At 39.6% G+C, this 144,179-nt stretch overlaps 5 protein-coding genes and 1 long non-coding RNA gene across 6 annotated transcripts in view; 2 read left to right on the top strand and 4 right to left on the bottom strand.

The window, feature by feature from the left end:
• Positions 1–48,379: 48,379 nt before the first annotated feature.
• On the bottom strand, positions 48,380–49,418 carry LOC139214717 (uncharacterized). The gene is made up of 3 exons (XR_011585473.1): positions 49,242–49,418; positions 48,666–48,755; positions 48,380–48,556 (listed from the first exon to the last, which is right to left on the bottom strand). It is a non-coding gene; the product is annotated as an uncharacterized lncRNA (long non-coding RNA).
• A 10,413-nt stretch (positions 49,419–59,831) lies between these two features.
• myripa (myosin VIIA and Rab interacting protein a) lies at positions 59,832–87,313 on the top strand. Its single transcript, XM_070845776.1, has 15 exons — positions 59,832–59,979; positions 67,234–67,455; positions 70,945–71,081; positions 75,404–75,484; positions 77,261–77,358; positions 77,770–77,850; positions 78,121–78,264; positions 79,123–79,258; positions 79,761–80,308; positions 80,906–82,840; positions 84,315–84,494; positions 84,878–85,039; positions 85,365–85,463; positions 85,562–85,622; positions 86,547–87,313. Exons 1-15 carry the CDS (start codon positions 59,870–59,872, stop codon positions 86,561–86,563), a joined length of 4,011 nt encoding a protein of 1,336 aa, XP_070701877.1. The 5' UTR covers positions 59,832–59,869; the 3' UTR covers positions 86,564–87,313.
• A 481-nt stretch (positions 87,314–87,794) lies between these two features.
• plxdc2a (plexin domain containing 2a) lies at positions 87,795–96,130 on the bottom strand. Its single transcript, XM_070845503.1, has 13 exons — positions 96,007–96,130; positions 93,949–94,175; positions 93,180–93,323; positions 92,897–92,966; positions 92,182–92,304; positions 91,919–92,037; positions 91,741–91,840; positions 91,543–91,638; positions 91,229–91,310; positions 90,151–90,211; positions 89,841–90,063; positions 88,410–88,567; positions 87,795–88,062 (listed from the first exon to the last, which is right to left on the bottom strand). Exons 1-13 carry the CDS (start codon positions 96,128–96,130, stop codon positions 87,847–87,849), a joined length of 1,743 nt encoding a protein of 580 aa, XP_070701604.1. The 3' UTR covers positions 87,795–87,846.
• A 1,821-nt stretch (positions 96,131–97,951) lies between these two features.
• LOC139214704 (peptidyl-prolyl cis-trans isomerase Fkbp12-like) lies at positions 97,952–101,243 on the bottom strand. Its single transcript, XM_070845616.1, has 4 exons — positions 101,063–101,243; positions 100,932–100,979; positions 100,111–100,223; positions 97,952–98,895 (listed from the first exon to the last, which is right to left on the bottom strand). Exons 1-4 carry the CDS (start codon positions 101,163–101,165, stop codon positions 98,770–98,772), a joined length of 390 nt encoding a protein of 129 aa, XP_070701717.1. The 5' UTR covers positions 101,166–101,243; the 3' UTR covers positions 97,952–98,769.
• Positions 101,244–103,549: 2,306 nt separating this feature from the next.
• Positions 103,550–130,800, bottom strand: LOC139214153 (MAM and LDL-receptor class A domain-containing protein 1). The gene is made up of 49 exons (XM_070844913.1): positions 130,773–130,800; positions 130,011–130,139; positions 129,650–129,752; positions 129,323–129,491; positions 128,583–128,697; positions 127,766–127,897; positions 127,445–127,569; positions 126,961–127,198; positions 126,404–126,672; positions 125,407–125,497; positions 125,116–125,256; positions 124,584–124,718; positions 123,542–123,675; positions 123,268–123,439; positions 122,006–122,160; positions 121,809–121,904; positions 121,468–121,558; positions 121,253–121,372; positions 120,797–120,899; positions 120,564–120,714; positions 120,210–120,429; positions 118,853–118,976; positions 118,268–118,397; positions 118,099–118,177; positions 117,848–118,003; positions 116,780–116,905; positions 116,486–116,701; positions 116,266–116,385; positions 115,338–115,499; positions 115,128–115,219; positions 114,202–114,369; positions 113,617–113,820; positions 113,398–113,506; positions 112,371–112,493; positions 112,159–112,258; positions 111,792–111,951; positions 110,936–111,050; positions 110,649–110,792; positions 110,121–110,305; positions 109,603–109,768; positions 108,798–109,016; positions 107,752–107,930; positions 106,804–107,038; positions 105,606–105,765; positions 105,400–105,514; positions 105,087–105,207; positions 104,511–104,607; positions 104,331–104,406; positions 103,550–104,239 (listed from the first exon to the last, which is right to left on the bottom strand). The coding sequence occupies exons 1-49, from the start codon at positions 130,798–130,800 to the stop codon at positions 104,138–104,140; spliced, it is 6,900 nt and encodes a 2,299-aa protein (XP_070701014.1). The 3' UTR covers positions 103,550–104,137.
• A 3,827-nt stretch (positions 130,801–134,627) lies between these two features.
• Positions 134,628–144,179, top strand: part of LOC139213894 (macrophage mannose receptor 1-like) — a 17,415-nt gene continuing 7,863 nt past the window's right edge. Inside the window, exons 1-16 of the mRNA XM_070844588.1 lie at positions 134,628–134,749; positions 135,200–135,556; positions 135,889–136,059; positions 136,317–136,472; positions 137,442–137,552; positions 138,034–138,171; positions 138,296–138,472; positions 139,356–139,510; positions 139,995–140,108; positions 140,433–140,548; positions 140,923–141,071; positions 141,168–141,367; positions 141,843–141,958; positions 142,349–142,421; positions 142,527–142,680; positions 144,063–144,101. Of these exons, the coding sequence (XP_070700689.1) occupies positions 134,677–134,749; positions 135,200–135,556; positions 135,889–136,059; positions 136,317–136,472; positions 137,442–137,552; positions 138,034–138,171; positions 138,296–138,472; positions 139,356–139,510; positions 139,995–140,108; positions 140,433–140,548; positions 140,923–141,071; positions 141,168–141,367; positions 141,843–141,958; positions 142,349–142,421; positions 142,527–142,680; positions 144,063–144,101 (2,299 nt within the window). The 5' untranslated portion in view covers positions 134,628–134,676. The remainder of the gene's footprint in view (positions 134,750–135,199; positions 135,557–135,888; positions 136,060–136,316; positions 136,473–137,441; positions 137,553–138,033; positions 138,172–138,295; positions 138,473–139,355; positions 139,511–139,994; positions 140,109–140,432; positions 140,549–140,922; positions 141,072–141,167; positions 141,368–141,842; positions 141,959–142,348; positions 142,422–142,526; positions 142,681–144,062; positions 144,102–144,179) is intronic.

The following is a 144,179-nucleotide window of genomic DNA, read 5'->3' as shown; positions in this document are numbered from 1 at the left end:
AACGAGCTTAGTTTGAGGAAAGAAAGCCAAAAATGACGCTTATTAAATCAACATTTTTTTGTTATGCAAACCTCATTCAAAACAACTACACATCATGTTTAGTAGTTCTCAAGGCTTTCCATGTTGAAATATACAGCTGTCAGCCTGTGAGTACTTATTCTAGCTCCAATGTCAGAAACGAGCTTAGTTTGAGGAAAGAAAGCCAAAAATGACACTTGTTTAAGGAACACCTGTTAGACAATAGAAACATGATTCACTTCATGAAATGCAGTGTGTTTACCTATTGTAAGTGTTTCCAGTGAAGAAGTTTCGTCTGCCAGCCTTCCATCTCCTGTCAGTCACGAAATGAAATATACAACTGTCAGCCTATGAGTACATATTCTAGCTCCAATGTCAGAAACGAGCTTAGTTTGAGGAAAGAAAGCCAAAAATGACACTTATTAAATCAACATTTTTTTGTTATGCAAACCTCATTCAAAACAACTACACATCATGTTTAGTAGTTCTCAAGGCTTTCCATGTTGAAATATACAGCTGTCAGCCTGTGAGTACTTATTCTAGCTCCAATGTCAGAAACGAGCTTAGTTTGAGGAAAGAAAGCCAAAAATGACACTTGTTTAATGAACACCTGTTAGACAATAGACACATGATTCACTTCATGAAATGCAGTGTGTTTACCTATTGTAAGTGTTTCCAGTGAAGAAGTTTCGTCTGCCGGCCTTCCAGCTCCTCTGTCAGTCACGAAATGAAATATACAGCTGTCAGCCTATGAGTACATATTCTAGCTCCAATGTCAGAAACGAGCTTAGTTTGAGGAAAGAAAGCCAAAAATGACACTTATTAAATCAACATTTTTTTGTTATGCAAACCTCATTCAAAACAACTACACATCATGTTTAGTAGTTCTCAAGGCTTTCCATGTTGAAATATACAGCTGTCAGCCTGTGAGTACTTATTCTAGCTCCAATGTCAGAAACGAGCTTAGTTTGAGGAAAGAAAGCCAAAAATGACACTTGTTTAATGAACACCTGTTAGACAATAGAAACATGATTCACTTCATGAAATGCAGTGTGTTTACCTATTGTAAGTGTTTCCAGTGAAGAAGTTTCGTCTGCCAGCCTTCCATCTCCTCTGTCAGTCACGAAATGAAATATACAACTGTCAGCCTATGAGTACATATTCTAGCTCCAATGTCAGAAACGAGCTTAGTTTGAGGAAAGAAAGCCAAAAATGACACTTATTAAATCAACATTTTTTTGTTATGCAAACCTCATTCAAAACAACTACACATCATGTTTAGTAGTTCTCAAGGCTTTCCATGTTGAAATATACAGCTGTCAGCCTGTGACTACTTATTCTAGCTCCAATGTCAGAAACGAGCTTAGTTTGAGGAAAGAAAGCCAAAAATGACACTTGTTTAATGAACACCTGTTAGACAATAGACACATGATTCACTTCATGAAATGCAGTGTGTTTACCTATTGTAAGTGTTTCCAGTGAAGAAGTTTCGTCTGCCGGCCTTCCAGCTCCTCTGTCAGTCACGAAATGAAATATACAGCTGTCAGCCTATGAGTACATATTCTAGCTCCAATGTCAGAAACGAGCTTAGTTTGAGGAAAGAAAGCCAAAAATGACACTTATTAAATCAACATTTTTTTGTTATGCAAACCTCATTCAAAACAACTACACATCATGTTTAGTAGTTCTCAAGGCTTTCCATGTTGAAATATACAGCTGTCAGCCTGTGACTACTTATTCTAGCTCCAATGTCAGAAACGAGCTTAGTTTGAGGAAAGAAAGCCAAAAATGACACTTATTAAATCAACATTTTTTTGTTATGCAAACCTCATTCAAAACAACTACACATCATGTTTAGTAGTTCTCAAGGCTTTCCATGTTGAAATATACAGCTGTCAGCCTGTGAGTACTTATTCTAGCTCCAATGTCAGAAACGAGCTTAGTTTGAGGAAAGAAAGCCAAAAATGACACTTATTAAATCAACATTTTTTTGTTATTCAAACCTCATTCAAAACAACTACACATCATGTTTAGTAGTTCTCAAGGCTTTCCATGTTGAAATATACAGCTGTCAGCCTGTGACTACTTATTCTAGCTCCAATGTCAGAAACGAGCTTAGTTTGAGGAAAGAAAGCCAAAAATGACACTTATTAAATCAACATTTTTTTGTTATGCAAACCTCATTCAAAACAACTACACATCATGTTTAGTAGTTCTCAAGGCTTTCCATGTTGAAATATACAGCTGTCAGCCTGTGAGTACTTATTCTAGCTCCAATGTCAGAAACGAGCTTAGTTTGAGGAAAGAAAGCCAAAAATGACACTTATTAAATCAACATTTTTTTGTTATGCAAACCTCATTCAAAACAACTACACATCATGTTTAGTAGTTCTCAAGGCTTTCCATGTTGAAATATACAGCTGTCAGCCTGTGAGTACTTATTCTAGCTCCAATGTCAGAAACGAGCTTAGTTTGAGGAAAGAAAGCCAAAAATGACACTTGTTTAATGAACACCTGTTAGACAATAGAAACATGATTCACTTCATGAAATGCAGTGCGTTTACCTATTGTAAGTGTTTCCAGTGAAGAAGTTTCAGTCTGCCAGCCTTCCATCTCCTCTGTCAGTCACGAAATGAAATATACAGCTGTCAGCCTATGAGTACATATTCTAGCTCCAATGTCAGAAACGAGCTTAGTTTGAGGAAAGAAAGCCAAAAATGACACTTATTAAATCAACATTTTTTTTGTTATGCAAACCTCATTCAAAACAACTACACATCATGTTTAGTGGTTCTCAAAGCTTTCCATGTTGAAATATACAGCTGTCAGCCTGTGAGTACTTATTCTAGCTCCAATGTCAGAAACGAGCTTAGTTTGAGGAAAGAAAGCCAAAAATGACACTTATTAAATCAACATTTTTTTGTTATGCAAACCTCATTCAAAACAACTACACATCATGTTTAGTAGTTCTCAAGGCTTTCCATGTTGAAATATACAGCTGTCAGCCTGTGAGTACTTATTCTAGCTCCAATGTCAGAAACGAGCTTAGTTTGAGGAAAGAAAGCCAAAAATGACACTTGTTTAATGAACACCTGTTAGACAATAGACACATGATTCACTTCATGAAATGCAGTGTGTTTACCTATTGTAAGTGTTTCCAGTGAAGAAGTTTCGTCTGCCGGCCTTCCAGCTCCTCTGTCAGTCACGAAATGAAATATACAGCTGTCAGCCTATGAGTACATATTCTAGCTCCAATGTCAGAAACGAGCTTAGTTTGAGGAAAGAAAGCCAAAAATGACACTTATTAAATCAACATTTTTTTGTTATGCAAACCTCATTCAAAACAACTACACATCATGTTTAGTAGTTCTCAAGGCTTTCCATGTTGAAATATACAGCTGTCAGCCTGTGACTACTTATTCTAGCTCCAATGTCAGAAACGAGCTTAGTTTGAGGAAAGAAAGCCAAAAATGACACTTATTAAATCAACATTTTTTTGTTATGCAAACCTCATTCAAAACAACTACACATCATGTTTAGTAGTTCTCAAGGCTTTCCATGTTGAAATATACAGCTGTCAGCCTGTGAGTACTTATTCTAGCTCCAATGTCAGAAACGAGCTTAGTTTGAGGAAAGAAAGCCAAAAATGACACTTATTAAATCAACATTTTTTTGTTATTCAAACCTCATTCAAAACAACTACACATCATGTTTAGTAGTTCTCAAGGCTTTCCATGTTGAAATATACAGCTGTCAGCCTGTGACTACTTATTCTAGCTCCAATGTCAGAAACGAGCTTAGTTTGAGGAAAGAAAGCCAAAAATGACACTTATTAAATCAACATTTTTTTGTTATGCAAACCTCATTCAAAACAACTACACATCATGTTTAGTACTTCTCAAGGCTTTCCATGTTGAAATATACAGCTGTCAGCCTGTGAGTACTTATTCTAGCTCCAATGTCAGAAACGAGCTTAGTTTGAGGAAAGAAAGCCAAAAATGACACTTATTAAATCAACATTTTTTTGTTATGCAAACCTCATTCAAAACAACTACACATCATGTTTAGTAGTTCTCAAGGCTTTCCATGTTGAAATATACAGCTGTCAGCCTGTGAGTACTTATTCTAGCTCCAATGTCAGAAACGAGCTTAGTTTGAGGAAAGAAAGCCAAAAATGACACTTGTTTAATGAACACCTGTTAGACAATAGAAACATGATTCACTTCATGAAATGCAGTGCGTTTACCTATTGTAAGTGTTTCCAGTGAAGAAGTTTCAGTCTGCCAGCCTTCCATCTCCTCTGTCAGTCACGAAATGAAATATACAGCTGTCAGCCTATGAGTACATATTCTAGCTCCAATGTCAGAAACGAGCTTAGTTTGAGGAAAGAAAGCCAAAAATGACACTTATTAAATCAACATTTTTTTTGTTATGCAAACCTCATTCAAAACAACTACACATCATGTTTAGTGGTTCTCAAAGCTTTCCATGTTGAAATATACAGCTGTCAGCCTGTGAGTACTTATTCTAGCTCCAATGTCAGAAACGAGCTTAGTTTGAGGAAAGAAAGCCAAAAATGACACTTATTAAATCAACATTTTTTTGTTATGCAAACCTCATTCAAAACAACTACACATCATGTTTAGTAGTTCTCAAGGCTTTCCATGTTGAAATATACAGCTGTCAGCCTGTGAGTACTTATTCTAGCTCCAATGTCAGAAACAAGCTTAGTTTGAGGAAAGAAAGCCAAAAATGACACTTGTTTAATGAACACCTGTTAGACAATAGACACATGATTCACTTCATGAAATGCAGTGTGTTTACCTATTGTAAGTGTTTCCAGTGAAGAAGTTTCGTCTGCCGGCCTTCCAGCTCCTCTGTCAGTCACGAAATGAAATATACAGCTGTCAGCCTATGAGTACATATTCTAGCTCCAATGTCAGAAACGAGCTTAGTTTGAGGAAAGAAAGCCAAAAATGACACTTATTAAATCAACATTTTTTTGTTATGCAAACCTCATTCAAAACAACTACACATCATGTTTAGTAGTTCTCAAGGCTTTCCATGTTGAAATATACAGCTGTCAGCCTGTGACTACTTATTCTAGCTCCAATGTCAGAAACGTGCTTAGTTTGAGGAAAGAAAGCCAAAAATGACACTTATTAAATCAACATTTTTTTGTTATGCAAACCTCATTCAAAACAACTACACATCATGTTTAGTAGTTCTCAAGGCTTTCCATGTTGAAATATACAGCTGTCAGCCTGTGAGTACTTATTCTAGCTCCAATGTCAGAAATGAGCTTAGTTTGAGGAAAGAAAGCCAAAAATGACACTTATTAAATCAACATTTTTTTGTTATGCAAACCTCATTCAAAACAACTACACATCATGTTTAGTAGTTCTCAAGGCTTTCCATGTTGAAATATACAGCTGTCAGCCTGTGAGTACTTATTCTAGCTCCAATGTCAGAAACGAGCTTAGTTTGAGGAAAGAAAGCCAAAAATGACACTTGTTTAATGAACACCTGTTAGACAATAGACACATGATTCACTTCATGAAATGCAGTGTGTTTACCTATTGTAAGTGTTTCCAGTGAAGAAGTTTCGTCTGCCGGCCTTCCAGCTCCTCTGTCAGTCACGAAATGAAATATACAGCTGTCAGCCTATGAGTACATATTCTAGCTCCAATGTCAGAAACGAGCTTAGTTTGAGGAAAGAAAGCCAAAAATGACACTTATTAAATCAACATTTTTTTGTTATGCAAACCTCATTCAAAACAACTACACATCATGTTTAGTAGTTCTCAAGGCTTTCCATGTTGAAATATACAGCTGTCAGCCTGTGACTACTTATTCTAGCTCCAATGTCAGAAACGAGCTTAGTTTGAGGAAAGAAAGCCAAAAATGACACTTATTAAATCAACATTTTTTTGTTATGCAAACCTCATTCAAAACAACTACACATCATGTTTAGTAGTTCTCAAGGCTTTCCATGTTGAAATATACAGCTGTCAGCCTGTGAGTACTTATTCTAGCTCCAATGTCAGAAACGAGCTTAGTTTGAGGAAAGAAAGCCAAAAATGACACTTATTAAATCAACATTTTTTTGTTATGCAAACCTCATTCAAAACAACTACACATCATGTTTAGTAGTTCTCAAGGCTTTCCATGTTGAAATATACAGCTGTCAGCCTGTGACTACTTATTCTAGCTCCAATGTCAGAAACGAGCTTAGTTTGAGGAAAGAAAGCCAAAAATGACACTTGTCTAATGAACACCTGTTAGACAATAGAAACATGATTCACTTCATGAAATGCAGTGTGTTTACCTATTGTAAGTGTTTCCAGTGAAGAAGTTTCGTCTACCAGCCTTCCATCTCCTCTGTCAGTCACGAAATGAAATATACAGCTGTCAGCCTATGAGTACATATTCTAGCTCCAATGTCAGAAACGAGCTTAGTTTGAGGAAAGAAAGCCAAAAATGACACTTATTAAATCAACATTTTTTTGTTATGCAAACCTCATTCAAAACAACTACACATCATGTTTAGTAGTTCTCAAGGCTTTCCATGTTGAAATATACAGATGTCAGCCTGTGAGTACTTATTCTAGCTCCAATGTCAGAAACGAGCTTAGTTTGAGGAAAGAAAGCCAAAAATGACACTTGTTTAATGAACACCTGTTAGACAATAGAAACATGATTCACTTCATGAAATGCAGTGTGTTTACCTATTGTAAGTGTTTCCAGTGAAGAAGTTTCGTCTGCCAGCCTTCCATCTCCTCTGTCAGTCACGAAATGAAATATACAACTGTCAGCCTATGAGTACATATTCTAGCTCCAATGTCAGAAACGAGCTTAGTTTGAGGAAAGAAAGCCAAAAATGACACTTATTAAATCAACATTTTTTTGTTATGCAAACCTCATTCAAAACAACTACACATCATGTTTAGTAGTTCTCAAGGCTTTCCATGTTGAAATATACAGCTGTCAGCCTGTGAGTACTTATTCTAGCTCCAATGTCAGAAACGAGCTTAGTTTGAGGAAAGAAAGCCAAAAATGACACTTGTTTAATGAACACCTGTTAGACAATAGAAACATGATTCACTTCATGAAATGCAGTGTGTTTACCTATTGTAAGTGTTTCCAGTGAAGAAGTTTCGTCTACCAGCCTTCCATCTCCTCTGTCAGTCACGAAATGAAATATACAGCTGTCAGCCTATGAGTACATATTCTAGCTCCAATGTCAGAAACGAGCTTAGTTTGAGGAAAGAAAGCCAAAAATGACACTTATTAAATCAACATTTTTTTGTTATGCAAACCTCATTCAAAACAACTACACATCATGTTTAGTAGTTCTCAAGGCTTTCCATGTTGAAATATACAGATGTCAGCCTGTGAGTACTTATTCTAGCTCCAATGTCAGAAACGAGCTTAGTTTGAGGAAAGAAAGCCAAAAATGACACTTGTTTAATGAACACCTGTTAGACAATAGAAACATGATTCACTTCATGAAATGCAGTGTGTTTACCTATTGTAAGTGTTTCCAGTGAAGAAGTTTCGTCTGCCAGCCTTCCATCTCCTCTGTCAGTCACGAAATGAAATATACAACTGTCAGCCTATGAGTACATATTCTAGCTCCAATGTCAGAAACGAGCTTAGTTTGAGGAAAGAAAGCCAAAAATGACACTTATTAAATCAACATTTTTTTGTTATGCAAACCTCATTCAAAACAACTACACATCATGTTTAGTAGTTCTCAAGGCTTTCCATGTTGAAATATACAGCTGTCAGCCTGTGAGTACTTATTCTAGCTCCAATGTCAGAAACGAGCTTAGTTTGAGGAAAGAAAGCCAAAAATGACACTTGTTTAATGAACACCTGTTAGACAATAGAAACATGATTCACTTCATGAAATGCAGTGTGTTTACCTATTGTAAGTGTTTCCAGTGAAGAAGTTTCGTCTGCCAGCCTTCCATCTCCTCTGTCAGTCACGAAATGAAATATACAGCTGTCAGCCTATGAGTACATATTCTAGCTCCAATGTCAGAAACGAGCTTAGTTTGAGGAAAGAAAGCCAAAAATGACACTTATTAAATCAACATTTTTTTGTTATGCAAACCTCATTCAAAACAACTACACATCATGTTTAGTAGTTCTCAAGGCTTTCCATGTTGAAATATACAGCTGTCAGCCTGTGAGTACTTATTCTAGCTCCAATGTCAGAAACGAGCTTAGTTTGAGGAAAGAAAGCCAAAAATGACACTTGTTTAATGAACACCTGTTAGACAATAGACACATGATTCACTTCATGAAATGCAGTGTGTTTACCTATTGTAAGTGTTTCCAGTGAAGAAGTTTCGTCTGCCGGCCTTCCAGCTCCTCTGTCAGTCACGAAATGAAATATACAGCTGTCAGCCTATGAGTACATATTCTAGCTCCAATGTCAGAAACGAGCTTAGTTTGAGGAAAGAAAGCCAAAAATGAGACTTATTAAATCAACATTTTTTTGTTATGCAAACCTCATTCAAAACAACTACACATCATGTTTAGTAGTTCTCAAGGCTTTCCATGTTGAAATATACAGCTGTCAGCCTGTGAGTACTTATTCTAGCTCCAATGTCAGAAACGAGCTTAGTTTGAGGAAAGAAAGCCAAAAATGACACTTGTTTAATGAACACCTGTTAGACAATAGAAACATGATTCACTTCATGAAATGCAGTGTGTTTACCTATTGTAAGTGTTTCCAGTGAAGAAGTTTCGTCTGCCAGCCTTCCATCTCCTCTGTCAGTCACGAAATGAAATATACAACTGTCAGCCTATGAGTACATATTCTAGCTCCAATGTCAGAAACGAGCTTAGTTTGAGGAAAGAAAGCCAAAAATGAGACTTATTAAATCAACATTTTTTTGTTATGCAAACCTCATTCAAAACAACTACACATCATGTTTAGTAGTTCTCAAGGCTTTCCATGTTGAAATATACAGCTGTCAGCCTGTGAGTACTTATTCTAGCTCCAATGTCAGAAACGAGCTTAGTTTGAGGAAAGAAAGCCAAAAATGACACTTGTTTAATGAACACCTGTTAGACAATAGAAACATGATTCACTTCATGAAATGCAGTGTGTTTACCTATTGTAAGTGTTTCCAGTGAAGAAGTTTCGTCTGCCAGCCTTCCATCTCCTCTGTCAGTCACGAAATGAAATATACAGCTGTCAGCCTATGAGTACATATTCTAGCTCCAATGTCAGAAACGAGCTTAGTTTGAGGAAAGAAAGCCAAAAATGACACTTATTAAATCAACATTTTTTTGTTATGCAAACCTCATTCAAAACAACTACACATCATGTTTAGTAGTTCTCAAGGCTTTCCATGTTGAAATATACAGCTGTCAGCCTGTGAGTACTTATTCTAGCTCCAATGTCAGAAACGAGCTTAGTTTGAGGAAAGAAAGCCAAAAATGACACTTGTTTAATGAACACCTGTTAGACAATAGACACATGATTCACTTCATGAAATGCAGTGTGTTTACCTATTGTAAGTGTTTCCAGTGAAGAAGTTTCGTCTGCCGGCCTTCCAGCTCCTCTGTCAGTCACGAAATGAAATATACAGCTGTCAGCCTATGAGTACATATTCTAGCTCCAATGTCAGAAACGAGCTTAGTTTGAGGAAAGAAAGCCAAAAATGACACTTATTAAATCAACATTTTTTTGTTATGCAAACCTCATTCAAAACAACTACACATCATGTTTAGTAGTTCTCAAGGCTTTCCATGTTGAAATATACAGCTGTCAGCCTGTGAGTACTTATTCTAGCTCCAATGTCAGAAACGAGCTTAGTTTGAGGAAAGAAAGCCAAAAATGACACTTGTTTAATGAACACCTGTTAGACAATAGAAACATGATTCACTTCATGAAATGCAGTGTGTTTACCTATTGTAAGTGTTTCCAGTGAAGAAGTTTCGTCTGCCAGCCTTCCATCTCCTCTGTCAGTCACGAAATGAAATATACAACTGTCAGCCTATGAGTACATATTCTAGCTCCAATGTCAGAAACGAGCTTAGTTTGAGGAAAGAAAGCCAAAAATGACACTTATTAAATCAACATTTTTTTGTTATGCAAACCTCATTCAAAACAACTACACATCATGTTTAGTAGTTCTCAAGGCTTTCCATGTTGAAATATACAGCTGTCAGCCTGTGAGTACTTATTCTAGCTCCAATGTCAGAAACGAGCTTAGTTTGAGGAAAGAAAGCCAAAAATGACACTTGTTTAATGAACACCTGTTAGACAATAGACACATGATTCACTTCATGAAATGCAGTGTGTTTACCTATTGTAAGTGTTTCCAGTGAAGAAGTTTCGTCTGCCGGCCTTCCAGCTCCTCTGTCAGTCACGAAATGAAATATACAGCTGTCAGCCTATGAGTACATATTCTAGCTCCAATGTCAGAAACGAGCTTAGTTTGAGGAAAGAAAGCCAAAAATGACACTTATTAAATCAACATTTTTTTGTTATGCAAACCTCATTCAAAACAACTACACATCATGTTTAGTAGTTCTCAAGGCTTTCCATGTTGAAATATACAGCTGTCAGCCTGTGACTACTTATTCTAGCTCCAATGTCAGAAACGAGCTTAGTTTGAGGAAAGAAAGCCAAAAATGACACTTATTAAATCAACATTTTTTTGTTATGCAAACCTCATTCAAAACAACTACACATCATGTTTAGTAGTTCTCAAGGCTTTCCATGTTGAAATATACAGCTGTCAGCCTGTGAGTACTTATTCTAGCTCCAATGTCAGAAACGAGCTTAGTTTGAGGAAAGAAAGCCAAAAATGACACTTATTAAATCAACATTTTTTTGTTATTCAAACCTCATTCAAAACAACTACACATCATGTTTAGTAGTTCTCAAGGCTTTCCATGTTGAAATATACAGCTGTCAGCCTGTGACTACTTATTCTAGCTCCAATGTCAGAAACGAGCTTAGTTTGAGGAAAGAAAGCCAAAAATGACACTTATTAAATCAACATTTTTTTGTTATGCAAACCTCATTCAAAACAACTACACATCATGTTTAGTAGTTCTCAAGGCTTTCCATGTTGAAATATACAGCTGTCAGCCTGTGAGTACTTATTCTAGCTCCAATGTCAGAAACGAGCTTAGTTTGAGGAAAGAAAGCCAAAAATGACACTTATTAAATCAACATTTTTTTGTTATGCAAACCTCATTCAAAACAACTACACATCATGTTTAGTAGTTCTCAAGGCTTTCCATGTTGAAATATACAGCTGTCAGCCTGTGAGTACTTATTCTAGCTCCAATGTCAGAAACGAGCTTAGTTTGAGGAAAGAAAGCCAAAAATGACACTTGTTTAATGAACACCTGTTAGACAATAGAAACATGATTCACTTCATGAAATGCAGTGCGTTTACCTATTGTAAGTGTTTCCAGTGAAGAAGTTTCAGTCTGCCAGCCTTCCATCTCCTCTGTCAGTCACGAAATGAAATATACAGCTGTCAGCCTATGAGTACATATTCTAGCTCCAATGTCAGAAACGAGCTTAGTTTGAGGAAAGAAAGCCAAAAATGACACTTATTAAATCAACATTTTTTTTGTTATGCAAACCTCATTCAAAACAACTACACATCATGTTTAGTGGTTCTCAAAGCTTTCCATGTTGAAATATACAGCTGTCAGCCTGTGAGTACTTATTCTAGCTCCAATGTCAGAAACGAGCTTAGTTTGAGGAAAGAAAGCCAAAAATGACACTTATTAAATCAACATTTTTTTGTTATGCAAACCTCATTCAAAACAACTACACATCATGTTTAGTAGTTCTCAAGGCTTTCCATGTTGAAATATACAGCTGTCAGCCTGTGAGTACTTATTCTAGCTCCAATGTCAGAAACAAGCTTAGTTTGAGGAAAGAAAGCCAAAAATGACACTTGTTTAATGAACACCTGTTAGACAATAGACACATGATTCACTTCATGAAATGCAGTGTGTTTACCTATTGTAAGTGTTTCCAGTGAAGAAGTTTCGTCTGCCGGCCTTCCAGCTCCTCTGTCAGTCACGAAATGAAATATACAGCTGTCAGCCTATGAGTACATATTCTAGCTCCAATGTCAGAAACGAGCTTAGTTTGAGGAAAGAAAGCCAAAAATGACACTTATTAAATCAACATTTTTTTGTTATGCAAACCTCATTCAAAACAACTACACATCATGTTTAGTAGTTCTCAAGGCTTTCCATGTTGAAATATACAGCTGTCAGCCTGTGACTACTTATTCTAGCTCCAATGTCAGAAACGTGCTTAGTTTGAGGAAAGAAAGCCAAAAATGACACTTATTAAATCAACATTTTTTTGTTATGCAAACCTCATTCAAAACAACTACACATCATGTTTAGTAGTTCTCAAGGCTTTCCATGTTGAAATATACAGCTGTCAGCCTGTGAGTACTTATTCTAGCTCCAATGTCAGAAATGAGCTTAGTTTGAGGAAAGAAAGCCAAAAATGACACTTATTAAATCAACATTTTTTTGTTATGCAAACCTCATTCAAAACAACTACACATCATGTTTAGTAGTTCTCAAGGCTTTCCATGTTGAAATATACAGCTGTCAGCCTGTGAGTACTTATTCTAGCTCCAATGTCAGAAACGAGCTTAGTTTGAGGAAAGAAAGCCAAAAATGACACTTGTTTAATGAACACCTGTTAGACAATAGAAACATGATTCACTTCATGAAATGCAGTGTGTTTACCTATTGTAAGTGTTTCCAGTGAAGAAGTTTCGTCTGCCAGCCTTCCATCTCCTCTGTCAGTCACGAAATGAAATATACAGCTGTCAGCCTATGAGTACATATTCTAGCTCCAATGTCAGAAACGAGCTTAGTTTGAGGAAAGAAAGCCAAAAATGACACTTATTAAATCAACATTTTTTTGTTATGCAAACCTCATTCAAAACAACTACACATCATGTTTAGTAGTTCTCAAGGCTTTCCATGTTGAAATATACAGCTGTCAGCCTGTGAGTACTTATTCTAGCTCCAATGTCAGAAACGAGCTTAGTTTGAGGAAAGAAAGCCAAAAATGACACTTGTTTAATGAACACCTGTTAGACAATAGAAACATGATTCACTTCATGAAATGCAGTGCGTTTACCTATTGTAAGTGTTTCCAGTGAAGAAGTTTCGTCTGCCGGCCTTCCATCTCCTCTGTCAGTAACGAAATGAAATATACAACTGTCAGCCTATGAGTACATATTCTAGCTCCAATGTCAGAAACGAGCTTAGTTTGAGGAAAGAAAGCCAAAAATGAGGCTTATTAAATCAACATTTTTTTGTTATGCAAACCTCATTCAAAACAACTACACATCATGTTTAGTAGTTCTCAAGGCTTTCCATGTTGAAATATACAGCTGTCAGCCTGTGAGTACTTATTCTAGCTCCAATGTCAGAAACGAGCTTAGTTTGAGGAAAGAAAGCCAAAAATGACACTTGTTTAATGAACACCTGTTAGACAATAGACACATGATTCACTTCATGAAATGCAGTGTGTTTACCTATTGTAAGTGTTTCCAGTGAAGAAGTTTCGTCTGCCAGCCTTCCATCTCCTGTCAGTCACGAAATGAAATATACAACTGTCAGCCTATGAGTACATATTCTAGCTCCAATGTCAGAAACGAGCTTAGTTTGAGGAAAGAAAGCCAAAAATGACACTTATTAAATCAACATTTTTTTGTTATGCAAACCTCATTCAAAACAACTACACATCATGTTTAGTAGTTCTCAAGGCTTTCCATGTTGAAATATACAACTGTCCGCCTATGAGTACATATTCTAGCTCCAATGTCAGAAACGAGCTTAGTTTGAGGAAAGAAAGCCAAAAATGACACTTATTAAATCAACATTTTTTTGTTATGCAAACCTCATTCAAAACAACTACACATCATGTTTAGTAGTTCTCAAGGCTTTCCATGTTGAAATATACAGCTGTCAGCCTGTGACTACTTATTCTAGCTCCAATGTCAGAAACGTGCTTAGTTTGAGGAAAGAAAGCCAAAAATGACACTCATTAAATCAACATTTTTTTGTTATGCAAACCTCATTCAAAACAACTACACATCATGTTTAGTAGTTCTCAAGGCTTTCCATGTTGAAATATACAGCTGTCAGCCTGTGAGTACTCATTCTAGCTCCAATGTCAGAAATGAGCTTAGTTTGAGGAAAGAAAGCCAAAAATGACACTTATTAAATCAACATTTTTTTGTTATGCAAACCTCATTCAAAACAACTACACATCATGTTTAGTAGTTCTCAAGGCTTTCCATGTTGAAATATACAGCTGTCAGCCTGTGAGTACTTATTCTAGCTCCAATGTCAGAAACGAGCTTAGTTTGAGGAAAGAAAGCCAAAAATGACACTTGTTTAATGAACACCTGTTAGACAATAGAAACATGATTCACTTCATGAAATGCAGTGTGTTTACCTATTGTAAGTGTTTCCAGTGAAGAAGTTTCGTCTGCCAGCCTTCCATCTCCTGTCAGTCACGAAATGAAATATACAACTGTCAGCCTATGAGTACATATTCTAGCTCCAATGTCAGAAACGAGCTTAGTTTGAGGAAAGAAAGCCAAAAATGACACTTATTAAATCAACATTTTTTTGTTATGCAAACCTCATTCAAAACAACTACACATCATGTTTAGTAGTTCTCAAGGCTTTCCATGTTGAAATATACAGCTGTCAGCCTGTGAGTACTTATTCTAGCTCCAATGTCAGAAACGAGCTTAGTTTGAGGAAAGAAAGCCAAAAATGACACTTATTAAATCAACATTTTTTTGTTATGCAAACCTCATTCAAAACAACTACACATCATGTTTAGTAGTTCTCAAGGCTTTCCATGTTGAAATATACAGCTGTCAGCCTGTGAGTACTTATTCTAGCTCCAATGTCAAAAACGAGCTTAGTTTGAGGAAAGAAAGCCAAAAATGACACTTGTTTAATGAACACCTGTTAGACAATAGAAACATGATTCACTTCATGAAACAGTGCGTTTACCTATTGTAAGTGTTTCCACTGAAGAAGTTTCAGTCTGCCAGCCTTCCATCTCCTCTGTCAGTCACGAAATGAAATATACAGCTGTCAGCCTATGAGTACATATTCTAGCTCCAATGTCAGAAACGAGCTTAGTTTGAGGAAAGAAAGCCAAAAATGACACTTATTAAATCAACATTTTTTTGTTATGCAAACCTCATTCAAAACAACTACACATCATGTTTAGTAGTTCTCAAGGCTTTCCATGTTGAAATATACAGCTGTCAGCCTGTGAGTACTTATTCTAGCTCCAATGTCAGAAACGAGCTTAGTTTGAGGAAAGAAAGCCAAAAATGACACTTGTTTAATGAACACCTGTTAGACAATAGAAACATGATTCACTTCATGAAATGCAGTGTGTTTACCTATTGTAAGTGTTTCCAGTGAAGAAGTTTCGTCTGCCAGCCTTCCATCTCCTCTGTCAGTCACGAAATGAAATATACAACTGTCAGCCTATGAGTACATATTCTAGCTCCAATGTCAGAAACGAGCTTAGTTTGAGGAAAGAAAGCCAAAAATGACACTTATTAAATCAACATTTTTTTGTTATGCAAACCTCATTCAAAACAACTACACATCATGTTTAGTAGTTCTCAAGGCTTTCCATGTTGAAATATACAGCTGTCAGCCTGTGAGTACTTATTCTAGCTCCAATGTCAGAAACGAGCTCAGTTTGAGGAAAGAAAGCTAAAATGACACTTGTTTAATGAACACCTGTTAGACAATAGAAACATGATTCACTTCATGAAATGCAGTGCGTTTACCTATTGTAAGTGTTTCCAGTGAAGAAGTTTCGTCTGCCGGCCTTCCATCTCCTCTGTCAGTAACGAAATGAAATATACAACTGTCAGCCTATGAGTACATATTCTAGCTCCAATGTCAGAAACGAGCTTAGTTTGAGGAAAGAAAGCCAAAAATGACACTTATTAAATCAACATTTTTTTGTTATGCAAACCTCATTCAAAACAACTACACATCATGTTTAGTAGTTCTCAAGGCTTTCCATGTTGAAATATACAGCTGTCAGCCTGTGAGTACTTATTCTAGCTCCAATGTCAGAAACGAGCTTAGTTTGAGGAAAGAAAGCCAAAAATGACACTTATTAAATCAACATTTTTTTGTTATGCAAACCTCATTCAAAACAACTACACATCATGTTTAGTAGTTCTCAAGGCTTTCCATGTTGAAATATACAGCTGTCAGCCTGTGACTACTTATTCTAGCTCCAATGTCAGAAACGAGCTTAGTTTGAGGAAAGAAAGCCAAAAATGACACTTGTTTAATGAACACCTGTTAGACAATAGACACATGATTCACTTCATGAAATGCAGTGTGTTTACCTATTGTAAGTGTTTCCAGTGAAGAAGTTTCGTCTGCCGGCCTTCCAGCTCCTCTGTCAGTCACGAAATGAAATATACAGCTGTCAGCCTATGAGTACATATTCTAGCTCCAATGTCAGAAACGAGCTTAGTTTGAGGAAAGAAAGCCAAAAATGACACTTATTAAATCAACATTTTTTTGTTATGCAAACCTCATTCAAAACAACTACACATCATGTTTAGTAGTTCTCAAGGCTTTCCATGTTGAAATATACAGCTGTCAGCCTGTGAGTACTTATTCTAGCTCCAATGTCAGAAACGAGCTCAGTTTGAGGAAAGAAAGCTAAAATGACACTTGTTTAATGAACACCTGTTAGACAATAGAAACATGATTCACTTCATGAAATGCAGTGTGTTTACCTATTGTAAGTGTTTCCAGTGAAGAAGTTTCGTCTGCCAGCCTTCCATCTCCTGTCAGTCACGAAATGAAATATACAACTGTCAGCCTATGAGTACATATTCTAGCTCCAATGTCAGAAACGAGCTTAGTTTGAGGAAAGAAAGCCAAAAATGACACTTATTAAATCAACATTGTTTTGTTATGCAAACCTCATTCAAAACAACTACACATCATGTTTAGTAGTTCTCAAGGCTTTCCATGTTGAAATATACAGCTGTCAGCCTGTGACTACTTATTCTAGCTCCAATGTCAGAAACGAGCTTAGTTTGAGGAAAGAAAGCCAAAAATGACACTTGTTTAATGAACACCTGTTAGACAATAGAAACATGATTCACTTCATGAAACAGTGCCTTTACCTATTGTAAGTGTTTCCAGTGAAGAAGTTTCAGTCTGCCAGCCTTCCATCTCCTCTGTCAGTCACGAAATGAAATATACAGCTGTCAGCCTATGAGTACATATTCTAGCTCCAATGTCAGAAACGAGCTTAGTTTGAGGAAAGAAAGCCAAAAATGACACTTATTAAATCAACATTTTTTTGTTATGCAAACCTCATTCAAAACAACTACACATCATGTTTAGTAGTTCTCAAGGCTTTCCATGTTGAAATATACAGCTGTCAGCCTGTGAGTACTTATTCTAGCTCCAATGTCAGAAACGAGCTTAGTTTGAGGAAAGAAAGCCAAAAATGACACTTGTTTAATGAACACCTGTTAGACAATAGAAACATGATTCACTTCATGAAATGCAGTGTGTTTACCTATTGTAAGTGTTTCCAGTGAAGAAGTTTCGTCTGCCAGCCTTCCATCTCCTCTGTCAGTCACGAAATGAAATATACAACTGTCAGCCTATGAGTACATATTCTAGCTCCAATGTCAGAAACGAGCTTAGTTTGAGGAAAGAAAGCCAAAAATGACACTTATTAAATCAACATTTTTTTGTTATGCAAACCTCATTCAAAACAACTACACATCATGTTTAGTAGTTCTCAAGGCTTTCCATGTTGAAATATACAGCTGTCAGCCTGTGAGTACTTATTCTAGCTCCAATGTCAGAAACGAGCTCAGTTTGAGGAAAGAAAGCTAAAATGACACTTGTTTAATGAACACCTGTTAGACAATAGAAACATGATTCACTTCATGAAATGCAGTGCGTTTACCTATTGTAAGTGTTTCCAGTGAAGAAGTTTCGTCTGCCGGCCTTCCATCTCCTCTGTCAGTAACGAAATGAAATATACAACTGTCAGCCTATGAGTACATATTCTAGCTCCAATGTCAGAAACGAGCTTAGTTTGAGGAAAGAAAGCCAAAAATGACGCTTATTAAATCAACATTTTTTTGTTATGCAAACCTCATTCAAAACAACTACACATCATGTTTAGTAGTTCTCAAGGCTTTCCATGTTGAAATATACAGCTGTCAGCCTGTGAGTACTTATTCTAGCTCCAATGTCAGAAACAAGCTTAGTTTGAGGAAAGAAAGCCAAAAATGACACTTGTTTAAGGAACACCTGTTAGACAATAGAAACATGATTCACTTCATGAAATGCAGTGTGTTTACCTATTGTAAGTGTTTCCAGTGAAGAAGTTTCGTCTGCCAGCCTTCCATCTCCTGTCAGTCACGAAATGAAATATACAACTGTCAGCCTATGAGTACATATTCTAGCTCCAATGTCAGAAACGAGCTTAGTTTGAGGAAAGAAAGCCAAAAATGACACTTATTAAATCAACATTTTTTTGTTATGCAAACCTCATTCAAAACAACTACACATCATGTTTAGTAGTTCTCAAGGCTTTCCATGTTGAAATATACAGCTGTCAGCCTGTGAGTACTTATTCTAGCTCCAATGTCAGAAACGAGCTTAGTTTGAGGAAAGAAAGCCAAAAATGACACTTATTAAATCAACATTTTTTTGTTATGCAAACCTCATTCAAAACAACTACACATCATGTTTAGTAGTTCTCAAGGCCTATGTCTAATATGAGATTATTTTGACAAATGAGATTATTTTGAAAAGAGAAGACTAAAATGAACATTTGTTACAAAAACCTTATTAGTCAGAGAAACTTCATTCAAACAAACATGTGTCTATTGTCTAAACACCTGTTAGACAATAGACACATGATTCACTTCATGAAATGCAGTGTGTTTACCAATTCCCAGTGTTTCCAGTGAAGAAGTTTTCATCTGCCAGTCTTTGGGGAAACCTTCCACCTCAAATGTCTAAAATTAGCTTATTTTGATAAAAGAAGACAATCAGAATCAAGAATCAGAAGAAGAATCAGAATCAACTTTATTGGCCAAGTTTGAACAAGCAAACAAGGAATTTGACTCTGTGAAACTTGACTCTCTATGTACATTGAAGAAAATAGAAATAAACAATAGGAATAGAACAGTGAAGAAGTTTTCATCTGCAAGACTTTGGGAAGCATTTCCACCTCCTATGTCTAAAATGAGCTTATTTTGATAAAAGAAGACTAAAATGAACATTTGTTGCAAAAGACTATTTAGTCAAGAAACTTCATTCAAAACATGCAGTGCAGTGTGTTTACCTTTTCCGAGTGTTTCCAGTGAAGAAATTTTCATCTGCCAGTCTGTGAAAATTGTTTCCATCTCTGTAGTGTAATAGACAAGTGTTGTGCTTCAATGTGCAAACTGCTATTACTGATTTAAACACTGTGACTATATGAATAATGAAGAATCACTGGAATCACTGGGAATATGTGTAAGTGTGATGTGTAGATTAAATTTTTGATAACGAAGGATAGGATAAAAAGGGATTTTAATCAAGACTAGATAGTTACTTAAAATATGGTTTATATACTCTTCACTATACCAAAGTATAACTGTGTGTGACCCTCACTCATTGACCCTCACTGTATCACATGTATTCTTTGTGTTAAAACAAGTGCAGTTGTGGTACATGGTAAATAGTTATGTGGATTCAATGTGCCTTGATGTGTTAGTAATGCCTTGGGGCTCCAGCAGGGGGCGAACGCGGACTTTTCCCCTCACTAAATACAGTCTAGTGAGCGGACAAGCAGCGTGTTGTGCTTCATCACCCTTCTCCCCTCGCTATTCCCCTTTTCAAGGTATTTTGTGCCAAACACAAAACGGTGTTAAACTAAAACATGTTTATGACATATTTCCTATGCCTTAGCTTGTACAAGAGTTTATGTTTTGTAATCTTCTGCACTATCTGAAGAGTCTACAGAAACGTGGTGGATAAGCTAACTATTAGCAACCTCGTGGTCCCTGTTTGAAGTTTGATTGTATTGCTAGTCATGTTACTAGGTCATGTTTATAGTCATATGCGCAGTGTAAAACTCATATGCTAATTAGTTTATATATGTTTTTGTTTTCAATGTATTTGCTAAAAACTGTAGAGTTTTCCAGTGTAAACTAAATACAGTCGAGTGAGCGGACAAGCAGCGTGTTGTGCTTCATCACCCTTCTCCCCTCGCTATTCCCCTTTTCAAGGGCACAACATTTGGAGGCACCGCTGGGATGATTGGCTTGAGGACTGTCCCTGAGCTGCAAGTGGAATCCTCCTGTCGACCATCCCTTCAAATTACCCAGGCATCAGCGGAAAGGTGGCAGTGGCAAAGTGGTCTTCAGACCGATGGTGGTAACCTGTATCCTGAAGTGAGCAAAGTGACCACTAGGGAGCAGCAACAGCCAACTAAGTCAAGTAGACACTCGCTTTTGTCTATTTCCTGCTGATGGAAGAAATGGAGTCTGAATTAGAGAAACTGAAGCTTGAAACTACAGGAGCATTATACAAACTGACTCTGGGGCAACTTGTTAAAATTTGTGATGCACTCCAGATCTCAGGACCTGTCAAGGAATATGTGACTGGTAAAACCCGCAGCCAGCTGATTTCTCACGTTATAAAGAACATTGAACGAGAAGAGCTAGCTGACCTAGAGGATGAGGGCATGTCATACCTACTTAGTGTTCAGGACATAGTGACTAATGTACAAATGACGTTAGAAACAAGTGAAGGTGAAATCCCAGACCAAACTGGCCAACAGGAGAATCTTCAGAAAGAGGTAGGGGCACTCAGGGTGACAGTACAAGCGACAGAAAATGCAGTGCAAGACCGAGTGAGCGGTAGCAGGAACTCCATGGCAAGCGTCAGAACTTCAGTAAATAATATGACCCCAGTATCGAATGATTTGTGGCGCAAAGATTTTAAGATATCTGGCCAGATCGGTGAACCTGGACAAAAAGACAAGCTAACCTTTTCTAGCCTGGCCAGGCAAATTGAAAGTGGACTCAGCAAAGGCTACCCAGAGGCAGACATCACCGATACCGTAATTCGTGCCATCACACCAGGTTTGCAATTAAGAAGTTACCTTGAAGGGAAAGGAAACCTTACACTGCCTGCTCTTCGCAGGATTCTCAGATCACACTACCAAGAGAGAAGTGCCACAGAATTATACAAACAACTTACCACTGAAGTTCAGAACAGTAAAGAGTCTCCTCAGAATTTCCTGATAAGAGCAATGGACCTGCGGCAGAAAATACTGTTCGCTTCTCAGGAGGCAGAATCAAGTGTGAAATATGACCCAGCCCTAGTCCAGAGCTTATTCATGCACACTGTCCTGACTGGTTTACACAATGACAACATTAAAAGTGACCTGCAACCCTACCTCCTACAGATGAATAGCACAGATGAGTTGTTGCTGGAGAAAGTGAATACTGCATGTACCAACGAAAAGGAGAGACAGGACAAAAAGAGACATGCAGCTCCATCACGAGTGACTAATGTGAGTACTGTTCAGTCCAGTGAGGCATCAGTGGACAGGAAGAACACCACACAGCGAAGCACACCTTCTCCGTCCTGTGATCTTTTGTCGGAGATTAAAGAAATACGCTCTGACATGGGCATACTGAAAGATCTGAGGGCTGAAGTCTCTCAACTCAGGGAAACTATCCACCGGGCCACGCCTACGCCAAATGCAGAATTAAAAGAGATGCCTGCTTCTTGTCCAATGTATCCACCCCCGCAGTCCTCCCCCTATAGGGCCGACCCCAATGCCATGCCATTTTACCTGCAACAACCAGCAGCAGTGCAGAAATATCAGCTACCATCTGGCCCTGGACAGCTGAGGGAAACGGCTCAGTTCCAGCAAAGGTTTGCACCACAGCGATATTATCCGGCACCTCGTCCCCGCCCCAGGTGCTTTGCCTGTATCCAAATTGGCGAAGAGTACTGTCAACATTGCTTCAAGTGTGGCAGCACAGAACATTTCAGAGCAGGTTGTAAGATGGAGAAATTGACTAGAGCAGCTGGCAGGAGTCCTTTAAACTAAGAGAGGTTGCCCCCATTGGGCACGGGGCAACCAGGAAAACACATAAGTCCCAGTTTTGTGCAAGCTGTGGGAAAGAGGAGAGAGACGAGACACTAAAATGTTGCTCAGTTTGCAAAACTACATTATACTGTTCTAAAGAATGCCAGGGAAGTCACTGGCCCATACACAAAAGAGACTGTAAGTCATACACATGTTCAGGTGTTAAGAAGCAAAAAAATCAGCCACGTGAAAAGTCAAGGCCCAAGAAAAAGAACACAACAGAGAAAACGTGTACAGTAAGGGAGTTAGTTGGGAAGAAGTGCCTTATCAGATGTTTCCTACACAAACAGAAAACCCAGGCACTTTGGGACACAGGATCACAAGTTTGTGCCATAGATGAGGTGTGGAAAGAAAACCACTTACCAGATGTGCAGCTAAGAGATGTGAAAGAGCTGATTGGCCCTTCTGATCCCTTACAGATAGAGGCAGCCAATGGGACAGAAATGCCATATGTGGGTTGGCTTGAAGTGACTTTTAAACTTGCTGCCAGTGATGATGAAATGCTGATCCCTATGTTAGTGCTAAAAGGTAACCAACAACAGTGTCCTATAATTGGCTTTAATGTCATTGAACGCATCGTGCTGGACAGCCTAGGAGATCCAGTCAAGCATGGGGGCCAAGACAGGCTCGTGAATGCAGTTAAAGTTGCATTTCCTCATCTTAGGAAATCTAAAGCAAGTACCTTCATCAATGCTGTGAGTATTGGACAGATGTGTGAGCACAACGTGCGGACGGTGAATGCAAGGGTCATTTACCAAAACGCAGCTCCCTTCAGATTGAGTGTCGAATACAGGCTCCACCCTTCAGAGAGGACAACACGCTGATCTTCGAATCCCATGAGAACCCGCAGTGGCCGGAAGGACTGGAGTTCTACGACACCCTTGTGTCTGTAAAGGCAGGACTGGTCCCAAGAATTATTGTAAGTGTCCAAAACTCCACTAGTCACGACATCACACTCCCAGGAAGGACAGTCATTGGAACTGTACAGTCAGTGAAGTCAGTATACCCAGTAAACACATTCAACACAGATCGTCCACCTACTAAATCTGTTCATCATGTCCAGGCCCAAAGCTCCAGGGAAAGCACTACTGCTCACGAACAATGGGACCCTCCTGTTGACTTAAGTCATCTTAATGAACAGCAGAAACAAATAGCCAGTCAGATGTTAAGAGAAGAGTCAGGGTCATTCTCCAGGTCTGATGATGACATCGGCTGTGTTGAAAACTTGCAAATGGACATTACATTAAGAGACAACGAGCCAGTGTCAAAAACGTATCGTTCTGTGCCAAAGCCACTGTATAAAGAGATGAAGTACTATTTACAGGATTTGATAGCACAGGGATGGGTTGAAAAATCCAGATCTTCCTACTCCTCCCCTGTTGTCTGTGTGAGAAAAAAAGATGGTAGTCTGCGCCTATGCATCGACTACAGGGAACTCAACAGAAAGACACAGCCCGATCGCCACCCCATCCCCAGAGTACAGGACATAATGGACAATCTGGGAGGACACACACTCTTTTCATTGCTAGACCAGGGAAAGGCTTACCACCAGGGATTCATGGCCAAGGACAGCAGGCATTTAACAGCCTTTGTGACACCCTGGGGTCTATATGAGTGGGTGCGAATCCCATTTGGACTCATGAATGCACCTGCAGCATTCCAGCGCTGCATGGAGGAATGCTTAGAGGGCTTGAGGGATGAGTTATGTGTGCCGTATCTAGATGACGTTCTTGTGTTCAGTAGGACATTTGAGGACCATGTCAGCCATGTCAGAACAGTGCTGCAGCGACTGAAAGAACATGGGATCAAACTGAAACCCAGAAAGTGTGAACTGTTCAAAACGGAAGTGCGATACCTTGGAAGGATTGTGTCGGCTGAAGGGAGTAGGATGGATCCTGCTGATACTGCTGCAGTGACAGCTCTGAAACAGAAGCCACCAAGTAATGTTGGTGAGTTAAGAGCAATCTTGGGACTGTTGAGCTATTACAGACAGTATATCAAAGACTTCTCGCGCATCGCAAGTCCCTTATATGACCTGCTCAAGGCACCTACAGAAACTGGGATATTACCAAAAAAGAAACAAAAGTGGCAGACAAAAAGATGCAGCAAAGGAGTGCCGTCCAGCACACACATTGAATGGGCTGAAAAACATCAGTCAATCCTGGAACAGCTGATAGACTGTCTAACTCAACCTCCAGTCCTGGGTTCCCCAGAATTCACCCAGCCATTTATTCTCCACACAGATGCCTCTAACCAGGGATTAGGTGCGGTATTATATCAAAAGCAGAACGGAAAACTCCGTGTGATCGCTTATGGTTCCCGTACTCTTACTGTGGCAGAGAAGAATTATCATTTACACTCAGGCAAACTAGAGTTCCTGGCCCTCAAATGGGCAGTTACAGAAAAATTTAGGGACTATTTATACTATGCACCATTCTTCACTGTCTACAGCGACAATAATCCACTCACCTATGTACTTTCCACTGCCAAATTAAATGCAACAGGATGCAGATGGGTAGCAGAACTGGCAGATTTCCATTTCACAGTCAAGTACCGCCCTGGTAAGGAAAATGTCGATGCAGACAGCCTATTGGTGCTGCCTGAGAGACATAGAAATATAGTAGTAAAGGAACTGCATGATGAGATGGGCCATCAAGGTGTCGATAGGACCCTGTCATTGATTCGGGACCGGTTTTACTGGCCTTACATGCAAAAGGAAATAGAGGACTATGTCATGAGATGTGTGTGTCTTAAACAGAAGATGCCATGTCGCGAAACACGAGCACCATTAACAAATATTGTTACCACTCAGCCATTCGAGCTTGTCTCAGTTGATTTCCTGCATCTTGAAAAATGTAAGGGTGGCTATGAGTATATCCTGGTGATCGTTGATCATTTCACACGTTTTGCACAGGCTTATGCCACAACTTCCAAATCAGGCAGGACAGCCGCGGACAAAATCTTCAATGACTATGCACTGAGGTTTGGATTCCCAACAAGAATACACCACGATCAGGGTGGAGAATTTCAGAACCAACTCTTCACACAATTACAGAAGTATTGCGGAGTTGCAGGATCGAGAACCACTCCCTACCACCCTCAAGGGAATGGACAGGTCGAGCGGTTTAACCGGACACTATTACAGATGCTAAGGACCCTCACAGACAGACAAAAGACCAGCTGGAAAGACTCACTAAATAAACTGATGTACGCATACAACTGTACTCGTAGCGAAGTGACTGGGTTCTCACCCTTCCATCTGCTGTATGGACGCTCTCCACGATTACCAGTTGATGTGCTTTTCAGTCTGACTCCAGAGCAGGGTGACAGTAATTTGCAGAGCTACATGGAAAAGTGGAAGCAGGGCATGGAAGAAGCACATGAGATTGCAAGGGAAAGTGCCCAGAAAAGTGCAATAAGAAGTAAGCGTCGTTATGACAGTGGGGCGAAAAGTTCAGTACGACAGCCCGGTGATCGTGTCTTAATCAGGAATATGACGCCTCGTGGAGGCCCCGGAAAACTGAGAAATCACTGGGAGGATACTGTCCACACAGTTGTGCGTCAAGTGAGTAAAGATATTCCTGTTTATGAGCTCAGACCTGAGAAAGGTAAAAAAGGATTGAGGATCATGCATCGCAACCTTCTTCTCCCATGCGATTCCCTGCCACTGGAAATCCCAGTACAGCCACGACCAAGGAAAGGAAATGTGGAAAAGAACAAGGGAGCGGAGCAATCAGAGGAAGACGACGACGATGATGAATACTATCCAGTGCCATTCCAGCAACAACCTGAACAGTGCCCACTTGACATTGAAAACCCTGTTTGCACTGATGCAAGGAAAGACATGACACCTGAGTTGGAAGATGAGCAAGAAGCAACGGGTGCAGCAGAGTACCCCTCAGAGACAGAGGACAGTCATGTTGGGGACCAGCCTGTGGAAAACATTGCCCATCTACCTGCTCCAAGCGATTTCTGTGGGGATGAACCACAGCGGCCTAAACGATCACATAGACGGCCTAAGTTTTTCACATATGATAGACTTGGCCACCCAACCTGTCACTACATGAGAACATCACCACATCACATTAACTTTGAGGTGCCATGGGCACACCCCTCATATTCACACTACATCCCCCAGTACTATGTATGCAGGGGGTAGAGACATGGAACAGCACACATCACCAAGATGAGTACGTACATCACGTTGAAACACAATGGACTGTGAATGCAGAATTCATATTCTGACAGACTGTTGGACGGGAGGAGCAATTAGAGACTATACACAGTCCACACACACATTTGAGACAATGATGGACTGCAGTTATGCTAGATGATAACATGGACAATACTGGGTATACACCCATCAAAGAAAAATGTATGAAAAGAGTTCCAGTCTGTCAATAGATAAGACAAGATGGTGTAATAAGAGTTTGAAATGTTATGATCCTGATGTGTTTCATGCATTTTTTGTGATATTGTATAGCTTATTCCCCTGCACTAGTGGCTAAAGGTCAGGATGTTGGGGACAACATCTGTTTTGGAGGGGGGTATGTGGTACATGGTAAATAGTTATGTGGATTCAATGTGCCTTGATGTGTTAGTAATGCCTTGGGGCTCCAGCAGGGGGCGAACGCGGACTTTTCCCCTCACTAAATACAGTCGAGTGAGCGGACAAGCAGCGTGTTGTGCTTCATCACCCTTCTCCCCTCGCTATTCCCCTTTTCAAGGTATTTTGTGCCAAACACAAAACGGTGTTAAACTAAAACATGTTTATGACATATTTCCTATGTCTTAGCTTGTACAAGAGTTTATGTTTTGTAATCTTCTGCACTATCTGAAGAGTCTACAGAAACGTGGTGGATAAGCTAACTATTAGCAACCTCGTGGTCCCTGTTTGAAGTTTGATTGTATTGCTAGTCATGTTACTAGGTCATGTTTATAGTCATATGCGCAGTGTAAAACTCATATGCTAATTAGTTTATATATGTTTTTGTTTTCAATGTATTTGCTAAAAACTGTAGAGTTTTCCAGTGTAAACTAAATACAGTCGAGTGAGCGGACAAGCAGCGTGTTGTGCTTCATCACCCTTCTCCCCTCGCTATTCCCCTTTTCAAGGGCACAACACAGTTACATTAAACACTGTAATTTTTAAAAAAGGCAGCAAAGGAGAGTTGAGAAATAAGGATGTAATAATAAGAAGCAACTTAGATTAAAAAATAATAATAAGAACATGCCCAGGCATGTTCAGACAAATTTAAAAGATACTGGTGTCAGGAGTGTTGAATTAGAATTTAATATGACCATAGAATGTTTCAGGCCTTCTCAAATAAAGTTACTCTCTCCTCATGAGAGTGAACAGAATATGTCAATCTGACCTCCACAGACGTGGCTTCTTCTGTATTGTTTTGTTAAGAAGATAGACAGAATGTACCAGACGGACCTTGATTGTAATAATTTTGTTGTGCTAATCATATTCTAAAGTTATGATTAGAGATACACGCCTACGCAAACAACATCCACAAGTGTTTGAGTATTATATGATCACACCAGGGATGCACTATCTGTGACGCACACACTGAAATGGCCAGTTAGAGACAGTCACGTATAGTATTCGGTCCAGCCAACCCTTTAAAAAGCATATGCATGAAAGAGTCGGGGCTCACTGCCAGAGGTCCATGAGGCCTCTGTCACTCCGAGCCCAGCGCTGTATGTACTTTACCTGTGACTTCTGTGACTGGAATAAAACTGCTATTGGGAACTGCAGAACTCTCGGGCTGAAATCCTCGGACTGTCAATAAAAGAACCGGGAGAATCTAACAATTGGTGCCGTGACCCGGATTGGCAAACTCCGAGACGTGTCCCGTTGAGGAACCCCGGAGTGAGTGGAGGAAAACTTTTTCAGACAACTCCAAGGCGCGCCTGAGTAAGGGTAAGCAGAAAACCTTTTTGAGATAGAATTTCTGCACATTGGCCATACTCAAATCAAAGTTGTCTGAATAATGTTGTTCCTACATTCGCTAAAACGTAAACCAAAATAGTATAGTATAACTAAACCACATTGAAATGTTGTAGTCACATGTAAAGTACAGAACCACATAGTCACAGTTGAGGGAAAAGAAAATAAGTGTCCAAGGACAGCTAATTTGGCCTGATAAGGGACAGAACTCACTGGGTAAATAACCACTGAGAGTTGTCTCCCAAATTTTAGGGCAGGACATTTTGCTTTCCTCCATACTGTACACTATTGTATATATTTTCCGGGTAGCTAACCGATGCCGCAAGGGCGATGCCGCTAAGGAGCGATGCCACTGATGAGAGTGATGCCGCGATGCCACTGTTGAGAGTGATGCCACTGTTGAGAGTGATGCCACTGTTGAGAGTGATGCCACGGATGAGAGTGATGCCACTGATGAGAGTGATGGTTTTTTAAAAAATAAAATAAAATTTAAAAAATAAATAAATAAAAAATAAAAATAAACAAATAAGTAAATAAAATGAAAATAATAAACAAACAAGGACACAGGGACAAGTTTGTTATTTTCCATGACAATGTGGGCAGTTTCCTGCCTGGATGATATTGCAACTGAATAATGGGACACATAAACTAAGGTGTTTTGGAGTCACTGTGAATTAAAACGAGTGATAAGACTGGGAGAACCCCCAGCAAACAAGCGCACAGATTGATAGAATCTGTGTAGAAGCTTCTTGTTTGGGTCCTCACTCGGGCAATCACAGACTCTGTGAAAGCACGTATACAACTTTTTTCACCATGTCACACAAAGCTGTCAGATATGGCAGCAAGGACAACAGCAGGGTACAACCCCTACAAACAAATGATCCACATAACCCCTGCGGACAAACCACAGAGGGAATTGTGTGTGCAGAACATTAAAGAACTACAGAGTAACTCTCTCCTCTGTTGCTGTACCCCCTGCTTGGATGATGTTTTAACTGAATGAGGTGTTTGGCATTGATCAGTCACTACTGATTGGGGATCCCAACACCTGATCCAGGTCAACAAGCAGCTCTGTAGGGGCAATGGATTACTAAGGGGACAATTTGGCTTGGGCGTTTCAGAATTACTGTGAATTAAAACGAGTGGTGAGACTGGGGGAAACCCTACCGATCAAGCACTAAGACTGGTAAGAGTCTGTGTGGAAGCTTCTTGATTAGGTCCACACTTGGGCACGGGGCACTGTGCCATTCACTGATTCTGTACAGATACGCATACAATATTTCACTATGTTAAAACAAATGAATAAAGGATAAAAACAAGTATGGAGAGATAAAGGACTGGACTACTAAACATGTTGTGCCAAGAAGCTCACAGTGGAGGCCACTGTGCTAGCTGTAAGGTTACAGCACTCATCTAAGGGCAGCATACCACCCAGCCTCACAAGGACTGGTTGAAGGAGCAAACAGAACTATCAAAAAGGACTAGCGAAAGTCTGTGCAGACACAAACTTCCACCATGAATGTTAGTCCACATGAGATACTGACAGGAAGAAAAATGCCCTGTCCATTTACCACTGATATGCCACCATTACTCTTACAGTATGAAAGTACACATGAATATGTCAAAGTTGAAAAACACTGTGATGAGTATTTCCCAACAGGTAACGGAAATACTCACAAAGGAACAAAGCCACGACAACTCTCCTGTAGAAACGGGAGACTGGACCTTAAGAGAGGTCAACAAGCTCAATGGGTTCCCACCCCTTTGGGAGGGACCCCACATGGTAGCAAAGGCTGCCTCACACTAAAGAGAGGACTGACAGACAAACTGAATGACTGGATCCATGAGACTCACTGTTCCCTGACACAAGGCCTAAAAGACAGGACGTTGACTGAGGTTCACACTGACTTAAGAACCTCTACACCTGACCTAAGACTCTACTACTGACCCTGATCCTGGGGACGACCTCCCACCACCACTATCACACCCAGAGAAGTACATTTAACCTTTACTAGAACTCACACACCCACATAGATGCAATTGACATTCTCAGAGGTGTGCCTGTTGAATATAAATTAGCCGACATGTTAGCCACTGGTTTTGAATAATTTCTCTACTGATGGGTCACTATAAACAAAAATGTGGACATGATTAACTAAGTCCACTCTGATATACTACAAAAATGACCCTGGATTTTCTTTTAGCAGAAAGAGGTGGTGTTTGTACTTTATTTGATAAAACATTTGGCACATGAAAAACACTGATTAGCTCTATCTTTATCTAGTCTAGTGGTTGCAGTAACTCTTTCAGTAACTCTGTGGTTGTTGCTGTACTCCTTGCATCAGGCACCTCTAAAATGTATTACAGCTTCCATCAATGATAAATTTCCACCACCTCTTTATTAATTACTCCACTATTCTAATGAAGCTCTTCCACAGATTTCTCTCTCAGGATGAAGAGGATCCTGCCCTTGGCTGCACACACCATAAACTGCTAACGTTTAATACATACCCATATACAGCTATCCACACACTTAGAGGCGTGATACTTATAGATGTTGTTGCTTATTGTGCTTTTCATAGAGTTGTTACCAGTTGAGGTGTGAGGGTTATACACTCCGGGAAAGAGGTTCTGTTCCTGGTACAAAGATGTTTTCTCCTGGAAGAAAGGTTTTGCTTGCTGCCTAGATACATGGTTTAACCACTTTGTTTAGAAATTTCCACACGCACTGTGCAAGGAAGACTGCTTGCTGCTATTAACTGCAATTGAAGACCAGCTTACACATATTTGCCCACATATAGGTCACATTAATCTGCACTGCCTTTCCTACATATTGTATATTGATGTAGTAAAGGTATACCAAAAAGGGACGCCGACAAGTCTCCCATGTAATTGTGCTGCTTTCTGATGTGGTTGGTTGTTTGCAGATTGGGGCCCTGCTAGACGACTCGCTGCTGAAGAATACAGTACAATACACACAACATTCCTACTTCTTATTGGATTGACATGATAAAATCATGTCAAAAGGGGAATTGTTGAATTAGAATTTAATATGACCATAGAATGTTTCAGGCCTTCTCAAATAAAGTTACTCTCTCCTCATGAGAGTGAACAGAATATGTCAATCTGACCTCCACAGACGTGGCTTCTTCTGTATTGTTTTGTTAAGAAGATAGACAGAATGTACCAGACGGACCTTGATTGTAATAATTTTGTTGTGCTAATCATATTCTAAAGTTATGATTAGAGATACACGCCTACGCAAACAACATCCGCAAGTGTTTGAGTATTATATGATCACACCAGGGATGCACTATCTGTGACGCACACACTGAAATGGCCAGTTAGAGACAGTCACGTATAGTACTTGGTCCAGCCAACCCTTTAAAAAGCATATGCATGAAAGAGTCGGGGCTCACTGCCAGAGGTCCATGAGGCCTCTGTCACTCCGAGCCCAGCGCTGTATGTACTTTACCTGTGACTTCTGTGACTGGAATAAAACTGCTATTGGGAACTGCAGAACTCTCGGGCTGAAATCCTCGGACTGTCAATAAAAGAACCGGGAGAATCTAACAAGGAGTATATAACATAGCATTAAAGAAGAAGAACATGCCCAGGCATGTTCAGGCAAGTGGAAAATTCCCAGAAGCCCCACTCTGAGGATGTAAATGTTTAGGTACTAAAGTTGATCAATGAATTATAATGGTGTAATGTTTCAAGATAAATCGATTGGTCATTTGATGTTGTGATGAAGGGAAAACAGGTGGAGCCCTTAGGGAATATAAGCTGGTGTATTGTATGTGAGAGCTCAGAACTCTCTGACTGTATGTAATGTGCAGATAGATTGTTCTCCCTTTGCTGCTCCTGAAGACTACTTGAACTCAACTGCAGAGGCTGCCTTTCCTGACTCCTTTTGACTCATTTTTGGACTCATCTACTAAGTTTTTCTGATTGATTGACCACTGCTAAAAATAACTTTAAATCTGGCCCAGTGGCCTTGAACCCTGGTTCTGTGCCACATCACCTCCTATGTCTAAAATGAGCTTATTTTTAATAAAAGAACACTAAAATGAACAATTTTTACAAAAGCACTTGTTAGTTAGAGAAACTAGAACACCAAGTTTATTTGTTTTCAGTATTAGCTATGTTGAAATTTATCACTGCCAGCCTTTAAAAGTTATTTCCACCTCCTATGTCTAAAATGAGCTTATTTTGATAAAAGACGAAAATGAACATTTGTTGCAAAAACTTGTTAGTCAGAGAAACTTCATTGAAAACATGCAATAAAGTGTGTTTACCATAACCAGTGTTAGCTTAGTTAGCATAAAGACTGGGTAAAGACCTTTGCTTGTTTCTGATGTGCCTTAGTCTTAATTCATTTTACTGTTTGTATTTGCAATGTAGATATACAACTTGTGTGTTAGTACTTTGACCTGCACTAAGTATTATTGATTAACTGATTCAGTCTGTGGTCTAGATAGTTATTTTTTCTTATTAAATATTCATCATCGTATTAATGAAGTATGTCATTTACATAGTTAATTGAAGATGAGCAGTTGCATGTATGCATGCAACCCTCCGGCTATGGGACACCTCTCAATAAAGACCATGTAATCCTTTCTTCCAAATACAATCAAATACAATTCAAATACAATCCTTGTAAACGTAAGTGTCCAACAAGTGAGGAAAACCATACTCCTGTAATGTCACCCAGTTTTGGGTAACTACCTCTAAAAGTATGAGGATAACGTACTACAGGTGACACTTCATGTATTCATTCATTTATTTAATAAGACCAATGACCATGATATGTGTCATATTGTTACAATTAATTTCTTGGCACAAGGTTGCATATAGGGTCCCATAAGTAAGCAGGAGAAGATGTGGCACTAAAATGACGCTTGACTAGGATATGTCATACAGATGAGTCAAGTTACCTTCCATTTAAAAGTTTTTGAACATTTCTTTTTTCCATGGTGATCTTTCCTGATTCAAAATGAAACACGTTCCCATGTTAACCTAACAATGTAACTGATATTGCTGTGGGTAAGAACAACTTAATCACGAGTGAATTTTGGACTCATCTTTGGCTTTTTTGCTAAAGATGTAGCACTTTTAATTGGGATTTATCACCATTATAACCTATTATGTGAATGAAACACGTTCCCATGTTAACTTAACAATGTAACTGATATTGCTGTGGGTAAGAACAACTTAATCACGAGTGAATTTTGGACTCATCTTTGGCTTTTTTGTTAAAGATGTAGCACTTTTAATTGGGATTTATCACCATTATAACCTATTATGTACCCTATGGTCTGAGAATTGCATACAATAAACAGCTCAACTACTCAGAAATCATCTCTCGACATGTTATATAAGAATAGAATCTTGATCCAGGCAGAAAATTACCGCAGTCAAGGACCAACGTAATAAACAGAGTTTTTCATTTTGGCTGGGAGTTAGATAACAAGATCAATATCAATTTCATGTATGTGTGAAGCAAAGAAATGTAGCCAGGAGGCAATTGGTTTACCTTGTAGTTTTCTATTGCGCACAAATAACCATGACCGAAAATGTTAATCAGTAAACATGTATTTTTAAGTTTTGGACAGAACCAGGTTAGTTGTTTCCTCCTGCTTCTATTTTGACTAATCCCCTCCCGTCTCCAGTTTTGTACTACTGAATGAATACACATGAGATTGATATTCATTGTCTAATCTCACTGGTGTATTCTCCAGGACAGCTTTTCTTTTAACAGGATAGGGTGACAACATGGTGCCATGAAAGTTCGGTTACAGTAAAGGCATAGTAACTTTCCTGTGAATAGTGATTTACTGTATTATTCATTGACTTATTTATTAGATTCTTTTCTATTATGATTCTCTGCTCCTTTGCTTTCCCAGATATAACTTTAATAATCAGACTAACTGTCGTGACGGTGCAGTCAATGTGTAATGTCAATGTCAAGTCAATGTGTAAATATATTGTATTGTTTAAGTGCTGATTGAGATCAGACAAGGAATTGATACGCTACGGTTAGTATGACGGGCGTGTTGTTCAAACATCCAAGATAATGGAAAATGTAACCCCTCAATAAGCATGAAACAATGTAACCAAATATCATATTTTATACTGTGTTTTAAATATATAATCTTTTATACTTTATTTTAAAAAATGCAGTAAGAGGAAACCCAAATCTAAGAAACCAGAACCTAATGCTGTAATTTGGAGTGAAAGTGTTGTTTTAAAAGTGTTAAGGAGGAGTTGGAACCTAATAGGGTCAGGAGATGGCGCTATAGGATAAGGGATAAATAATAGCTGCTCAGTGGAAGCTCACAAGGTAGGACAAAGTCATCAGGTCAAATTAAGTTCAAAGGGACAAACGCCTCCTTATAAAAGGTGGTATAATTGAATTGGTTAGGGACAGATGCTAGGGGGCAGGCAAATGCTGATTTTGGGTTATAAAAGATGGAACCCGTGCATTGTTTAGTCAGAACTGTTCAAGTTTTGGCCTCGTTCAGATCTCGGGCTTTGTTGTCGACAATAAATCTCTACTGCGCTGAACTCTGAAGTCTCCCGGTGCCTGTTTGGAAAACTTAGATTCTGAGAAAAACTTAGACTCTGAAAAAAGCTCTGAATCTGGAAAAAACTTTGACACTTTGGACTAACTTGGAACTTGGTAAAACTTAGAGCCTGGATGGAGAGGATTGACACTTAGTCTATGGCCCAAGTTTCCCTTCCACCAACATCACTGGAACGAAGCAAGATACAGCACACAGACTGCCTGTAGCTCCTTGTTTAGGGTGAGCTGATATTTGTTTCAGTACTTTTGGTGCTTAACCCTGGAGAACCCAAGAACCCTTTTCTTCTTTGGAAAATTATGAACTATGCATTAAATGACTGCTATAAGTTCACTGAACACCAACATATCCACTTTTTCAATTTTAACCCTTTATTCCCTAATTTAGGATTAGGGTCAAATTTGACCCATTGGGCTTTAGGTGTATCATTTCAAAGAATCACAATAACAAACACTGTTAATGCAAACTATTTTAAACTTAGGAAAATAATCAGTTAACCACACAGCTACATTTAACAATGTTTTTTTTGCATGTTAGAACTGGATTTCAAATGTACAAACACACTTTGGCCAATGGAAACAAGAACACAAGGCCAAAAAACTAACACCATGGGTCTTTGCTTATCAAAAATCTGTGAGAGGAACTCACACTAGACATTGTGGTAGTCTTTGAAACAATTTCTTTTTTTGTTGATGCAGAGAGGAACTGCACATTTTTCACAGTGCATTTCAGTTTTGAGGTCCTTGCACACAGCACATAGACGGCGATTTACTTATTATATATATTTATATATAAAATACGTAATAAGTTATTATATTATTATAGTTATTATAAGTATTAGTCTCTGGCCTTGTACTACCGATGTAACTTAGTCAAATATATTATACAAATGAATTTATTTCAAGGCTTTAGCCAAATACAGGACTGTCACCATTCTCCATCTACAAAGTCACTCAAAGAACCAAAGGGTCATTTTTGACCCGACATTTTTTAACCCATACACCCAGAGGGTCATTTTTTGGCCCCATCAATTTATCCAAAAAGAATATAAAACGTACTTCTAGGCATTCTGCAAGCTAATACTAAATAGATTAACAAAAAATACACAATTTTACCAACCACTGGTTTGCTGAGAAGACGATTTTGTTTGGGTAGGTTTCCAGCTCAACAAAACAGCATGTGGTCAGTCATCTTGTCACTACCACTCTGGCTCATGTCAGTTCAATATTCATCCACTAAGTGTCTCTATGCAGAGGTCAGAAGTGGCACTCTGGGTTTTTGAAGTTAAATTTGACAATTGTTTTTATGTTTGTTCATTTTGGGTGGCAGCAATTAACAGCGGCCAAATTTGACCCTGTGGGTTCTCCAGGGTTAAACAAAGTTATTTCTCATTTTCCACGTATCAATATGACTTAAATGAGGCCAAATCAGTTAGATCAGTTATAATATTGGTTTGGATACATTTTCTATCAAATACCAAGCCTAATATTGCTTGCCCATGTGTATAACTTACCTGACATACCCGTCAGATGGAAGAGATATCCAGGTGACTATGAGCAGAGTTTCCCCACATCTCCCTCACTACAGGAAGCAAATGCTCTGTGTGTAGATCCAATGCAGCATACAGTTGACTCTCAGGTGTTGGTGTTCTGTGAAAACATAACAAATACAATTGTCTTCAGTCACCACCCCTTCTCATCAAAAGCACGCCAATAATAATATCTCAGTCTTTTATAAACCTCTGCACGTTATGGTCACTGAATGGAGGCATGTGGCGAAGCTGCAGCAAGACTGTCACTGCACCTCCTGTCACTGTAAACAGTGTCGTGACTGCGCAAGTCAACGTGATCACTAGAATCAGTTTTCACACTTATTGACACATGATTATCCTTGTAAATATACAATATTTGACTATTCTTTCTCTCTTCACTGTTGATTTATGTTCATTATACATGTAAACTACCATTAAATGTGAGAGAAGTCATCATGACACTTCTATACATCCTTTGATATTGGTGTTCCCGAAGATCCAAATAACTACAACACTAACTTACTGTCTGGAAATTCTGTTATGCCCAATCCATGTTTGCTGTGAATACTATATTCAGTATATCACATGAAAGTGCTAGATGTAATGACGCTGACTGACAAAAGTCAGGCGCCTGGAATGAAGCAAGATACAGCACACAGACTGTCAGTAGCTTGTTGTTTCGGGTGAGCTGATTCAGTACTTTTGGCACTTTTTAGCTCTTATCACGGCTTTCTCTCCTCTCCTCCGAGGACATCGCCCCTCCCGCTGCGGAGCTTGGTTCACGGGGACCGAAGATCAGATGGCCAGCAATCACATCAACGCCTGCTTTAATCCATTTCCAAGAATTTTTAGGTACCCCAGAATACAGAAATATACAAATACGCAATTTTAATCACAGGAAAAAATAACACATTTGACCTGCATGCAAAAACTGCATACTTTTTGACCCAAATTGGATGGGATGAGCATCCAATCCACGTCTGTAAAAGGGAGACTCCTGAAACTTTAAAAATGGCATGCCTGTTTTCCCTTCGCCAAAAATGTAGCACAATTTTGAAATGTTATTACTCCCCCTAGACAAGCTAGCATGATAAGGTTGACGGTACCGATGCGTTAATTCGTCTAGTTTCGTGTGATATCTGTATCTTCAATCTACGCATCTGCTTGCTAGCTAACAACGCAGAACAACACATGTTCGGCCCTTCTGGTCGAGAAAGTAAAATTTTCTTCATTTAAAACATAATTGTTGTAACCTTACCACCGCGGTGCGAGCCTCTGGCGTAGTCCATTAAAACTGAGTCGGGTGCCGACATCGGTAGAAGGACGATAGAGATCGTGTCGCTGGCTTTGATTGGCTGGCGGCGGTAGGATCAAAGCACATCGTCAGCGTCTTCGTTTACCGATGGCGTCTGCCTGAAACTTGAACTTTTGAAAAATAACAGATTTCTATGTACTATCTATACATTATGTTAGGCTACATGTTATGTATAATAAATGACAGGATAATTTGAACACTGTATCATGTTTTGATGAGTTACTTTCGCACAGGCTTTTAGATTCATTTTAAATACTTGACTCAGTGTGATTCGACGCTGGTATTTGAAAAAATATTTTAAAGCCATTGACGTTATCTTGAATATAGTGGATCATTTTTAATGTAGTACAACTGACAGAAAATATCACCTCATATAACTGTACACACACACATCTCTTATGCCATCACACAGCCTATATGCCAGTGGTCTGTGTATATTGTATCTATGTTATTTCATTTAGGATTCTCATCTCAGCATCATCAATATGCAGCATACTGTTAACATTATTGCCATAATCACCAGCATGTTGGCCTTTACAGGCTATATATAGTCTGCCCTCAAATTCACATATTTCATGTACCTACTCACATAATTATTGCTCCCATTTAACAAATGAATATTGTCCTGTTCTTAACTGTCAATATCTACTGACGTATTGACATGTTATTACATCACAGTCAACATTTGTGTTGACTATCCAACACCTCAATCTATATTTTTCATATGTGTTAACTACTCTTAAGGTATAAGGATAGTAAACATAGTTACTTACTGTAACTATACATAATTTGTAAATTATAAATTTATAAATAAATTGTATATTTACGCTGGGCTAATCTCTGCATGGAACATGCATTACATTTTCATATAGGCTATGCTTTTCCAGAGGTTTCTTCAATTGTTTTCCCCAATCTTTAGGAGGTATTTTTTCTCCATCCAAGGAAAATCCACATATATATTGTAGAGATTGTAAAGGCCTTTATTTGGGATTTATGATGTTGGGCTATGCTAATAAAACTGATTTTACTTGACTTAGTTTTGCTTGACTTGAAGGCATGTGCATATACAGTTTATGTTTATAATCCAAGTGTATGACATATTAATTATGGGGTCACAAGTCATATTCTGATTTATTTTGGATATAATGATCCAAAATCATTTATTTTATTTAAGCTATGAAGGAATGATTGTAAACAAAACCTCATTTAAAAAAGTGTCAACCAAACCAGTTGATAAAATAACCCCTAGCTAATTGATTCAACCAACACATGGCAGCAGCAGCTCCTAATCCAGACAGAGATAAAGATTCCATGATTGATGTATTTAAATCTTGGGAACTGATGAGTAAACAGTGGCCCGGAAACACTGTAAAAACAGAAAATAAATAGAAGAAGCTTAACATGAGAATGAATATGAGAGAATGAGAAATAAGTGAATTTCCCCCGATGGGGAATCAATAAAGTCCATCTCAACATGGCAATGGAAACAGTTAAAACAGAACCAACATGAAAGGACATTAATCAAAAGATTATTGATTGATAATTGATTGAATGTTTCTGTTTTGATAATACATTTTATTCTCATACACTGCCTAAAATCACCCTCACGACTATCTTCCCAGATGTTGATAATGTATCTTAGCAAATTCAAGCATGGAGGAAACGGTGTGCTTTTGAGTGGATAGAAAATTGCAAGTAAGGTTTTGATTCCATACATAGAGGACATAGTTCATAGTTCTGAGCAGATCAAATATGGTATGGAGTGATGGCATGTGAATTTAAGAAGACCTTTGCTGTGATAAAGAAAGGATAAGATGTAGAAGTGGATGACATGTCCAAAACTATACAGGTTGTGCTACCTTTAATGTCAGTATTTTGAGATATAAGTTAGTTAAAAAAGTACACGGCCCGTGATTTGAAACTGTGTGAGGATTTAGCTGTGATTTCATGTACCACAGTAGAAAATACACTCTGTAATGTTTCAGTTTTACAGTAAAGTAAAATAAACCAAAAAAGAAGTCAAAAGAAAAAAGAGGTAAAATCTAAGTACGATCTAAAAGTGGACTTCAGTAAAATGCAAGAAAAGTCAAGCCTCGTGTGTTTATTGGAGGACTTCTGACTGTTAACTGGCTGTCTAGCTTTGCATAAGAGAATGCGCTGCAAGGTCAGTACATGGGTGTAACTGGCATTTGTCACTATAGTTAGAGACCAGGACATTGGGCCAAAGACTGCCTGACAGGACAAATATCAAAACATGAGAGAAGCTCAACTGCAAACTCACCCCTCTCCTCCACCAGCAGCCACTCTTTCATCCACCATACACACAGCAGCAGATGTCTGGAAGCAATCAACAGCAAGAGGCAGCTGCTGAGCAAAGACCTGCTAATCTGCTATGGAGGCAATAGGGAGACCGACAGTGGGACATTGATAAAGGTCAATATTTCAAAATAATAATAAATACTCCTCAATTCCATAACCATCTGAGATACCACAATTAAGTTTGTGTCTCAGGAAAAACGGTCCCATTTCTAATTGATACCGGAGCAACACTTTCATGTATAAGACAAAAGGATTTGAAATTAGTAGACAATTCATCCAGTCTGTCTATAACAGTGATGTCCCACAAACAGAACCATTGTCTATTCCATTACACATTGAATTATATGACGTTAAACTCCAAAATCCATATGTTGTGAGTGCTACAACACTAATGTCTTTATTAGGACATGAGCTTACTGCAATTATTTTATGCTCACAAGATGGCCTTGAAATTCACATTCCTGTTCCATGTCAATTATTCTCTTGCAACATCAATGTAAAGAGTTTCCAGTGAAGAAGTTTACATTTGCCAGCCTCTTGTGTCAAAAATGAGCGTGTTTTGACGAAATAAGCCCAAAATGAACATTTGGTCTATTACCTATTCTAAGTGTTTCCAGTGAATAAGTTGTCATCTGCCAGCTTTTGGGAAGCCTTTCCACCCGCTATGTCAAAAATTACCTTCTTTTGATGAAAGAAGTCTAAAATTAACATTAAAAAAAGACTTGTTAGCAAGAGAAACATAATTTAAATTATGTATATCATCATGTCCAGAGAGAGTCCCCAGTTTCAAGTTCCTTGGGACACACATCTCCGCAGACCTCTCCTGGACTACACACACCTCCCCTGTCATCAGCAGGGCACAACAACGGCTCTATTTCCTGAGTAAGCTCAGGCGAGCGAGACTGCCCTAAAACCTTCTGGTGAACATTTGCTTGTGTACTGCATCACAGCATGGTATGGTAGCTGCACCAGGAAAGATCAGAATGGGTTGCAGAGGGTCATAAAGACGGCCTAACGCATCATAGGAACTCAACTCCCTGGCATTGAGGACATTTACTTGGCCTGATGTCTCAGCAGGACCATAAACATCACCCGTGACCCAACACACCCGACCCACCAGATCTTCACACCACCAGGCAGGAGATACAGGACAATTCGTGCACACACCACAAGAGTGAAGAACAGCTTCTGCCCCAAAGCTGATTGCCCCCTCGCCCCACTCAATTGACTAATTTGCAGCTACTGATAATTTTCACTGTCACATGTACGAATATAGTTTTCACTGTGTTCTATTCTGTGTTCTATTGTGTTCTATTATATTGTATTTATTTTACACATTTTCTAATATTTGTTTATATCTGTATAGTTATATTTAAATCTCAGGGAGTGTAATCTCAATTTCGTTGTATTGTTGCAGCAGTATAATGACAATACAGACTTTTTGATCTTTGAACTTTTGACCTTCTTACAATACAGACATTTGTATCAGACAGCATGTGAGAGCTCAGAATCAGCATTTGCTATGTAGAGACAAACTAGTCAGAGAAACTGTCAGAGGACTCACAGATACATAGGCTGGTCTGAGGTAGGTATGGCCCTGCCTCATCTGCACATCACTGCTGTATTGTGACCACACAGAGTTCACGTGGATAGAGCATGAGTGGCACAGCAAACAGGGAGGGATAGGGGAGGGGACTCAGGTTAAATGCTGTTCCCACCTATTCTCAATGTGCACAATGTAGAAATTAGCATTTAACAGATTGTCAGTGGAAATTTCACCTCAATTGTAAAAAATCTGTCTATACTCTATTAATCTATATTCATACATATATGTAGGGTGGATGTGGCTGAGAGGTGGAGTGAGACATTTGCATCTGTCAGCTTGTGAGGATAAATTTCACATAAAAAAGAAGTCTATATTCTCCATCCATCCATCCATTATCTTCTGCTTATCCGAGGTGGAAACAGGTCAAGCTTCAGACTCTGCCTCCTCCACAGAGGACGTGTTGGTTGGGTTCAGGAGTTCCTCAAAGTGTTCTGTCAAACCTCAGCAAACCCTCACTATAGGTTTGGGTGTGCTGTGTCTGTCTGGCAGCCTCACCCGCCATCTGATCCAACTCACCACCAGGTGGTGATCAGTTGACAGCTCTGCACCTCTCTTCACCCTGGGGTCTGTTGTATCTTCTCTGATGCCAATGATGTGCAGTTGATGAAAGGAAACAATGAACACAACTATAATCATATGCCCTAAAGGCACATACCAGACACTATATATCAGACACCACATGTCCAAGACATACGGCCACAGATCTGATGACACAACCACAAAGTCAATCATAGATCTTTGGCCTAAGGTGGTCTGGTACCATGTATACGAATGAACCTCCCTATGCTCGAACATGGTGTTTGTTATGGCCAAACCATGCCTAGCACAGAAGTCCAATAACAAAGCACCACTCTGGTTCAGATCAGGCAGCCCGTTCCAAAAATTATCGAATGCCCATTTGCTATCTAGAGACAACCTAGTCAGAAACTTTATTCAAAACATGTTATTTGTCATCCCCAACTATTCTCGGTTATTGCAAGAAGATGCAAGAAGTATGCATAGTCTTCATTGGTCATCAAAATGACACTTATAAAGATATAAAAATAAGAAGTAAAGATCAATGAAATGTAATCTATCTATCTATCTTCAGAATTCAAATATCTTCAGATTCAGAATCTCCAAGACAGGATCACATCACACTTTGCAAGGGCATTGATTGATTAAGCTTGTGGAGGAAAACTTGCAATGAGAGATATTCTTGATGATGACCTGTATAAGCACTTCTTTGTGTTTATTGTAGCTATGGGCATTCTGTAATGTCCAAAACTCATGACAGATCACAGTGCTTATGCCCAGCTTCTAAAAGTCAGAAAAACTAGCTAGGGTCCTCTTGGGATGACGTCATGATGTACAATATATGCAGTCTTGATTATGCAAGGAAATATGGGAGGCAGGACAACTGCAGCACATTCCAGTTTGGAAAACTGACTTCATGGCATCAAATGGCTGGTGTGGGTTGGGAAGTACGTAAGTTTTTATTAGACTTCAATTCAATTCAGTTGTAACCCATAGAAGATAATCCACAATGAGTACCATGATCCACAAATTTCCCTTAAATTAACCCTTTTTCTTTCCACTGACGTGTTTTTCTATTTATGTTGTGTAGAGATCAATTTGCAATTACGCATAATATGCATATGCACTTACTCAACACAAAGTAATTTTTTATACATTTGTACATGTGAAACATGCACATTTGTAGATTGTTTTCTGTCAGCGGTTAACGTGTTTGACGTCCCTCCAATTTGTTTTTTTTGTCCCATTTGTACTGCAGCAAATCTGTTGAATAAATCTACATATGTGAGGTGCAGTTACTAGCTGCAAGCAGCAGATGGGGACATTCATTTACATGAGCTGACAATACAGCCTGCTGTGGAAGAAAGCTAATACACAAGTCTTGCTTTGATGACTTGATTTACCAAGTCATAGAAGTACTTTAGTCTGATTATACTGCGCTCATGACTTAGTTACTTTGGGATGTGTATGATGATATAGATGCATATGACCTAACACAGGCCAGAGTTTTTTATTGTACTTTTTGTTCTTTGAACTGTTAGCTTTGTGTTGTATCCGAAGGTCTGCCATTTTACTTCCCAGTCTAGAATCCTTGTCACATAAATGTTTTCAAACGACCAATTAAGAGTTTCAGTGTGTGTTACTCTACTGCAACACTAATAAGGGAACATCTTATAGTATCTGATCTCATGAACACACAGGTTCTTTGAATTCTATGTGTTTTGTGTACATTCTTACTGACTGACTAATTCTTCCACACATCAAATGCTGGATAAGAGTTTAGGATTAACGAACATCTATGTGCCCTCGTTGCCTCGCGGTCACGGCAACAGCCGCAGACGACAGGATCTCAGTCTCTCGTGACAAAGATGGTCAGATTTATGTGAAACTTTGGAGTGATAGGCGTGACGTACGCCTGGCTTCCGTGAAGGCTCCCGTGCAGACGTCACGCAAATTCGCCCAGCCTCAGCCGAACCGCGCAGCCACGTCCGCGGCTGCACACGCCCCGACGCGCGCACATTTGCGAGGGCCCTTCAATGCTGCTTGCAGCTTTAATTAGTATTGTAGTGCTTCTAAATGTGCACTAGTTCATCATATTCATGTTACTGGCTTTGAGTGAATTACATATTGTATGACAATGAGCCTCCTTCTGTTTTTAGTGGCTGTAAAACTGTGTCTTGGCCTACACATTATGTTCATTAATCTACATTATATTTGCTCATTAATTGGTTGATTTCATGTTCATCAGCTCTGGAGAGAAAGATTTGCTTCTGCTCTGTCCTCATTGATTATTGTGTAACAGCATGTACTGTTATATGTGAAAATGTCTTTTCATTTTCATATTAAAACTCAGAGGAATCTTTTCTATAACAATTCGCTGTTTTATGTGTTATATGGGACTATATCCAGTAACCTCCTTGGCTCTGGTTGTTGCACAGATGCTCAGAAACAAGAAGTAGCCCTGTACGCCACACCCAGTAACACAAATTATAATTGTTATACTCCATTGTGTAATGTTTAAAGGAGAGATATTAAGCTTATTTTCAACTTCATACTTACATTCTTTTCCTCTTCCGCTGCTCTTTTAAGTCTCGCTCCCGCTCCAAGAAAAGCCCAGTCTGCTCTGATTGGTCAGTTCACACATGCCAGATTAGGCAGCACCCACCAACCTCCGCATCAGCTCTGTCGGCTCTGAAGGGGAGCCACATTAGCCAAGCAACATGTTAACACCAAGTTCAACAGACTAACCTGCCAAATAAACAGCAAAACAACAGAAAACATGACAAAACTTACAGCTTTTAAGTCTGAAGTCGGGTCACAGACTGCTGGTATCAATCTATCCTAGAGCTCATACCGTTAAGAAATCAGTCTGAGGACATTTCTGTCAGAAGTTCATCCAAAATACAATAATTCTGCTGATTTTTCACTTCCTCAGATGGTGGGGGGACCTGAGGACTGTTGTCTGGGTTTTTACAGTCAACAACAGAACAAATTGCTTTTCTTGTATCTTCAACATCATATTACCGGAGTTCACGTTAGCCATATAGCTATGGCAGACAGCGGTGGTCTTTTCTCGTAATTTGATGGTTTCCACTGGGAGTAAATCTTTATGTTGAAAGGGCATTAAGAAGTGCTCTTTGCATAACATGTCCAATGTTATGCAAACTGAACCCTTATCTTTACTATAGACAAGCGAGTGGCTTGTCTACAGAACTACAGAAGAAAGGAAAATACATTTACAAATAATCTTCAACGCAGGTGTTGCATGTATTATGCAGTTCATTGTGGTTTGCAATGACAGCGGCTTGATTAAACATTTTGGAATCATTTAAATAATTTTAATTAAAACAAAAAAATGGCTTTTTAGAGATATCACCTGCTGCTTACAAATGGTTCAGGATGGAAGTTTACTTTGTCATTATTGTTGTTTTTTCATATTAATTGATATAATTTATTATGGAAAAGCTTCTTCTGTGTTATGATGTTTGACAGAAAGACTTCAGCGCAATAATGAAGGCGTATAACATGTTGCACTCCATGTGGACTTTTATTTATTATCAAAACACCCCATAAAACAGTGAATTGTTGTATTTATGTCATTTAAAATCACAGTGAAAATAGATAATGTATAACATTTTCACAGAGAATTGATGAGATCTGTTCTTGGGTTGATAATGTATGATCACTGAGGATTGGCGTGCTGCAGTCCTCTAGTCAGTGGTTAAGTGGAAATGTGGTGCCGCAGCTGATCCAGTCGACCACCAAGAAACTACTGATCCTGAAGAGAGAAAGAGAAAAACAAAGAACTATTAACTGATAAAAGTACTTTAAGTTGAATAAGACAAAACTACTGCATATACTGGCCCTTTAGAGTCTATTTTAATTTTGCTTAATCTTTGCAGATTTGTTGCCTTTGTTTAACATCTTTTACATTGTCTTTGCCTCACATGCATGCTATCTCTTATTTCAGCACAAACTCAAGAGATAAGCCTGACTTCACCGTTCACAGTTGAAAAGAATATCGTTTCAGTTTTTACACAAACAAATGAAAAGTGTAAGAAATAAAAGTGTAATACAGTCTATTACATGTAAACTGATTTTATCCCACTGTGTTCTGTGTCTTTTTCATTTTAAGTCTATGTAAGTGAAAAAATCACTGTAAAAAAAGATAATTCACAGTTTTAAAAATGTTTTCCTTCCCAGATTGTCTCTACATGATGTATAACTAAGGTTTTGTTTCTATAAATAAAACAAGCTCAGTGTATTCACAGATGAATAGACTCCTGAGGGATTTTGTCTGGCTTTTTCACAATCAGAAAGAAAGAAAATTTGTTCAAAATGAAACAAGTTAAGTTTTACCAAGATTGGGCCGGGACAACCTGGTTCACATATGGGACGACAGCATCTTTTCTCACGTGTTCTCTTCACCTTCAGTGCAACAAAATGAGCATAATTATAACAAAATCATTTCACACAGAAAACCACTCTCTACCAATCAATTGCAAAATGTCACAGCAATGTATATACAGCCTGTGAATCAGGGACCTTGAGGAAAGCTCTATACAGTCATTGAGCATCAGTGGATCTTCTTACCAGATCAGGAGGCTGTTCTTGTCGATCATCTGTCTCCAGAGCGACTCCATCAGTAGAAGTGAAGGCTGAGATGAGCAGCAAAGCCTGCAGACACAACAGGACCAGCAGCACACTTTTGTCCATGGCTGATGGGCAGAAGTCCTCAAAAAGCCCACATTTATACGATCTCTGAGAGGAAGTTATAGCAGGGTTTGGCTGCAGTACTGCCAGCAGGATGCAAGTCATAAGGTGATAAGTGTTGATATCACTCTCATGTCCGTTGGCCATATGAGAACCACCCTCCCCAACCTGCAGGACATTTATCAGCAGCGCTGCAGGTCAAAGGCCAGGAAGATTGCGAGGGAGCCCACCTTGATCACTTAATAAATAATAACATGGTGCGTCAGTGCAAGAAAATCAGCTCATTTAGTCTGCAGTTGAGTCCTTGAAGTCACATTTTCTATACAAAAGTGAAAAATGCTGGAATATTTCAACCTGTTTTCAATGCAAATCTACTTGTTTCAAATATTTTCTAAAATCAAGTTGAAATTTTTTTTACAAGGCTTGTGCAGCAACCTGCCTTATTCTTTCTTATTTCAAGCTGTGCACACTCATTAAGAGCAAATTAAATATATTAAAACATCTTTACTGTAGTGCCTTGTCTTAACAGCGGAGCTCCAAGTCTGACATGATAACCAATAATGAATCTACAGTAATCAATTGCTCCACAAACCTTTTTCATTGAAATAATAAAGAGGAAGCATCTCATAAAAACAACCTTGTCAACCTTCACTCCAACCGACTGATGAGTGAAGAAATGAGGATAGATGATGCAATTTTTTAGACAGAAAACACCATATTTTGCTCTTGTTAAGAGTAAATGTGCAAAGACGATATAGCACCATTCAATTTGAGTTTCACTGCACTGAACAACGCTCAATTTGGCTAAAATGAAGCGTCCATATTTTCTTTGTTTTGAGGCACCTCTGGTGGTGGTATAAGTCGAATTGTTTCGCCAAGCAATTTACAAGTTGCAAATGTATCTAGTCATTAGACATGTGGCTACACAAATGCCTTGAAATTATCTTATTATTATTATTACTACTACTACTACTACTACTAATAATAATAATGATAATAATAATAATAACATCATCAACAACAATAATAATCCATCCATCCATCCATCCATCCATCGTCTATACCGCTTATCCATCAGGGTCACACGGAAGCTAGAGCCAATCCCAGCTGACTTTGGGCTAGAGGCAGGGTACACACAGGACTGGTCGCCAGCCAATCACAGGGCCACATACAGAGACAAACAACCACTCACACTCACACCTACGGGCAATTGAGAGTTAACAATTAACCTAGCTTGCATGTCTTTTGGATTGTGGGAGGAAGCCGGAGTACCTGGAGAGAACCCACGCTAGCATGGGGAGAACATGCAAACTCCACACAGAAAGACCCCAGGTTCAAACCGGGATTCAAACCTGGAACCTTCTTGCTGTGAGGCAACAGTGCTAACCACCGCACCACCATGCTGCCCTCATAATAATAATAATAATAATAATAATAATGATGATGATGATAATAATAACAATAATAATAATAACAAATATTATTATTCATAGAAGGCTTTTCTTGAAACTCAATGACACTTTATTCAAAACATTTTAACAAAAAAACAAACAAACAGTGATTACAAATTACAAGCAGTTATGAAAATGCAAGTTTTGATCATAGACTGGTTTTAATTAATGATTTGAACATGGATGGGATAGCTCTGTCACTCCAGGTCCGATGCTCGGCCCTGCTGGTGGCCAGGAGGAGATTGCTGCTCAAATCATCAACATTCAAATCTGGATAACTTAATTATCCCCTTACAAAGACTTTCTTGGTAGGAGGAGGCTAAACAGTAGAGACGGAGAGATGTACAATTAATAATAGCAAAGCACATCCAGATGTTATCATTGGCATAATAATTTTTGTCAGAGAAAAGAGAAATAAACAAACTTACTCTTCTGAAAGCTCCACATCCTCCTGATTTTCTCCCACAGCCTCTACTGAGCCACCTTTTAGACTTTGCTCCTCTGTCTCCAGTTCTTTTCTATAACAAAAAGGGGATAAACAAAGTGTTTTTACAGTCACTAATCTCTCAGTTAATAATGACCAACTACTTTAGTTTTGCAGCACTCTCCCTCTCTCTCTCTTGCAGTGATGTTTACACTTAAAGCCACATTACACAAAAGTTGCTTTTTTCTTGAGACTTGGCACCCCCACAGTTAGCACACTTCTGTCATAAATATAAATTGCGCCTCCCTTTTTAGCTTCTTACTTTCTCTGTCAATGTTCCTTCTCATAGATCCCTGAAGACCCAAGTTATAAAGTGCAAAAGCAGGCATTCAGGGCGTGGAGTGGGAGTGACAGAGGCACCATTCTCCCTGTTACAACTCAGTGTGCCATCAAAATGATTTTGAAGCTGTAAAATAGCTGTATAACGTTGCTTTAAACAGTCAAATGAGAAAACACCATCTGGAGCAAGGACCTTCTTACAATACAAGAAAAGCTCCTTGCAGTTAGTGGATCTTCTCACCAGTTCAGGAGGCTGTCGTTGTTGACCGTCTGTCTCCAGAGCGGCTGCATCAGTAGAAGTGAAGGCTGAGACGAGCAGGAAAACCTGCAGACACAACAGGACCAGCAGCACACTTTTGTCCATGGCTGATGAGTTGAATAGTCTGATACACACAGGTGTTGATATACTCACTGCTAAACCACTTTCATGTAGTCAAAGAGGAAGTAACAACGAGACAACACCCTTTACATCATTAGAAAGACGTCAGAGAAAAGTTTCATGAGCCTAACCTTCACAATAACATGAGAAATTACACCTTTGGTGTGGTTTACAGAAGCAATAACAACATGTTGATTCTCAAGCATAATGTGGGAAAGTCTCAGATAGCAGGTACAGGTATTCTGATGAAACTGTGATGTTGATCGCTGGCCAACACATCATGGTGTAATTACACCACAGTATTCAATAACTCAACAAAATGTAGTAAAGTTTCACGTCACCATGTAATAACACCAGCATTTTATAAGTCTTTTGCATGTTGTAATAATCAGCCTGAATGAAATATGTAAAATAATTTCCCAGTTTTGTTATAAATTATAACATATTGTGCTGGCTATTACAAATGTGGGAGTTGGACTTGTTTTTCAATAAGAAAGTAATAACATAGTGAATATGTAATTACCAATCAAAGTCGATGCCTTCACTCAAGAAAATTGTTATAAAATAACATGCAATGCATAAAATAACATCTATTTTATGCATTGCAGTGTGAATCATACTGACTGAGAATTCATTTAAAAAGATACCCAGTGGATTCATGGTGTCTTTTATTGGCCAAAACTACATCCACTGCCACTGTACTCTCATCTTAATAGAGACTGTACTCAAGGGTTCATAGAGACATGGAGACTGCAAGTTGTAATATTTACATAAAAAAACATCTTCTTCTACTTTTCATTCATTGTTTCATCAATGTTACTCCTTGGAATCATTTCAAGTGTTTTTAAAAAAAATTAAAAATTCTGTGAAAATATAGTTAACTTGAAAATGTCCCACTCATTGCATATATTGTTTACTACTCTTTAATAACAAATGTAAGGGATCCTTATCAAATATTTATGCATATAAGTTTACAACTACAAAGACCGGTTGATATATTGTTATCAGATCTTTTGAAATTTTTAAATGTCAGCATCTGTTTCTGCTATTTGTGTTTAGCATGACCGATCATCCGTACGCAGTGTTTGTGCATTGATTTGATCATCAGTTCATGGTACTGAAATGAGGATATTGCTCCAAGAACTACTGCAATTGTAAAATAATGAGGAAACACCACAGAACTTAAGAAATACCAAGAAATAATGGGGAATTTCCATGTAGTCTGACAAATCTGTCATATCTCACATCAACACTATTTTACAGTGATTTCAGTGTAAATGGATCACTGAGTGTGCCGGGTCAGGGACCCTTGGGAAGGGGAAAGGGGGTTGTCTCTCATAAGTAGTAAAATATCTATGCAGAAAAGTGTCAGTGTGGATATGCTGTGATAAGAAGTTTTGATCAGTCTGATAGCGTCTCTTCATCTCCAGTATGAGAGAAATATTCAATTTAAAGTGCAAATTTTGAACGAACAGCAGCACCTGAGAGTCCTGCTTCACCTGCAGAAAGTGACTGAAACAGATGAAAAAGAACCACAAAGAGACACAAAACAGGCATAAGATCACACCAAACGGTGGTGCCCTGGTGGATCACCTGGTAGACCGTTTAAATACTGTTGTGTGACAATGACCTGCACACATCGGCTCAATTTGTTCAGCATTTTCAAAGAGTGTCATGGCTGCAATTCCATTTAACCCAAGTTTTCCCTCGGCTGCCCGTTTTGTTTAACCTTTAACAGAAAGGTTAAAAAAAGGAGTTTTTACAGTGAGTGGTAAAATCCCCTTTGTCACCCCCCTGTTCATCTCCAATGAACTTAAAGCCTCATTTAGTAATGTCATTATTGAGAAAAATGCTGCCCCCCCCCCATCTCCTGTCATGTCCCTCAAAACAGGCAGTAAAACATTTCACCCCAAACTGTGTTTATTTAACTAATGCAGTTTTACATCACTGTAATCTTCCAGAAAAGTTAGATGAAAGGCATCTACTTGGATGTGTCTTTTAATGTTAGACTGTAACAAAGTACATTTATTCAAGTACTGAACTAAAGTACAAGTTTGAAGTACAAGTACAGCATCGCAGCACAGAAATCTGAACTCTTGTAGTGATTTGACCATGTTGAGGTGTTTGAATCTAAGTGATTGCACCACAAAAAGTTTTGTAAAAAATAATATAATCAAAAAGTGACAAAACAAGACCAAGAAGTAAAAATAAAACACAGCGAGACATCGTGGGCTCCCTCAGGGTTGTTTACCTCTTCGTCTGCTCCTTCACAGTTCCTCTCACCACATGATGCACTACTTCTCATGCAGGCGCAGTGTGTGTGTGTGTGCACTGATTCAATCATCTGTTCGGGCCATTAAATTGACGATATTGTGCTTCTATTGTAGAATAATGAGGAAGCGCCCCTGAAGTGAAGGAACACCAACAGATAAATGCACACACACAAACGCACACACACTGACTGTGTTTTGAAACCAAAAATCAAGAAATTTGATTTAATCCACCAGAAATATGGATGATTTTCCATATAGGCTGGCAGCTCTGTCCTTTCTGACACTGTTTCACATCAGTGCATTTCACAGCAATTTCACTGGAAATGCCACTCTGATGAAATGTCTGAGAATTTGTCATTTTTCTGTCCTCCAACTTGCAGTGCACATTGACAGATTACTGGAAGGGCATACCAGGTGAGGAATAGTACTCTGTCTAATCGATACAGAAACCAAGTCCTGTGGCCTTTACATTGTTTTATGGTCAGAAAGTTTGTATGAAATCCCTCCAAAAGAGACAGAGAGGGAGAAAGAGAGAGAGAGAGAGAGAAAGAGAGAGAGAGAGAGAGAGAGAGAGAGAGAGATTCAACATGAAACGTCCCTGCTGGCACTGAACCAACACTAGAGTGGCAGATTATCGGAGCACTGTGAGCAACGAGAAACTGGAAAGACACACAATAGCAACTATGTTAATTCTGTCACCAACAAGAGACAGAGCAACATGTGCTGCCACACGGCAACCTGTGTGAAGACAAAATGACCAAATTCTGTACCAAACGTCAAATACCAAGACTTTGAGACCCTCTCTGACAAAATATCATTCAGTATGTAGATCTATGTTTGTCTTTAAGACTAGAATGGTTGTAAAGCACAGGGACATATTGTTTAACGTGGAGCAGACACTGGGATGACATCAACCAGTTTTGTAATTAGTGGCAGTGGAAATTACTTGAAATTACAGTCACCACTCAAACAAAAAAAGTCACAAAAGACTTCCTACTCTATGATACCAAAACCAAAATACCGGGGAGTAGCACCCTTGACGCTACACAGCGTATCACAAAGCTACCAGTTACACGGTACACAAAAGGGTAGCTATCCTAAGCCCATTCCTCTTACAACCTGACAGGGTTGAGCTGGTAACAGAACCACAGTTACTTGAGGCAAGCTGTTTTACATAACTGAGTGACCAGTGACCAACACCACCAAAAAACTACATCCATCCGAGAACAACAGCTGCCCCGACTGCTAGCTCAGGTCTCCTTCAAAAGGAGCCCGCGGTGTTTGGGAGCTCCCTCACTGGACGGTCGATCATCCAATGACAGCAGGTGGAGGGAGGGAGAACCGGTTGTGGGCATGCCGCACTCTGGGAAAAGACACACCTCCAGTCCACAGACGGTGCTCCGGGACAAACAGGGGAGAAAGGGTGAAACACTACATACAAAAGGCCATGGGCCGTAACAGTGCCAAGCAGAAAGCCACACAGTATCTGATTATAAATCTTTTATTTTGTAAATAAACAATTTGTACTGTGAGTTTAATGAATTATCTTACATTTTGTAAGCTCAGCATCATACAGTAGATACATCTCCACTCATCAAAGTAGCATGGCAGGTTGGGAAAAGCTTGTTTTGAACTTTTGCTGCTCAAGTGAACCAGTGAAATTGGCTGTTTTCATCATGTTGACGTGCTCTTCGTTTCCTTGGCATGACGTGTGGCTGTGGGTGTGTGAAGAGGTTTGAAGTTCTAAACAGTAGGACAGACAGAGACAGAGAGAGAGAGAGAGACGTCATGAGAGATATAATCTACCGTTACAGTCATGAGCACATTCAGAAATCACAGTTTCTGGTATTAATTTTTTTAGCTTCTCCCAAAATGTAGCTTTGTAACATATCACAAGAGAGTCAGAGTGAAGAACAATTAACTCAAAGTGAACTTACTCGGAAAAGCCCACATCCTCCTGGTCTTTCCTCACAGCGTCTCCTGATCCGAATTTTTGACTTCACTGCACTTCCTTCCTACGATAAAATGACAAATGATAAAACAGAACCAATAACTCCTCTTTTGCAGCTCTCTCTCTCTTTGTTTGACATATAAACAGTCCGATGTGAAAACACCATGTGGATCAAGGACCTTCTTACAACACAAGAAAAGCTCCTCAGTGGATTTTCTCACCAGACCAGGAGGCTGTCGTTGTTGACCGTCTGTCTCCAGAGCGGCTGCATCAGTAGAAGTGAAGGCTGAGACGAGCAGGAAAACCTGCAGACACAACAGGACCAGCAGCACAGTTCTGTCCATGGCTGATGGGCTCAATGGTTTAGTACAGCTGCCACACACACACGCAGATGTTTATATTCCTGCTCCCGACCATGATCACTTACATGGAAACAGGAGAAACAAAAGCACAGAATAAATGTTGCAACAATCACTTCTGTAGAAAATAAGAAGAACAGCAACTGCACTATTAAGCAACACCAAGGGATACGGTACATGCCCTGCGCTCTCTTTCACACAGGAAAAATCTTTAGGCACACATCAACACAATTTGGCCAATATTTTTTGATAAATGTATGTGCATATATAAACACATACATATATAAGATAGTACAGTATACCACTGTGATCAAGTTGCTTTCAAATGACTTGTGCAGCAAAACACTGGATAAGCTCACAGACTTAAAGCTTTGTTTTCTATCTGTTCTCTACATGTCCCTGACCGTATTCTTAACACGGGGAGAGTGATGATAAAATCAGTTCCTCAGATTGGATCACAGCTTAGAAAGGCCTTTTGGCGACTCAAAACAAGTTGAGGAGCAGAGGGTTTACAGATAAATGAACTGAGGATAATTGATAGAGAACAAAGGAAGGAACTGTGTAGAAGCTATTTATTTGTTGTTAGTATTTAGTTGTTGTACAAATAGTTTGTATTGCTTGTTTGATTATTCCAAATGCTTTATTTAGATTACATTGTGATAGTATTTTCTTTTGCTAATTATTTGTTTATTTAAGTTATTTTCTTGTTTAGTATATCTAGCTTTTTGCGTAACTTGTATTTAGTTTGTTTTGTCGTATTGGGTAATACTGTGGGCACCAGACTCCATATAGATAGGTAGGCAGGTGTAGGACCAGCATGCATCTGGGTGGGCTAATGGTTTTTTACCAGCACAAGAGAAGCTTGTTTGTTTGAGAAAATAAACCACCTGAGAATATTTAAGTAACAACAAATAACTTACTGGGTAAATACTAAGTAAGAAATAGATTTTGAGCTTACTTGATTTAAAAGGTAAAATTTTCAGTCACTGGCATAATGTCACGTTACTTTTTTTACGTTAGCTAACATTCAGGATCCAAGCTGCGTCCATATCCTGATGATACAGCCACAACGTAAAAATAAAATTTGAATATTTCCTTCACAACATTGCAGAGAAATCTGCCAGTTATTACAGCTCCGACGTTGTTTGTGCTTTGCTTTGCTCCAGCAGACACCGACTTGTTTGGGTTGTTGATGAGCTGAACATGCTGTTGCTGCTGAAGGTGAACATCTCTAAACATCTGTGCAGCAGTCGATGTATCACTTATTGCATGAAAATACTCCACAGCATATTTCTGTGGAGGGGTTCTTGAGTTTTGTGAATTAATTGCCAGACTTGCTCCAATACTTGCAAATTCATCTGGCTCATTAAAAGGGTAGCCGTGTTGAATTTTTGAAAAGGCCGAGCCTGAACGCTGTGACGTTGATGAAGATGATGATCCCACAATGCTGCGTCCCTCTGTTATGATTTAGTTATCGATATTCACTCCAAAACATCCATCCCCATAAAACCCAAACATTACTCATTAGGAAAACATGTATTTATTGTTCAGTTCCCTGAATAACCGGCTTTGATTGCTGTCCGTAATGTTCATGAGTTGGTAGCACTGTTTGGGTTACACTGTCATGGGTCACTGGGACACCTGAAAATCATGTAGCCATTGTTAATGTTATTAGTGACACTTGTACTGTAAACAACACTGTAAACAAATATAAATATTAAGGAAATGAAACAAATAAATCCTCTTCCAGTGTATTAAAATCAATTAGCCTCTAAGTCTGTAGAAGATATTCAATTAGACACTGTACAAATGTGATATTCAGGTTTCATCTCCATCTCCTGTTATATAATCTACACTTCAGACAGTGTAATTCTCCACCTGTCCACTAGTTGGCCTCCTGCACACATGCTCCTCATTTTCCCATCAGGCCACAGCTTCCTGTAACCTGCTTAACCTCACCAGGCCGAGCTCTCTGTAGTCTGTAGCTCTCCTCTTTTTATACAAAAAAAAAGCTGTTACAGGTTTTTACACCAGTGTCTGAGGGTGTTAATGTGACACAGTGACATGTAGGTATTAAGTTGTTGGTCTAACTTTAATTATCCCGGCAGGAATCCAGAGGCGCCGTCAAGGGGGGGCTAGGGGGGGCCATGGCCCCCCCTGAAAAAAGCTTGGCCACCCCGGTGGGCCCCCCAGTTCTGATCGGTCAAGTTCACATTTGAAAATTTCGGAAATTGTAACTACGTTGTCCGAGTGCAAGTGAAGGCAGCACTGCAGCAGCTGCTGCCCAAACTCAGAGACGGACAGTGGAAGTCATTTTCAACGGCAGCTGTTGAGACAAGCAGACTACCAACAGGTAAGTCAGTCAAACTGTATTTACTTTTAGAACAAATAGTACGTGTTTGGTAAACTGTGTCTGTGCTGAACCTCCTGCTGGCTGCTCTCCGTTACTGAGCATCTCATTAGCTTGTGTTAAGGGCCGCTAGCGTCGGATCACCAGCACCTGTGCCGTGATGCTACGGCAATTTGCAGACAATGAAGAGAAAGTCTACGGACATCTCTTCCATATGTGTGATGATGCAGGCCAAGATAACACCGCCGAGCAAACCCATGAACAGACAGGGACAGAGACAGAGCAGGGCAGTGCAGAGGAGCAGGGTCAGGCAGCGACAGGTCCAGAGAACAGGGAAGAAGTAAGGCAGCAGGCCAGACAGGACACAGCTGTTCATCCTACTGCTGGACCAACAGGTGAGCTGAGAACAGGGTCCCTCATGAGGAAATGAATGGCAAGAGAGTAACTTCACCTGGATAAACGCGTGGTAACAAGGTGTCAACACTGAGTTATGAATCCTGGTGCAACAACAGAAAGTTTCTCATTCATGTTTACAGGTAGATGAGTTTGAACAGTCAAAACAGAACTGACTGTGGGTCCATAATACAATTGTAATCTGGGAATACTATGGACAGCTACTCATGTTATTACCGTTGGTTTTGCTGCTGCTGTTTTAAATTCAGAGTAATTTATTGTCTTCATGTTTCATCACAGATATTTCCCAGTCAACATCAGAGGGCCCAAACAGCAGCATCTCAAGTTTTTCCCTCGTGCTCTTCAAGGGGGCAGAAGACGAGGCTTCAAGAAAGACTGGCACAGTGCACACATGGCTAGAATACTCTCAGAGCTATGGTCAAATGTCTATTGTCAAAGACAATGCTTTTGTGGACATAGCCTGTTAGATGTTTACAGCAGAATAAAGCTGTATTGAAAACAATCAAAGGCCTCTGTGTGGTGCTTTGAAACTTGAGTAGACTTGTTCCCTGTAACTGTTTAGTTCATTACATGAATGTACTCCCTAATAGTAAAGCTGTATAATACAACTACCCTATTAGAACAATAAATTTCCTAACTCATAAATAAACCAACACTTAATAAAACAGGCTTGTACTGTATTAGTCCATGTACATCTAAGTAACATTAACTGTAAAATTAGAAAGTATATGAGAACGTGATTCCTTAACTGTCATATTGACACTGATCTTGACTAGCCTCAATACTTACAACAGCTTTTCTTCTTGAAATTCCGTTATTGTTTTTGGTTTTGGTGTGCCACCCCAGGATTTTCACTGGCCCTATCAGGCCCCCCCTGTGAAAAATTTCTGGGGGCGCCCCTGCAGGAATCTCCTCCAAAAAGACCCAACGATCATCATCTGAATGCGTCTTCTATGCGGTCTAATCCCCATTTTTTTCCCTCAAAGTGAACTTGTCACACAAACCCTCATCTCTTCCATGTTAATCCGTTTTGTGCAGCAGAGAAACACTGGAAGTAGATCCAGATCAGGCCTGATTCCCTCTCAGAAACCAGACCAGGAAACTCCTCCCCTACCTCCGAGACGCAGGAAAAGAGTTTTAAAAACATCTGCGACATTTGTTTTAACAGATTTTTTTGGCGACAGCTCACATATAATTCACAGGAGGAGTAAACGGATTGGAAAAGTGTGTGTGTTTTTTTCCTCCTTTGTGGTTCTGTGGAGATGCACCGGAGGTCAGCTTCACTCAGCTGAAGCAACACACACACACACACACCGGTGAGTTGAATTTACAATTCAGTCATCATCACTTTACCATGAACTGGTTAGTTTGGAGATTTTGAGAGACTTTGCTTCCATAACGTGTCTTCTTTCGGACGAGTGCAAAGAAAACGCCCAAAATACACATTTAGGTGTTTATTTGACTACAGTTCGCCCATTTGCGTCTGTGTCTTTTAAGGCCACTTTCTAAAAATGAGTTTTTACTCAAACTCGGAGCCACAAATCTCCACTTCAGTAACACTAAACAGATACCAAACTTCCAAGCTGTGTTCATATGTGTTTTCAGAGGGGTTTGTTCATAATGCATCAATCAGAGCCTGAGTTATACAGCATATAAGCAGTGTCTTCTGATTCTTGGAGTGATTAAAAAGAGATGTTCAAATGTCCTCTGTGAAAACCTTTGGCTTTAGTATGTCAACAAAAAGAAACAAGTAAATGTCTCATTTGCATACAAAATTTCACCAAACTTGAGGCACAAAAATATTGTCTTAATGTAAGTAATGAACTGGGGTACTTTCATTGTGACATCCATTAATTACATTTTTATCTAACCTAATTTACCGACATTGTCTCCCCTTAAATTTTATGACTCTGTTAGAGCAACGAATCACATAAAACCCACAGAAATTCCTCTTAAATTATAATATTTTTTGTTACCAGCAGCCTGCACAAAATATTTGCGTGTAACTTGTCTATAATCACTCGTGAGTGTTAATTCCAGTTTGGATGGCCTTTGATATGTGTCCCCTGTGAAATGGCTCACAAGATCTTTTGTATTAAAAGCGCAAAGAGTAGTACTGTTGATACTGAGTAGTGTTTGCACTGACGTGTGTAAGCAAGTGCATGAATCTTTGACAGCTGTCCTCTATAGCTGCTGATCAGTGTTACCAAATCAAACCAGGAGCTCAACGTCCACACAGACATCTGCTATCATGGTGGCCTAAATCATAGAAAAGTGGGTCTGGACTGAGGGAGGAAGAGGGAGAGGGAGAGGAAGAGGGAGAGATTTCCTCCTCAGGAATGCTAATCAGAAAACCCAAATCCTGCTCAGTGTTAATAACCCAGATTTACATGTGTATGTGGCTTGAAGGACGTCAAAATTAGTTTGAAGTGCTTGAGGATTACAGTTCTGCTCTCTATAACATCAACCTTGTGTGTGTGTGTGAGAGAGAGTGTGTGTGTGTGTGTGTGTGTGTGTGTGTGTGTGTGTGAGAGAGCTGCAGGATAAATGCATACGATAAAAAGTCTTCGTTCAGCAGATGTGGTCATTTTCTCTCACTGTGACACAGTAGAAACATGCAGGACGGCCTTTAGTGAGTCAGTAGGACTGAAGGGCAGCCTACAGGGAATATTTCACCATAATCTCTGATCAGATTTAGAGCTTCTCATGCATTATCATTTCTTTAAGTTAATTACTGGTTAATCTTTCCATAAAAATATGTCCATTCTGCGTTACAAAGGTATTAACCAGTGAACTTTTCTAGAGGTGCAGGATACAGTTTGTGGTGCTGGTGTAGTGTGTTGTATTCTACAAAGAGGTGTTTCTGTTTTTTTGTCCACCCTACCTGTCACATCCAGTAACAGATGGTATAAAATGCCTACATGCACCACCTGTAGGCACATGAGATTAATGATGTGCTCTAATAAAATGAAGTCTTAATGCTCCACACATCATGTATGTATCTACCAACACCCCTTTAGTTCTGCCCTATTTTATGTTGTTTTTTTTCTTATAGCACTGTGTATTTTTCTCCTCTTTAGATGATAAAAACAGGCTAACTGGTTGGTCAGAGGGGCTGAGGGACAGCCGGAGGCGTGTCAGCGATGGGTCGTAAGTTAGATCTGACGGGTCTGACGGACCACGAGGCGGAGCATGTGCTGCAGGTGGTGCAGAGGGACATGAGGCTGCGCAAGACGGAGGAGGAACGCCTCAGGTTAGTCCTGACCTCCGTATTTCACAGGTTTGGGCCTCAGAGTAGTTAGAAGCTCAGTCAACCAGCTGTGTGACCCCCTGAAAGACGCAGTGAGTCATTCCCTCATGAGTACTCATTCTCAGCACTTTTAGCACATGAAAGTCTAGACTGACTTCATATCTTTTACTTACGAGGTAATACCACAGTGCAGGAATAGTGCTACAAGAATTTAAAATTTTACTTAATTAAAAGGGAATGGAACAAGCATCAAAATATACTTCAAGTGTCAAAAGTAAAAGTACACAGAGAATTGGCTCTACAGAGCATTTTAGTGTCATTTGGTCTCATTGTTTTGGTTTTAAGGAAACAAGCTCAGTCAAAGTGAATATGGTGAATTTACAGTTAACTTTGGCAACATTATTATGCATTTGGAGTCCTGGTTGTAGCCACCTAATGAATATAAGTCCAATATTCATGCTATTTTAGCTCTGTTTTGGTCTTCACCAAATCATGGGGGAAATATCTCTCTCGAGCTGCTAAATGCTCCACTGTGTTCACCAGCTAGCTGCTGCCTGTGTCTGTTTGCTGCTGAGGTTTTTCAGCCACCGCGTAGAACTGAAAACACTAAAAAAGACAGTGAGAGCAGTGATGGTGAACCAAAACTGCTAAATTTCAGACTGGACACTTAAACCATGATATGAAAATCACTACAGAGCTTCATACAGCAGCTCAAACCAACGTCAGAACATTTTTGTGAGTCTAGAGATAAATGAGTGTAAATGAGAGTCTGGTTGTAGTTGAGGAATTTTTAGACGTCTGCAGATGTTTCCCTCTCTACTCTGAAGTGTGTCCTCATACCACAGGACAGGAAGTGACCTCCCTTTCCTGCTGTACTCAGACCAGCTTCCTCAAAACATCTATCCAGCCCTCAGGGCCCAGACAAAATACGTACAAACACAGAGCAATATGATAATTTAGTGGGTTTGAAACGAGTCTAGTGTTTTATACTGACCTGACTTCGTAATAGTGGTAGGAAATGTTTGTGTGCTTGTCAAAAATAAGTAAGAAGAACATGTTTATGTCATGCTTTGTTCTTTCACACATTAGTCATCAGCTTATCTAACCAAAAAGGCTTTCAGTGGTCTGAGAACCAGCCAGAAGATAAGAAATGGGACCACACATGCAAGACAAACTTAATGGCTGTGATTTCCTTAAAAGAGTCAAAATCAATTTATCAATTTATCATGATATTTGCTGTAGTAATAGATACTCTCAATAATGCTCATAAACTCTAAATAATAGTGTGTAGTTTAAAGTTTTGCTTGTATGTGAGAAAACTCCTCAGTGCATCTTAACTGAAAACCAAATTACAAACAATAGAAACATGAAATGGTTAAAATAATAGCAGTGAAGGAAATAAAGGCCGATACTGCAGAGATTAACTTCTAAGTTTAAAAAAAAGGCCTGTACAGGAATAATTTCGCCTCTAGAACAAAGAAGGGACAGCTTCCACATACTGTCCTTTTACTTTTTTAAAATCTTTATTAAATACAATGTTTCAGTCTAGGGACTGAAGTTGTATTCAATAAAGTTTATTGTTAGTAAATGGACAGTATATGGCAGCTGTCTCTTCTCTTGCCTATGAACATTTCCTGTTTACAAGAAACTGAAGGTGTCCATGAGCCTTTCAAGTAAAGCCTTATCAATCAATCAATCAATCAATCTTTATTTATATAGCGCCTTATGTATCCAAGGGACTGATGCTGTGAGTCAAAATGACAGAAATCAACTCCTGAGAATGTCTCAGCAGTTGAGACTGTTTTTAATCTTTAATAATGTGTTTTATTTCACAAGCTTGTATGTTTTTATGTGAAACCTTTATTCTGAACGGTAACTTAACGGTAATTACATTTATAATACTTCCTCCTGACAGTGGTGTTGACGTAAAGTACAAATACCACATAAGTACAGTGTTTGAGTAAATGTACTTAAGTTACTTTCCTCCACTGTGTAAATTTAGCTCTAAATGAGTCAGTGTTACCCTTGTAACAGGAGGGTTTCTGGGTAAATTCCCATGTGACATTACCCAAAGCGATTAAGCGGTGAGCTTTCTACTTTGTCTAACTTCAAGTGTGGTAAGCAAGGTGCTTATTTACAGCTAATCTTGTTGTTGTTTACTGCAGCAGGTATGACTGGACTGACATGTGGCTCAAAGGAGCAGTTTAAGAAAATTCATACTGATGTCTTTATTTGTTTGGAGCCTGATAAGGCCTATCTCACATTTAACTTGCTAAATGATGATGAACACATTCACACCACATGCCGTCTTTAGCAGAAGCACATTGTCAGATAAGATATATCACAGATACGTGGTAAATCCCTCATGTCATGCAGGTTGTGCGCCGCTTCCTCAATCCTCTAGTCGTTAAGTGGGCTCTGTCTTCATGCATCCTGCTTTGTAATTTCTGCACCGACACCCCCTGAGATAAAATCCAGGAGCCTCACTGAATGTCAAACAGCGTTGAGTAATGGACGGGGCAGCGTAGGAAAGCAATCAGCGTCTAGAGCTGAAGTTCAGGAAGGAATACAGATGAGAAATCAACACACTGTTGGATTTTGCTGCTGTTTCTTGTGGCTCTCATCATCTCGTGCACAGAGAAACCGTCGCTGTTAAACTCTGAGCTCATCTGGCCTGAATCTTGCATCACTGGACGTGATCTTGTAAAGGTGGCTTTGGAAGATAAGTGAAATATCACATACTTTTTCATACTTGATCTGATCTCATGTTCAATAAAACCTTCCTTCCTTGTTCTTGATTGTTGCAACAGCACAACTTCTTTAGATAATAATACTGACTTTGAAAAAAAAAAGGGGACGATCAGGATGACTTGTGGCATATTAATCACACCTATTTAGTGCTTGTACACATTTATTATACTTTTTGTTTCAAGTAATCCACTGTAATCAGGATTGAAGTTGTGAAGAATGAACAGTAATTAGTGCTTATAATCTCTGAAGTGAGGCAGAGCGAAGTACTTACATGTATAGGAACATGGATAGTTGTATGTACATAGTTTTGACTACTGTAAACTACAGAATTTTCACCTCTCTGAATTACAACTTCAAAGGTTTATTGTATTAAACTGGAATAGTTTCAGTGAGGTGTATCTAATAAATTGGAAACGGAGTGTGTATGTGTTATGGTATTTCTGACGGAAAGCAAACAATTTGTTAGATTCAAGCAAAATCTGCTGGATACAGCTGCAGACCGACTGTGTTGTGAGTATGAATTTGTTATGAAATGTGCTGATGTTGAAATGGCACAAATGTCAGACTGTGTTTATCTTGTTAAGTCTCCCAGCAGAATAACAAGTTCTCAGGAAAAATCCACAGGAGCCAGTTCATTGCCACTGCACCTGATGATTTGGGGACTGCTGGCATGTGTTCCTCTGTTTGTGCCACCTGCCCACACATAGCACACACACACGCACACACACCTACACACACACACCTACACACGCACACACACACACACACACACACACACACACGCACACACACACACACACACTCTGGCACTCGCTTGGCACTCTGCACCTCCGGAGTGCGCACACACATGCTGGCTGATTGAGAGAGGAGGTCTGTGGACGTGAAGTTGCATTCAGTGTTACAAGAAAAAGCATCAACGTAACAGTTTAATGAATGATGAGACAGACAGAGACGATGTGCTTACTGAACCCTCTGCAATTATTTTCAAAATGTATTGGTTCATTTCCATATTTGTATGTATTTTATTCATATGCATAGCTCATAGTGTCCTATTTACTAGAATCTAATCTACTCTTTAGTGCATGTAATACTATGGTGAATGCTTGAATGTTAGCAAATGTAGTAGTCATTTTTGTGATACAATATTCAAATGAATCCTTGAAAGATTTGCACCAACAGAAGGTTCATGGCAAGATATAACATTAATTATAATAATCAGCATTCTTCCTCCTAAAACAAGAAAGAAACAGATCCCTTTAAAATATTTTAACACAAGACAAATAAACAAATATACATTCACACAAATGCAAGAACATATTAGTGGACGTCACACGAGTTTATCGTCAAGAAACAGACTTTTTGTGAGGATTATTCTGCATGACAGCTTGAGCCTCTCGAGGTGCAGAGACAGAGAGAGAGACTGTTGTTGCTTCCACTGTTGGCTTCTTAGCTACACTTTTGGCCCGTCAGAAGTGTGAGAGGAGTCTGAAGTGTGTTTACATGGGATATTGTTTACTGTGCAGAACTGTACTGTTCTGCAAGTTACTCGTCTTGCTGAAAATGTCTTCATGTGTCTGTGTCTGTCTGACTGCGTGTGTGTCCCGTCTCAGAGTTATTTATAACGTCCAGTGAGCTTCAGTAATGGAGTCTGCTGCTGTGGTGAGAGGGCAGCCGTCTCTCTGTCAGACAGGCATCTGAGGGACACCGTTAAATTTTTATAGTTTGGAGTTGCAGAAAATGTGGCCTAAAGGTTACTGCTGTCAGAACTGGCTGTGTTAACACACAAGAAATGTGGCTTTCAGAGAAGGACTTCTTACTGTTACAATCGGCAGAAGCGATTCTGATAATCGATCAGTTGTTCAAATCACGATTTTAAGCAGAAATCCCCAAAATGAACAGGTCCTGTTTTAGCTTTTTAGACAAAACAAGACATTTGCAGGCATCATTTTGGGCTTAAGGAAATTGTGCAGGTCATTTTTCATACATTCTGATATTTTATAGACAATGAACAAGCAATTAGTTAGCTTTAGTGTGTTATTCAGTCCTTTTCTCATTCTTCAATATGTCCAGATTCATCAGAAGTTCATTACAGTCACTTTGAGGTATTTTCTCTTTCTATTCAAGTCAAACTTCTTCTCCCCATAAACTACATACAGTACACTCCAATTCACTTTAAAACAACAGTTTCTGGTTTGCCTTCACGTGTGTAAAGTCTGTCCAGACGCTGATTACAGCGAAATGGGAAATGTAATTTTTGCTTCACATTTTGACTTCGAGTCATTTAAAACAGGGATGAAAGCAACCTTGAACCCCACAGTGGCTCCTTTTGTTTCCGGCCTCTGTCAGACTCCATCAGTCTCCAGCAGTAATCACCTATAAATGATTCAGTCGCGGCTGATGCTCCTGCAGTCCTGATGTGAAAATAATGTATTTTTTGTGACACTTTCCTTGCAGCGCTAGTTACACCAGTTTCCATTCGTCTCTCTTCTGCCTCCAACCATCTTATTTTTCTGCTGTAATTTCTTATTCTATCATCTCAAAGCTTCTGCTCGAGATGTGTATGTGACCATTCATGTGTGAGTGTTTGTGGACGCTTCAGTGCTTTCCACTAGTATTTCTATGAAAGGGGTTTGCAGGGAAACTAGTAATATGAGCAAACAGATGTTACATTTTGACTGAAACGTTTTGCATGTGATTGCATGAGATTTGTTGTAAAAACTGTTCTGCTATGACTCCACACGATTGTTTTCATCTGCGTCAAGTTTTTAAAAAATACTTTAATCATTAATCTACTTTTATATGAACATAGATTTGCTATATGTTTCAGTGACTATTTAACATGTAAAACATTAACTAAGAAAACTGAGATCAGAGCTCAAGCTTGACCTTAGCAGCTTATAACATCTGAGAAAGCAGTCTTATCACAATGTTCATTTAGTGCCTCTTCTGAGCTTTCAATCATATCACTTGGCCTTCATTAGCAGATAGAGTTTACTCAGAAATGTAGATTTTTGAATCACTACTTTAACTACTTTCTAGCTCAGCTCTAGATATTTTATATTCAGTGATTAAAATACGATCGGTTCTCAGTGCTCAGAAGGCGACATTAAGAATATATCGCATTCATTTTTCATAGCATATAGATGACAAGCTACAAGTGAGGGTGAGATGGACACAGTTGTCCAAGTTGTTTAACATTCATCTAGAGAAACAAAGTCAAAATGAAACAGCAGCTACATGTAGAGTGTCGTTATCTTGTGTAACGTGGTGTATGTAATATATTACCACCAGAGGGATTTAACTCAAATCGCTATGAGCATCATTTGGTGAATACAGATCAATGGAGAGATGCAGAGAACTGTTAGCCTCCACCCAAACCTTCCTCACAACTGCAGTCTTTGGAAATGTAAACAGTTTTTCTCAGACTGAGGTCCAAGCACACTTCCTGTGACACTGCTGTAATATTATGATATTAAATAAGCTTTTTATTAATATAACTAATATTACTATAACCTGCTTGAACGATCAAGTGCAGTTTTATAGAGCAGAACAAAACAAAGTAACCTTGGGCTTTACCTGTTAGGAATTGGCTAACACGAGTGTGTTACTGTGTCAGGAAAGGACCTCAGGTTCAAGATCATGTGATATGATTGAAAGCTCCACAACAGCCACAGCTTTTTGTGACATTGTTTTTGTCGACTGCTTTTTCCAAGGCTAAGGATGCTTTACTTTTAAACCAGCATGGACAAGAGAGCTCCTTAAAGTGTTCAAAAAAAGGAAATTTTAACATTTACAATTTACTACTTGGCAAAATCATGTGCCGATTGAAATCATCCAAATGATGAAAAGCTCTAAAACGACCGCTAAATGGACCTTGGTGAGACTATTTTGTCAAGTAATGATAAATGTCTGATTGCTGTCAAGGAAACACACTGATGTATTATTCAGCACAGCTTCCTCTGTTAACCATTACATGAGCTCAGCAGGCGGCATTTAAATGAATGTGAGATGATAAATGTGCTGCTTAAATGTTAAATTTATGAATGAGAATTTCACTTTTGATCAAGCCCTGACAGCATTTCACATCCTTGGAATTAATAATGTACATTAAGGGAGATTCTGCTGCTTTTTTCAATCACCATTTACCTTCAAATGATGTTTACAAAATGATGAAATGACCGACTTTATGAAACTACTTTAATTTCTGCTCCATTTTCATTAACATTCAGAGGATCACTGTTATGAGCTGTGTGTCCACGTGTGCTCCATGTCGTCATTGTAACAATCATCTTATATGAATCAGTAAACCCTCCACTGTCGCTGTATCTCTCTCACACACACACACACACACACACACATACTCACACACATATTTAGACTTAAATATGATGTCATTTTTTCCTTGGTTTTGTGTAACTCACTCTCTCTCAGACACACATACACACTCCTGGTTTCACTATCTGTCTCCCTCTAACCATCCCTTCTCCCTCCCCCTACTCCCCACAGTGAACTGAAGCAGGAGCTGGAAGAGGAGGGCAGTCGCTGCCTCCTGCTGTCACGGCAGAGTTGCTTCAACCAGCGCTGCTGCATCCGCTGCTGCTCGCCCTTCACCTTCTTACTCAACCCCAAGCGGCAGTGCCGCGACTGCTGCTACAACGTCTGCAAGGCCTGCCGGGTCTACAACAAGCGGGACAAAGCGTGGCTCTGCTCCGCCTGCCAGAAGAGCAGGTAAGGTCGGCTGTGATAGTGTGGTGATTCAGAGTGTGTGTGTGTGTGTGTGTGTGTGTGTGTGTGTGTGTCTATTGCACAAGGCTAAGTTGAGGATGAGAGGCTGACAGTGACGTCAAAGGTTATTAAGGTCTTACTCTGCTGCTGGAGAGATGGATTTTGCACTCATTACACATAATATAGTCACTGAGATACAGTGCAGGATAAAGTCTGCCATCGGGCAGCGTAACACAACATGACAGGGAGAAAGAGGCTCACTAGGCTCTGCTGTTGGAAGACCTAAAGCAACAAAAACTGTACGCACAAAGGTATTTTTCTCCTTTTTCTTCTATTAAATTGGTCTTTTTATGAAGTGTTGAGTTTTGTGTTATTGAAAGCCTTTGATGCTGAACTACAGCTCTGGTGTGACAGTTTTGTTTCATGAATTCAGTAAAATGTCTGGTTTACTGGGGTCATGAACATGTCAAAACCTATTGGATAAATTGAAAAATGTGTTGGACGATTTAATATTTTCTTTCTTCTTCATGAAAAAAGTTTGGATGGCTCATGTTTTCCTTTAAAGGATAAGACTGGTGTTTTTCTATATTTTTCTTAAGCCTAGGGTATGTCAGAAAACCACTACTCCGCACAGCGTGTCGTCCAAATATGTCTGAAGGCAAAAGTGTTTCAGAACGATGAAAAGGCAGTTGTCCTAGAAGAGGGGCAGATGCGACAATCCTTCACATAATAGAACACACTTTCAGACAGTCTTGTCTTGTCTGGTGAACATCATCATGTACGCTTTAAAAACTGTAATATATGCATTTTATACAAAACTATATATCAGAAACACACAATATATGTATTTTATACAAAACTATATATCAGAAACACTGCATGTTAAGAGTAATCCGAAGTCCATTATCTTTACCTGATTATTCCACTCTGAATAATTTCTGGGCTGCTGCAGATATCCCAGCAGGCATTGGGCAAGAAGGAGGATACAGACTGGACAGACAATCACTGCAATACCAACAGCACCTACAGTGTGGGCAATTAAAACGTTCAAATTCACCTGCAGGAACCCCATGCAGACACAGGGATCAAAATCCAAGCAGAAAGGCGATAGTGACCACTAAAGGTCAGAAGTCAAAACACTGCAGTTTATTATTTAGTACTTCAATAACACATCAAAAACAAAATCACTTTCACTGGACTGTTTAGAGCTGTCTAATAACTTGCCATAATATTGTTTACTTCCATCTCAGCCAGCTTAATGATGTAGCCACTTCTTTTCAGAGCGACTGATTTGACAGGAGAGCTGATAGTTAAACCTCACTGACAGTTTTCTCCACTCGTCTCTTCGGTCTGTGGGAGTCTCACCACCGAATGAGTTACCTAAAGATGTGTCACACTCGCAGACTCTCTGTGTCGCCTCCACCTCCTGTCAACACACTCACTGTACACACACTCACTGACTCCCGCCACCACGCTGCAACTCAACAGCACACCGAGCAGATGGTAACTCATTAAACATGCTGACATGAATATCTCTGCAATACCCTGTATCTGTCATTCCTCAACATTCAATTACATCCAGGTTTATATTAATTTAGATGTTGAAACTTGAAGATGAAACATGAATCTGGTCTACTGCAAAACCCTCTTTGATAATACACCCATTATGTTAATCATGAATGACATTATGGGGGGAGGGCTGCAGATTTGAGTGATAATTCTCTGTAGGTTCATCACTACCAGCGACCTCTTTCACATCAATATGTTGTCTTTATGCCTCTGTGCTGGGGACAGCTGTTGCTGGAAACATTATGCTTTCGGGGTGTCCCTCCCTCCCTCATGAACACCTTGAGGGAATTTCTTTAAATTTGGCACAATCGTCCACTCGGACTCGAGGATAACCTGATTAGATTTTGGTGGCCAAAGATCAAAGGTAACTGTGCCAGCACAAAACATGTTTTTGGCCATAAATCAGGAATTCATGTTAATTATGACAACATTTCACACAACTGTCGAAAAAATTATGACCTGATGATATTTTACATCCCAAAGGTCAAAGGTCAAATTCACTGTGGCATCATTATGTTCTGCAGAAACACACTTTTCTTTTTGTTATTCAACGTCGTAAGAAGGCGAGATTGTGACTGTGCTCCCCATTTGGTCGGATGCTGAATTGGTGACGCTACTTTGGGATGTCCACCTTGAAACTGGAGGTCGGTGTGTAGATGTGTGTGAAGCATCCACATTTTAGAATTTAGCTTCCTTGTAGCAACATCCACATTTGAAGGGTTGTCTACTGTCACAGCTACGCCATCAGAATCAGCTTTTTTAGCAAAGCATGTGAACACATACAAGGAATTTGACATACACTTAAACAGCAGGGTTGTAAGGCCAGTCCAGTACAGTTTTTTTTGTGGATTTGGATGCCAAGGTACTTGTATGAGTCCACCCTCTTCACTTCCTCTCCCTGGATCCACCAGGACAGTGGCCATTTTGTTCCTCTGGTAGTCCACCACAAGCACAGTGGCTTTGCTAACAGGCTTCAAGTGATTTAAATGACTAATTCAGTTCAAGAGGAGTCATAAGATGCTGATGAACACGACACTGTTGCAACTTGATCGAACACTCGGAGGGATGCATGTATGCAGATGAGCATTCAGTCTCTCACACATTTCTAGGAGCAGCTCCTCGGGCCAGCTGAGTGTCCTGCCTGTCAACATACTTTACACAGCAGTGTTTGGCTAACGATGGTGGTTGGCTGCAGAGTAGAGGTCAACCTGCACAGCTGCCTGCAGCTGGATGTGTTCATCTGTGAGTCAAACTGTGCACAGGACCGTTCAGCCTTGTGACGGCACTTAAGTCCATGAAGCATGAAGTTTGTGATCAGTTTGTTCATGTGCACTGCATATACCTGTGATACCTGGTCACGGGTTAACAAGTACAACTGTGAGTGCGTGCGTGTCCGTCCAGAGGCCTCTGTCCCCTCAAGTTTAACTATCTGTGATCCACAGTAAATATGTGGTGGAGTTTATCTCATTAGTTATCAAGTACTTTGTGCATTTGTGTGTAATTGGCAATTTCCATTTTCCCCCCAAAAAAATCTGTTTATGTGCAGCATAATTAAATGGTTTTGGCAGTCGTCATTTTTCATTGATTTTTCTTAATTTAATCAGGTGAAAGTCTCAACTGGGCAAGGAGACAGAAAAAAACTGTATTCATTCTTATAACAATAAATGCAAATAGACTAAGACAACCTTCACACCCTACAAAAGAGTATACATAATAGTTAAAATTCAATAAGAGTATAGACCAAATCATGTAAGAAGAACATCATATCACCAGTAAAACCAAGTCTGCAGCTTTTGACACCTGTTAGTGTCTGAATCTACTCAGTTTGAGTCACTCAGGGTGCTATGAAGATGAATAAAAAATGTTGGCACAGAATAAGATGTGTGTTGATGAAACATGAATCTGTTTGTTTGTCTCTCTCAGGTTGTTGAAGACACAGTCACTGGAGTGGTTCTACACTAATGTGAAGAAGCGCTTCAAGAGGTTTGGCAGCTCCAAAGTGCTGAAGACTCTTTACAGGAAGCACTTGGTGGAGCACAGCGCGCTTTCAGAGCTTACTGGTAAACCACTCCGCTCATTAATGTTGTGCCTAACACATGTTCCCATTAACTTTGGTAATATGACTAGTTGTTTATTTGTTTTTTGATGGTTGCTAGAGAGAAGAAGAAGAACAAATCTTTAGCGTGCCTAACCTGTCTTATGTGACACACATGGGGAAAATCTGAAATCTGAAATCCAGTGTGTGACTTGTTCAGATCTTTTCTACAAGCCTAATCCTGTACTGAATGCTGTGCACAGATTACTCTAGAGTATCTGCTTTCATTAGAAATCAAAGTTTGTCCAAGAAATTTATGTTTTTATGAAGATATGTGTCTGAAATGCACTGATTTTTTTATGTGTATGTTTCAGTGTGTTTTTTGCTGTTTCATATCTCAAAGCAGTGTATAACAGGATGTAAGGAAGAGAGTGAAACAGGATTAAGTTCTTGCTTGGCTTTCATTTCACATAACTTTAGCAGATTATTCTTGCTGCTGCCAGACTCCAAGTTTTTTTTTATATTTGTTTGCTGCCTTCATATCGTTCAGCAGGGAATCAGGGACTCAGTGGTGCTGTTTGTTGTCGTTGTTTGGGCTTCATTATACAGTATATAGCCATGTAACTTTTTTTTTTTTTAACACAGTCTGGGTGTACTAATTCACTCACTGCCTGTTTTAAAGCTGCACTAATCAAGATTATTATTTAAATGAAGGATCAAATAGCTGTGTGCAATATTAGAGATGCAGTTCCCCTCAGTTCTATGGAGCATTTTGGCATCTTTCAGTCCTTTGTTTTGGTTTTACAAGCCAACAGTTAATTGATTGTTGATCTCACAGCATCATGTTTGGCCACAGCAGGCAGCTGTTTTCATTTAAAAAGCTCCCACTGTTCACTCCCTGCTCAGCAACTAACAGCAGACAGACACAGCGACTAGCTGGTTAACATAGCCAAGGATTTAGCTGCTTAAGAGTCAGGTATTTTTCTCAGGAGTTGGTGGAGACCAAAATCAGAGCTAAAGGAGAGTAATAGTTGGACTTAATCTTTCCACGTGGCCAGAAATGCAATGGCAAATAAATGATAATGTTGCTCAATGTTTGCTGAATGTGTAAATGAGCAACTGCTTGCTGACACATGAGCGATATCAGCTTTGTAAGGGGATAACATGCCAATGTTGTGTTTTCAGCTTGATGTGCCAAAAATCAGTTAAGGCTGATCTACATACTTGTGCCACCACAGAATGAGAAAAATCTTTTTTTTTGACTGAGTTCATTTTCCTCCAAAGTATAACATCACCTCCAAGTCTAAGCCTAACTACATTTCCTGCAAGATATAACATAGAGGTGGGCAAGTAGGGAGGAGAGGGGAGGAAGAGCGGCACATAATTGCAACAGAGGGCTCTTTTGAGGTGGAAGACTTCTCCCCCTCCACAATCTTCTAAAATGAACATAAGTGTGGTGGAGGATTGTGATCATTTTGAGCCATTGACTCCAGCCCCAGTAATGTCCAAAGCTGGAGCTCTCAGCGCTCGTTCTCTATAGTTCATGACGTAGGACAGGTCCCAACTGCTGGAGTCTGTCTCAGCATTGGCCTTGTAAATTTCAAGCGGAGTTAAAACGGTAGATATGGTGTGTTAAACCATTTTCAATTCATGAAATGTAGATTTTTATATATTTAGTTAGAACTGTAAAACACCAGCATTGATGTGTTCCATTACAGTACAATTACATAATTTAGTTAAAAGCTTAAAAAGATGCGTTAAAGTGTGCAGTATGTTTTTAGTCAGTGATCATCATTGGTTGATGTATCAGTTATATTTAAACTGAGTGTGAATGTTATTCTTGACCTTGGAAAAAGTTGTTTAACAATATAGTTTTTCAAGGTTTATGTAGTAGTTTTATTTCCTAGAACTTTCAAATGAAACCTATTTATATTTCAGCAATGACAGTGAAAAATATAGTCTTTGATTAAAGAAAATCATACAATAGATTTTCTAGGACTTATTATCCAATAGTTAAACATTGCAAGGCACAGTCTAGATTTAGGAGGAAGCTGTTTTAAGCGGTCCTACACATCTTAATGTGCAGCATTTAGCACAAATATAGGCAGGGTAGGAGCTTTGTAGTACTATACAGTGCTTCGAATAAGGCAGCATATGCTCCAGCTAGCCAGGGACAGGCGGAGGAGTGCATCTCTGGGCCATTAGTTCAGAGTCTCTGATCTGATTGAACAGACAAGGGATTTCAGAGAATTATGAGTGTTTTGTGGAGGAGAGGTCGCTGACTGCAGATAATGCAGAGCTGTGACCCTTGTGGGAGCAGCACTGATGTGGGCTGGCATCAACTCACCGCCTCAGCGTCTCATTCTGGTTTACGTAGCTCTGTTTTCATTTTCCGCTCACTCGCACACACTCTTCGCACACACATATCATACATTTTCATTTGTTTATGACCGAGCCACACTGGAAATTCAGCAGTGTTTATTCAGCCAAATCCAATCTGCATAGTCTGACTCATGGAGGGCTCTGCTAATGTTGCTTTGCATAAGAACAATGTGAGCTGCATGAATAGCATCAGAATTAATAGAGCTGACATTTGGGAACTAATAGCTGTGGGTTCAGGCATCATCTGTGTGATTTTTGTGTAGCAGTGTGACATTGCCCCCTCAAGACACTACCACAGCCCATCAACAGTGCTTTGAGAAATACTTCTGTAAAAAGTAAAGCAAAACGGCAACTGAGGAGCAGAAGAACATTTACAGACATAGTAAACATTACCTGATGCTCATTGTGTGTGCGGTATTATAAATACAGACATTGTAGAAAGCAGTCAGAAGTCAAAATGATGTGAATATAAAGTTTTTTCTTAGTTTGTTTTCTATTTACACAAAATAAACTCCAGCGAAAAACAAGACTTGGAGTCATGCACAGTCATTAAAAAAACCCAAGCCTGTGATCCTCATAGTGGCGCTCTCAGCTATGGATGTTGAGATAATAATAATAAAAATAATTGTTGCACATTGTGTGTTACAAAGATATTTATTATTTAGGATCTCTGTGAAATTGTGTTTTTGTTTTTAAAAATGTGTTGAACAGGGTGAAACTCATCCTTTTAGAGTTGCACCTGTAATTGTTGAACATTGTGATTCACACCACATGAATACTATGTTTCTATGTATGAATATAATACAGTGGCATACATCTACTCATCTATATATGGTTCCTGTAAGCTTTCTGTGACCTTTAGCTGCTACAGTAGAGGCGACTGTGCTGGCCATGTGTCTTTTTCATGTCCCTTTACTGCGGCCAAATGTGTCCAGACTCATTAGATGTTACAGCACGCGCACACACACACACACACTGCCGGGGGTCTCAGAAACACAATCCACAGATCTACAGATCCTCCAGCCCATAAAGCACATAGAAGATCCTCATTTTGTCTTAATTCCACATCACTGAACTCATGCTTGCCTATAGGGTTTTTACCAATGAAAGGGGAGTAGAGTGCAGTCTGCAAAGTAATCTAGAGTTCATATCACTTGGTTTAAGTCCTCTCTTTACCCCTTAAAATGATTGGAAGTGACCCTGTGCGCTCTACCTCTGAACCAGCGCCTGCTGCACACAGATCAGGTCACTTGGTAATACCAAGCCGCTCTAATGCACTTATATAACCACAAATGGCTGCATTGTTGCATGAATATTTACATGACGTGAAAAGAGCTCAGTGCTCAGAGTTTTCTACAGAAGGACTGAGCTCTCTGCTGCTTCGTCATCAAGTTCAGAGTCACGTATTTAAAATATTACACCTGAACATAATGAGAGAAGGAAGATTTTTTGCATATCAAGAATAAAGTCCAGCTTTCAGTATTAAAGTTACACATGGAAAAAAAACAAATTACTAACATTAGTACATATAAATTTAACTTTAATCTTGAAATGATTTTATACATGGATTTATTCTCGACATTTTAACTATTGTCAACATTTCAGATTCTAGAAATACTTTTTCACTGATTAATTTTTTATTATGTCTGGCACTAATTCTCAAAGTTTTACTTTTCTCGTATTTTGATTTTATTCTCAAAAATGCAAAAAAATAAAATTAAATAAATTAAATTAAATAAATAAAACTCCCTTTTATTTTTTTGTCCCTTATGCTCTGGCATTAATACTGTCCTATACAGCACAGATCAAACATTTACTTAATTCTGTTAAACAATTATATTTGGTTGTTTTGGATTGGATGTTTTGAATTAATTATGCTTTCTACTGAAAGAAATAGTCGACTGTATCTGTCTTTTCATGTCAACATCTGTGTGTGTGTGTGCGCGTGTGTGTGTATACGCGCAGAGGGCAGTGCCTACGAGGAGAGCATCTGCAATGAGGGCAGCGTCTGTGGGAGCGACTCAACCTTCTACAGACAAACTGAAGGTGCAGAAATGTTTTATAATGATTTCACAGGTCCTCGTTTATTCTGTGCACCTGGTTATGTGCATTGGACACCTTTAGACAAGCTTTCCATACAGTTTCATACAGTTTTTATGTCTGTGTCAAGACATCTTCTGGTAACACATGGACAAAACCAAATGAAAAAAATCAGTTCGATCCAATATAATATATGGTATTGTGTTATTCTTCTACATACTTTCAACTAATATGTTTTTGTGCAACATTTCAAATAAACTGTGCACTGAATGGCAGAATAATAAAAAATAATTATGAGCCTGAGGTCTGATAAACACTTTCTCTAATACCATATGTGAATAGCTGACTCTCATTGCATCATATTGAATATTAATGTAGTAGGGACAGCAGTAACAGTGGCAGAAGTGTTTGAGTCCCTTAAAGTACCTCTTGTTGAGGGAGAACTAATCATTTACAATGACAGTGGTGAAAGATGTCTGTTATCAGTTGTAACTGTGTACTGAAATGGAGCAGCTGATACTCTGACATGCCAAGGATGGATTCACTTGGGGAAAAAATCATCCCCCGAATGTCTTCCCCAACTTTTAGAAGTTAACCAAGTGCTAATTGATGTAGGAATATGCACTATGTATTCACAATATCACCGGATATAGTGAAGGTGTTAAGCAAAAGTTTGAAGATTGATACTACTGTAATCTGTCTGGTGCAGCTGTTAGCTTAGCATCAACTGAAAACTGGAAACTGTCCACACATAACAAAATTTGGCTCAAAGAATCACCGTAGGGATCTTTCAATTTTATTTTCTGTACTGATTTAACATTCTACTTACATGCTAATTAGTGTGCGAAACTTATTCTTGACCCTGTGAATAGTAATTCACAACACGCCTCTCTAGCTTTAGGCGCTTATAGGTGCATATTGTTGTGTGGACAGAGCCAAGCTGGCTGTTTCCACCTGTTTGCAGTCTTTAAGCAAACTATCTCCTCCTTGTGTGATTATCTGGAGGAAAAAAAAGAATAAACGTATTTCTCAGGATGTTAAACTGGTCTGTTAAATCTAGATTTTGACACAAGCCCTCTAAAAGACAAGGCCTCAAGATTTTAATGAAAAAAGTCATTAAAAGAAACCTCTCTATGTCAATTTACATTAAATCATTTAATCAAATTACCACACAACCCGTCACCTTCAGGGCCATTCTGCCTGGTTGGTGGTCCAGCCTCATGACAGCGAGTGCGTAATTCCATCTTCACAACAAAGTCACTTCATTTGACCCTCTGAGGCCACATTACCCAGTTCAATGTTATTTTGAGGTCCTTGTAATCCTCTCATAAATCCATAAACTCACATTTGTTCCCAGCTGCCATGAATCTAATCCTTTACAGGAGATGAAACAGCGGAGAGATGAATAGTCGGATGATTCTTGTTGTGCTTTGGTCTTTTCTTCTTTCTCGTTTGCCTCCTCTGTCCCGCTCTGCCCTCGCTTCTCCTCACTCCCCCAGTTCACTGCACAGGATAAGTGACTGCAAACATGAATGAAGAGCTGCAGTGGCCTGATGGTCGTGTCTCTGTCTGTAGTGTCTGTAGTAGCATGAATGAGCCAGTGAAAACAGATCAGTAACACAGGGCTTAAAAACAGAATTGAACTGAAAAGGAACCAATTACTTCGTCCAGTTTTACATAATTGCAACAAATGAATTGTGTTTTTGCTTTGATTTCATTTCTGTTTGAAGGATCATTCAGGTAATAACAAAATAAGTAATCATTGCGTTTCTTTGTGTTCAGAGCACAGCATGGCGGAGACACTCAGTGTGGCCTTACGGGTGGCAGAAGAGGCCATAGACGAAGCCATTTCCAAGGCTGAGTTTGACACCGCCAGTCAGGTTATTTATCTTGTTCACATCATATAAATAGTCTGTCATTATTCATGAGTTGTTGCATTGCTCATCTACAAACAATGTCATGCAAAAACTGCTGATTATTTTGTTAACAATTTTGTTGCACTGAAATTACAATTTTTCTATAAACGGCAACTCATGAGAAATGATTTTTTCATTGATTTGCTGCGATCTGCAGTCCTTTCATCGAGTTCCTCCTTAATCTGACTTCTCTGCTTTTTCTCTTTGAGTTTGAGTCAAATTATGCAAAACCGTCAGGATTATGCTGCAACCCAAACGATTAATACCACAGTATACAACAATGTCAGGGCCACTAAATTCTTCAAAGATTTACAACAACTATTTGTAAGTTAAATGGTGCTGCCTAATTTGTGTGTTTGTGTGTTTGTTCACCAGGAGAAGCAGAATGAGGCACAGTATCTGCGGGAGCACCGAGCAGAGCTCATTGAGGAACTGGCCAAAACTATTGTGCAGAAAGTAAGACAGGACATTAGAGTTTGCTGTCCGAGCTGCAGATACTCACTCTGTACAGTAACAGATGTTTTATAGTGTATAATTAGGTTGATTTACTGTGTGTGAAAAGCCATTGTGTAATACTCAAATGTAAGCCCCATTTAATATGTGAATATTAAACCCATTAATTAACAAACCATTAATTTGCTGTGAAACAGGAAAACCAGCTGCTTTGTGTGTTCTGTGTGAGACCAGAGCCACATGCAGCACCAATCACATTTCTGTCCGACTTAGATTATTAGCAGGAGGAAGACTTTGGCTGGGATGAGGGCAGAATACGAACAGGATTGGTCACTTGAACACAACACTGATCTTCGTCATCATCAGTCCGCCCATGATCAAGCCTCCAGCTCCTCTAAACAACAGTCAAGTCTCTGGGTAAAAATGACACAACACAATCATACAACATGTACAGTACGATAAATGTGCAGGGGCTCTGTTGTCTGAAATGGTTGCGTGGAAAATAATTAAGTCAAATACTGTACTTGTATTTAGTAGATTATATCACAGGTTTCCAACCTGTTTGACCTTTACAAAAAAGCAGCATGTCTAGGATTTGTTAGCACCATAGAAAGATCTTCCCTCTAAACTTCTCTGACGGGTAAATTTAGATAACCGCTAGAGGCCTAAACTGATAAAATGATCCGATCTTTAATAGAAAAAGCAAAGATTAAAGGATAATACAAAATATGAATAGACTTAGTACATTAGTATAAGCAGTAATCCTCTCACGACCCCTCAGATTTATCTTGTGACCCTTTGGAGGGGCCCCAACCCTCAGCTGAAAACCACTGGACTAAACTACCAAACTCCAAGCTCCACCTCATCCAACGCCAACACTAAAATCCTTCTTACACATGAATACATCAGTATTAACAATCTAATAATCTCATGTATAAGCTTATCAATCAGTCTCTCTGCAGAATTAGTACTTTTACCTTAAATACAGTCTGCTGATTGTACTTTTATACTTCAGTAGGATTTTAAATGAAGGACCTTTACCTGTAAGGGTTTATTTTTTACACTGTGGTGTTTGTACATCGCTGTACGTGTTGTATTTATCTGGCATATGCTGACCTCTGCTGGTTAAACCCCTCTGTTGACTTTATTTTATCACTGGTATCCAGTTTACCTAAAGAATGATTGCAGATAAAACTACAACAGATGGCTGTGACACAACAGATACATAGATATTCCACTTTTCAGTCGGTTTTTCTGTCATATGTATCTTCTCAGAGGTCACACTCTGCCTTCTCCCTGTTGGACAATGACGCTCCAGGTCTGCTACAAGACTCTCCACAGGCATTAAAGAAGGAAGGTGGTGGGTCTGCGATGTCAACCTGGAAGAGCGTAGACCGGCTGGACAACGCCAGTATGATCTTTTTGCTCAGTGTTTTGTACTTGAACCCACTCATCATCATCGTTTCAGGCTTTGTTGCACCAGAAACAGACATTTTGACTCTCAAAGTAGGAAAGTCATATAACTGTAAATCACAACATGAACACACACTACATTAAGTGTCGCAGTAAGAGCAGAAGGAATTCAGTCCTCATTATCAGCCACTTGTGTTTTTCCTGCTTTGACAGTTCTAAAATTCAAAAAAGGGTGAACTGGATTCCTTTGCACTTCTAAAATAATCAATTAACTGTCATGTGATCGTATGTAACACAGAAAACGAATTCTATATTAAGTTAAAGGATTAAACACAACTTTATATAATACTAGTGATTTCTAATTGATATAATAATGTTAGCTAATACCTGCCTCCACTGTGTTTGTTTTTGTTTGTGTTGCTGCATCTGTGGTTGTACTTGGTGTGGTATGCTTGCTTGGCATATGGTCTTTGTGCTCATATACGGGGGTGTGCCCTCAGTGCTGAAGAGCCCAGACGGGAACTGGATTGCCCTGCAGAGCGCCCAGCTGTCGCGTCCCAGCCTGCTGACCAAAAGGAAGAGCCTGGTCTTCAGCGCCTTGGAGAGGGAGTCTGGAGTGGTGTCCGCCTACGAAGGCATGGGCTCCGACAACGAATCCAAACCCGAGCCCGACTGCTCCTGGGGTGCCGCCCTCCACGAGTTCCACAGGAAGATGACAGACTCTAACTTCAACCCACGAGACCGAACCCCGTCCCCACTGACGGGCCCCCGAGGCAGCAGAGAAGATCTGTTCTCAGACTCAGAGGGGAACTGGAAGCCTAATAAATCTCTGCTGGGTTTTTTTAAGAGGAAGGTGCCTGCAGAGATCAGGAGACCTCCGTCTTCCTGCAGGACCAACATCATCGACGTGAACTTTAACGTGGAAGGAGCAGGAGAGGAAGAGGAAAGCAAGGGGGCATCTGAGCCAAAAGTGGGCAAAGTCAAGAGATCACACAAGAAAAGGAAAAGTAAAAAAGAGTCAGCACTTCCTTCTTCATCTTCTGCACTGGTAAGAAATAAGTCACATCATTTATTAATTCACTTTTTGTTGCTGTTGTTGTTGTTTTTTTTTTGACATTTTGCAGACCAAAGGATTAACTGAATAATCAAACAAGTAATCACCAGATTAATTGAGAAGGAAAATAATAATTAGGTGCTGCCCTAAATTCCTTGTAAGTTAATAGTAAATAGAAGTACGTGCCCTCCTGTCTTACTTCATTTGTATTAATGGGGTGAAACACCTCTTAGTCTGATATAATATAATACAACAGCACCACAACCTGCGGCTTTAGTAATTACCAGGGGATTGAATCAACGGCCGTCTGAAACAGTGTCACATGAAGGTGGGGTTTAGTGCAGGACTGTTTTAATAGATTACATCAGTATTAGTTTGGTGCATCTGATTAAATAGTTTTTTTTGTTAACAAACAGTTGTTGGTATAGCTTGTTCAGGGGTCTTGCTTTATCTTACTCTGTAGAGTTGACCTGCTTCTGAATGCTGAATCTACCGATATTATGAACACAAGGAGAGATCACACTTCATTCACCACAGAAATATTCATCTATTTTTATGATCCATTTTTATTTCTGTGTCTTACGTTCACAGGATTACAGTAAAACAGACAACCGTTCCCAACATACGTCTGATGCTGTGACCCCCGACACTGTGACCTCTGGAGGCATGACCCCTGAGCCTTTTGACCGTGAGAGTGACATCACAGGACGCCGAGCCAATCAGATGGACCAGGAGCTCAAGTCAAAGCTACAGCAGCTAGCAGGCCGAGTGTCTGACTCCTCCACTGGGGAGGAAGACGTGGATGGAGTGACAGATGCTAGAATTAATCGACGGAGGGAGGAGAAGAGACGAGGAAGCGAGAACGGAGATGAAGAAGATGAGCGTTTGTGGAGAATGGAGATCGACTTGGGTGAAGGAAGAACGGAGGACGAGAAAGAAGATGAGGAAGAGATGAAATGTAGATTATACAGGCTCATCACACAGTCCAGACTCACATACTTCTCGTCTACTGATGATTTGTCAGACAAAGTTGGCCAGAGTGGAGGAGAGTGGAAGGGAGATGGGGATGAAGATGTAGGGGAGGAAAATAAAGAGCAGCAGGAGAGGGAAAAGACAGACGGACTTACTTATAAACTCTGTCAGCTGGAAAAAGAAGTCAGGGCCAATCAGTTCTCCTCCACAGAGGATGAGCTGGACAGAGTCGGTGTCGAGGGTGAAGAGAAGAAGACAGGAGAGGAGGAGGAGGAGCTGGCGGTGAAAGTGTGCAGATTAGCAAACCAAGTCAGCGCCACCCAATTTTCATCCACGGAGGATGAGTTGGACAGAGCAGGCAGAGGTGAAGAGGGGCTGGAGGAAGAGTCGCGTTGGAAACTGGAGGCAGAAAAAGCTGTCCAGGCAGCTCAGCTCCGTGATTTGGCCAGTGTAGTCGGTGCCTCTCAGTTTTCATCCACGCAGGAGGTAAATGAAGGAGGAATTGAGAGCTGCATGTGGGAGGAAGCAGTGGGAAAGAATCAGAGGAGGAGAGAATCATTAGGAGATTTGGATGTGAGAATGTTTGATTTAAGGGATGAAAGAAATGAGAATGCTTTGGATGGTCAGACAAAAGACGTCCAAGGTAAATTAGAGGTGGAGAAAGATTGCAAGGATGAGAGAGTAATGATTGAGGATAAAAGGAAGGGACTTATATGTGAAGAAAAAGTAGAAGTTTTGAAAGTGGACAAGAGAACGGAGGAGATAATGGATTCACATGAGACAAAAGAGAATCAGCCAGAGGCGAAGTGGCCAGACGAAGAGGGACAGGAGGAGGACGAGATCAGAGAAGGCAAAGAGAGTGAGGAGAAATGGGCAGCAGCGGACAGCGATGAGGAAGATGCAGAATTTAACAGGATAATCAGCAGCATGTTGATGATGACTCTGGAGGACATGCAGGGAGAGACGTTACATGAAGCTGGGGAAAGAATAAATGGAGAGCCAGAGGAAGGAGAGACAGATGAGAGAGTAGAATTAGGGGGACAAAGTGGATTCGAGGACAAGGCTGTTGATGCAGTAAGCCCAGATGCATCAGAGGAGACAGGAAGCGCTAAAGAGTTTCAAAGTCGCGGCGACAATGCGATGCCAGCTGTGAGAGAAGGAGCAGGAGGAAACAAAACTGAGCAAATTGGGGGAGATGGTTCCAGAATAAAGGAGAGTGGAGACGTGACAGGCGGGAGTAAAAATGAGCAGCAGGAAAAAGACACAGATCCACAGGAAAAAAGAAACCTCGCAAAAGAAAAAACTCTAGTTGTAACAATCGAAGGGACTGCTGAGAGAAATGAGGACAAACAGACATGTAGAAGAGTAGAAGGGGATGATGACAAACAAGAGGAAAGAAGAGGAAGAGTCACAGCTGGGACAGATACCGCACAGGGAGGCCGTCACAGTAAAGAAACACATGAAAGACTCGAGGAAACACAGGAAGGAAACACGGAGGATAGCAGCACGTCATCTCTGCAGGGGGGGTTTCTGTCACCAGAGGAGATTAAAATCGTAAGCACTACAGCTTAAAACCTATGTCTTCCTATTTTTATCTCCCACTCTGGACGGTGATGCATACATGCAACGTCACTGTGGGTGGCTCCCTGTAAGCATAACAAAAGTCAGACACAGTATCAGAGGCCTTTTTATACCGTATATTTTCCACTAACAGTCTGCTGTGATTTTAGCTTTAAAGTGACTCTAAAGTGTAACTTTTGAAAGAGAATCAATACAATACATCCTCACATGTGACTGCACTCAGGGGATTTGCTGCTGCAGCCTCACTTGGTCTAGTCTGACCAGTAGTTAATGGTGATGAATGTTGGCTACTGTTAGCAAACTTTAGCTCAGGGTGTTCAGGTCATTTTACAACATAGGGTTACATAACGAAATGCAAGTTGTATCCCTGTCATGCTACAAACATATAATGAAATAATGAAAAAATAATGAAATTTAGAACAGAATAAAATGATGTACAGTTATTTTTGCATTTATATTCTTAATACAAATCCAACGCTTCCTCCTCCCTAAACTCTGGAGATGATTTGACCACATTATTTAAACTCAAGGTCCACTTAAGAGCTTTTTTAACTGCAGCTCACGGTCCTCATCAGCAGGCTGGGATTGGCTGGATTATGCACAGCTGTCAGTTGCAGTTGAAATCGCAGGAGGAACCTCGTTAGTGAGCGTTGTGTTCAGGTTGCTTTGTTAAATTTACAACTCTTGTCCATTCGTGTTACTCACACACTTCACTTTAATTGCCATTCGTGGCCTCAGTCCTCAGCAGAAGTTACCTACATAGAGTCACTACAGCTGGCAGGAGCTTGATCTGAGTAACTCTCCTTATAAACTTCTCTTTGCAGTGCAACTAACTACTTAACCACTCTGCTTGACGCTGGTTTTCTGCCCCTGTCTGTCCTGTGTTTCCTCTTCTGTGCTCTGTGTGCTGTAGGGTAGCGACATGGAGCTTTGCAAAACAATACAGTTTCTATCAACTCTGCTGGAGCAGGTGAGACCATCTTTTGATTTAGGAAGGCTGCGCGGTTTGCGATGATTGATGATTAAAACGCTGACTTACTTTATTTGCACTTTTGTTCTTGTTGCTTTCATGTTTTTCATGCATGCAACTAATTCCCTAATTTAATTTTCTGTATGTTGTTGTTCAGGTCACACATTTTCTTCAAAACATCACCCAGTAACGTAGCAGCTAATCATATTAATTTTAAGTCTAATAGAGAACTTTTTAAATTTTGTATGTGTTTTCCTTTTTTCCTTGAATAAGAGTGGCCCACCTTGATGTAAACTGCTGCTAATCCATGTAACAACATTTAATCTGAGTTTCACTGAAGAGTTTTTGCATCTTATTATGGTCAGAACACTGCAGGAGTCTCTGTCTTTATAGGTTTTATCTGATACACGTCGTGTCAACAGGTGTGTCAAGAATCTAAGAATAAAATTGAGGGTACAAAGTGTGTATGTGTTGCAGAGATACTCGGCAGTGTCTCTGCGCAACATCACCACTGAGGTCCTGAGGGTGCTGAACGCCACTGAAGATCTGCTGCAGGGAGCCGAGGGAGGAGACGACGCCCGACTCTCCAGCGTCTCGCTGCCCCCCGACACCGACCACAAGAAACTGGAGCAGCAGTTCTCCAGACTGGAGGAGAACGTAAGTACATCTTCATCAATATTTGCACGGACCAAAGACACAGGAATGACACAAGAAGTGCAATTAAAGATTAACTTAGATATGAATATGTGACCAAATATAGAAGGTCTGGCTGAAATATTACATAATATTACTAAACGTGCTGAATGTTTTGTTTTGCACTCTAATCGCACTGTGAGGATTGAAATGAACATGACTGATTTCATAATACATTTACTGTATATATTATGCACACAACATGCTTTTTTCAGAAAAGGGTGAAACAAAAGAGTAACTGTGACTTTTGACGTAAAAACAGGTTGAAATTAAGTAATCACAATAATCCTTGGTCCTAATTTAAAATACTCCATTGTGAAGTTAATCTTGTGCTGTGTATCCTGCAGGTGTACGTAGCGGCCGGGGCGGTGTACAGTCTGGAGGCGGAGCTGAATGACTTGGAGGAATGTGCCAGGGGCGTCTGCACTACCACGTCTGATATGGAGCTGTCCTTCCTGGAGGAGCAGGTCGCATCAGCAGCTGCCAAAGTCCAACAGTCTGATCTACAGGTGGGTTAAAGCTGGTCAAGAACCCCGTTTATTGCTCAAAATGGCACATTAGCAAAGCGTTCTGCAGCTTATTTTAGGCCTGAATACTTTAGTTTTAGTTCCCAACTGCGACACTCAAACCCTGATTTACTAGAAATGTGCCATCTAATGTTTAACAAGCCACACTGATGGAGTTTAACTTGGTATGTGTCATTTTGGCACAAGGGTTCTGGTGTTTAAAAACATGCTGCAGTGACCTAAAGGAGGCGCTGCAGTCAAAGATGGAAAAACTGTAACAGTCTGCATCTAAATCTACATCAATGCTTCCTGTTTGTTTCTGCTGTAGATCTGCGACATCTCGGCCAGAATTGCTGCCCTGAAGAGTGCAGGCCTCAACGTGGACACACAGTCACGCTCCTCTAAGACCAAGACCATTCCAGTTATGGTGCTGTACCTGCCGTTATATCACAAGAGTGTCACTACCACAACATTATGTCAAATACCTTGAACAAGAACAAAAAACATCTTATGTTTCACTTGCAGCCTATCACCCTGGACTCATCAAGACAGCTGAGGAGGCGATTACCTGCACCACCAGTCAAAGGTAAGAAACACGCATTTTATACAACATTAACTGTGTGTTTCACACCAACAGGCATAAAACATAAGCATTTGTCAAATACGTGCAAATCGCTGCTGCAAAATCTTTAAGGAAAGGAGTGTGTCTGTGTGTTCTGTGAACAGCTCTTGGCAGGTCTGTGGATGTGAAAGTTTAAGGACCTGTGTTCTTCATTTTTTCAGGTTCACATTGATTTTCTCAGCGCAAACATGGCTGCTGTTTTCAGGTTCTTTCTAAACGCTCCGTTTTAGAAGAACAAAACAGTCTGCATGCTTTGCTCTCGCATTTGACATCTTCATGTTAGGAGCTGGAGTCAGTGAGGTGGAGTTGGGGGGGTTTCTGTGGGCGGGAAGAGATCATATGTTCAGCAGATCACCTTATGACATCATAAAGGGAGCCAAATCTAAACAGCGTTTTCACACAGGTTTACTGAAAAATGGAGGAGAAAAAGAGAGAGGATGATGTTTTTTCATAGTTTGGTGGTCTCCAGGCACACGTTTATGTCAAAAAGACATTAAACCAGTAAAGATCTCATTAAAAGGAAGCATGTAGCCAAAATGGCGACCTCTCTGCCTCAGGTGTGTGTGCATATTGAGAACCCTTCAGGCTTGGTCGGGGTATTACTGAGGAAAGTAACATGGATGCAGTGTGGAGAGTGAAACTGATCGAATGAGCAGAACAAAACAATCGGCCTATTCCAAACTGTTGTTTGGAATAGGCTGATTGTTTTGTTCTGCTGCACTAGGAACACAAATACAAAAATGCACTAACTTAGTGTTTTTCTGACTGTTTATGAAATTCAAAAGAAATGCTGTTTGACTGTTTTTTTTTTTTTTCAGTACCTCAGATCACTTTTGAAACTTGATTACAAATGAATGCATAATTTTCTTTATTTTGTCTGATTCTCAGAAGACAAGGAAGCCTAATCAGGGGCCCAGGACCTTTGCAGTACCTCCAACACAGCGGTGCCTTGACCCCGACACTCTGCAGCCTTCAGGCCAGTCTTAAGTGATCCATTCAGACACCATTTGCCTTAATTATCATTTTAAACTACACATGCCTCAGATAATACAGGACACTAATACTGTATGTGTATCTTGTGTAGTATGTCACTGATTTAAAAAGAAGGAAACCTGATTCTTGTATGATCTTATCAAAATGTACAGTAGATTAAAAAACTACTTTATTTTCAGATTGATGACCAAACGGTTTAGAATATTTATCAACGTTGATCAATGTGATACAGAGCAGCAGGTCAACCATCAACTCTTTAAATGCAAGAGCAAGAAAATCAGTGACATTTTTAACATTTCCAAAAAGTGATATAAAATTTAAATTACCACCTTATACAGCACATATACACAAAAATCTTAATGTTTTAACAAAATTTTTATAGCCATCTATTTAACTTACTGATGAACAAAGCTAAACGACTGACAATACACAAATCATCAGCAGTACAGCTACTGAATAAAACGTGCAATTTACAATTTTTACTGTTCTATCATAAATACACAGATTACACATATGTGGGAACAAGTAAAGCATGTTAGAAATTGTTGCGAGGCCGTATCATGTCTAAAATAAATATAGCTAGACCTGTATTCTTCCATGGTTGTTAATGTTGTAGTGTACATATCTGTTTATCAGAAAATAAAGAAAAAATTCAGAGTTGCCTCACTGAAGAATCTGTTGTGCTCTGAGACAAACAGCAGTGAAGACACTGTGCACCCTGTTTGCCCCTCAGATGAAGGTGGGTGTAATGGTGAGGAATTTGGTCTGTATTTTTGAGATGAGGAAATGACACCCGATTATGACATTCCTCCTTGTGAAGAAGGTGTGGGAATGACACATAACAGCTCTGGAAAATAACAGCCGTCTTTGAGAAAAATGGTCTCAAAACAAACACTCGCCACCTCTTGCTCTTTGTGGCGCTACAGTAAACACGAGCAAGTGACCTGAGCAGAGTAAAAACACGTTTTTATCTTTTTTCTGTTATGCACTAAAACAGTCCAACGGCTCATCAATCTAAAGCAAACTGTTGCTTAAAATATTCTCTAGATACAATTTCCTCACAGAGGTTTGGCGTTTTGCTCTCTGAATACTCAAATTCTGTCCTTAAAGTGAACTTAAGCAACAGCTGAAAAGAAAAAAGTCTCACATAGAGGACCAGCTCTGTCCCAAAGCCTTCTGGGATACGTAGTTTTGGTCAGGAGCTCTCTGAGACTAGGAAGCGCTCCCTCTGATCAGGAACTATGAATCCTTCTTTCTGTTCACTCTCTCTTCGGTCCGACAAGATGAAAGACTGTTTTGGGTCGATGACCACCATGCCGTCTTTGTCCTGACCAGCAGCCTCCACCTCGGCGTATGATGGCCGACTGGAGCCGCGCCTGAACTTCATGATTGGCCAGCGGGTCGGCCGCCGCTAACGGGGGAGAGTGACAGAAAAGTGGTAAATTAGGATATAATGAAAAGCCTTGCATAAAAATAACATAATTTTAGGCTTTTTCACTTCATTTAATGTGATTTCAATAAATGTCCATTTTAATTGCATCATTGGGGATGAATAAATGTAACTTAATGCTGATTTGGTGCTGTTACAGAAAAGGTCAGGTCAGATTTCATGGTAGTTGTCAAGATATCTTTCTCTAGATTAGAGTGAGAAGGAACAACTTTTCATCTTCAGATCCCAAGGCGGCTGACAAAATGATGACTGCTGTAACGTATTCTAACCAAAGCTGGGGTTGTCTCAAGCAACTGTGTGTCACTAACCTCAATGAAGAAGAGGCTGGCGCTGGAGGTCGGGTGGTTGTACACGTAGACAGACAGAAGGACGGCTGCTGCCATGATGACCATCACCATGATGATGCCTGCCAGTAGCCCGATCTGCTGCCGCTCGTCACTCTCTCCTGTGGTCTCCTTGTCTCCTGCTGTAAAGCGGTAACAAAGGGACTCTGAGTGATACCACACGGGTCAGAAAGACCCAGAACCAACTGGGGACACTTCCAATAAATCGGCTACAATCAGCAGATACATGCAAATATTTTTGCTTGTTTTACTTGTGCCATCAGAATAGTTTACACGCTGATCACAGCAAAGAAATACATGGAGGCTTTAATTATTTGGTGTCAGGCACATCGGAGGCAAATATTCAGGTTTGTAGAAAATGTTGATTTGAAACTGCTGGAAGTATCTTGCTCAGACACACAGTAAGTAAATATGAATGACTTACGTGCTTCATTGATTTGCAAAGACATCTTTGTGTTATCTAAAAAAAAACAACAACATTGACATACTATTTTAGATATGAGGTGAAAGTATTTGTTGTACCTGTTTAACCATTCTTAAGATTCCTGTAAAGAATAAAAAAAATACCGTATCAATTTTACTGTGATAAAGTAGCTTTTTGAGTAGTTACTTTTAATGTAATTCTGTAAATTTTTCCTGACACACTTTAGTGCACTTGAGTACAGTTTAAATCTAATATAGAGCATTTTTCTCTGTTTCCAGAGGCATCAATGATTGGTGATCAGTGTGGTGGTGGACATTTGTAGTGAACAGTTAGTCGCTTAAAAAAATGATCCAATTTGAACTGCCTTTTCACTGTGTCTTTCAAAGTTAAAAATATTCAAAACATCCTTAAATGTTCTAGTTCTTCAAAAACACGTTTTAACTTTGGCACTTTAGGGATTCCAAAATGATAATATTACATTATTTTGCTATGTAAAATTTCAGTAAACTGAAATTCTGTTTGAGAAGTGCTCACTATTCTTTCAGGTTACAAACAACAATCACAAAAATAACAGCCCTCCCATATTCTGACCCAACCAGAGAGAGGCACATACATTGAGTCATCCTTCAGCAGCTGAGGACACTATGCAGTATTTAACATGGCGCTGTATACACTCAGCTATGAGCTAACAGAGGCCTGGGAAATAGCTGACCACTTGACCCTCACACTGTCAGACTTTACACAACACACTGGGCGTGGATATCATGCAACAACAACAAGTATTAATTTAGGAGATGGTGATGACACCTGCTCTGCCCTGAGCTGTAGTCTGACCTAAATGACATTAAACCTCTAACACTAAAAGCTAAAACTGAAATTTAAAAAAAAGGACCATATTTGCAAATACTGTCACTTTCAAACAACCATATTATGTTTACTCTTCATGATTTGAAAGCATCGTGTCAGCTCACCCTCGGCAGGTTTGTTGGTGGGAGGCTGTGGAGTGGATGTTATTCTTCTGCTCGTGCTGCTGTGTGTTGCGGTGTCAGTGAACATCTTGCCCAGTGGGATGGAGGTGATGCTGGAGGTCCCCTGCTGCCCTGCGGTCGTCGTGGCAGGAGTGGTCGTATGTGTGAGGCGGTGAGATGTGGTGTTTGTGGCGTCTGACGTTCGGAGACACTGGGGGTCTCTTCTCTGGAGAAACAAACATAGTTGAACTTGTTGGTGCAGACAGACATGGGTTCTATCTGGAGTTCACTGAAATGTAAAAAGAACGAGAACCTCCTCCGGGCAGCCGAGGTCAACCCAGTCCTGCCGGTTACGATCAAAGCCACTGGAGCATCTGAGAGAGGAGGGAAATATTATTAATGGTTTATGGTTAATGGTACAGGTTTACCCTCACAAACATACAAGACTCCGTACTGATAAGGTACCACAATGAAATGTTGTTATTTCTCTGTCTTTTGCAGCCAGCCCATGTATAGTATTCTTTTTTAAACTTCCCCGATTATTGGTCGCTGTACTTGTACTTCCCTTCCATAGTGGCAGCAAAGAGATGTCAGTGTAAGTGATGAGAGACAAAATAAAAAAAAAAAAGTAAAATAAATTTTTAAAAAAGTATATTAAATATAAGTATTATATACAAAAAAACTCATCCTGTGCAAAAATGCCTTTAGCAAAGGGTTGGGCATCTTAAAAATGTTTATATATTTCCTTGCTTGGCCGTGGCAGAGCAACAGTAACACGAAGAGGGAGGACCCCCATCACTAACATTAAGTTCACTTAATGAAGGGATCTCTTTGCAAACAGGAGGAACAGCAACAGCAACAAATAACTCTTTCACTACAAATATGGGAATATGAGTGTTATTTCACAACACTTGGGGAAGTTTTTCTCTGATGTGCAGACAAATTACGCTAAAATGCAATAAAATCCTTGTAGTATGTTTTGACATCATAATCATGTGATAAAAACAGATAATTCAATCATTTTATACAATGCAATAGTTCATCTGCTTCCCTAAAGAGCTGTTCATGTTATTTTAAATTCCATACTATAATTCTTGAAAAGGCTGCACAACCAAAATGACATGATATGAGCACACATCAACACTGAGTATTTCTGAGTCACTTATAAAAGACTCTACAGCAACATGGTAAATTAAAATTGAGTCAGACTCACTAAAGTTTTAAACAGGTTTTAGGTAGTTTTCCCATTACGTCTGCCATCAGCCATGATTGTTGCACGACTTGCATCACTGTGCATTTTAATGCAGCTCTGGATTAAACATTCCTAGCATTTTTTTTCTTAATTACGTAAAACTAGTGGAATGTGTCTCTCTGAGTGCCTTCCAGTTTACCTTTGCAGCCGACTGCACCAGCTGCAGTTAAAGCCAATCTGAGAAGTGACACATGGACCACAGCTGGAAAACTGGAGACAGGCTGAGAATAAAGAAAACAGCGGAGAGTGAGGAGGAAGCTTTGCCTTCTGTGAATGAAACCTGAATCATACTGCTGTATCCCCATCACAATTTTTTTACAATCTGACAGGATAACGTAAAATGAAGAGTAGATAAAGCGTATAATATAAGTGTCCATATATACAGAACATAGTTAAGAATGTGTGAATAAGTGTGTTTTGCCATTTTAGCAACACATCTCTTTGTATACTTACTAGGGAGCGGTAGCATCTCCACAGCTGTAGAATTGAAAATTTTGGACTTGAGGATGTCGACTTTGTGATACTCATAAATGGTTCTCCTCCGGACGTCTGCAACATATGAGAAAGGATACGTTGTTGATGAGCTCCAGAGTTTGATTAAAGAGTTAAATGAGTTCAAGAGGTTTTTATAGGACAAAAAGTTCTACTCACTGGGGATCTGTTCTATTTCATGGAGCACCACAAAAGCATCCGACAAGCCCACTTTGACAGGATGATTCTCAGTGCTGATGTCGTTGATGTCTATAGGAATCTTATAAGGGAAAAAAAGCTTTATAATTACACTAATTTCACATTAACAGAAGAACACAGAGAAGAGAAGAGACGTCACCTCTTTGTATACGAAGACGATGCGTCCGTCGCTGTGCAGAATGGCCTGGAAGTTGAAGCTCCCTAGACTGATGTTGTCCTGGAGGTGAATCCGGTTCCACTGAACCACCAATGCAGTGCCTACATGTTAGACATACAAAACACAAACCAAAGCACATGTATGTAGTATTAATACGCTACAGCAGACCTGTATACAGAAAGCCACGACTGATGAGTTGAGTAAAATACTGGTCGTGCATTTTTCTCCCTCTCTGTCTCACTTACCATTATCAAAGTAAAACACAGTCGAGTTTTTGGACAGACTCGGGTCGAAATTCGCCATTAGAGGGGCAATGTACTGAGTGGCTGTGAGCATTTGGTGGATTATATCTCCGGTGTAAATGAAACCTGGGAGAGAAAAACGTGCATCCATCAGTCATTTGTATAATCCGGCCGGTAGCGCAGTGGATAATTGCGCATGCCATCGGCCTGGGGAACCCGGGTTCGACTCCCTCCCAGTACCGGCAAGGGTTGCGGTGTAAAAAACGCCAAAATCTACAAGCGGATCATCCCCGGAAGGGAGCAGCCAGAAAAAGGACAACATCAGTCATTTGTATGCAATGCAGGGAGACGTTCATATATCCCTTTCATTTGTGCGCACGATCCACACTGATCGCATTTTGTGTGATCAGTACCATAGCATATGCAAAAATACTACAGAACATCAAACACTGAATGAAACCTGTGACGGAGGTTATAGTCTATTATAGCAGCACAACTCTGCTTTGAAATATATATTATATGCTTTACTCACTTCAATTTTACCCTACCGTAACCTATGGATGAACTGTGCAGCTGTACAATGAAGGAAAAAGTGAGCATAAATATTCTGAAGACGGAATAAATAATACATACTTGTAGCCCAAATGTCTCAAAAGACTTTGAATACAGACTGAGCCTCATGTACATCAATATGTAATGTGTGCAGTTAAAGTCTTACCTCCAGTTGCTACTGTGATGTCTTTTAATATATGACCGTAGAAAGGGAAGTCGAAGGAAAGATTCACTCTCTGGAAACGAACAAAGACAAAGCGCACTATCAGCTGTATTGTAGTGTAGCTCTGTCATATGCACTGACAAGAAATAATCAAAATAATGTGGATAATGTGGAAAGTAAACATACAAGTTAAAAGTGGACAGTCTGCTAAACATTATCTACATGAGGTATTTGATTTGCATAAAACACAGATTGTCCCATTTATTCACTCAGACTGATTTCACACCTCGGCTTGTCTGTGGGTGCTGGACAGGAAGCCACAGACCTTCCACTCGTCCTCTTCCATCTCGTCGATGTTTACCCACAGCTCTTTACTGGCTGTGTCTCCAGGACCGTAGATTTTAGATGTGTAGTAGGCGTGATCAATGTCCTGTCCAAAAAATGTTGGGATGAAAATGCTTTAAATAAACGTTAAATCAATATTAACAACAAAAACTGTTACATCGAAAGAAATATCAGTTAACATGGCAAAGTGTGCTTTCATGCTAGTAAGGCTATCAGGCTTTAGCTTATAACATTTTTTTAAATATTGACCACTATTAAACAATTCTCAGTCAAAACCAAAGTTGAGGAACAGCATTCAAGTTGTCATTACTAATTTATAAAACAGTAAAATTAATATAAAATATGTACAAATCTCATTACTTTTACTTCAGTTAGCCCTACTCTTCTCTTTAACTGTTTTTTGGGGGGTTGTCGCCCCTCAGAAGTTCTGTCCCATTTTCCAAAACATCAATACATTTTGCTAAATACATTTTCTTTACATGATCTGGTTTTGCAGAGCATTTCATAGTAGAAAGCTTCTTTCAAGAATGTCCCCCTGTAAGTAACCTTTTTTGTGTTTGTTATGGTCTGACTCGTCCACTTTGGCACAGTTGTTACCTAAATGCCCTGAAATAAACCAGCTTATGTAAGAAGACATCCTGCAATGTCACTTTTAGTTCTGACTTTTTACGTCATCTGCTCAACTTCTCTTTACTGTATAAAACTTTTACCACAATCTGTGTAGAATTGTTGTGTCCCTCCTCCATCAGCAGGTCTGGATCTAACTCATCAGGCTGGTGCTGGTCCCTGTAGAGGCCCCTCTTATCAGCAGCCCAGCCGGGGGTCCCAGACCGGGGCCTGGATGCCCACCTCCTCTCCCTGGGCTTGTTATTTCCTGGTACTATATATGACCTCCCCGCTGCAGGAGACGGCCCCTGTGTGTCAGATCGGTACACTCCTGGGGAATCAAAGAGAGGGCGATCAATTATTCTACAGCTTTAAAAAAGTTAATAAGGGAAGGAAAAAAAGCATGGCAGCCATTGCACTCATTTTTAGGACACTAATAAGCCTTCACACATTTAGCCAACATTTCCAGAGTTTCTGAATGATCGAGAAACACTCAGATCCAAAATAAAACCATCAGCTTGAATTAGACTTAATCTAAATCGTTTATCAAAAATAATTGCAAATTAATTTTCTTTCGATCAACTAAGCTGCAGCTCTGATTCAAACCCAGTGGATTTAAATTCAAAATTTTCAACAAATTTAACAAAGATAAGTAAATATGTCAGGATACATTTTGGGAAAGTCTGTCTAAAATGATGTACAAGAGAATGATGTTCCCATAAAATGGAATAAAGCAGCCATAAAAACACGGCGAATCTTTCACTCAGTATAAACATCATATGGCTTCAGTGAAGGTACTTTGAGAACACGGGGACACTGTCAGTGAGGAACGTCAAGATTATTGTACCACCCTGAAGCTACTTAAGGGGAGATAAACAGGGAAAACTGCATGTTCAGGGAATCACATGTAGAGAATTGCCAGTTGAACATCAGTAAACTTCTTCTTCTCACACACAACAGGACATAAACAATTCCCCAGCGTGTGCCATGTGGCAGACATGTGGCGTGGTCACCCCGCCATTCTGCCCCTCCAGTGACAACAGTGCGTCCTAACTTTTCTCTTCACAGCAGAGGGTGAAAGCATGCTTCACATTCTTCACACCAGCAGGTCCAGGACCAAGCATGTGAGGCCGGGCTGCAGTGGGTGTTTCCATATTTCCGTCACATGGTGGCTCTGTGGCTGCAGAGGCCTGATAGCCCTCCACCTGTGAGTGGACAGTGTGCTGATGCTACATGATATATAGCAGATGTCGGGAGGACAGAGCAGGTTTACAGGTAACAAAGAGTAGTGACTGTGGGGGCTGCTTCAATGAGATTTTGTTAAAATACCCAACAAATGTCAGATTTATCATACAGTTCAATACGGCCAAGCTGCTGCTGCAGCAGGCAGTCCACTGTTTCCTTTCCATATTAAACAATCCAAATATTCCACAGGAAAAAAGAAAATGTATCCATGCAGCACCTCTGAGCCTGATAACACATTAAATTTACTTAAATCTTTAAATAAAGATTCGCTGTCTGGTGGCTGAAGGTGGAAACACATAAGCAAGGTACAAGCATGATAAAAGGCTCCAATTACCATAAAATGTAGGTATTATTTACCCTGGTAAGTGTGGTTAAAAGAGAATTAGAAATCACTGAAATGAGAGTACAGTACACTTAATAGTATCCCACAGTGGTTTAAATAGTGTCAAAGTTTTTTCACTCTGCCAAGATAAAAAAAAAAAAAAACATGGGCAAACTAATAACCTATACACTTATTTGGATTCAAAGCATCTGCACAAATTTTCTGTAATGAAAATATCCAATCCCAAAATATTGCTGTTGACATGGAGCAGATATATATAGTTAAAATCAAATATTGATTATAACTACAAGAAATGCATTGTGTTACATAATGTATAATGACAATTAAAACAATATTGTCATAAAATTATTCTGTGACAAATTCAGCGGAGCAAACGTTAGTAAGAGTAGCTGGTTAAGCTCATTGAAAAACACTGAAATATTAAATACTTGAGATATAAAACGAAAACATATGTTCCAAATAATATTTTTACAGTATAAACTGTATAAAGTTTCCTTTATGCGCAAACTGACCTCCTGTTCCGACTGTTAGTTTAGTTATTTGCAGATTCATGATGACTTTTTTATAAACTTACCATAAACTGATTTCAGCTTCATGAAGCTCAGCTGAACCTGGAAAACAATGACCAGTCCTGCGATGAGATTAATCGTCTTTGTCAGAGTCATGATCGCAGTCCGTCCTCTCGGCTCGAGGCGCATCTTCAACGAAGCTCGTTAATTGGCGCAGTGTGAGTTTTGCACCTGCGGCTCACTGTCCGCACTTCACGAGGAAAGTAGTCGCTCGACTAATGGTTGAAAAAAACTATATAAACGATGCAAACTTCGGTGCTTCTGCGGTCTAGCGTGAAGTTTCTGCTGGCGTTGATGTTCATGTCGGACTTTCCGCAGATCGTCTGTGCGTCAGTTCAGTCTGTGCACACGCTGCCTTTAAGTGCTGTCGTAAATGTCACTACTATGTGTGTGGTGGAGGAAGTATTCACTGATGGGAGGTAACTAAGTACATTTACTCACCTACCTCTATTTCTACTTGAGCATTTCCTTTTTATTTCACTCTCTACTTCTACTCCACTACATTTCAGAGGGAAATATTGTACTTTTTAAACTTTTAGTTTGTATTTACTTAAAAAGTTAGACTGATGAGCCACAACAGCTTAACAGTGACTTAACTTCAGTGAACTTTTGATGGTATTTTATTCTGCGCAGCCTTTAAACTAAGTTTCCAACCCATATTGATTCTACCATTGCACTGAATGGACTTCGTGTGTTGCACTGAATGTTGTAAATTGTTTACTTGCAGGTTTTGAGAAAATGCTTTAGTGTTGCGCATAAAAATGACAATATAGAAATTGACTGATCGATTGTTTTTGCATTCAATAACATATGTAGGCCTTATGGTAAGCAGTTGGTCGAATAATTGGGAACTATTCTGAAAATGGTTCGTCATTTTTCATGAAAAAGCACTTCAAGGCTCCTGCTTCACAAATGTGGAGATTTATGTCTTTACCTTTTAAATCACCAATAATCATTAGTTGCACTCCTGTAAAATACCTGTAAAAGACTCGCTTCACCTCAAGCAACTTAACAGCAACAGTAAAATTCTGTTTTTATATTAATTTAACAGAAAAAAAATAATCTACTGACATAACAGTACAAGTCACAAGGTCCATTATATTTTTTGATTGGGCATACATTTACTTTGATACTTTAAATACATTTGCCACATTATACTTATGTACTTTTACTTTTTAGTCTATTAATTAACACATTTAAGTAAATCTGTTTACCATCTCCACCACAGGCTTCAAATAAAAAAAAAAAACTAATCACACAATGCCAAAATTTCCTGTAATGTTAAGTGGGCCCATCACTGATTAACGCGGCCATCCTTTGGTCATAGCGTCTCGTTGCCTGAAGGTGCTTCAAAGCTGAAGATTACTAGGAGCACGTGAAGGCAGCAGAGGTCCACCCTCTGTCCACAATCACAAGAAACCTAAAAAGCCAGACACATGTCTATGACATGAATATTTTAACCCATAGACCCATCCAGATCACATAAGAGTGATGAGATTTGTCACCTACAAGACATTCAAAATGATGATTTTATGGTGAGATCTTTACGGGCCATTTATTCCAACACTACGTTTGTATAATTTTGGAGGTACTTGTACTTTGAGTATTCTTTTTTTCATGCTACTTTATACTTCACTACTTTATACTCCTCTACATACAGAGGGGTGTATTGTACTGTAATTGGCAACTACTCTGCTGATTGCTTCATGACATTTTTAATGTAAAAAAAAAAAAAGTTTATGGTTCCAGTTTCTCAAATGTCAGGATTTGCTGCTTTTTTCACTCTTTTGTTAACCTTCCTGAACAGAGATAACTAAACTCAATATTCCCAAACATCATTAGTTCACAGGGTGAATCTGAACATACATGTGTCCGAACAGGTGTGGCTCTCTTTTATCACAACATGTTCAAAAGTCTAAATCATGTCAAAGACAATGAATGGAGCATAAATATTGTTGACTTTGTTTTTAATGCAATACCCACAGGTAAGACAATATGTGAAGGATGACACAATAGAGAAATAAAAATAGCCATTACATTACCATGAGACATGTTAAGCATGATGCCATAATACAAGGACACTTGAGGCTTTTAACTGACAAAAAGACCTCAGAGTAGCAGGATTTGAAATCTGTTCCTAGTACTATAAATGACAACACAAGCAGGGATGAATGATGAAATCATTAGCCATTATCATTTCTAAACACATGAAAAACCCAAATAACCTCATCATTAAAAAGGTGTTTCACATGCATTTTTAACATTAAGAAATCACCACCACACTACGTTTGAGACATTGGATTTAAACACTTCTGAACAAATTAGAGGGTTGCAGATTTAGTGCCGCTGGTTCTGATTTGGTGATAATTAGGTAACATAAAAAAAAAAAATTTAAAAAAATCCAATGTTCCTTTGTTATTTGCTCTTATTACGTTTCTGGTGTGCTGAAGGATACATAAAAGACCTATCAGACACATGAAGGAATAGAGGCCACAAAACCTGAAAAAGACAGGAGTATTTGCCAAAATGCTGTGCTATTCCTTGACAGTTTTGGATTTGGAGTGTCTTAGCACCAATAATACCACTGGGATTTATACAGTTTAACATGTTTGGCATCTGTCTTAATCATACCGAGACATCAGAATGGTTCTACAATGATTTGTTTGTGTTTATAAATGCCACAGACAGCACCTTTAACTAAACAGTTACTTGTGTCACAGATGTGGGTGGAATAAGAAACTCTGAGGAGGAACCATCACCTTAAACACTCAACAATGCAGCAGCTCCACTTCGAAGATGAGAGTGGAATTTCCTGGGATGATGGGTGGGTACCCTCTGGAGCCGTATGCGTAGTCCGGCGAGCAGGTCAGTCTAGCAACTTGGCCGATGCTCATCTGTGAAGGAGGTGAAGAGCAAGTTACATACATTAATTAATACTGAATGGATGAGCTGTATTTTTGCTGTGTCCATTTAGAAGGGTGCTCCAGTAATTTAGTAATGCACCCCCTTAGATTTGGGGGACTCCTAACACTTGTACTAAAAAATAATTATCAATATCACTACAGGTGGAGATAACTTCACTTTTAGTCTCCAACATGGGTCAAACGCCAAAAAACACATGATCCTACTTTCTAATAGGACAAATAAATAGTGCAATATGTTAGATTCCAACTGCCTCACAATTACACTAACCTGTCAAACTCCTGCCTTCATTGTGTAATGTGTGCTTCCTGTTAAAAATTAAGAGTCTCTAGACTGAGCTAGGGATTGTTTACAGACTCCTCCAGAGTCACAGAGGACATGCTGCTTTCACAGCAGACTTAAGCAATATATTTAAAAAAAATCAAATATGTGTATATGCACAATGTGAAAAATGTCTCCATTGTGAAAAGCCAGAAATTAAAAACAGGTACAAAAGGAATTATTTTCAATCAAAAAGTAATGTAGACAACAGCTGGCTCTAGGGACTATTTTCAGTCAAAAAGTAATGTAGACGACAGCTGGCTCTATCAGCTGTTATGGGTCACAACAGTCCCTTAAGTGCACCAAACACAGTTCACAGCACCATCTTGACTCCAGGTGCATAACTTGCGCTCTTTTAACAAATGTAATCTAAAATCTTGGAGAGAAACGGACTGGGGAGAAAAAAAGACTCTGCACACTGATCAGCGCTCTTGGTTTGTGTTTATTAACAACATACTAAAGTGCTACATTGTCTGGTGTTCGCAGATATCAGGCTGATGTCAAAAAAGCACAAACAGCCAGAGCAGATGAATCAATAAGCTGACTAATGGATTCCATCTGTGCTGAAAAAGATTTGTCAAGAAGGACGTCAGTGTGCTGCTTAACTGAAGCATCTGGTACTCTCAGTCCACCACTGTATGGCACAACAGGTGGTGTAGGTATTTTACTGTTCTAGCTCTACTGACTTGCATGAAAGGATCTGAAGACATGACACTTCAATCATGTTTTAGTCCTGGCACATTTGAAAGGGGAAAAATATAATTGTGAATTGCACCAGCTTGGGAAAAAAGTGGCCAGATGAGGTGCGTAAGTTCATTTTAATGTGTAGAATCGGTGGAGTGCCCCTTTAATGTCCCTCTCCTTACCTGGGCTACACCTTCGTCCCAAGCACGAATCACTTGGCCGGCTCCAAGTTTGAACTGGAAGGGTTGTCCCCGGTCCCTGGAGGAGTCAAACTTTTCTCCATTTGTCAGCGTGCCTGTTCAACAACAATAAAACCATGCTAGCTCTCCGTGATCAACGTTACATAACTGGTTCAAAAATGCTACGCCTTTTCTAACCGGTCCTTTTAAGCGCTTTAAAAACGATACGAGCGTTAAAGACATGAGTCTGAACACACAATCACACAGTACTTCAACAGTTACGGCAATAGTTAGATATTTTGGGATAAGGAGCTCATACCACTTCAACGTCTATACATTACATTCTACACAACACTACACACTAGTAGCTACAGTCGGAGTGTGGTTAGCTTTACTTAGCTTGGCAGAAACACTGGAGATAGATTACACTTCGGGTTTTGAATGAACAGAACCGACAACATACGTACAGCCTAAACACAGAGCATTGTCGTGATGGTAAGTACGGTTTGTTCACTTAGGGCCGAGCCAGGTTAGGCTAGCCGTGTGTTCCGTCTTCGGTGCCGAGCTAGGCTAAGCTAAACTAAGCTAAGCTAAGAGTGTATTGGCTGAACAGCTCCATGTTACCGTACGGACACAACGAAGGCACCAGTCTCCGCATGTTAACTCACAGCAACAAAACAAATAAATGATTTCAACTGTTAAAAAGCACATGCTTACACTGTAAGCACATGCTTACAGTAAGGAACATTTCTGTTAGTAATATTTTACATTTGAATTGAAAGTGAATGTTGGCGAGACCGCAGTACAATTACGGTGGGTCTTACCGGTGTAGTGGACGCTGACAGTGGTTCCGCTCTTCGGAAAAGTCCTTCCTGGAAAGGGTAAAAAACGATTAAAAAAGCCAAATATTTTCTAAAGGAATTTCATTCTGTAATAATAATATTAAAACGTTTACCGTCTCCGGGTCTAAGGGTCTCAATTTGCACTCCCATTGTTCTTCCTGAGCAGCCTCTCTCTCTCTCTGTCTCTCCCTTCCTGGAGCACGAGCTCGCTGTCATTCAGTTACGTGCGACGTGATTGGTTCTTTCAGAGCAGCCGTTGAGCGTAGCGTGTGTCACGTGGTTCAGACAATTTTTCGGGCTTTTTGTCTTTTTGTCAGCGAGTGTGTGTGTGTGTGTGTGTGTGTGTGTGTGTGTGTGGGGGGGGGGATACGAATGAAACATGAACATTGTTTTTTAGTGGCTTATTGCAAATAAAACTGATTCTGGGGTCAATGAAGCGGGGTGATGTATTGAGTGGAACTACCGTGGGGAGGGGCCTTGAAAAGTCTTGACTTAAAAGTTAGTTTTTTCGGCAGTTTTGTCATTTTTAGTTAATAGCATTGAAAGGTCATTATTGTTGTTGCTTCAATGAACAGTTTGACCGACTATTTCTAGGATGTAAAACATTAGTAGAGCCTCTCAAGGGCCCATACTCCCCCTTCCCAAAGGTGCACTTGGTTTAGTCCACTCTCTCTGCAGGCTGCAGGCACGGTGGTGGAGAGTATTTGACATCCGTTCTTCTGTCATACTTATTGAAAGGCTTTCTGTTTGTAGCATAAAGCATGTGTTTCTGTAGTTTTCTTGTAATGAAAAGAGAAATAGCACTAGTTTATACATACAGAAGATGAGATATAAGAAAGATTACATCATTTCATAGTTACTAAACCTGAAGGAATTGCATCAGATGTTAGTTAAACTATTTTATTCAAGTACACATTGGAGATCATGTACTTGAGTATTTTCTTTTCATGCCACTTTATACTAAAACTACATTTCAGAGGGAAATATTGTACTTGTCACTCCGCTACATTTGCTTAAACCAGCTTAAACCAGGGGTGTCAAACTCATTTTAGTTCAGGGGCGACATACAGCCCAATTTGATCTCAAGTGGGCCGGACCAGTAAAGTCATAGCATAATATTTAACCTATAAATAACGACAACTCCACATTTTTCCCTTTGTTTTAGAGCAAAAAACTACAAGTACATTCTGAAAATGTCCACATGAACTGAACAATATAGTATTTTACTTTATGATCAAAACAACTTGTCAAGATCTAGAAATTATTTCAAATTTACATTAATTTCCACATCTGTGTAGTAATCCTGACCACCTGAACTGACACGCCACACCATACAAACTAGGAAGAACGTTTAGTTATGCCCCTGCTTTGTAAATGTATAAAATGTATAAATAAAAAATACATGAAAGTTGTGGCCATAGAGTGTAATGTGGACAGCAAAAGAACACGTAGAATAGATTATAATAACGATAAGGTAAACTTGCCCTTTATGCAAACCCCAGCTCCAGACATTTGTTGTTGGCAGCTCCAGCATGAACAGTTTGCTTGATTGACAGTGTTGTGTGACCTCCAGTGGACACATTTGAAATAGCAGTTAACTCTTATAGGTCGCCAATCACGCACGCGTAATCAAATCACGTGACTTTTGTCGCACGTCCTCATGTAAAAACTACGTACCTATGCCGAAGCCGAAGCCAACCGCGGGAAGGAGTCTCGGGAGATTGTAGGGGAGAGGAGAGTTACGGAGCAGGAGAGTCAGCTGTATTTTGAGAGATTTTGAGTATTTGTGGAGGAGTAGGAGGGAGACAGACGTAGTTTTTGGGTGGAGGAAACGGACAGCAGGTGAAGCACATGACCCACAAGAACTTTCTTGTTGAACTGGTGTCCCAGCTGTGCGGGATGGACAGCACAGGTGTGCCCAACAACAGGAGTGCTGACCACATTCCTGTTGCCATTGCCAAGGCAACAGATGCCAGCCAGAAAGCCACACAAAGGCCGCTGGACTTGCCAGCACTGCCAACAGGTGGACAGAAAAAGGAACCTCACTCCCTGGAAGTGCAAGTCCTGTGATGTGGCTCTCTGTGTCATTGTGGACAGAAACTGTTTTGAGGAGCGGCATAGATAAAAAAAAAGATTTCTTTTAAATGGCCACACCTGCTTTTTATTGTATATAGTTTGATTTGATGTCAATTCTACTTTTTATATGTTACATTTGCACTATTTTGAATTCTGGGAATGCAAGTTTGTGATGTAGCTCTTTGTGTAATTGTGTACATAACTTGTTTTGAAGAGGGTAATAGCTAGAAAAAAACGCCTATAGCCACACCTGGTATTTGTTGTAAATATTTGTAGATAGCTTGATTTAATCTCAATTTTACCTTTAAATGTTCATATTTGCAACTTGTGTTTACATTTTCAATATTTAAAATGCTTTGTTGAGCATGTTTTTGTTTTTTATTGTTATAAATAATATAATTTTTTTTAATCGGATTTTATGTGTTTTGTGTGTTTGTGGGCCCAAAATGTTGATACAGTAGGTCAAAGTGAAGAAATAATAGTCAGGTCATACTTGTGCTGAAAAAAAAGATACCAAACATGGACATGGTAAACAATTCTTTATGTAGTATATAAAGGCAAAATCAAAAGTATGCAAAAAACGGCCACAATACGCCAAGACCTCTAAGGGTGTCTACTCTGTAATTTTTACACTTTGCAACTTATGCAAAACTGCCGAACTTTACATCGTTCTAGCTTCTTAAATGTGAGGATTTGCTGTCTTTATTTGTAATTATTATTATTATCATTTATTTTTAATTCGTCGAAAAGTTGGACAGAACAAACATTGTGAAGTTGTGACTGTGGACTCGGGGTAATTGTGATGAACATTTCTCACTATTTTATCAGTCAATCAATCAATCTTTATTTATATAGCGCCAATTCATAACAAGTGTTATCTTAAGACGCTTTCCATAAAGAGCAGGTCTAGACCAAACTCTTTAAGTAAGAGAAAATTAAGGATTCAAGAATCCCCACCTGAGCAAGCATCAGAACTCGTTAAAACTCCCCTTTAACCGGAAGAAACCTCGAACAGAACCAATAAATGATTCGATATGTAATAGTAATACACATAATGTTAAATTAACAAATTGCTGGTGGTTTATCTGTTTTATTTTGGTAATTATTCTAGACTAAGCATCAGATGAAGCCATGGTGTTGTCAGTTGCATGCGGCGAAGGATCATACAAATTGTTGAAGAAGGAAAAGTCTGATTCCCTTCCGTGCTGTGTGCCCTGAGAGGAAACAAATATATATATTTTTCATTATCTACAGTTTGTGAAGGCTGGACAAGATGCTCTGTTACCAAACCCTGCTCCCACTTACATCTGTTTTGCAGTTAAAAAGGTCAAACGCAGGATTCTCGTCAATCGTGTCGTTACTCAAAATTGTCGGCTGATTCCTAAGACATACAAGCAGAAATGTCAGCAGCCAACATAACTTAAAATTCTTCAGTGTTCCTGTGTACATACATCATGTAAATTATTTCTTTAAACAACTGCTTACATTGCACTACACTTCCTGTTCAGCATAAAGAGGAAGATGGCGATGATGACTCCAGCCAGCAGTGTCAGGCCAACTGCCAGACCTGCAGACAACATATCTGCAGACACAAAGAAACATTACATTGTAAGACTGTTCAGTGCAATAGAGCACTGTTGAACTTGGTGTGTTAATCCGACACCATCCTGCCGCTGTAAATAACTAATGCACATATTAATCCGCAGCTGAAAATAGTCCCTTGCAGAAATGCTATTTACCCATCTTTGCTTGGTGTTATCTAATAACGACAGTGCTCAGCTGTTTTAGGAAATTAAAAGAGTAAAACTGTTCGTCTGTGACCAATTTTAAAGATTTCAGTGGGAATAAAATGGGCTATAGACAGGGAAGGAAAGTCTGTGTAGTTCAGTCCGAAGCCATCCCAAATACTTTATATAAGTAGTTTACACTAACATCCAGGCAGGGGTTAATCTGTACTTTTCCAGATAAACTGTCAATCAATTCATGAGAAAAACATATATAGATGAAAGTAAAGAGCAAATGTCTGCACGGTTGAAGAGGCTAAGGAGGGGTTCAGGTTACCATTATCATCATCAGGAGGGAAGATGGGGGGCTCTGAATAGCAGCTGCTGGGGAGGATGGTAATGTCATCAAGAGCAACATCCCCACCTGTGTTCATCCCCCTCTGATACACAAACACGAACTGTAACAAAGAAATAGTTCAAATTCAGTATAGGAACCAGAGAAGTCAACACTGCTGTAGTGTTTTCATAAAGGTTGACCGGCACAAATTTACAATATATAGCTTTTGTATTTCTGCTGCATTTTATTTTTTCAGAAAGGTCCTGGATGTTAAATCTTATCCTGATGAAACTGATGATAAGCTTCTTATTACCCAGAATGCCTCTTTATGTTTAATAGGCACTCGGGCCTCCAGCCACTTGTCTCCCTTGTCTCCCGACTCCACCCATTTCAGAGTCCCTTCTTCGTTGCCACTAGTGTGCATTTCTCTATGAGACAGGATGGAACAAATGTAAATTAAGGTATGGAAAATGTTATCAGAGTTCATTTAATGTTTAATGCTGCTTTACAGTTAGTTACCTGTCATTCATGTAAACTCTCAGAGTCCCAACATGGTTACCATACATATGGTACCAGAATGTAAGACAGTGACCTCTACTGGACGGCTGGAATACATCACTGATCAGGAAGGACATGTCTCCCCACTCTCCCACCGAGCTGTCCACATACAGATAGTAACCTGGTGGGAACAAGGCAAAAATCACTCAAAAATAAGGAGACAAAGAATTCTTGTATTAATTCCATACCATTATATAGTCAACATCACTTCAACAATGCAGACAGCCAATATGCTGCAATAAAGCTTCAGAACAGTGCATTTCTGACCCGCTTACTGACTATAAAGCCACCCAGACCTGTTGGTGGTAAATTTAACTGTATGTAGCATAAGACAGAGTTCTGGTGAGCTTTTTGTTGCTCTGTTCATTGGAACAAACTACCAGAGGACATGAGATCCATGTGTCCACTTATAAAAGCAAACTGAAGATTGTCTTTTTTCCCAGATTATATATTTGGTCACTCAGATCAGTCGTATGGGAGCTCTTGTTTATGTCTGTGGGCCACATGTGGGTTTCCTACTGAATGCACATCCACTTTAAATGCCATATAAACAAAGCTGTATAGGTGCCTAATTATTCAGGAAGTGAGGGATTAAAGCTGCTGCAATCGATATTTTTATATCAACAATGGATCTAATTTGTAATGTGGAAGAAAAAAGGGATGAAAAAACAAAGATTTACCATCAAGTCTGCAGTTCCCCTCACCCAACGGAAAGCTTAGTGTCTTTCCACTCATTGTTTTGGTTCCTTCTAATTTCCCTCTAATTTAATCTAACATTTAAAAAACAGTTGACCAAAGTGATATGCAATTAAAAAAAGCATAAAAAAACACAATGACCAATGTAAAAGACAAAAGGAGAGTACAATAATAAAAGCAACAAGACCATGAGAAGCAGAAAGGCAGCTCTCATACTGAGTTAAAAGCGAAGGAATAAAATGTGTTTTGAGGCTGGATTTAAAAACAGGTGAGACGAACACTTTGCAGAGTTCAGGGGCTGCAACTGCAAAGGAGCAATCTCAGCTATGCTTCAAGCTTGATCTTGGGACAACCAGAGGCTGCTGGTCAGCAGACCTAAGTGTGGTCGTGAAATATTGTGACCTACATTTGAGTCAGTGGTATGAAGTTTCTGTCAGAGATGGTTACATATACGTTTTATTACCTTGTGCGGAGTTTGTGGTGTGATCAACACTGGGTCCGGTGTTGGGGTTTGGGGAAGCTCCTCGTCCACGGAGCCAGTCCTCCTGGTCGACTCCTCCCAGGTTGCTCCAGCTACACATGTTGCTCTCAAAGTCACAATGTCCGGAAGGAGGACACTGAGTGTCTGTCAGCTGAACATCATCAAAAGCCATGTTTCCCTCCAGGGTAGGGCCAGCCTTCACACCCTCCACCATGATCTGGAACACAAAACGTGTAACGGTGAAAAATGTGAATGTCAAAACATGGTTTCAAATCAGCGTGACACTGGAAAGGATGTCAGTCTCTTCTTGTCTCATTTTGACACGGTTTGTGTGATTATCAAAAGGAATGAAGACATTTTAAAGTAAATAATCAGTTACAAACAAATGTCCTGCATTCAGAATGAAGCGCAGAGTTATTATCAGGAAAGTTTTCTTAGAGCATTGAGCATTGAGAAAAAGTACTCCTCATGCAGGCACAATGGCTCATGCCAACGTTATAGTATTTTCACAATATATTATTGGATTATAATTACAGAAGCATTAACACAAGTGCAGCATTTTAGGTGGAACTAATTTAAATTATTATATATATATGTTTGGGTGGTTATATTTACTGTATAACACTGCATATTACACAAACCAAATCAGTTAAGTAACTAGTAACTATATATGTCAGGTAATCAGTAATAAATGTGAAATAATGTCAAATAATGTAGTGTAATGTTATGTAGTGAGTACAAAGAGCACCATTTCCCTCTGAAATAGTGGAGTTTAAGTACAAAGTAGCATAAAATAAAACATTCAAGTTAAATATCCGTGGCTCAGAATTAAATACTACAGTGAGTGTACTTAGTAACCTCCCACCATTGTCTCTTTTCCACAACATGACTCAGTTACTGGACTGTTTGAGGCAGATCTTGGTGACTCACCCTGTAAGGCTGAACCCGAGGCAGGAGCGAAGCCTGAGCAAACCTCCACAGCCGGCCCTGGTCTCCTGTCTGAGAGAAGATCAGGACTTGCTTCCCGTCTTCGCTCTGCTGGTAAACGTTCAGCATCCCCATTTCTTTGCCATACATGTGGTACCACAGCTGCACACAAGCCCCTTTGTCTGGGGGGCCATAGGAAGGAAAACCAGATCAAATTTGATTCCATGACTGAGATATCGCAGGGAATATCCACAGAGTATTATAGCTCAGCAGCACCCCTGTAAACTTTTGGCTGCTTAAACGTCCAAATACTTGTGTTTCATTGTAGAGAAAAGCAGTGGAATGTAAATTAGTACATTTACTTGAGTACTGTACCTTATTTATTATCATTAAAATTTTCTGGTACTCCTCAACCAGCTACAGTAGTGAAATACTGCGTACACATTAATGCACAAGTAAATATAATATAATAATATAATATATAATAGTGTAATAGTCACAGGGGTCATTTTTCTGTATTAATACTTTAACTTTTGATACTTTTAGTACATTTTCCTGTTTACACCTACATACATTTAGTCAAGTAACATTTGCAATGCAAGAGAATTTTTACAGTGAGGTATTAGTGCTTTTACATAAGTAAAGGATCTTAATACTTCCTCCACTACTGATGAAGGATCAGCATAACATCAGCATAAAGTATAATTAATCAATCCACTGCAAATTAAACCAACTAAACAGATCTTTGATATCTTCCACAATCACACTGTATTAATATGTCTAAAATGTGGTGTCTCCTTGAGCTGAACTTCCTGAATGTTTTGTGTGGATGTGACTCAGTGTGTGGAGGAGTATACTGTCCACGTAAAGTGTGATACATAGAGCTTATTTTCTGTCTATTTGCCATACTACTGTCTCTTGCTAACTGTGGGAAAGCAATTGTAGAACCAAAGCGGAGCCAATCTATGGCATTAAATTGTTGATCTTAGTTGGTAGATCTAATAGGAAATATTGAGAAAGAGTGGATCACACACTGGTGACTGTCTCACCTGCAGGATACAGGGGAGAAGACATTTTAGCCGTCTGCCCGGTGTGGTCGGCAGCAGAGGAGGGCAGGAAGTAGTAATGGCCTGTGGCTGTGTTGGTGGTGTGGTCGCTGTCTGGCCCAGTGTTGGGGTTGAGGGTGGGGCCCGACTGTCTGACCCAGTCAAAGTCATCGGCGGTCTGCTGCTGCCAGTTACAGCTTCCCTCCTCGAAGTCACACACATCTACGTGGTAATGATTTGGAAAGCATTACAAAAAGTAGGCATGTATTTTTACAAATAATAAAAAAGATAAATCAAAATGTAGCACTCTATATTATCATTATTACTACAAGGGCTCAACAGGAGGTCACTCACTGCTTCAAACATTTTCTCTCTTGCATTTGTGACTTTGCTTTCCTGTTTTCTTTGAGGACCCCAAAAGCCATAGATGAATTATAATTTGTGATTAAAAAGGTCAAAATATGTAAATCTCCGCAAGCAAGGAGGAAATTGTGCATTAATTGGTGACTATATATGGTTCATCATAATGAAGGAATATGTAACTCAGTGTAACAGTGTGGCTCACTGATGTGTTTTTGATGACTGTTGATGATAAGGAAAATATACAATATAGCCAGACTTTTCCTTTAAATGTAGGACTATACATATTCGGAGTATATTTGATTGAGCTAATAGGGGAGACAGACAACATTTTTAATTTTATTACCTAGTCAACTAAACATAAGAAAATAACAGCCTAATCAACTGAACTCATACACTAAACACCCAATTCTGATTCTGTGATTTTCTCCAGTTTCAGTCTCATTACCAGAGGCAGGACATGGTCCGCTGATGAGGGAGATGTCATCGATGGCTATGTCTCCTGCCTCCCCTCCCACTGTAGCCTCCAGAATCACTTGGTGGACCTTCTGCAAGGTCACATGGATGTGCACCCGCAGCCACTCATCTCCTTGATTTCCTGATTTTTGCCACACCTACAGGAAAGAGAGGAGGTTGATTCACTCGTCACAATGAGGATGTGGGGAGGCTTTTGCAACACTATGGTATACACAGAAACTGTGCAACTTGTACTCATTATACAATGCATTAATGTTATTTCGCAATCAGCATTTCACAACTATGTGAAAAGTATAATAGAGAGAAAACTTAGCGGGAACAGTCACAAAATATTTCTCAATCAGCCACAAAGCCATTTTTCTAACACTGTTAGGGACTTAGTAAAGGGAAGTAAAGTGTCCAGACTACACAGTTTTTAATGAAAAACCTCTCTAACCTCTTTTGGTGGAATATAAGCTAAGAAAACCACTGATTTCATGTATGTCTTACCAATGTTTTCAAGGAATCAGTTGTTTGTAGATGCATCCTCAAGGAGCCCACAGTGGCTCCAAACATGTGGTGCCAAAATGTGAAACAGTATCCCTTTTCACCAGCAGGTGGCAGCAGCAATGACTTCAGCTGGGCCGTATTTCCCTTCACACTTGGCAGGGAACTCTTGATGTAGAGGTATCTCCCTGTGAAGCAACATAAACAGTAGTTCTAAGAAATGAACTTGCAACTCCTCATCTCAGGTTGCATATTACACTTTTTAGAGGCGAGAGGAAGAGGAAGAAAAGATTAGAGATAAAGGGCTTTAAATAAGTACAATTTGGGTGGTAAAGATTGTTTTTTTTGTGAACCTTTTGTGAACCTGATAATTGTCTTGTGACTCCTGATTGAGTCAGTCTTAATGACTCCTCTCTACTTGTGCAAATTTTCCAGTAATGGTCACTTTTGCTTTGAGCAAAAGTTACAAAAACTGTTTGTATAATGTTTTAGGAGACTGCATGTCTAAAGATACTACAGAATATAAGGGACCTTTGCCATTCGTGTGGTCTCCTGCAGGCCCGGTGTTGGGGGTCTCAGTGGGACCAGACCTGCTGAGCCAGTCCAGTTGATCTTCACCCCCCTGCACCCAAACACACAGGCTATCTTCAAAGGAACAGCCAGAATCAGACAGAGCTAAGGAGGAGAAAAGAATTTCAAAATTTGTCAACTTTTTAATGTTCTCTCCTGTAAGTTTTTACAAAGTAGTCTATTTAAGAGGAAAACCTCTACCACCCAGATTCAACAAATGCACTTCATGTTGCTGAGACCTTATTTACCTGGTGGTTGGTAGGACTTTTCACAGTTTAGAAAATAGATATCATCCACAGCAACAACGTGCTCTCCAGCAGTAGTGTCTGTCTGAGTCACTTTATTCATGCTACTGAACCAAACCTAAGAATAGAAACGATTGTTATGCCTTTGCTTTAGATATATTACTTTGTTTGATCTTTGAAAAATCTTTGGCGTGGCCTTATGAGCCAGGGTGTGACAGTATTATATTAAAAATACTGTACATTTGAATGCACACGCTTACCAGTTTATTAGGTACAAATGGCTAATTATTGTTATGGTCTAATACAGCAATCCTGCGGTAAATACGATCTTCATAAAAGGTTATAATTTTTTATTGTAACTGCTTCACAGAGATGTTGATTCAACTTTATGGACAATGGGTGTGCTGTCGTTTGCGGTGCTTTTGAATGATTTTGAATCAACACCTTTTCACAAAAACAGAACATTACAACCTTCACAAAGGTAGGATTAGTTGAACGACTGTTGAATTAGACTGCATTCATTTTAGATACCTAATAAACTGGCTACTGTGTGTATTCCCATACATACTTAGCAATATGGTTCATATCAATAAGCATATAGTACCAATATGCTTTTCTTTCTCCCATACAGATATACTGCATATGATAGATACTACTAGTATACTGAAAATACTCTACACAAAAGTAACCTTACTTGATTCATAATATAAAGAAAACGTACCATTTTATATGTTCCATGCTTTACATATTTATGTTTTAGATAATTGTTAATATACAAATGGGTGACATGTCATGACAATCCCCCATATGTACTGAATTGGACTGAGATCTGGTGTTCAGCGGATACTCGAGCATTCACCTTATAAGTCTGCTGGTGCGGGCCTAGAGACAGATGCTCTGGAGTCCAGTGGGAGACAGTGTTGTGACTGCGTGACCACAGGATTGCTTCACTCCCCTCAGCCTGCTGCATAAGCACTCTGAGTGACCCAGCACTCTCTGCACTGATGTGGAAGTGAAACCTGCGTTTAGGAAAGAAGGAAGGAAGAAGGGGAGAGTGTTGGATTGGGAGGAGAGTTGCACGGTTGCATGGTAGATAGACGGGGGCGGCGGGGAGCATTGAGCAATTCAAAGTTTAAATATGAAACTCTGCATCAAAACATATATTTTACAGATATTAGGGATGGCAATAAGATAAATGTGGGCAACGATGTTATGTTATCACTTACAGCATCTGGCAGTAGGGGGATGAAGGGGGCAGTGGGGGACTCTGGAGTCGGGCCTCACTCTGTGTGGACCCCTGACTGAAATTCACTTTCATATAGTAGCCTGAGAATAAGGGAAAACATCCTTAATCAACACTGCTGCTTCTTCAGTTCTTGTCCTGTGGGTCCATGTAATCACGTAACTATCCCATCGGTCAATAAGCCAGTAAAGTCACCTGTGTCTGTGGTGTGATCAGTGGGTGGCTCCGTGTTGTTACTGGCTCTCTGTCTCTGCCACCTGCTCTGTCCGTCACTGGTGTCACTCCACTGGCACTGGTCACTCTCAAATGTGCACTGACCTGAAAGTTTAAGGCAAAGTGTGTTCAACACTGCTGGGAAAAAAGGGAGGTGAATACACGTTTTGGGAAATAAATCTATAATCTGCTTTCGTGAGGTTTTGTGCAACAGAGACACAGAGAATCCTCTTGCTAATATATCAGTATGAACTTTGAATACTTCTCACTCCTGCATTTGGGGAGGTTGATTTTCTGTGACCATCATGACTGTATTTGACTCTAGAAATATTATTTTTATTATTATTATCTTCCACATTAAAATTCTAATTAATTTGCTTTAGGCATCATTACAGGAGATACATCACTGTGATCATAGATCACCGACCTTATGAAAAACTAGGCCCAAACAAAAAGAGAGAAGTTTACACCATCATTTCTGTTTCTGAATGTCTCCTACTAAAACTGGCTCAGTGCATCACACCTCTTCTCAAATTTAAAACTACTGATCATCAAGAACTAAGTCTTATTATTGTGGCCCCCATCCTTATGTCTTTTCAAGCATTTGTGTGCCTGTTATAATAATATAATCCTCATATGCGTGTAGATTATTACAGTTCACTAAAACTAAACTATAAAATAAAACTAGGTGCGAAAAAACACTTTACTTAATTGACAAAAAAGCGGAAACTCAGTTCAACTCACAGCCACATTTTTGGCAAAACTGCATCATACAGCTAATCAGGTCTAGTATTTCAACATACAGTATAATTAATTTGTATTAATTAACAGACAGAAAGAGTACACCCCCCCCGCTTTACTATCTGTTAGTCAATTAATGAATCCACCTGAGCAAACATCTAATTGTTATTGTACGAAACTACACTGCTGAGAAAATGGTAGCAGCTTTGTATTGCAGGCCTCTACAACCTGTTTTAGATGGATGCAGTATATGCAGCGTGCAGCTCACCACAGCCATCCTCATCCTCCCCCTGCGGGCAATCTGGATGATAATCACACTGTAAGGCTGACAGAATACACAGTTTTCCAGCTGACCGCCAACAGAAAAACTCATTGTCCTGCAACAGCAGAGATGGAGATCAGTAGTTATGGATTATTTTTAACGGGGTTACCGACCTGTTTCATAGATTACTTTGTTTCACTGAATTGCTTGTGTAATGTAGTTTACCTGACAAGGGTGGACTGGTGCTGTTGAGGCTGAGGGCGTGGCAGGAGAGACGGGTGTGTTGGGGAATGTAGGTGGGGCAGAAGTGGGTGATGTGTCAGGCAGTTTGTTGTTGTCAGGGTCAAACACACACTCCCTGGAGAAAGAGACGTCATCCAGTGCAACCAGCCCTCTGGGACCATCACCTCGCTCATATCTGAAGACAACCTGAGATGGAAAAAAAAACAACCTTGTTGCAGCACTGTACTTTAGTTATCCTGAAACATCTGTGATAAAGTGTCAAAGTAGAGTCAAGGCCAGATTTGTGATACTAATTTTGTCCAGTTGGTCAGTTTTATACAAACAGCTAAAACTACTTCCTACTTTCTTGACACTGATATGAATGCACTTGTTAGCAAACATTAACTGATTAACACATCGACCAGACATGGAGCAACATTGGAATTATTTTAGAGTCGTGTTTCTGGCCACCTGATGAACTTCTTTTATCTTTGCATATGATAAAGTTAACAACTATTTGCATATATGCGGCCCTGGTTGACTAAAGCTCTTTTCTGTCATTTATTAACTATCTGCGTGCTCACTGACCTTGCTATTGTCTGAGGAGGAAAACGTGACCTCTTCTCTCTGCCAGCTGTAACTCTGTGAGTTTTCCCTCAGCCATAACACAGCGTCGTCATTACCAGACCGTAGCATTCTGGACTGGACTGTCAGTCTGGCTGTGGCATCATCCAGGCTGAAGTAGAAGAATCTCACCTATATGGATACAACAGGTGTCCTCACAGTGAAGTGATGCACAGAAAAGGCGGCTTGTGCTTTAAAAACATGAATGAATCGCTTGCTTTCACCTAAATACGCTGAACAGTCTCATGAACTGTGATCAGCCTGCAAGAGTGGTTAATTATGTATTGTAGATGAGAGGTAAGCATGAGATGTGAAGCCACACACACACACACAGAGATAACACAGATAACACTAATGTAAATTCAATGATCACAGTTCAGAGGTTTTTATTGCTGCAGAGTGAAAACATACCACACACACTCACAGACACACATCTGAGACGTGGTATATGATTTTTTTGAAGTGTTGGTTCACTACTTTGGTCCAGACTGAAACATCATTCATTTTTCTCCTGGACATTATTGAATTAACTTTGCGGATCCCTTAACTTTTTATCTAGCATCATCTTCAGGTTAAATTCAATTCTTTGGTTTATGATCAAATACCTGTAAAACTGAAAATATTCCCATCTGTCTGCAATTACTGTTCATTGATTATCAGCAGATGTTAGCATGCTAACTTATCTAACTAAGTTGGTGAATAACCAGCATATTAGCGTTGTACTTGTGAGCACGTTACCATGCCGACGTCAGCATCTAGTTCAAGGCATTGCGATGCCTAAGTATGGCCTCTTGGTTGTAGACTCTTGGTTTAAATACAGTACTTCTACAGTTTATATTACTATATGCATATTTAGTCAGGATGCCACCCATATACCCACGTATACTCACAGTGCAGTTAGAGCTGGGTACTAAGGTTTTAGAGAGAAGCTCTGACATCTGGCCCTTCTCAGTTAGGTGAGCCCCAGAGATGACGTAGTGACCTACATAATGAAACTGGAAGTTATAACTACACCATTATTGAAGTTAATTAGAGGACATTAACTATCTAGAAAGTCAAGTTATTCGTCTCAGTGAAATGCAGCTCAGAGAGTCTGATACCTGCAGCAGAGTTTTGGGTGTGATCCCGGGGAGGCCCATGATGGGGCCAGGCTTCCTCTCCTTTGTGACGCGTCCACTCAGCTCCAGGTGTGTCCACATCACTTTGCGCCCAGGAGCACAGGCCTTTTTCAAAGCTGCACTGCTCCACAACACCTTGGTGCTCTACAGTGTTGTTTGATAAAAGACAAGTTATGAATGTGTAAGGCTGCATCTAAGAGATAGTTTTGTTGTCGATTAATTGGCTGATTATTTTCATGATTAACTGATTCATTGGTTGGTAAAACATCAGAAGACAGTGAAAAATGCCCTTCACAGTTTATATTAATATTACATATTAATTTACTCTGATGTGAGATGAGCAAATTCTCACATTTGAGCTGCTGGAACCAGCAGATGTTGTTAGAAATATTTCATGATTCATTTTGTATCATCTATCTATTTCTAATTGTTGCAGTTGCAGCTCTATGAATGTGTAATATATATATTTTTTGAATTTTAAGTTACAGATAAATTCACTATTATTGTTAATATATTTTCACTACCATAAATCATACAAATCAGAATTGATGCTGAAATATTTTGTAAAAAATGTTTCTACATTTTTCATCATTAGTACTCATAAGTTTGTATATACATTTCTCTTACCCGATATGAACATATCAAAATTTGCTTAACTTTTAACCTTCCCCCTTTTTCAAAATTAAGGTTTTAAACAAGGTTAAGTATCCAGGCAGAAATATGTGTTGTATGTGTGAAAAATGTGTTAAAAACACAGATTTAATTATCGTATTACCTCATATTAACTCCTGCACTAGCTTATATTTCCTGCATATTTGTATATTTGTACAGCCTGTATGGTGTGCAGGGACTTTCTGTACCAGTATATATTTCTAACATATTCAACCGTTAAACATTTGTGCCATCTCACCACAGTTGTTCTCATCAGATCTGTCCCCACAGTCATCGCTGAAGTCACACACTTGGTTGTGTTCCACACACACACTGTTGTCACACATGAACATATTCTCTGGACAAAAGGGCCTGGGCTCTGAGAAGAAAACCAAAAATTATTGAAAAATCAGATTGCAAAAAAAAAGGGTCAGCTGAGAAAAACATGGTAGGATGTGCAGATAGAGCAGGCGGCCGACCAGGCAGTGTGCAGTTGGTGAGATCTATGTCATCAATGGCAATGTGTCCGGGCTTGATGAAGTTCCTGGAGGCTTCAAACAGGATGGTGAAGTCCTGAGGGATTCGACCAACTGTTACTTCACCATGATGCCACAAATCTCCTTGGTTTCCAGATAGCCACCACAGTGTGGTCGTCCTGGAGCCCTCCCTTAGCACCACATTCAGCTCCTCTGTGTCTGTAAAGAGTTAAAGGGTAAACTTAAAAGGTTAAAGTTCAATGTCTGCACACACACGCTTACACATGCAAAACATACCCTCTCCAAACATATTGTAGTAGAAGTGTAGTGTGCAGGTGGCGCTGGCCTGTTTCATGGGGGGACTCAGCACGGCAGCAGGGCTCATTTGATCTCCTCGGTCAGACTCCACCGCCATATACCAACCTGGAAGGATCAGATAAGAACCATTTACCTTTAATCCTTTCCATACAGTCAGCAGTGTGAAACCACGGCAGTAAAACTATGAAGCAATGGTAGATGGTGGTTACCATGGTGGAGAACAGATGATTATATAACCTCAATTATATTCAGTTCAGTGTAGTTGTAAAGCAGACAGTGATAAGATAAGCTTTTAATCTGGTTTTTGTGCTGTGTTCTGTGAGACTGATAATTTTTGTTGAGGGTGAACCATTATTTGTGGATTTCCCCTTTTTTGACATCCACTCAAGAGGTTTAGGCAATATTGGAACATATGGTGGCGCTAAACTAAAATTTGTTGCAGTTGTGATGGCAGTTGACCTGACAGCATAATTTAATAATAAATCACAGAAGTGTAGATTTCCTGTTTTGCATAAGCATTAAAATCAAGGAAGCCCAACCCTGAACAAAACAAGGATGGGGATGTAGAAACTGTGGCTAACGCTATTCACAGGCACCACTGCTACCATACACACTTTTAAAAGGGGAAACAGAGGAGAGATCTCACTTCCATATTCAGCCTCTTTTACCCTTGTAACAAATTTCTCATTATAATACCCAAAACATCTTTTTTATGATCAAAAATGGCTAAAAGATGAAAAAGTGTGCTATTGCTGCTTTTCTGTTTAGTGGGTTGTACCAATGAAGGGTAATTTGGTTATTCTACGAATGGAAGGAGTCCAGACTTGCACAAATTAAGTTTGCTTTTGTGACACATCAACATGTTTGTTAATCTCTTTGCTTTGACTTTCATTGCGGTTTGTGTTGTAAAAGTGTATCAGTGGCCTCCAGACTCAACGGCCATGAATTAGTCTGTTCTGTCAGTGTGCTCTGCGCAACTGTAAAGCAGTTTGGATGCAGTTAACTTGTCCCATCATGAATATTAGATGGGTTATTGTGTGGTCTTACCCAGTTCTGTGCCCACTGTGTGGTCCACAGAGGGTCCAGTGTTCCCAGTAGCACTCCTCCCCCTCATCCACTGAAGCTGGCCAACACTGATGTCCTCCCAGCCGCAAGTGCCATTTTCAAACAAACAACCCACAAATCCCAAACTTGTTTCATTTGCTATATGAAAAGGAAACAGGTTAACATAATTAATTAGCCTAAAACAAATGTATGTGATAATGTTAAAAAATAAGAAACATAAACAACATCAGTACCTTGACAAAAGCCAGGTGAGACACTGATGTCATCAATGGCGATAAAGCCTCTGTTGTTGGCCTCTGCTTCGATCAGCAGCTGAGCATGAGGGAATCAGTGAATGTCGCTGATAAAATAAACATTCGTTCTGCTCTAATTATATCTACCATTGAGCCTGTTTCGGATTACCTGGAAAGGTTTGTTCCTCTCTATAGACTGAGAGAACCTGGTCCAGCTGAGTCCGCTGCTATTACTGTTGAACATCAGATCCTCCTCCGATGGCCCTGAACGAAGGTACACCTTCAATGTGCCCGAGTCACTGACAAACCACAGGCAAATGACATGTTACAGAACATAAAGCCTGTGTGATACATACAGCTTCAGTCAAATTAATGTAACCAAAAAGCATTTGTTCTCTTTGCAAAATTGCAAATGAAAAATCCTTGAAATAAGTTGTAAAAATAGACGACTCCTCTCCGTGTTTCATTTTGGCTATGTTGACAACTATTTTCAGGTTGTTGAGGGGCTGAAACTATTTTTTATTGTCCAAAACTGATCTTTTTCAAACAACTCATGCAGTGCTGTGTAAAGAGTGAACTCTTTGTCTTGCACAAAGTGAGGCAGGTGATTCATGTCTGTATGACATTTGTGCACACTTCCTGAGGAAGTCAATGAGGAAACTAAACAGGATAAACAGGATAAAGTGCATCCTCTGCATTGTCAAATACTGTATGATGTGAAAAGGGTGATGGTTTGTAACTTTCATTTGCTGACCTGCCGTCCATAAGGTACCATAAGGTGAGACAGGAGATGGTGTCCCTCAGGTGGATCCATTGTGACAATACCTGTGCTAGACTGCTGCTGTTTTGGTGCAGTGACGAGCTCAACAAGAACCAACCTGAGTCCAAAACAAGAATAGAAATATGCATACTAAAATGGACTCTTTGAACTATTCAGACTCTGAGTGCATCAAGATTAATGATATTTAGAGAAAGATGATAATTCCTGATGATTTTTAACAGTTTCAAGTTTCTTATGGTGAACAGACACAAGGAAATTGTTGGGGTGGGGGTGGGGGGGTGGGGCAATGTCAGCAACAGGACATAAGTCAGGAACAAATAGAGAAGTTAGTAAATAACAGACTGGTCAGTTAAACAGCAGCTACAGCGGCTCGTATTAATCGTAGAGTGCAACATTGAGCTGTCTTTTTATTCAATAACTCCTGAGACATGTTAGATTTCAACAAAACTGTTAAAATGTTTAGAGAATCAGAATAATGATTATAAAGGAAGGGAAGCACAATCTTTCCTTATTTTTAAAAGCTCTTTTTATATTTCTACTAGTTTGTTTAGTTTATTATGTTTGATGTGTAAACAATATCCCTGATTTTGATCATGTTGATGTTCATGCCCTGATTTAAAAGTTCAATCTAAATAATACCAGTCATCAATTCGTGCCCTCCAGTTACTGAGTATGCAGCTGAATATGCATTTTTTTTTAGGTACAATCTGTGAACATGGCATTGCCATATTATCACTTAATAAAGTTGTTATTGTGAATGTCTCAGTAAACAATTGCTTATTTGTGCATCCAGCAGACATGTAGTAACATTTGCATTTGTGTTTCTGGTCACTTATTGAATTGCTGGAAAATGAGACAAATAAGAACAAATGAGCTGAAAGACACTAAAACGCTCTATAGAGCAGGGAGGGACAGCAGAGCTGGGTGTTAATCCTGGGTTGAGTGACCTCTTTCACATTACACATAGTAATTTGACCTATTGTTAATATACTATGAATGGTACACCTTTAAGTGTTTAAATCTGGGAAACCCAGTCCATATTCCTGTGGCTATGAATGGAAACTGACCGACACTGCTGACCAGAGTTTAAGTCATGTCCAACAAATTCACTACATTTACTTATGAGACTTCATTGGATATGATATTAAGACTTTTTTGTTAGTATTTTTTTTGAAAGATCATTTTACCTGTGCTCAGTAACATACTGTATAATATGGATCTGCACCCCTTTTAGTGGCATCTGGGTAGAGCTGAGATTTCTACTAAACATTAACATGCAACTGCTTATATTGAATATACATATTCAGCTATAGGGATATCTTTTTTTTACCCTCTGGGGTCTGAGTGGTGTGGTCAGTCGGTGGACCCTGGAAGCCTCCACTGGCCAACACCCAGTTGTGTCCATCGTCTTTGGGGATGTTCACCCAGGTGCACTGTCCGGACTCAAAGTCACAGCTGCCTGGAGGAGTGCAGGGCCCATCCCTCACAGAAATATCATCTAATTTCACCGTAGAGTTAGCGTCTGGCTCATAGACTGCCTTAAACACCACCTGATGAAGGACATGAACTGTTTTCTTACAGGAATTACTGAAAAACCCAGTATGTGCTGTCGTTCAGTGACTGTGAAAGAGATTGTTTGATAGAAAAAGTATAAAAAAAGGGATCATTGTAATAAACAGCTTACATGGAATTTTGCCAAGGAGGACACAGTGACCTCTGCCACCTCCCAGTCTGAAGTGGGTGCTCCAGATCGTTGCCAAAGTGCATTGTCCAGCTCCCCGTTCTGCTGCACATGCACGGCAAGGACACTGGAAGACCCTGCAGGTAGCCAGTACCTGAGCAAATACCAGCACACAAACATCAAATCTGCATCGGAAAACAGTGGATAAAAGTGTGTGAGGGCAGCACCGGACTCACCAGAAGCGTACACATATCTGTGTGTCTGAGGGGAGTTCAGGTGTGAGCAGCTGAGCAACTTCATTCTGTGTAAGGTTTGATATCATCGTAGTCATGTAGAAACCTAAAACAGAGAGAAAGTTAGAGCTGTTTCAAATGCAGTCATGCTTTTTTTTTTTCAGTTACAGCACTAAACAAAATAAGGTGTCATTTTTAGAGACCTGAGGTCAAACTATCAAGTATTTCACAGTAAGAAAGCACAAGTTATAAAACAGTAGATTCATATCGTAACCCACCCCCCTGATATTGTGGGGTCCTGATTCCCAGGTTGGGATCTACTGTTTAAAAACATAGAATCAACTTACTGTTGATGCGCTTTATATCATGACCTTTATCTAGTTGTGGTGAGACCACGATTGCTCTGCTCTTTTAATCAATTAATGAAGTTGGTTGGCACAACAACAGTTTTCTACCCACCATTTTCAGTTCCATAGGTGTGATCAACCTGATGTTTTGTGCCTCTTTTGCGAACCCAGCGACCCTGATGACTGACATCGTTCTCAAAGCCACACAAGCTGCAGTCAAACCCACACACATCTAAAATGGTGTAAAAAAGGGCAAAATTGTGATAATCTCTCGTGCGTTTTGACCTCCTGTGAACACCAGGCAATGGTGGGTCTGTGTTTACGTACTCTGATTACTGCAGGCACCCTCCCTCACTGTAACATCATCAATGGCAATGAATCCTAGACTGTTGGTGTTTCTATGTCCAGTGAACATCACCTGTGGAGGAATACATACAGGATTTAATTCAATACTTTAATTCATACTACAGTATGAACTGTATACATATGCAAATATTAGTATCATTGTATATATCAGCCAAAATGTAGCAAGCATTTGCAGTGTCCTGCTTAGTATAATCAATATGAAGAAAAAGAAGTTATCTAATTCTTTTCAGACTCTTAAATATCGATGTATCGGCATAGCATCGGTTGGTCTTTAGTGCAAGCAAGGCTGAGTGCAGTTTTACCCGTGATACGTTGTTCATGCTGATGGTTACTTGTGCATTTGTCCATTCTGGATTCTGGGTCCCTCGGCGAGTCCAGACTAACGCTTTGGAGGATTTCTAGGACAAAGCAAGTCATTATATCAAAAGATAATAAGCAATGACACGGCAAGTAAAGCCTGTAACAGAAGGTTTGGAGTAGTACCAACTACACCACATACTGTCTCAACCAGCAGATCCAGGGTGGATACTGAAGGCCCGAGCATGTAGTACCAGAATCCAACACAGATATGTGACGTGAGATTGATGACAGGAACAGAGATGGCTGCTCTCTCTCCATCCTTAGATCCAGATCCATTCAACAGTAAGAAGAAACCTTGGTGGACAAAGAAAACAAAGAGGCAAACCACTGAATACAGCAGATCAGCGCACTGACAGGAAGTGCTTCCATTCAACCCAGCATTGGTTAGTTCTTTAATGAACTCGTACTGACAACTACAGTGCGTGCCAATTGTTTATGAAGTATGGGTGGCATCTATTATTTTCATTATTGATTATGTTGATTTCGAAATTGATCATCTTAGGCTATTAAATGTCAGGAAATTGTGAAAAATGCCCACAACAAGTCTAAGAACCAATCGCAAGGTCTTCAACCTGCTTGTGTTGCCCACAAACAGTCCGACACACCAAGATGTTCTATTTACTATATAGAAAAAGTTGAGAAAAGCAAAACATGGTGAAATCTGAAGCAGGAGGTGATTATCAAGTATCAAAATTATTGTTGACAAAGCTTCTGGGGAATCTACCTTGGGCAAAAACACTGCATTGACTAGTATATACAATACAATATTTACACAGATGTCTAATGTTCTTTACAGGCCCAGGTTCACTGCATATGATTTTACATCAGGTTTCTTATTAAGCCACCATTTTACGTTTCTTTCTAGTGTTAATCAAACACTCCCGGTGTTGGTGCTTATACAGTATTACAGTCAAAAGTCAATACCTTGATTATTTTCACCAGTGTGATCATACTGAGGTCCGCTCCATGGCTGGTCTGCTTCCAGTCCACTACTGTGAGTCCAGTTCAAATCATCACTGACCCCCTGGACCCAACCACACAGGCCTGTTTTACAAGATATGGTTTTAAATCCTAAAATACTGTATTTGTAACATAGGTAATCGAATAAATAGATAACACAATATTTACTTAAAACTATGCAAATATCCAAATGCAAAATATCTTGGATAAAACTCAAATATTCACAAAACAATGGACAATTTAGGTTGACATTAACAGATGTAACTTACATACAAGTAATTAATGGAGGCTACTGTTGCTAAAATGTTCTAACTTCCATTCAACAAGTCTGTATCTTGTCTTTATTTATTATTATTATTTATTTTTTAAGGTTGATGCATGTTTCATTTGTAATTCTCCTTAAGTAAGCATAGCATATTTGTAAGTACAACCCAGAGTCACCTTGATCAAAAGTGCAGTCCATGGCGGAGGAAGGAGCAGTGGTGGGCGTGGTGGCAGGCTTTGGGGTGGTGGTTGGAATAAGTTCTTCACAAGACTTGTTCCTGATGATGTGGATGTCGTCCAGGGCAAAGCTTCCTTCCTTTGAGTCGGCACAACTGGCTTGTAAAATAATCTGTGACAAAGGACGACAGTTCATTTAGAAACATGCACTGATTCTTTCAGTGGCATTTTCTCAGTAGAACGTATCAGGGTATATTGCTGTACGAAATTATACCTGGTGAGGCCCTGATGTGCTGTAATCCACCCTGTCCTGGATCCAGGAGTTATTCATATATCCACTTGTATTCCACACAGGACGCAGCCCGGCAGTCTCATTCACAAACACTGTCAGCGTGATGTCTGAGGGCTCTGCAAGCACCAAAATTCATCATCAAATGACTGAATTTTTCCTTCTTGAGGATGAGGATGAAGAATTTGTGTCGGACAATTTGATCTGTGATGAGGCATGACCATCAGAGCACCATTGCATGACCAGAAGACATCTCGATAATTGCATGCTGCTATTCACATCATTTTATTTGTAGGCCCTTTTTTGCATGCACATATGTACATAACTATGGGTGGTATATTGTATGTGCTTTATGCAAAGGTAAACTGCAATATAGCTTCCTTGGTTCTGACACCTCAGTAAACATTAAACTCTTGACATACATTTTCTTCTTTTTTCCACTTTTGTAGCTTTAAAGTTGGGAAAATCATTTCATTTCTCACTGAAGGTATGTCTGTATCAAAACTCCTCATTGCAGCTATATGATAGATATAGCCATGCTATGATTACGCTGAGTTAAATATAATGCAAATATAAGACTAAACTTATTATTACTGATCTCTTTTAAGTTTTTTTAGGTACATTTTCTATATTCATTTTAATCAACCACATATCTGTTTTTATATTCCTACTCATGATATATTTATTGCTGCTATTTTATCATTATTCATCTATTTTGATCTCTTGTGGCCTGTGATTATTCTTTTCATATGTAATTCATTACAAGAGTGTCTGTATGTTTTGCGACCTTGTTTTATGTTCCATGTGTTGCTGCTATCTTGGTAAAGACATTCCTGTGAAATATATCATTCTGTAGCTTTCCAAATTAAAACATGCCTGGACTTCTCACTTGCTAAAACAGCTCTCTACAAGAAATGTGAACATTATGGTGTATGGATCATTATTGCCAATGTGAACTACTCATTGAAATATGGCTTTACAATGCATTTGAAATCTTAACAAAGTAGTTCTTAAAGACGACACTCACTATCCACTGCCCACCCATCGGTGTGGTGCCAGATCTCCAGACAAGCTCTGTCTACCGCCTCCATCGTCTCACTCTCCAGTTGGGCAGTTTCTATTAGTCTATTAGACTGAGGAGGCATGAAGAGTGCAAAGTGACCTATAGATAGAAAAAAATGGTACATTAAGTTGTTTATTTCACCAATACACTCCCAGCCAGGTCTGTCTTTATGTGTCAGCAGTCAGTCTGACTGGCTGGCTGGCTGGCGACCACCCCAGGGTTTACCGTGCCATTCATCCAAAGTTGGTATAGATAATGGATGGATGGATTCCCAGCCAGTCCATTAAAGTATTTAAAGCTTGACTGATAAGTCTAGAAATATTAAACAAGGTCAGGTTTGGAATTTTAAACAGGTTAGCTGTCCTTTAAAGATAAAGTAATCAAAGTTTTCGTGTTTCCTGTTTCTTGTGCGTCATTCACAGGATCCCTGTTGTGTCTACTATTTTGAGGATTGCCTCATTATGATGTTAAGTACAGTATGTATATGCTGACATACCCAAAACAGAATTTGTGGAGTGATCCCTCTGTGGAAGAAAGCGGCCCTCACTGCCACCTGAGAGCCAGTCCCACTCCACTCCGGTCTCTGCTGAAGGATTGTTCACCCAACCGCAGAAGTCTATTTCAAAGTCACAAAAACCTGCAATGAAAAACACAAATACCAAGTGTGTGAAACCATACACCCATGCACAAATTAGAGCAACTTCCCAAAACACACACACACCAATTTTCTTCTGTCATCTATTTTCTTCCTGAACATTAAAGTTTGAGGTTTATAGCACTCACTAACCTGGCGGGGGACAGGCACCGTTCAGGATGGTGAGGTCGTCAATAGCGACGTCTCTCTTTGGTCCATCTCCAACAACCGCCTCAAAAATCACCTGTCACTCAGAATGACAAATGGATTTGAACTTATAGGATAACCTGCATTGTTTCCATATAGATTTGTCTTTTAAATACACCATATGACTGAGGAAATGCAGACTTCTTTCATACTACTGAGATTCTTTACTGAAAAAGGTGAGCTAAATGTGATAATCCACACATACTGTACAATAAAAGATGGTATTAATCTATGCTTAAAGGTCTTTTAGGTCAGTCTAACAACACTCACATGTCCATGTACAGTTAAAGAGTTGTAGAAAAGAGCGCTGTACTGTGATCAGTCCTCCCTCCTCCATGCTGGCAGAGGAATAGATACAAAAAGAGGAAATTTCCTACTAAAAACACTGTAACTTTGGAAATACCCAGTAGACTGCTGAAGTCTCATAATAGCTTCAGCTAATTTTGACAACTTTCTTTTTTTTAAACAGAAAATGTGTACTTTGTCCCCCATCACATACATGGAAAAATTACTTTACAGAGGGATCTCTTTGCAGCCAGCATGAAGGGGAGAAACAACTTAAGTGACCAACAGTATTTAAACAATTTTGTTTTACTATAAGACAGAGGTGACAGAATGTAAATCTACTCTTATCACTCTGTTATAAATGTGATGGAGCTACAAGTACAATGTTCCATGTCACTGCATAAAATTAACTGTTTAATTATGCTTCATTTGATATTAATAATTAACAAATCAAGAATCCATATGCATGTGTGTATGTGTTTACTTACAATGCCCTTAAACTTAATTCATGTGGCACAAAACAGCAGTTAAAGAAAAATATTAAGTTATAAAATCATAAAAAAGGCAGAAATGAGTGAGTTTTAGGAAACCTTTCAAAATGTGCACAGATTTGGTCATTTATTTAACAATCATCATCTGACAGTCAACCACCAGGTACCTGATAGGGTGTATTGGGGCTGAGAAGCGTCACTCTTCCGTGCCTCCAGTGTTTTCCCTGATTTCCACTTCTGGCCCACAGCTGGACAGCGTGTTTGTAGTCGTCAGGGGTTTGAAGATAAACACCAAGTTCCCCCACTCCGCTTCCCTCCATATAGTACCAGAACATCAGGCATTCCCCATCGGGAGAGGTGGGCTCCATCACGGCAGTCATCACGGCGACTCTGGACCCCACCGGGTGACTCCACAACTGGGCACTCAGGTAATAACCTACACATACGGCAGAGGTATGCACGTGTTGATTTTTATTTGTAAACATGTACGTTTTATATAGCAGAGTTTGATATAGCATGGGATCAAGTTATCTACTATGACTATATGACTATATTTTTTGAAATGCATCACTCTGATGAGATACAGCCATTACAAACAATATGCTACATCTCACTTGAAAATTGGACATTCTTGAATTGAACACAGACAATCTTGAGAAGAATCTGTGTATTTTAATAATATATACTAAAACAAGATCTAACTGTATCTTAAGGAGTTGCAAACCTTGCTCTGTCCCCAGAGTGTGATCGTTAGCGGGGCCCGAGGAGTTGGCTGGTTGGGATGTCCCCGTGATCCGGCTCCAGCTGAAGGTTGCAGACGGCTGGGGCAGCAGACCGCAGAGGGAGCCCTGGAAGGTGCACTCTTTCTCAGCCGGGCAAGAGCCATTCTCACTGCTGGACACCATTATGTCGTCAATGGCTATGCTGCCTTGCTTTCCACCCACAACAGCTTCGATAATAAACTGGAGAACAAGATGGATTTCAAGATTGAAGTTTAACTTCAATGCAACTTCATGCTACTAGACAGCAATAAGAATAGTAACAGTGAGGAAATAAAACAGAGATAAGAGGCTTGTGTTCAATAGTCATGTGCTTAAATTCTTGACAGCTGCTCTTTATGATGCACTCTTCACAGGAAATGAAATAAAATCCCCTAAAACCATCTTTGTTATAATCAGCAGAGACCCAGAATAGAGCAATAAAAATACCTGTATTGGCTTGTCACTACTGAAAGTAAGATCCGCAAATCTCCATTTGTTTCCCTGGGTGCCACTTCTCATCCATACAACCGTCTCCGTCTCACCAGAACGCTTTGCAATAAACTTCAATGAACCTGATAATAAAAGATAATTCAACAGAACTTGTGCATTTGAGGGATGCATGTGTAGTAGAGAAAAGCCGAAAGGTGGATGGCTTTAATCAGAACTTGTGGGTCTTAAAAACAGCTGGAAAGCATCTTTTTTTTCTGTGAACACCTCTGGATTTAATTGTGTTTGGAAATGTGTAGCTATGACCAGTGAGGCTCGTACCAATGCTGTTGCCAAATATGTGATACCAGAAGCTCACACATATGACTTGACCTGCAGGCTGAGGGAAGCTGATGAGTCTGGCTGCTGATGAGATGTTTAGTTTGGGTGTTGTAGTTATGAGCATGTAATAGCCTGTGGACGAAGAAAAAGAAATAGTGAAATAGTAAAAATAGTGTTTTTTTCTTGTAAATCATCATGTACTTAGTGTACTTTTAAATCTGCTTAGAACAAGTTATATGACTGATTATACACCTTTTCTATCTGACACTGCAGTATTCGCTAATTCTAAGGATGGTTGTGTACTTAAATGTAGCTGTATTGTTGTAATGATTAGCTGTCATTTGTTTGCCCATAGTTTGCTTGTATTTCCTTTGTATTATGCTGCTGAGTTGTTTACAATGCTGGATTACCAACCTGAGGGGCAAAGCAGGCAACTGCCCTGTGTCTGTAGACATTAAGGTACCCTGAACGCACCGGATTCAGGGCATGGAAATTACACTGTGGTAAACCACTAATGCACAAATAAAAACTAAAATGATGAACACCGTCATTATTACATAACCTTCAGTTATGAAGAGCAACCCTAAATAAAAATAAAGTTTTGATGCCTTTATGAATTCAGGCGATATTGTACTTATATGGTGCATCTTACTAAACATAGATGAAGAAATAAATAAAATCTGAAAACAAAACTGTTAACTGTCAATAGGATCCTCACCATTCCCAGTTGGACCATTAAATCCCCCATCATTCCTTTTCCACAAAAGGCTTGCAGTGTAATCATGATACCATGAACAGATGTCCTTTTCAAAATCACATGAGAGTTGTTCTGATCCTGTGGGGGCATCTCCCTCCCCACAGTTCTCAAAGATGATATCATCCAGCATAACGTCCGTGGCTTCCAAATACGGAGGGCTGAATGAAAACACCACCTGTAAAACAGAGAGGTGTCTTACATTTGATCCAAAGATCAATATTCAGAATGATTTAGGAAGAAACAAGAAGTGTAACAAGGGTCGATTTTTTCTTGACGTCTATCTGCGTCGACTACATTTTGGGCACTGGGGGAGAAATGGCTCCTTCTGACCAACCAGTGATGTCCAGTCTGGGTGTATTATGTATGTACCGTATTGCCTTTAAGCACATTTTAGCTACGCAGCATCCGACAGACTATATGGCAGCTTCATTTTGCCTTGAACCCTAGACACCAACCAGAACATCCTGTGTGTGGCTACAAGTTTATCGCAACAGTTTATTGAGGAATATGTACCAAACATAACGTCAGGTAAAATAATTGCAGGTGATTTATTGATCCCCCAGGGGGAAATTAGTTGTTTATGAGGACAGGAAACAGGGCAGATAAAGGCACAATAAAATTCAGAGATACAATAAAATTCAGAGAGCTGGACTGTGAATCCTAATTGAATAGGGTTTATATACAGAGTTCTTATCATGGACCTGACATTGTTGTGCCTCACAGTTTGAAAACTTGAAGAGAACAGCATTAGATTACTATGGCTGTGTGCAGCCTAAGAGCGATCAGGATATTTCACTTACTTTGTATCCTCCTGGCTGATTACCGATGAAGGCGTTGGCTTTCTCCCAACCATCTGTCTTTCTTTTCGAGATCTCCAGCAAGTCTCTCACAGCCTGAGTGCCTCTGACCATTTTAACTTTAAGGGATGATGGCATCGATGACTCCTCATTGTAAATGTGGTACCAGAAGCTGAAACACATTGGCAGTCAAATCGTGAAAACGGGGCAACAGCCAGTACAGGGCATCTGACAAATAGAAGACAAATTCTACTGAAATAATTGATATTAATTGTCTGTTGAGGACAAACTCATATCTTAAAAAAAACTATGGCAGATTGTTTTTAGTACCTGATCTGGCATCCCAGAGCTGCCAGTTTGACAACCGAATACTCCAAATTAGCCTTGGCAAAAACACCACCTTCTTGTTTGCCATCTATATGCATGACATGACCTGGATCAAGCAGACAAATATCCAACATTGAAATTATCATCACCAGCTCTAATCTAATGAAACATTTTCATCACAGATTTAAAATGTCACTGTATCTGTTTGAAATGAATTATTAAAGTAATAACACACTAGAACATGACAGTTTAATATTCATATATAACCTTTATCTTAGAACTCTGTGTATAAGCCCAATTTAATTTATATTCACAGTGTAGCTCTTCTACTTTTTAAGTGTACCTCTAGATTTCACTGTCTTACCCAATGGATTTCCTGTGGTGTGGTCCACTCCAGGTACTGAGGTGACGTTTGCCACCTGCCGTCTCCACCGGTAGGAGATCTCACTGGTGTCGTTCCACCCACAGGAGTGATGCTCAAAGTCACATGAACCTTAACGAGAAGGAGGCCAACAGAGAAAAAAACGGAGTCAAAAGTCTTAAAATTTACTGATTTTGTTAAATAACCCGAAAGCATTCCTGTCCCCAGTGTTGTGTTATTTATTTTATCACACTACTTTTATTGTATTCCCCTTTTGTTTTATGTATTTAAAAGGCATACCTACCTTGTCACAAATACTCCATTCTAAATGCACCATTGATTGTAGTAGTGACATTTGGTTACAGAAAGGTTAAATTAAACTTGGGGAGTGATTTGGGATCTAATTTCCTGAACATACCACAACATACCACAAAACTCTGGTCCATCAGGGAGACATCCTCCAGATGTACAGTTGAACTCCCCATCAGGACAAGGGGACACACTGACCAGCAATACTGTTAAGAGAGATTTATCACAAAAGTGAAATCTGGCTCCATCACGGCAGTCTCTCTTTTTTCACTGATACGTAAACCTTTTTACAATCACATGTACGTTCACAATCACCAGTGATATTGCACAACTTTCTTTTTCTCTAGTTTATGTGAGTGATGACTCAGTGCATACAATAATGTACAGCACTACCTTAAAGACAGCAGTAATAGTTATACAGAAATGTGTCTAATCTTTAGCTATTAAGACCCTTACCTGACAGCAGAGCAAGTACTCGCTTCATGTCTGGAGAAAAATGATACAAGGCAAGAAAATCCACAGAAAAGGCAAGATCCATGAAGCATGACCACTACACAAATGATCAAATTAACACCTTGTGTCTGTATTATTGGAGTGCAACTTTTATTGCAACAAATGAGCTGTAGATGTGAGTTCTTATCGGTACACCTTCGCTTAAAGTCCACAGTGTACTCATTAAACTGCATTACATTTCCGCTGTGTGTCTTCATGACACTCAGTGCATACCTCACCTCCGTTACTCTAGCAAGGCAGAGCTCTAGTTTACAAGAACTAGCTAAAGTTACATTCTGCAGATGCTCCAGATGATGCAGAAGCCTAATTTTGTAGTCTTTGTGTAGGTAAATATGAATGCTTCTTAATTTTGACCTTCAGTAAACAAGCATCATGATGAAGTGAATATTATTCAGTGGATTATGGAGTACTGTCAGTTTTTGTTTTTTCTCATAAAAAGTCGGTATGATGTTAATTCAGGCATAAATCACTAACTGAATGAGTTTACCACAAATATCTATACCAAGGTGGGTAAACTCTCATTTCTGTAATACACTGTGAAGTAGTGAATGTGTTAATGGCCAAGCTCTACTGGATCTTATCTTTCTTAACTTTCCAACAGGAAGATAAAAATTCCAGGAAAATTAGATAAAGTACTCCATGTTCTAGTTTCAGTTCTGGGCAGTGAAATAGCAACTTATGATTATTAATCAACCATCAAACAACTCTTGGTAGTAGATAAGTATAGTATAGAAGGGCTCAAAACCTAAAAAAAAATCATAGCCATGACCCGAAACACTACATACTTGTACATATGAATAATGTTTGTAACATTTGGATTTTGGAACCTACAACTAACAACAAAGGCTGCTACTTTCCTGTCTATCCAGTAAACATGTCTTTCCTCTACCTGATGTCTGTCTGAGGTATCAGGTCACACCCGTTAGCTGTGCAGGCCAATAAAACTGACAGTGGCATCATCTCACAAACAGCGTGTTATCAAAAGGCCCTGACCAAAGGTTTGTGTATGTTCAGGAAATCACGGATCTAAAGATGAGCAGAATCAGTGATAACTATGTTAATGGGAGTGAGGGAAAACGCCAATGGCTGCATTCCACTAGGCCATCCCAGCATGCCACTTTTTGTGGTGGGGGAACTCAGAGGCGGAGGGTGTGATGGTTACAGGTAGTTGGGACACTGATTCAATCTTTTCACAGCTTTCAGGTGTTGACAGAACGTGCAGAGCCGTTTCATTCTGGGCTCAGTCACTACAAGCCACGAGAAATATGTGTTTATTACTCTGTATTGTTTTTTAATGCTCTTGGAGCACAAGGTGTTTTCTGTAAAAGCCACACAGAGCTGCCGATTCAAGTCATGTGTCACAAAATGGGTCGGTCAGGTTTGAGAGCACAGCCAATTTTCTAACACCTTTGTAACGACCTCTCTGAACAGAGCTCCTCGGACACTCAGTAAGCGGTCAGTAAGGTGAATTTCTTTCCCCTGGTCTGACTGGAAGACCTCTGCTCTGGGTTTCCACTCTTTTCTTTTGGTTTGTTATACAGTTAAGCAAAATAAGTAAGGTCCAGCATTGAACTGGGATGTGACAAATTAGAGGCTCGTCCAAGATAATCTGGTAAGGTGAAGGTGCAATTTGTCCCATTTTGTTTTACATAGTTGCTACGTTCTGTGACAACTGGAGATTTGTCAGTCAGTTTGTAGTCATTTGGTGTTTAGCAAGTCTCCGAAATTGCATGTCTTACGTGGGTTTTGGGGGAATAAGAGCTTTATTCTGGCTGTTTTGTGATTTAGGTGCATGGTTACTAGAGTTTTTGCACATGGAGGCTTTAAAAGTAGGCTCCAATAGTGACCTTATAAGGACTCTGACAGTAGCAGTGAAAGTAGGTAATGCTTTTATCCATCTGCTGCGTTCTGAAGGTATCTGCAGAATCTTCAAACCACGTTGTGACACCTTATCGAAACACTTATTATATTAAAAAAATTCACCATATTATTCCCATTGATCAAATTGAAAGTAAGCAATTTGCAGACATTTGCAATATTGAACTGGGACAAAGCTAGTAGGAAAGCCCAGTGTAAAACTGCACTAGTCCTACCTCAAGGCCTAATAAAAACAGTGCAGTCACAAAGGTTCATATTTCAGCACAGTCCTCCTCTCCAAAAAGGAGAATAGGCAAAGGGGAAGTGAGAATACAAAATGCTATGATAGATGTTAAAGATGAGATGGAAAACAAACCTCAACATCTGAATGCCTCTGCTCCCAAAACAGGATCTTGTGTTGCTACACTCAGGATGCACAAAATTTTCTCTTCATCAGCAACAGAACGATATCACTCTGCTCTAATAATCTCACAAGTACCACGTTGTGCCTCCTGAAAGCAATCATATGACAGTCTATCAGTGAATTAATGCCTTTAAGCCCCACATACATTGCTGCATGCTTGCTGACAAAACAAAAATCACATGCTTATTGCCGATTTCTTGCTAGGTGGTTGCACAACAGTTACTAAGGTATTTGCTTCTGGTATATTTAAGAAGTTGTGTGCTTGTTATGACGTCTGAAAGGTCAGTAGTGTTGCAGGAGGTTGCAGGGTTAAGATATTAGTTGCAAAAATGAGTGGGATTCACATTCCCCCTAATGTCTCATTCACAAAAAAGGATTACAAGTAGAAGGCTGTCTTTTGTCTCCCACAAGTCTCAAATTTGTGTGTTTTCATTGAGCAAGTAATTGAGGCAGTTATTTTCTCACGTTGCCACTATGCTGGTGCACGATGACGAAGTTCGTTTCCTGAGCAATGTGTTTCAATGCATCATTTTCATATTCAAGTCCATGTAGCTCCTTATAGTTACGTAACACAGAATTTGGACCAATGACCGTGACAGATTTATTTGAGGCACTTTTACAATGTTGGGTGGAGTAGAAAACAATTATGTGACTCTGTTTCAACAGAAAGTCAAAACAATTGATATAAGGTTCAACTCACAGGTAATGGAGTCTGTACGTGAAAACCTTCCATTCCAACCTAAATCCATTTATTCTGATTGGGAAATTAATAGTGTGACAGTACAGATACCATGGCTCAACAACAATCTAGAGTACTAATAGAGTCCTATAATAATAATATAGTGACAGATTTAATCAGACAAAGTGATCCAGCCTAAGTCCTCAGCACTGAACCATCCTGTCAGCGCTGTGTGAAGGAGAGCAGGTGGTTGCAACTTATCAAAATGCCAGCTACCTGGTTTTTAAATAATAAGATGGAGTGTTTGTTGATCATCTACTGGACTTATCAATAGACTACAGTAAACGGCAGAATTTAATTAAGAATTTGAAACAGCGATTGCTGCTGCTGTATAAACCTGCACTTATCGTCTCTTTCAATGTGAAATCTCCGTCTTTACTGTTTCAGAATACCCACGTCATCCCCAAACTTTTACATCAAAATGCAAAAGAGCGGGCAGGTAAGTCTGTTAGGGGGGATGCTGCACTGAACTACCGACTCTGATGAGTCATGTTCAGCATAAATCTCTTACACATCATTTTCTTCCAGGACAGGAAGTAAGTGGGGCCACTTTTTGCCGTTTCTGAAGTGTGACATCCGTGCAAGCAAGAAAGTGTGTCTTTGCAGGTCCTGCTCCTACTTCCCTCCCACCACCCCCCGTCGTTTTTTTTTTACCAGTAGCAAAATGTTGAAATGTGCCAATCTGAAACATGACACTTTCTCAATGAAAGGAAAAAAAACTGACTGTGTCCGTGGTATTAAGATTCCCTCCTTTTCATGTTCATGCTCATAAGTCCTCTGCTTGCAATGCACGGACAACATCTGCTGCTCTGAGACTTATCAGAAGAATGCTGACTCCAAGGATAACTCTAGCAGTATTTGTGCTCTTCATCCCAACATCTCACTGTTCACCTAAAAATGGTACAGTATGCACTCAAGCTTTCTGATGTGACATGTTGTGTATGTAAGGGCTTTGTTTCAGGCTTGTATTGTGGAAGATCATTTATTTTACTGAAAAAGTTATTTAGGTTCTCATTTGCTTCACCACAGCACGGTGGCCAAACTACTGCTACAGCTAGCTAACTAAAGCGTATTTCGTAAATGTCTGATTGTGATTCTAAATCAATTTGTCATTGTCAAAATGCACTGAAGCCCAAATTGAAAATGCATTCAATTTGGGCTTAATGAAGAACTGACACAAGTAAAGCAACAGAGTGTATTTCAAGGATGCTCTGAAAGCATCACTAGTCTGTCACAGTTGAACTGGAAATATTGTTTCGAAGAGAGAGGAGCTCCTGCTGAAAAGTACATTAAATAGTAAAATCAAATTAGATGTCTGCAATAAAAACACTTTTTTACATCTTTCTGCAGATTCCCCATTCTCACTAACGAACAAGGCCACTGGGTTTTGCTTGCTGAAAAGAACAACACGCTGCCTCGAGATCCGCTGGACGACCAGTGGTCGGCTTTTTGCTACCTCAAACAGAAAGTGTCTGGGAGTGCAGGGCAAAAGTGTGGGGAGTGAAATAAGCCTCTACGATTGTGATGACAAGAGTGACCTCCAAAAGTGGGAATGCAGGAATGACACACTGCTCGCCCTCAAAGGCCAACAGCTTTACATTGAAGTCAAATCTGATGAATCAATTGTTCTCTCTAAAACTGTCGGGCCGAATAACCACTTCACAATCACAGGGGCGTCCAATGGCGCTTGCTCGAGAACATACAGAGGTACAGTATAAAATCCTCTGCTTTGAAGTGAATAAACTTTGGAAACCTAAGGCTGGAGAACACAATACACGAGAAAATTAACTTTACTGAGACCAATCTGCTTTTAAACTGACTCACATATGATGATATCTTGATTTTTACTGGGTGAGTGTCAGCTGATGTAGATCGATGCATCAAGTTCATTCTCACTACATTTTGTGAAGATAAGAATAAATGATTTAGGTCTGCTGCAAAACCTTTTTTTGGCAAAACATGACATCTCTGCAGACTACTTAGCGACAGTTCAACGCATGAAGGTTTAAGTTGATGAACCTCTTTTTTTCCCCTTTCAGAACTTTATACCATTGAAGGGAATGCGTTTGGTAAGACCTGCATGTTTCCCTTCCAGTACAAAGACCGGTGGTTCGGAGACTGCACAACATACGACTCCAAAACAAAGCGCACTTGGTGTTCAGTTGGAACAAAATATGATCATGAACAGTGGGGATACTGCCCGACCACTTGTAAGTACTGCATTAAAGACTTAAACCTCACCACAGCAAGTAAGAATCATGCTGAGTGCACATGCCTGCACAGCATGCATCTCCAGACAGATTCTGTTGGTTTCAGAACACACATTAGATTACACTGCGAGTTGTCCTGACATCTTTGATGCTTAATACACAGCACACAACATGAGAGGTCACTTTTAGGTTACAGCAGTAAATTTAAATGTTTGAATGACTGAAAAAGTTTCCTATATTTCTGTGTTGATGCACAGCCACAGATCACTGGGCGAAAAACCTTGTAACAGGAGCGTATTACCAGCTGAACACTCAGTCAGTGCTGACTTGGTCTGAGGCTGACACTAGCTGCAAACAGCAGGGGGCCACCTTGGTCAGTATCACCGACCCCAGCCAGCAGGCTTATATGTCAGGTAAGATGCCACCTGGTGGACCTTTGTTGGTACTGAGACAGGTACACACTGACCCAACATAGAGGGATTGGATTATACAAAAATATCAATAATTACTTATATCTCATGGATTAAAGATGTTTCATTATTAATCAAAAGACTAAAATTTAGGTTAAGATTTTCAACAATAGCTATTTAAACTGCTGTTTAAAGCGTCTGTTTTGATGTAGAAATGTCTTAAAGATACACAATCTTTTTCTTTAAAATACACATGTAAAATGTTTAACCAGCTGAGACTTGTTGATGATTTAACTTCTTCACTGAGCATTTTTCCATGTCTTGGGAGTTTCCAATATGAAATAAGGCATTGTGCTGCACATACAAGCCTCTACATTTCTAGAAAACTCTTGAATTTAGCTAATTTGGATTTGAAGTAGCTGAAATAATATTAATCACTGAATAATAGAAACAAAAATGTAGCTCTGTTTAAGTAAAAACAACAACAAAAACAGTAAATCATAGATGAAATGACACCCAGTTACTGTTTGCACCCGTCCCTGTCAACTTGATCAGGCTACACTATAAGAGCTTTGTAGTGTGGGTGTGTCCATAAATTACCCTTTAACCTTTAAGATACCAGTTATTTCAGGAAAAGGAGCTCCAGAACCTTTAGCTCAACCCAGTATTTCCATAAATGATGAGTCCATGGATCATTGTGACACAGTGAGCGCAGAGGAGAGAGAGCAATCTATTTGTTCAGGAGTGATATGAAACCTCTGCACTTCAGTTACAAATCTGAGGTCTAATCCGACCTAAAGAGTCCCGCAAGTCATCCTCATTTACTTGTGCTTGTTTGACTGATTTCAGTCCTTTTGCTGACTTGTTATCAAGCAGCAAAAAGGAGGAACAATTTGGAAAAGAGGAATTTCTTTACTCTGTCCTTTTCCTTTTTTGTCCCTCTCAACCCCACAAACACACATAAACACACAGCACTACTGGCGTCAGGCAAACACAAACTTTGGATCGGGCTGGTCCTGGACCCAGAACATGGATGGCAGTGGTCTGATTCGAAGCCCTTTCGTTATCTGAGATGGACCCCGGGTAAGTGTGCACTTTTAGCAGTGACCCAATAACACCTGAGCAATACAGATGCTTACTAACAAGACTTGCTGGTGGACAAGAACTGGAGCAATCAGCAGCTAAAGAGTCAAACGTTTCCTCAGAGGTTGGTGGAGACCAAAAACAGAGATAAAAGGAGAGTGAATATTTGGCAGAAACAGCAATTTGCTTTAAATGTTGCTTTGTATCTGCTAGATGTGAAAATGTGTTTTTCATCTTTCTATGTAATTCTAACTTTTTCTTATCAATTCTCATTTGTTTCGATTATATGAAATGATGATGATGATTTTAGATTTTTAAGAACACAAAGCTTTCTTGGTCAATTTCTCTTAAACAGTAATATAAATGCTGCATTTTATTCATATTTGAAACTACAAGTCCAACAAATGATTTTATGTCAAATGTTATAACTGATGTGAAATTCATTGCAAGGAATCTATGTTCAATCATCATCTGGTTTTAGGAAATCCACTTCCTAATCCAGGACACAACTGTGCATTTCTTGACTCTTCTGGGCAGCACACTTGGCAAAGTTCATCCTGCGCCAAGAAACTGGGATACATCTGCTACAAAGACGGGGCCCCGCCAACACATCCACAAAGTACAGAAAAATATTCTACTTTACTCTTCTCTCCTCTGGCTACTGTGGTCTTTCTTTATGTGACTCATTCACTGTATGATATCAGTCATTCAATCCTAAATGTCTTTGTTCTTGTCGTCATCAGTTGAGCAAGGATTTTGTTCAAGCCCTTGGATTCCCTACAATGGCCACTGCTTCTACCTTCTGCGCACTCCTCAAACATGGACTGATGCTCAGAGGGAGTGCCGTAAAGAAGAAGGGGACCTAGTGAGCATTCGTAATGTGGAGGACCAAAGCTTTGTCATCTCTCAACTTGGATACGGTATGTGAAGGCAAGAGAAATGAAGGAGTCCTCGAACAACTGAGACTGTGCTGCTGCTTTTGCTGTAGACTGATTTTAAAATGTTATCTTTATTTTTTTGTATCAAAATACAAAGAACTAAATATTTCTGACTAGGAAGGAACAAATCTTATTCATTTTTAAGTAAGATTAAGGTTACTTACTCATCCAGGGGAAAATTAGGTACAAGGACAAGTCACATTCTCACCTCCAGTCCACTGCATGCCTCATGCCTGCATTCCTTAAACTGGCCCTATGGAAAGGATAAGACTTTTTAAAATATGATCAGGGAGTCAAAAACATTTATTTATTTGTTTGTTTTCTGATTATTTGGTGGTCCACAGAAGACAGTAAATACGTGGAAAAGAGGATAAAATACAGTCTATCTAATGAAATGACTACATAAGCTAGTCCAGTACACTAAAATTGCACAATAGTCCATTTTATCTATAAAGCACCAATTCATGACAAATAAGACCTTAAAGAAACATTTTATACAGAGCAGGTCGAGACCAAACCAAATTCATGAATCCCCACATGACACTACCCTAATCCAAGGAGGAAAAACTCCCCTTACCCTAACAGGTAGAAACCTTGAACAGAACCCAACAAAGGGGTGGATGGAGGGAGAGAAGGAAAACAATTACTATAATAGCAAATAGCAATTAGAATGTGACCAATAATGAATAATGACTAATAATTAATAATAGTAATAGTTGCAGGTCCACATTCAGGCCTATTGTTCATATTTACCAATGTTCAGATGGTATCAATAACTCCATTCATTTGTGTAAAGCATGTTAACAGTGTGAAATTTTAGCCAGAGGTTGATTCGAGGTACATTCTTCACTGTCCTTGTCTGCAGCGGCCACTGATGAGCTTTGGATCGGACTGAATGACAGGAAGACAGAGGGGCTGTTTGACTGGAATGACCAATCAGCTGTCAGCTTCACCAGCTGGGAGTTTGGGAAACCTGCCGTCTCTACTGATGCAGACGACTGTGTTCTCATCAAGGGAGAGGTAAGAAGCGCCAGTTAAAGCCTCTTATCCAAGCGTGTATGTCTGGACATGTTACATATAGAGAGGGAATATTCAACTGCATTACCACCAGAAAAAAAAAAAAAGAAAACAAGGCAAAAATCACTTTTGTGCAACATATGTTATGATGTAAATTTACAAGTGGCTGTAAATCCTTGCAAATATGCACAGGTTATTATGCCGTTTGTGACAAGTTCTGGGTCATAAAAGACCAAATAAAACACATGGCAGGAAAATACTAAATATAACAAAGTCCAACAAGAATACTTAACAGTCTAAGAACAAATCAGTGATTTGCACACAATTTTTCTTTTTTTCCCTCCTATTTCTCTATGATTCTTTGAAAATATTCTCCAGAGAAAATAAAAAATAATTTAAGAGTATATGAAGTCTATTCACCCAGTACATTTGCTCTACAAGCATGCTGTGTTTTACAGTGTTTTTTTGTTTTTTTTTGTTCTCGCAGAATGGGAACTGGGCGGATCACTTTTGTGATGAGAAACACGGCTTCATCTGTATGAAGCAGAGTACCACTGAACCCACCGGAGTTGAATCAGATCCGAATTTAGGCTGCAAAACAGTGAGTGAAGTTTACATGTAATCTATGAACCAAATATCCGACCTTCATAAGCATCTGGATAATTAGTTCGTATGATTAAAACCCCAGAAATTAGTTGCTTGGGCAGTAACTGGTGCAATATCACATTCACTTGGAGGTCAGTTAAGCATGTCTCTCATATAGATTTTGCATCTGAGGCAGGTTAATTAGTAACAAATAATAATACAATTTCACGCTTTGCTTCTAAAACAATTTTTGGTGAATTGCCGATAAACGTCTTCTAACAAAATGGTCATGTAGTACTTATCGTATTATTATTACTTATCATCTCTTGGTTTCCTACAGGGTTGGAAAAGACATGGCTCATACTGCTACTTTTTAGGAACAGAGACAAAGACGTTTGATGAAGCCAAAGATGACTGCAAGAGCTCAGGCTCCTACTTAGCTGATGTCTCTAATGGGTAAGAAGTCGTGATGATGCTGACACTGTAACAGCTGTGCGTGCACTATACAGCAGTGGTTCTCAACCTTTCTGGTGCCAAGGACCCCCAGAGTGACACAAATCAGGCTGTGGACCTGGATTTAATATGATGTAGACTCAGGGATCTGGTCTGACAGGATTTAGTTACTCCATAGTCTGTAGTGGCAGATTAACAGTGAAGAGAGTGAAGCCTTTGATCTGAATAGGGCTAATATCTTGCTAATGAAATAATAATGAAATTAAAGTATTCCCCATTTTTCTGACAACCCCTGGAGTTGAGAACCTCTGCTATAAAGTATATTTTATTTAATGCAATGAGAAAAAATATATATGTACCTGTGTAAATACTTCCAGGGTGGATAACGCCTTCCTTGTCAGCTTGGTGGGGTTAAGACCAGAGAAACACTTCTGGCTGGGCCTCTCAAACCAGAAAAACATCGATGTATTTGTGTGGACCAACACAGACACAGTGACATTTACTCACTGGAACGCTGAAATGCCAGGTATGAAAAAAGATGCAATTCCACCTCGAAAACAGAGGGCCTGAGCAGCAGCTCCACAATTTACATTTGACCATTTCTAACCCTCAACGACTCAAGGTTACCAACAGGGCTGCGTTGCCATGACAACTGGGATTTTGGCCGGACTGTGGGATCTGCTGCCCTGCACCAATAAGGAGAAATACATCTGCAAACACCTGGCAGATGGCGCAGTTTTGACCGTTGCACCACCAACTCAATCTCCCGCCAAGTGTGCGGAGGGTTGGCTTCAAGTGGGAACAAGACACATGTGCTCTAAGGTACATGCAGCGGTCGACCTCAGCTAAATACAAATACAAAAAACATGTTACCCGCTAACACTGACAATATAAGAGGCACTTTAGCTGCACTGTGTCCTTCCACAATCACCATGATCATATCAAACATGACCAGTCAGGCTACTGCAGGCAGCTCACATGATGCAAACGCACTAACTGTGGAATGCTGCAGCATTTTGTATCCAAGACCACGACAATGTTTTTCCTATCACGCAAAACTAATCATGTTAATCATGACGTGATAAAAAAACATGATTCAGCTATAATTCATAATTAATACATTTATACCATTTATACCAACGTATCAAGTAACAATGTGTATGGAAGAACCTACAGTCACCTGAATGTATGACTCATATGACCCATTTTTAAACCTGCAGTAACTGAAATAGATAAACGTTTTCTCTCAATAATATATGAATCTGTTCCAAAACAATGAATATGTCTCGTGTACTAGTTCTTTACAGGGCCTCGATCAAATGAGAAGACCTGGTATGAGGCCAGGGATTACTGCAGGGCCATCGGAGGAGACCTGCTTAGCATCCACAGATCGACTGAGCTACGAGTTGGACGGTATGCGTTGGTTTAAATCAATTTTCACTCAAAGTTGCCACCTGGTTTTTATGCCTACAAAAAATACATAATTCTTGCAGCATTATAGATGTCACCCGCTGACATATACTATTAGACCGATCTGTATGTAAGAGGATTGTAAAACACAAAAACTGGTAACACATAATGACACATTTAATATATAAAAAGTAAAATGAGAGAGAATAAAATATTTACTCTATTAATTGACTTGAGGACTGTATTGTTCCTAAATGTAGGACAAGTTCAGTTTTTTTGATGAAGTTTATTTGTTTGCATGACTCTTAAAATGTTTGGGCTGTATCCACATGGATGAATGAATAAACGCATCATTTACATAAATGGAATGTATTTGCTTTTGGTGTATTGCAGACATGGAAGAGCCTGGATTGGACTTCACGCTCCTGACCCGAGCACTGGTTATGTATGGAGTGATGGATCCCCGGTTAGTTAACTGTGTTCAAATCATGCAATCCTGTTTTTATCTATACATCCATCTTTCTACCCATTTATCCACCTACATTTCTCTTTTGTTTCTGTTTCTTCACAGTTAAACTTCCAACACTGGCAGGAAGGAGAGCCAAACAATTTCAACAATGCAGAATCTTGTGCTGAATTCAGGATGTATAACTGGGATGGGTCCGGGTCTTGGAATGATGTGCACTGTGAGAGTTACAATGACTGGCTGTGTCAGATCCGCGCAGGTACAGTTGAAAAGATATGTACTGAATCCTTACCCTTTGTCTCTTCCGAAGAGACAAAGAAGAGAGTAATTTTTAACCTTCAACCAGGAAAAACTGACTGGAGCATGCATGCTCTTTCATGCTCAGTTCCAGATTCAGTGGGGAAGTGATTGCCTTCTCCCAAGGTGCAAAGCTTCCCACAAGCCACGTCGTAATCACAATCACATCTCCAGCAACAGCGATTAACAGCTGATGTGATCTGAAAAAGTAGCAAGTTACAAAAATAATTGATTTTATGAAGTGAAATTAATTTAAAAAAGGTCCTATATTGTGCAAAATACATTTTTAAAAATGTTTTTTCAACATAAATGTGTCACCAGTGTGCCTAGAGACAATCCCCTCTCTTTCTCTCCAGCTCCATCTTTCAGTAAATGTGCATGAAAACATGCCAACTGTTCCAACTCAATGAAAACCTCCTGAATCCACCTTTCTGTCCTCCATTCTTTTGTCACTAATGCCAGCTCCCGGTAACATGTTGATGTTGAAGGCAAGAGCAAAGCATGCAGCTTGTTCTGTAAAATGGAGCATTCAGACAGAGGCTCCTTACAACATAAGGAATGTGCGATGAGGAATTAGAGAACTATATTAAAGCATTACAGTGTAGGAATTGTACTGTAGCCATAGACTGTATATAAGAAGTGGGCATAGCCACAGTGATGTCACCCATTGGCTTGTGGACTGCCGTTTCGAAGCCTTTAGTTGAAGCAGAGTCGCCCACTGCAGAGCATTAGAAAGAATGCAGGTTTACGGCACTTCTGCATTGGCTTCACTTCTCTGACCCTTCTCAGATAGTCACTGGATAAGTTAAGATTAACGTAAATAAAACCATCATGTTCAATGCTGAAAATCCTACAGCTATGACTCATCACCACCAGCAGTATCTTTCCTGATGATGCCACATAGGTACTAAACTTTCTTAAACTACTAGGCACTTTTGCCTTCAGTTTAATTTTCATAAAGTAAACCATGTTTAGCTGGACTGACTTTAACAGTCAAGTCTTTGCTGATCAGTGTTTGCTGACCATTGTCTTTTAACCTGTGCACAAAAAGGGCTACAAATCCCACACTGTCTACCTAATACAGACATGAACTCCCTCAAGCATCCTTAAAGCTGAAAGGCATGTTTTCTACAATGCTAAAGGGTACTGTAAACCTACCCTACACCTATATAAAATCAAAAAGCAAGTATTTCTTACAATGGAAATGATTTATCTTTGGACAAGCAAGGTCAGGTTATCAAATACTTACTAATGAGACCAACAGAGGTCCTCTACGTATACAGTCTGTTTGCTCTGCTAGTTTTCTCTCTGCATGAAACTGATACTTGTTTTGTGGCCTTACAGGAGTGACTCCAAAACCACCTCCAAATAATACTGCAGTGGGTAGGTTAACACTGTACAGCCACACACGCACATGTGCGCATGGTGATGAAAACATAAAATGCAGGCTGATAACATTGA

Source organism: Pempheris klunzingeri, chromosome 15 (assembly GCF_042242105.1).
Source record: "Pempheris klunzingeri isolate RE-2024b chromosome 15, fPemKlu1.hap1, whole genome shotgun sequence".
Classification (NCBI taxonomy): Eukaryota; Metazoa; Chordata; class Actinopteri; order Acropomatiformes; family Pempheridae; genus Pempheris; species Pempheris klunzingeri.
This window is presented reverse-complemented; position numbering and strand designations above follow the sequence as displayed.

Excerpts from the sequence above, each read along its gene's own strand:
- LOC139214704 (XM_070845616.1), bottom strand. The coding sequence starts at position 101,165 with ATGACAGCGAGCTCGTGCTCCAGGAAGGGAGAGACAGAGAGAGAGAGA. Across the intron at positions 100,980-101,062 it reads GACCCTTAGACCCGGAGACG|GAAGGACTTTTCCGAAGAGC; the intron begins GTAAACGTTTTA and ends TACCCTTTCCAG. Across the intron at positions 98,896-100,110 it reads GGGACGAAGGTGTAGCCCAG|ATGAGCATCGGCCAAGTTGC; the intron begins GTAAGGAGAGGG and ends CCTCCTTCACAG.
- plxdc2a (XM_070845503.1), bottom strand. The coding sequence starts at position 96,130 with ATGCGCCTCGAGCCGAGAGGACGGACTGCGATCATGACTCTGACAAAG. Across the intron at positions 91,639-91,740 it reads TGAAATAGAACAGATCCCCA|ACGTCCGGAGGAGAACCATT; the intron begins GTGAGTAGAACT and ends CATATGTTGCAG. Across the intron at positions 88,063-88,409 it reads CCAGCCTCTTCTTCATTGAG|CGGCGGCCGACCCGCTGGCC; the intron begins GTTAGTGACACA and ends CTCCCCCGTTAG.
- myripa (XM_070845776.1), top strand. The coding sequence starts at position 59,870 with ATGGGTCGTAAGTTAGATCTGACGGGTCTGACGGACCACGAGGCGGAG. Across the intron at positions 75,485-77,260 it reads CTTCTACAGACAAACTGAAG|AGCACAGCATGGCGGAGACA; the intron begins GTGCAGAAATGT and ends CTTTGTGTTCAG. Across the intron at positions 85,464-85,561 it reads CCAAGACCATTCCAGTTATG|CCTATCACCCTGGACTCATC; the intron begins GTGCTGTACCTG and ends TTTCACTTGCAG.
- LOC139214153 (XM_070844913.1), bottom strand. The coding sequence starts at position 130,800 with ATGAAGCGAGTACTTGCTCTGCTGTCAG. Across the intron at positions 118,398-118,852 it reads TGGTACCTTATGGACGGCAG|TGACTCGGGCACATTGAAGG; the intron begins GTCAGCAAATGA and ends GTGGTTTGTCAG. Across the intron at positions 112,494-113,397 it reads GGAGGATGAGGATGGCTGTG|GTCAGTGCACATTTGAGAGT; the intron begins GTGAGCTGCACG and ends TTAAACTTTCAG.